Source organism: Ptychodera flava, chromosome 7, assembly GCF_041260155.1.
Source record: "Ptychodera flava strain L36383 chromosome 7, AS_Pfla_20210202, whole genome shotgun sequence".
Lineage (NCBI taxonomy): Eukaryota > Metazoa > Hemichordata > Enteropneusta > Ptychoderidae > Ptychodera > Ptychodera flava.
In genome coordinates, this window is record NC_091934.1 from 29806772 (window position 1) to 29950950 (window position 144179).

The 144179-nt window shown below is 37.7% G+C and overlaps 7 protein-coding genes and 1 long non-coding RNA gene across 8 annotated transcripts; 3 read left to right on the forward strand and 5 right to left on the reverse strand.

Moving 5' to 3' along the window:
• The first annotated feature begins 1524 nt into the window (after positions 1-1524).
• Positions 1525-5064, forward strand: LOC139136427 (uncharacterized). The gene is made up of 2 exons (XM_070704151.1): positions 1525-2603; positions 4971-5064. Exons 1-2 carry the CDS (start codon positions 2065-2067, stop codon positions 5062-5064), a joined length of 633 nt encoding a protein of 210 aa, XP_070560252.1. The 5' UTR covers positions 1525-2064.
• Positions 5065-6457: 1393 nt separating this feature from the next.
• Positions 6458-12215, forward strand: LOC139136428 (protein mono-ADP-ribosyltransferase PARP11-like). Its single transcript, XM_070704152.1, has 6 exons — positions 6458-6720; positions 8006-8208; positions 9539-9760; positions 10618-11064; positions 11458-11678; positions 12181-12215. Exons 1-6 carry the CDS (start codon positions 6538-6540, stop codon positions 12213-12215), a joined length of 1311 nt encoding a protein of 436 aa, XP_070560253.1. The 5' UTR covers positions 6458-6537.
• Positions 12216-12643: 428 nt separating this feature from the next.
• Positions 12644-13669, forward strand: LOC139136429 (uncharacterized). The gene has a single exon (XM_070704153.1). The coding sequence runs from the start codon at positions 12644-12646 to the stop codon at positions 13667-13669; it is 1026 nt and encodes a 341-aa protein (XP_070560254.1).
• A 1801-nt stretch (positions 13670-15470) lies between these two features.
• On the reverse strand, positions 15471-26945 carry LOC139137222 (sushi, von Willebrand factor type A, EGF and pentraxin domain-containing protein 1-like). The gene is made up of 13 exons (XM_070705212.1): positions 26726-26945; positions 25809-25985; positions 25201-25442; positions 24829-24991; positions 24312-24438; positions 21874-22143; positions 21110-21550; positions 20406-20666; positions 19899-20141; positions 18650-18826; positions 17558-18040; positions 16982-17137; positions 15471-16613 (listed from the first exon to the last, which is right to left on the reverse strand). The coding sequence occupies exons 6-13, from the start codon at positions 22064-22066 to the stop codon at positions 16444-16446; spliced, it is 2124 nt and encodes a 707-aa protein (XP_070561313.1). The 5' UTR covers positions 22067-22143; positions 24312-24438; positions 24829-24991; positions 25201-25442; positions 25809-25985; positions 26726-26945; the 3' UTR covers positions 15471-16443.
• Positions 26946-28035: 1090 nt separating this feature from the next.
• On the reverse strand, positions 28036-45549 carry LOC139137223 (low-density lipoprotein receptor-related protein 6-like). Its single transcript, XM_070705213.1, has 15 exons — positions 45323-45549; positions 36856-37326; positions 36327-36479; positions 36092-36221; positions 35468-35612; positions 34983-35102; positions 33626-33886; positions 33211-33364; positions 32409-32543; positions 31470-31584; positions 30143-30287; positions 29866-29970; positions 29398-29574; positions 28697-28938; positions 28036-28186 (listed from the first exon to the last, which is right to left on the reverse strand). Exons 2-14 carry the CDS (start codon positions 36897-36899, stop codon positions 28826-28828), a joined length of 1797 nt encoding a protein of 598 aa, XP_070561314.1. The 5' UTR covers positions 36900-37326; positions 45323-45549; the 3' UTR covers positions 28036-28186; positions 28697-28825.
• Positions 45550-48309: 2760 nt separating this feature from the next.
• On the reverse strand, positions 48310-57537 carry LOC139137224 (cyclic GMP-AMP synthase-like receptor 2). Its single transcript, XM_070705214.1, has 4 exons — positions 56606-57537; positions 51880-55315; positions 51233-51549; positions 48310-50978 (listed from the first exon to the last, which is right to left on the reverse strand). The coding sequence occupies exons 2-4, from the start codon at positions 52100-52102 to the stop codon at positions 50670-50672; spliced, it is 849 nt and encodes a 282-aa protein (XP_070561315.1). The 5' UTR covers positions 52103-55315; positions 56606-57537; the 3' UTR covers positions 48310-50669.
• A 5900-nt stretch (positions 57538-63437) lies between these two features.
• LOC139137225 (uncharacterized) lies at positions 63438-74257 on the reverse strand. Its single transcript, XM_070705215.1, has 10 exons — positions 74203-74257; positions 73599-73699; positions 72890-73103; positions 72426-72550; positions 71378-71537; positions 68046-68231; positions 67460-67673; positions 66976-67132; positions 66010-66250; positions 63438-64607 (listed from the first exon to the last, which is right to left on the reverse strand). The coding sequence occupies exons 1-7, from the start codon at positions 74222-74224 to the stop codon at positions 67468-67470; spliced, it is 1014 nt and encodes a 337-aa protein (XP_070561316.1). The 5' UTR covers positions 74225-74257; the 3' UTR covers positions 63438-64607; positions 66010-66250; positions 66976-67132; positions 67460-67467.
• A 58171-nt stretch (positions 74258-132428) lies between these two features.
• LOC139136192 (uncharacterized) lies at positions 132429-135566 on the reverse strand. Its single transcript, XR_011553145.1, has 3 exons — positions 135527-135566; positions 132914-133099; positions 132429-132532 (listed from the first exon to the last, which is right to left on the reverse strand). It is a non-coding gene; the product is annotated as an uncharacterized lncRNA (long non-coding RNA).
• Between the last annotated feature and the right edge of the window lie 8613 nt (positions 135567-144179).

Sequence of the window (144179 nt, forward strand, 5' to 3'; positions counted from 1 at the left end):
CGGCGACTGGTACGTGTAAACTATCACTTCGAGATTGGTCTTAATGTCAGGAAGAAGAGGGAATTTAACGAAAACTGTTGAAAAGACGGCAGGTAGGCTAGCCTGATGGAGCCAACGGCAAACACTACCGAAAATTTGGAATCGTGCCTTACAAAGGTTGGTGGCTCGTCGCCATATTGCCCCGGTGACGATGACGCTGAGCAGGAACACTGCCCACAGAGCACCAGTTCGCGGCTGCGTACAAAGTCTGCGGATAGGCAACTCCTATTCACGAGTTCCGCGAATAGTATGACAGAGGGTGACGGTGATGGTGGCTGTGGTGATGACGTTTGTGATAACGATGATGACAGTGATGATGGTGCCCGGGGTGATGGTGCTTTCGATGATGGTACCATTAATCATAACTACGGTGACGGAAATGATGATGGCGGCGGCGGCGACAGCGGCGACGACGATTACGATAATGGTGACAATGATGATGATGATGATGATGATGATGATGATGATGATGATGATGATGATGATGACAGCGATGTCACATGTAGTGACCTGAGAGAAATCGATGTCGAGGGCAAAACTGGCACACGCCACAACAGTGACGTGCTCTTTAGTCTAAAATTATGCCATGAACCGATCTGCTGTACTGCCCTGTGGTGTGATGGTATGCACATTGTAGGGATTTCGTCAGTGGCCGTTGCCATGACAATCGCGCCTGTGGGAAACCTCACTCCTTTCACACCTACGAGAACGCGGTCCTTCTCGAAGAACTTCAGTTGACGCAGTACGTCAAGGACGAACTATTGCAACTTGCGAGGAATTCCCTTCCAAAAATTTGCTGGAAGTACAACCAAAAGACTTGTCAGGCCGACGACTGCAAGATACCTGCATCTGTGTGAAGACTTTGTTAAGGCCATTGCCAGACAGATAAACCCTGTGGCTTTTCACACAAACTTAGCAAGCCCTGTAACAAAAGGATCTTCGATGACTACAAGATTGACATCTCAACTCCCAACAATCAAAGTGTCCTTGGCTCTATTCTCCTCGGCGATCCCAACCAATCAGCGATTTGTAAAGATGATGCACCAGGCAAAGAGCCGAGAGAGGAAATGAGTAACAGAAAAGATACCCAAAGGAGAGAAAGACGGAGACGGCGACCAAAGGGGGTTGGGAGGAAAGACGGCAATATCGGACGAGGGAAGGCATTGCTTAGTCACAGAGGAAGAGGGCGCGGTGGTTTTCCCAAATCCTACAATGGATCTTCGCAACCTCTGCCACGTCCGAGTACAGGAACACGTTATTTTAACGGACCGGAGCCCGTAACTTTGATGACCCCACGAACATCTTCACAGCCTCAGTTCCACACAATTGCCCCCTTCGGCTTGCCGAAAGTACACACAGGCTCGAAGCAGCCGTTAACCGTTAAACAAGCGACGACTGTAAACCTGCAAGGAAAAGAAACACGTCCCGGAACCGATATCCGGCTGCCGATAGCTTAGAACAGCTCAACACAGGTGACGAAATAACTTCTCAACCGGGACCATCCGAATCAGACGTATTTAAACACATTCTGAAGAACTTCAAAGGCAAGGCAACTGTTGACGAACTCAGATCAAACGTAGAGATTTTCCCACCTGAAGTTGATATACAGAAATGGCTTGAAAAACACACGACAAGATTTCATCTGGAGAAACCGCAGACGGGCAGACGATCGTGTCACTACTTGAAACCAGAAGCCGGGTCTGCATTTTTTACAATTCAGCTCATAAAAAGTGTAACAGTGTCTCATGCGGGTACCTCCACGTCTGCAAAAAATACGTGTCCGGATACTGCAGGTTTGGTAATAAATGTATATTCGCTCACAACTTCGACGAAAAAGTCACACAGGAGAACCTGAAGAAGCTGAACCTGGATGACGTCAGTGATGAAGAGATACTTTCCCTGATACGACTGTCCTCGCCCTTTGTCTGTAATGATTACGTAAGACGCAGGTGTAACGCGGGGGAGGGGTGTGAGAGATTGCACCTCTGCAAAGGCTACGTCCTCAACCTGAAGACGTTCTGCAAGATGACAGGCGGTGAAAACTGTGACTTAACTCATGACCTTGACTCGGGTCACACAAAGGCTATACTTGGAAAGCACCAGATCGCGGGTCTGAAAGAGTACATGGTTCTGAAAACAATTCTCGTCGAGTACGATGGAAAGGCGAAGAGATTGAGCTCTGTCGTCGACCCACAAAGCGTAGCCACGAGAGCGCGCCCACTTTCAAACCCTCAATATCCGGCTCCAACTGCTCCTCTAGGGGGTTTGGATTTCGCTGGGGGACCGAGTACACTCCTTATGCCAAGGCAGCAGTCAGAAGAACCCCGGAGAAGACAACCTATTCGCATCGTCGATGACAGAGGCGCCTGGATATGTACTGACTTCATTCTGTCAGGCTGTGGCAAGGGAAGCAGGTGTAAGAAACACCATTGCCCTATGCCGTACCAGTGGGTGTTAGACTACGACGACGACGTACAACCATTGGCATTCACTGGAGAAGTCAACACATCGCTGGAAGAAGCCTTCTGTGACGTCACCAAGACTGGAATAACCGTACAGGGAAGGTGAGGGTTCATTGGTACTTGTTTGTTTGTCTTTTATCGTTGCTCTGATTGTATTGTTTTGGTTTGTTGCAATCTGACTAAAATCAGATGTACAGATGGTGACGATCTCGCCTTTGTTGACAGTCGCCTCATTTCATATTTTCGTCTGACTTGAATTAATCAATTTAGATTTGTTCATGCATATGTCAGTTGTTCTTTGTTTATTTTTCTGCTTGTGTATCATAAATTATTTAAGCAGATAAAAATACAAAATAGCAAACAAAACGAAGGACTCTGTGTTTGATTGTTGGTTGTCAACGAAGGTTACTCTCACTCGGGCTATCGGTTAGATTTTTTGGTTTACGATAAGTTCGTATTTTACAGTTATTGATGATCCTTTCACCTGTGTTACCGATAACCATTTACTATCACAATTCTGTGACGTCATTTGTTAATACTTGTTACACGTGCAGAAGAGATAGTTTATGTCACCGCCGATTGAGGCATACTTACCTATCAAATGTCAATATCTCGCCCTAAACATCTTTGTAAATGTGAAGAATGAAGCCGTATTTCAAAAACATACTTCCCTACTGTCACTTCAAACCCACCGACATAAACCACGCAAACATGCGGGCCAATTTGTCACAGTTTCTCCTTTTAAATGTCAAACAACCTTCAAATTGAAATACGACACATTTATCGCTCATTTTCAGTCTAAACACCGAGGTAAACAGTCATATACTCGTCGTATAAGCCTGTCTTATTTTATATGTAACGATACAATTTTGTATATCCTCGCATAAAGAAATTATTATTTCACGACAGCCAAGGACTATATGGGCTATACATTGTTAAAGTTCCTCCAAACTGCAACTATTACGACAAAATAATTATTTTATTTAAAACAAGGCAGGACTAAGAAGACACATCCCAGGCCGAACAAAAAAATTGTGCTGTTCCGATAACCCGACCTACCCTATTTTTTACCTGCCGACCCTAAACATTTTAGAGCTACGTAAACACGCAAATAAAAAAGAAAGAAAAATCTGTAAAATCACGCGTTCGTTTCTTGGCATTTGATTTTTAAGTTCTTGAACGGGGATGTCTTTTATGTTTTTTCCCTTTCATATGTATGATACATTTTTCTGGAAATGTAGCCAGTTTGACAGCCCTGAACCCCTGGACAATGCATAAAAATAAAATATTTTTGAAAAAAAATTCCTACCGACCTACCTACCCTGTTTTTGAAAACTATGTTATCGGAACAACACAAGTTTTTTTTGGCCTCAGCTGTTACCTGTGTATCGAATTGGGTCAGCTGGCAGCTTATGTTTAACTCTGTACCTTACCAGTTTATCATTTCTGACCACGTGACCGTACGTTCAACAGTATTGGCTATCAAGTGACCTTTACTAAGGGTCTAAACTGACAACGGCCGTGATAAAATACACCTTACCGACAACAATTTTAAACAGATAAAGACATTGCCTCGACGGAATTGATCTAAAACCCGAAATTTTTTATGATGGTTTTTTCACATGTTTTTGTATATCAATTGTTAGTTATTGTGCCATTCCAGAAAGCATGTTGAAACACCACTATATCGTGTACGTGTAAAATGCACTGTGACTGTTAATTTAAAACTTTTAACCTCTGTCCTTACCATAATTTACCTATCAACGATAACAATGCAGTAGAGACAATGCATGGGGTGAATTGTATATCTCAATATGCGTTGGGATGTAGACAAATTGTCGTTGACATTGAAGCAAAAATGTTCGAAAAATATCATCAAAAATTACAGCTACACAGCAAAAAATATCAGCTCACGTGACATCTCTGACATAACTCTGTGGTACAGGTCGGTGTCAGCAATGACGTCACATGGTTGTGCCTGCTGCTGATTGTCCTGTACTACGGGGGCATGACTGCATATACACATTACCACAGTGATGTGACAGTCACGGTGACTGGCATTTCTGCCTGTATCAGCGCCAATATCCATTAGGCTGCGTACAGAGCTATCCTATGAAATTTAGACCTGAGTCAAGCCAGTGTATACAAGTCTGAAATTAGAAGATTATTCAAACCCTGCAGCAGGTCATGTATAGAGACTCTGGGCATGGACACACCCTCTTTACACGTGTCGGTCAGGAGTTCACAGCACTGGATACAGTCCTGTACAGCCAGGTCTTTATTCAGTTCTGTTGATACAACTCTGACATCTGTCAAAGTTTTCAGGCCCTTGAGATCTGCTACAGGTTCTGGTTAGACTCTGTTGCAGGCTTGCCCTGAAATGTGCCTGTGGTTTCGTTCCGTGAACTGCTCTTTTGAGAATAAATCAAGGACCAAGTTAAAGTCTGTGTTCTCCTTCGTTCCTTCTAGGTTAGTTCCCGCCTCACAAGGACAACAGAAAGAAGGCCAGACAATACGAAGGCCAGTAAGGTGTGGAATTGATTTGCGTTTCATCTTGTCCTAGAAGTTCAGAAAGCTAATATTAGACCTTTAAAACGATACTTAAAGTCCTCTTCAGCTTTATCCCTTTCAGTCCTTTCATAAAGATGGTCAGAAATCAAATGCGACTTGTGTAAAAGTGATTAGGTCAGGTAAAAAATCAAGTAAAAATGCAAACAAATGTCTGCGGTTGGCGGTTTTTGTAGAGTAGGGCGGGTTACAGAAACACGCGTCACATTTTTTGTTTGACCTTACTGACGTGTGACAAAAGCGCTTTTCAAACATTGACAGCGAATGCGTAACTCAGATTTGAACAACTAAATGATTTACGAACATGACGGCCACATATACAGGCATGTAAATCCCCAGAATTAAATCGACCAAATAATTACAAAGGATTGAAATCAATATGCTTCGATAACAGGCGTTCGAAACATCTCCACAAATACAGGATTATATTTTTGGTAAACAAAATGCAAAGTGATACAGCTAACCGTGTCTTAAAACCCGATAATTTTCGTAACTATCCGATATATTCTTGGTAAAAAAATTCAGTCACCGAGGAACGTTCAAAAAATTCCTGCTAATTTATCATACATTTAACGATAATTAGAACGCGATAATTGACTATTTTTAGCCATGTTTATCATCTTTCGCCGATTTAGCTTTCGAGGGTTAGGCATGTCGTCTAGAAAAAAAATCGTACGTATAGTAAGGAAAAGGCAACCTAACTGTAAACAGCTGTTAAAACACCCTTTATTAGCCAACGAATACGTCCCTAACACTGATAATAAACTTTCCGTTTTTTTCTCACTTTAACTTTACATTGTATGAAAACTTTAGTCGTTGTCATAAATTCATTAGGCACATCTTCTTAGTTATGATAGTTCAAACTGTTCAAATGTCCGACTATTCTCTTTCAAAATCAAACATAGAAATCCAGCGTTCTACCTTAAGAATCTCTCTCACCGGACCACTTGTATTTGGCAGTCTTTGCCTTCTCTCTGTAAAACACGTTTCCTGGTTCACCCTCTGAAAATCACACTAAACGTTGAAAAACCTGGTGTACAAGATGTTGATACCTCTGTATCTGTAATATCCATTGCAGATAACTGCATTTTCGTGCGGAACAAAATTCAATTGTCGACAAAAACATTTCATGTTCCATACGGGACATTGTGCCGTTATAAGTTTGTACTTCGTCATACTTTAGATATGAAAATGATAAAAATATATTTGGAGTAGAAAATAGACTATTAAAATATCATAGACAGGTGCATTTTGCCCTGTTATATTTCCATTTTTCCGATGTTGAACAGAACATCGCATCTCAAATATATATTTAACCCGCATACTCCAATTCATATGACTTCTAATCTGTATTTCGAACTCAATGTTGATAAACTCGTTTGTTTCAGATTTTGCAATGCTCCGCCGGACATGGACGCTATTGGCGAGATTAACGTCACTTTGACGGTATGTTTGCTAGGTATACAAAATGGACCGAGGTGGCAGGGGACTTTCAGACCTCCAAGAGACGTTCGTTGGGATTCGTCGACTTTCAACACCGTCCTACGCCATCGATCACAGCAGTGCCATGGACAGTAACCTCACTACTTCGTGGAAGTGGTACTGGCAAGATAACGGGAACACATGGGTGCCGTACAGCAACAACAGCGCGGTAAGTTTGCCCTAGGGTTGACAGCAACAGGACTAGATTTCAATGAAAAATGAAAGTGCCATAAGCTTATAGATAGGGAACCATCGCCAATATGTTTATTTTGATCAAATATAATACTCCTTTAGAAGTATACTGTCACCTGTTCCAATTTTGCCACAATTACCATGGACAGAGAAAATCTAATCAATCACAGATTTTAAGCGGGTGGCCGCTTTTTAAAAACAGCGTCCTCACATCGGCATTTTGAATACCAAAGAATGCCCCTTTGACCATGTATGGGTATATTTAGATCACAGATGACTGTATACTTTCAAGGAGTGGCACTTTCTCTGGTACCGGTATATTGTCTGAATACCAATTTGTATCAGACATGCGTGGACGGCAAAACCAAAGACCCATTCTCTTTATTCATTGTGCACTCATTGAAAAGCGAAAATCATGAAGTTAAGAGTCCACAAAGTGCTCCTTCCTTAAAAACAGTCTCTGTAAAATTTTGGCCACACTTCGTCAGTACAAAAATAAAGACATGGAAAAATTTTCCCAGTGATCCTGCTTTGAAAACATTGTATTCTATGGCGATGAATTCAGTGGCCTGGCTTTACAAAAATTAGGATTTCCAGATATACACAACTCATAGCTGAAATCACACACTTTCTTTGACTTTTTTGATAGAGATCGTCAATTTTCAGCGCCACTTCGCGAAAACGAAACAGAATCCAATTCTCGGCTCTCTCTCTCTCTCTCTCTCTCCTCTCTCTCTCTCCCTCTCTCTCTCTCTCTCTCTCTCTGCTAATTTTTGAAGCTATACTCGCTTGAAATCGTTTGCTATGAGCATTTGTCGTGCTTGTAGTTATAAGGGTATTGAGATCAAAATCACGGTTCGTTGTCTGTGCATGGGATGATGCTTATCATGACAATATGACACTGCCAAAGCCTACGGAGAAGAGAGAAGGAAATCGCACTTTTAGATTGGACAGTAAAAACCGTTGTACAGTTGTTGAGGGCGCTCTGCGAAAAATTGCAATGAGAACGGGCGGGAAACTGTGATGCATACAGCGGAACGACTGTGCCATTATGTCATGAAATAAAAAATAAAAAAAAAAACAAAAAAAAACAAACAAATAAATAAATGAAATTTAATTAAATGAACAAACACAACGAATAAAAAATCAAAGAAAAATCAAAATCATAAAACAGAAATGTCATACCATATATAAATGCGGGTAAGTCCAGTGAGTATTATGAAGTATGCTTAACACTCAAAATTATCACATTTACATATCAGGGCCTGGGTCAAGCGAACAGCGACGACATCGAATCGGCATATCAAAGCGAAAAGGACACTTTCTACTTTAATGCTGGCGACTACCGCTACATGTTGTCATTTAGAAGCATGAGACAAACTAACCTGCAAACTCGGACAACCAGAGAAGTAAGGAGAAGACCAGTGTTTGTGTCACCTAAATCCATTGATGGCCGTTTGTCAAGGTAGATTTCGTTTCTATATGTGTTCGGTATTAGCATGGTGCATTTATCTCCCATTATATCACACACGGTTACTCTATCCCAAAGTAGTGTAACCGTGTATCATACAGCGGCCAGTTCGCTCCGCAGCTCTAGTTGCGCTACACCGATTCACCATCAAACGAGAGCTTTATCAGGACCGAACTAAACGAGTAGAGAAAGTAAGCCAGCTTGCAGTACCATGGCACGCTGCTAGTTAATGTTTAAAGGAAGTGAAGGAGCCAGAAAGGGTGTCATTGTGTAGCCAGTGAGGAGATTTGATGGAGTCTAGCCATTCTTTGCCACTTCGCAGTTGAACAAATAATTTATTTTGGGAGTCAGGAAGTGGTCAAAATGAAATTTAAAACCATATGCAGTTCGAATATTGTCATAGCCTTGCAGCTTTATAGTGAGAAGAGTAATGAGAATTAACCACACGGTGATATTAAATAGAAAATAAAAGTGCATGCTTTTTAAAACTTTATAAATAATATGAAATGTTGGCTCGCAAAGAAAGAAAGGGTCTGCTGTGATCCAACCAGCCATTCCATGAACTTTTAAACAAAACAACTCATCCGTCACATTTGGAGCCGAAACCCGGAGAATAGTACTCTCACTCAGGTTAATTGAAGACATAGTTACATGCTCATGCAAGGTTTTCCATGCTAACTTTGTGTACTGTGTCTGGTGGCATATGTATGTCGTGAATTTGTGGGGCAGTTAAGGTACAATGCGCCTTTGGGACAAATATTGGACAAACTTTTGCAATTCTTCTCTGATGTACCCTTTTGAGGGGCTCATTTTGAAATCCTTAGAGTAAGGAAAACATTCACCCTCTTGGTTTTTGAAAATCAATTTTTTTTAATTTTTCTTCAAAGAGTTAACACAGGGATAGCGGCCATTTTGAATTTAAAATATTAGCAAATCCTGGTAAATTTGTTTCTCTAGTACCAAAATTTGCAAGGCGACCCCCGAATTTTATTCTTGATTTTGATAGACAATGCCTGATAGATTCTTTGAGGAAAGTTTGAGAAAAAGTTTAAGTCTTTTACTTTCTTGGCGCATACTACCTTAACTGAAAAAAGTATATGAACGGTGCCTGTCGAGCAAAATTTTCATGTAGAGATCAGTAGAGACCCTACCAAATAATTGCAATATTATCAATACTTTAAATACATGTAATCGGGTTAATAGTCGATTTTTTAATTTTCAATCTAACAAATACAAGGGCGTGTAAGTCAGCCTCACACATGTTCAACATAAACTTTACAGTTCATTTTCTGTTTATTTTGAATTTATTCTTCTCAAATCTCAGGTTAAAAGGCACAAATCATCTACAGTCAGATGCAACTATATACCCATCGTCCTGGGAACCTATGCCCCCTGGGAAAGAATTTATTCGCTGCCTCCTAAACACATCATCAGCCGAATTTAAATTTGTGGAAAGTGTCTTTCGAAAGTCTATGCAGCAACACAAGGCCAAGATAAATTCCATACAGAGGGTCCAAAATCCTCATATTTGGGACAAATATCAAAGGTAATGATTAAATATGACGAGGTAAATATTGAAAACTTATCTTTTGACAGAAAAATAACTTTTGCATAGTTGAACTTGTTAGTAAGTATAGATAGCATTCGGTGCATCCTCCATTGCGATCAAGGGAGTTGACCATATATAATAGTATAAAATAAATATATATAATATATATATATATATAATATATATATAGATATATATATTATAAAATCGAAAAGTATACAAATGTCCTCGTGGAGTGTTCGAATTATAACACGAATTACTTCAGGTACAAAGAAACGAAATCTGTTTTATTCATCCTGCAATCCACAGACAGAAGTGTAAGGATTGTTAGCTCGACGCTCTGAGTTGATTTCAAAATGTCGCCACCAAATCAATTATTATTTATCAAATTTTGACACAACCTACAAATGGAGTGGTACGTCCCAATCATAATAATAACAGTGTCGAGCTAGGTATCCTTTCACTTATATCTGAGCATTGCAGGATGCATGAAACTTATGTAGCAGATTACAATACTATTTTCTTGAAGTAATTTGTATTATTATCAGTTCAGAGGTTGCCATAAAGCCATTATGGTGATAACCGGGAGGGCACATTGTATACATTTTGTATATATATAAATATATATATATATTATAATATATATATATATATATATATATATATATATATATATATATATATATATATATATATATTCATCCAAATATTGATGGTCATTTACCTTTAAAATTATCTTTGAGTGTTACTTATCCATTAAATGAATGGAGACAGATTTTTGCCGTTTATAACGTTTTGACTTGTCAAAAAAACAACCTGCTTAAATTTTGCAATGGCCGTTTCATCTTGAACAGACAGAAGAAGTACATGGTACAGAAAAACGGAGACACTGGTCTTCAAGTGAATCTTTTCCACGGAACTGATGAACAGTCTGTGCCCAAGATCTGCCGACAAAATTTCGATTTTAGGGTCGCGGGGAAGAATGCAACACTCTTCGGACATGGGACATACTTTGCACGCGATGCAAGTTATAGTGACCGCTACTCCAGTGACGATGACCATGGCCAGCGGCACATGTTCTTTGCGTATGTCCTGGTTGGACGATATACAGTCGGACAGAGCTCCTACAAACGACCCCCTGAAATCAATCAGCACACTGGGGAACTGTACGACTCGTGTGTGAACAGGCAGAATGATCCGACTGTCTTCGTCATATTTGACCGTGAGCAGTGCTACCCTGCGTACTTGATAAATTTCACGAAGTTAAACGCGAATAGGGGACCGCCTTCTGCAGCCATTGGGTAATCATGGGTAACTTGTATCTCTAGTACCAAATTTGATGATGACCCGCGATTCTTATAGCGATTTTGAAAGACAATGGTTGAAAGATTCCTCGTGGAAAGTTTGAACAAAAGCTAAAGTCTTTCACCTTCGAGGCGCATAATTTAAGTCTATGAGTGTCTGTCGTTCAAAATTTTCATGTAGAGATCAATGATCGTCTGGCAAACTCTAACAAATAATTGACAATATTATCATATCGTAAATAAAGTAATCGGGTTAATGGTGTGTTTTGATTTCCAATCTTAGTCAGCCTCACACAGGTATCGTCTTTGTCATAACATATTCGCACATATGTTCAACATAAACTTTACATTTCATTTTCTGTTTATTTTAAATTTATTCTTAAATCTCAGGTTAAAAGGCACAAATCATCTACAGTCAGATGCAACTATATACCCATCGTCCTGGGAACCTATGCCTCCTGGGAAAGAGTTTATCCGCTGCCTCCTAAACACATCATCAGCCGAATTTCAATTTGTGGAGAGGGTCTTTCGAAAGTCTATGCAGCAACACAAGGCCAAGATCAATGCAATAGAGAGGATCCAAAATCCGCTTACTTGGACAAATATCAAAGGTAATAATTAAATATGACGAGGATAATGTTGAAAACGTATCTCTTGACCGAAAAATAATTTTTGCATAGTTAAACTTGTTAGCAAGTATAGCATTCGGTACATGCTCCATTGCGATTAAAGGGAAGCGATCGTAAGGTTAATATTCTATACCTACGATACTACGATAAATATTATAGTATAAAATAAATAAATAAATAAATAATATATATTATATATATATATATATATATGTGTGTGTGTGTGTGTGTGTGTGTGTGTGTGTGTGTGTGTGTGTAAATCTCGAAGTATACAGATGTCCTCGTTGGAAATAACAGTGTTCGATGTTAACTGAACCAAGGTAATACATTACCAGGTCCTTAAGCATTTGAGATTTACAAATTTAAGTCGGACCATCCTGAACCACTGACAGTTAGTGGTGATACAAATAATAAAACGAATTACTTTAAGTACAAAGAAAAAGAAAATCTGTTACTTAAGTTTTATTCATCCTGCAATCCTCAGACAGAAGTGTAAGGATTCTTAGCTCGACGCTCTGAATTGGTTTCAAAATGTTGCCACCAAATCAAATATTATTTATCAAATTTGACACCACCTACAAATGGAGTGGTACGTCCCAATCATAATAATAACAGTGTCGGGCTAAGAATCCTTTCACTTATATCTTAGCATTGCAGGATGCCTAACACTTATATTCAATACTGTTTTCCTTAATTAATTGTTATATATATATATATATATATATATATATATATATATATATATATATATATATATATATATATATATATATATATTCATCGAAACGTTGATGGTCTTTTACCTTTAAAATTGTTTTTGAAAGTTTCTTATCCATTAAATGAATGAGAACAGAATTCTTCCTTTTATAACCGTTTTGAATTGTCAAAATAACAACCTGCTTAAATTTTGCAATGGCCGTTTCATCTTGAACAGACAGAAGAAGTACATGGTACAGAAAAACGGAGACATTGGTCTTCAAGTGAATCTTTTCCACGGAACTGATGAACAGTCTGTGACCAAGATCTGCCGACAAAATTTCGATTTTAGGGTCGCGGGGAAGAATGCAACACTCTTCGGACAGGGGACATACTTTGCACGCGATGCAAGTTATAGTGATTGCTACTCCAGTGACGATGACCATGGCCAGAGGCACATGTTCCTAGCGTACGTCCTGGTTGGCCGGTATACAGTCGGACAGAGGTCCTACAAACGACCCCCTGAAATCAATACGCTCACTGGGGAACTGTACGACTCGTGTGTGAACAGGCAGAATGATCCGACCGTCTTCGTCATATTTGACCGTGAACAGTGCTACCCTGCGTACTTGATAAATTTCACGAAGTTAAATGAGAATAGGGGACCGCCTTTTGCAGCCAACCAGCTTCGGAGTCAAGTTTCCACAGCAGCGCCACCACAACACACGGCCGTCACTTACAACCTCTCTTCAGGTCTGAATACAGATAGATGGATACCACACACCGTCTCATCCACCAGTACTGCTAATCTGGCTTCACCAACCACGTACGTTACGTCATCTTCTACACGCCCAAATTTGTCATCTCCCAGTTCTCAATATCCTACAAACAGCCGATCAACCAGTACATCTTCACGGAGCGAGGCTATCAGTACCCGTCAAACAGATTATTATCCCAGGGCTCCTTTTTCGGCAGATCAAACTTATTCTTCACCATCTCCAAACCCGGCGAGAACAGTAAATTCGGCATCGGGCGTGTCTACATCGGATGCAGCTAAAAGCGGTGGCTCGTTGTCGTCTTACAGTGCAAGCGTGGACATGTCGGGTGCATACTTCAATGCCATGTATTCGTCGGAGAACGCCAGAGCGCAAGACGCGATAAGGTTCACGCAGGCAGCTTCGGAGAGGGCATCAAGTGGTGCGCGTGCGTCCTTCATGAATAGATCTAACTCGGCCAGTGTTCGTCAGGAAGAGAAGAAAAAATGTGTCGTCATGTAACTATCAAATGCTTTAGAATATCATAGCTTTTTTCGATCTGAAAATTTGTTTCCAAGAATCTGGAATACAATTGTATAGTGCTTCATTCTTTCTTAATCCTCTCTCTTTTATGTGTGTAATTTAATCTAATATTATTTCACATTGTTCAAGCCAGTTATTTCTGTTGTCATCCAAGACATATTTTGATCTTAACATTTTTTCAGAGAAAAGGGTGCTTCCCTCATTATTAATGTTATCGTTTTACCAAAGCTTGAGTTTTGTCGTTGACAAATTAGCTCTTTGTAGTCGTAGCGACTGCCAGCTGACGGAGTAGCTGAAACATTGCGGGAATATGCTGTAGAGCGCCATGTGTGGCGATTTTTGCAATGTTCTCATCGGTATATCTGCAGTTGACTGTCAATAGCCCCTCGTGCCTTCTTTGTCTCAAATAACGACATTACCTTTGTGGCACTGACGGTTGTCGTGGATTTGCTTGTCCCATTAATCGGGAGCCGAAGGCTAGAGAAACGGTCGAATTGCAGGCCATAATGGTCCAAGCGACTAGCGACAGTCAACGACTGCAGTAAAATATGTATTCTGCTGTTGATTATATCAATTACGAAAATCATTATGTTGATATTTACAAATAGATCAGACAGGTTTAACAAGTGTGTGTGTGACGATGAAAATGTAGCTAAATCTTGAAGGCTCATTATAATTTTAGTTGCATAGAAACAAAAGCGTTTTACCGTTTGCCGAAGATGGCGCTATTCATTGTGCAAGCAGTTTGCTGTGGGGCAATTTCGAACTTCAATGTATTTGTCTTATTGTTAGGGAGATCACCATATTTGTGTTGGGAAGCAATGATAAACTGGAAAAAATGTCAAAAAACATGAAATTTCAGAAAAGTACCATATGCTTTGCTTGTCTCCAACTTTCGACTTTGTGAATATGCAAACTATACTGATTGCACCGCTATGTAACATCATGACAATAATTTTGCCTAACTTGAAATCAAAGTTTTGTTCACGTCCGAGCGACAAACTTTAAATTCGTAAATATGTGGTCATAAATCTGTAGCATACATTGGTGACATTTTAATAAAATAAAATGGCGAATTGTAACTTTCTGTTTGTGTTCTCTCTGAAAAAAGTAAATATTGAAGTATTATTACGATCACTCATCATTAATTCAGTTTATAGAATTACTCTCCCATCGAGAAATAGAAATGTTACAAGATATAGCACTGAGTTGCACAAAGGTTTAGTGCATTAGAAATACGTACCGATGTAAATGACATGTGAGTGCTTATACATTTTTAATCATTCATTGTATGGGCAGAAGACTTTTAACCAAGAATAAATAAAGGCATCGACAAGAAAAATCTAATCCAAAACAGCCTATATCGAGAATCTTGTTTTTGTATTTGCACTACAAGTGCAAACGCTCAAAACATTATGCCATAACCTTATGTCAATGAGTGCAGGTAACCGGGACTATTTTAGCTCACATTTGGTATGTGTATATCTTCCAAAAAGGGCTTGTATGGTAGGCTGGTGGCGTCTGTCTGTCTGTCTGTCTGTCCTGTGACACACATGTTGTGGTGAATATTGTTCATGATGTTCATCATAATATTTTCATATGGCAAACCTGTGACAAAAGTTTAAATTTTCAAATTCAAGCAATTGCAATATACTGAAAAACATCAGCATTTTCAGTTCATAGTTTGTTGTGTGTTTTCAGTCATGACACATACAAAAATACCAGAAACCCAACACACGCAGTGCCTCAGAGTCCAAACATTAGAAGTCCATCCGTTAAATTACAATGCTTAATAACGTACAGTTCTTCAATTCTTAACTTGAACTATAACTTACGTACATATACGAGTCGATATTATTTATATGTGATTACATTTCAAATTTTAAAGGTTAATTATCTTAGTCTTCAAACTTGTTCAGTGGATGCAAATTTGTTTCTACTACAAAATAATTTCACCACGAAATCAAATGTTTATTTTGACTAAACAAGATAATTCCAAGGATATGTTTTAAATTGTTTATAATTTGCTGTAAGAACATTGTGCTCCTGATATATAACATAACATAATTTTTTGACATCACTCTTTTTATGAAGACGACCTTTCTCTATTTAATCTAGGCCCTTGTGATAAAGCACGTTTCTTGATATTTCCCTTGATTTTTCATCTAATCTCTTTTTTCCCTTGCTTTGATACTCGAGAGGTTCTCCATCATCGTTATGAACTAAAAATCAGAGTCTCTTATTCGTTGAGAGGGCATAACCTCCTAAGTCGATTACGTGTAGGTCCATTAATCTAGGAAAAGAATTGATTTGGGCGATTTTCATTACCCTGGCTATGCTTATGAATAATATTTAACTTGATTTTGTCATATTACTAGAACCATTATGAACCAGTTTTGCAAATCAATCTGGTTAAAAAGTAGTCATAATATCTTATTTTCAAAATATTTTCACACTATATAGAAACTAAGAGATTTTGCTACATACTACTTGATGTTTTATAGTGCTTGGATAATGTACATGTAGTCTGAACTTACTGTATCACACGGATTCAAAATATACATCTCTCAAAACCTATGTCCTCCGGTTAGCATTGCTATTTCTCCGATATCTTTGCAGCCGTTAGATAGTTTTATGCATTTGTCAAATTGAACATAAAGATCATTTGATGGTTACGACCAGGTATTGTTTCTCTATGTTTCTTTATACACCTAAGGTGTACGTTTGAATGGAATAATCATTAGTCATTCCTCTTAAATGATCAAGTTTCTGCTTTTTGGTTTGGATTTCCTCCTGCACGCCAGGCATGTTACCGATGCGAGGACGATCACAAAGATTAGGGCAGCTGACACACAGATAACAACAAGGTACAATGCTTGCAAGCCTCCTGACTTCGTCGGGTTTTCTTCCGGCTTCTCCAGACCTGTTAGATGAAGTGCAAAATAAAGTAACATCGGCTAAAAAGTACGATTTCGCCGTCGACATTGATCACATCAAATAGAAAAGGGCACCATGGATTTTGCTACTGACCGACAAAAAATGAGGCGTTCAGCCGCAAAAATGAGGGATTGAGGGACATCTTCATACATTTCCATGGACAGGGATGTTCTGGTAACTTAAACGGCTATAGAATACAAGCATCAAAGCGAGTGGATAGCACATGTGTCTTGTGGAATGAAAAAAAAAATACAAAAAACGGAAACTCGGCAAAGAGGCAGACATCATCATTGTGTGGTACATTCATTGTTGTGTAAATGCTCTTACTTATATTTATAATTAGGGGAGAATTACATTGATATCTTGTGTAACTTCCGGCACGTTCTGTATATTGGCCATCTTCACACTTCTTGCACCCCAGCTGAGCTTCGGAGTCTTGGTAGGTATTGACGTCACATGGTAAGCACTCGTTGATTGAAGAATTGTAAAATGTGCCAATCGCACATGCCACTAGGAGTGAAAATGACAAAAAGGTGTGTGGTCATTTATTTCTGACACTGTATTGTTGACTTATACGGCTTGAATGTGGAATTATGTATGACTAATAATGACAACGGGGATAACAATTCCGTGCACTTTACACGGATCGTTGATTATTACTGAAATGTCTCTATCAACGAACCAGTTTGACCAAAGAATGACCCTCGCAATAGTAGTTTTCAGTCTGTTAAAAATATCGGGCTTTGTGACTCTCTTCACAGATTGCAGGACACGCTAAACTCTAAGTTTGCATTGTTTTCTCAAATAGGGTGAGCATCATCAAGGGAAGTTACCAGGACAGTTACGTGACACTAAAAAAGTGGAAGTTTTCCCCTCTTGTTTATTATACTTATATCGCTGTAGTAAATTGCAATTAATAATTATACATACTGCATCCAAATGGTGTATTAGCATGGCCTAGCATGCAGGTCTGCACAAGTTTTCCTATGGTAAAGGAATCGACATCTACATCATAGGTGGTTCCATTGACGTCAAGGGACAAATTCCCACTCCTCACAAATTCTCCAAATCTAACGATGGATTCGTTTAAAGTTCTTTCCATTTCCTCTGTTATCATGACCACATCGACCCCCTGGTTTTGAAAGTCTTCATAGTCTTTGAGGTTAGCTGTACTTTCAACTCTAATTTCGAGGACGAGATCATCGTCTGCTGACCGTTTGCGTCCTTCCCCACACCGCCAGCTTACGCTTTCATAGCTGCAGACCCGTTCATCACCGACAAAACACAGGTGGTGCTGTTCAATTTCTTCCCCGAGTTTCTTGATTATCTTGGTGATGAACTGTTCCGATTTTCCACACGCACCTTTGTAAGTGAACATAACTTTAGTTGACGTTCTCATTGCAGGATTTATTCCTATGAACCAAGACAGATTAAAGTAAACCGTCATTGCAATGTATTTTTATCAAACATTCATAAAAGACAGATCTAGTGAATGTCGCCTCTTTGTTTGGCACTCTACATTCTCTTGTTTTTACACACAGTTATTTATTTATGTATGTATATTTTATTTCTCGTTATTTATTTACCTCAAAGATACGTTCATTACTTAACAATCGAGGGAAAAGCGACATCATGCTGAAATAGGGAATCAAGTAAGGTCACAGTCTGATTGCTCAAAAAGCAATTATTTGACAAGCAAGCAATCTATTCATTCCAACCAAACAAGCTAGTCCTACACTCGGAAACAACGCAGTAGGGGCTCTGTGAAAAATATGAACGTTTAAGTGAGCAAGCTGTAAGCTTTCAGAGTTGAAAGACTGGTTTGATAACGTGTTTAGAGAACACTATTTATTTCATCCTTGGAAATATGTCAGAAAGTCCGTCGAAAGTACTTCATAATATAGGTCAACAATGTGCCTGTATTTACATGTTAGACCATAGACAGAAGAGGGAGAAGATGGTTAGACTGGCTCTTCTCTGACAAAGATCTTACAAACACAAGCAAATGTGCTTAGTACGTACGTCCACATCCAGTGTTATTACTCGGTGTCCAAATTCCATCATTACAAATCAAAATTGTATTCTTGATTCGTAAAGGTTTGAATCCTGATTGGCAATACAGGACGCACTCGAATAGCCCTAAGTTATTGTCTCCGCATACGATACCTCCGTTTTGGGGAGATAGATCATCGCAGGTGGCTACCTCAGAAGAAAAATAAGAGAGACAAGGGCATGTCAGCTTTGACAGAGACGAAGGCAAATCTGAAACATTGATTGATTATTGTATGGCAGATTAAAAGGCAGCATTCTACGAAAAAAAAACGACTTGGCTGTTGTTGTTGTTCAGAGAGCGATATATACAAGGGCTTTTGGTTTCGTCGACAAGACGCTATCGAATTTGTTCATTCAGGTGGCGATAAAAGTAAAAAGTAAAGTAAAAGCGATAGTTTGTTACATCAAATGACAGTCGTTTACTTTGACTTAATGTTGGTAGACTTTATTTTGTCATATTTGGATATGTCATTGTTATATGTATACTTTATTAATATTTGCAAATTAACTTGTGGATGATTTCGAATATTACCTTACTGATCTGTGACCACACATTGTGCAAAAAGAGAAAGTCGAAAGCTTGCAAAACTATCGTTTATTCAAAATTGTATTCAAACCAAGGTGACTATCCTATTTCGACAAGAAGTTTAATAAATCGTAACATTTCTATGAAATTTCTGTATTTGTTAAGCCAGGAGGGACTGTGTTAAAACTAAACTTGATACTTGATGTCTATGCAAAGTAACACCGACGAGGGTATATGCAGGCTTTGTAGTCATCATCTCAAACTGTAGTCAAGCAATTCTAACGCCACTTTTATAAACTATTACAATTAATACAAAAATTCTAAATTTGCGAGCCACGTACATAGTTTTCAATCATTACACCGCAAAACATAATCTGCGCACTAATATTATACATCTGACAGATTGTCCTCTTTGCCGTATCATCCACAACACACAAATGAAAAAACACACCAAACTGCCCTTTATAGCTGTTTATACGGCGAAGAAAGCTGCTTGTATAAATCATATTGACGTAATCCATCTATTCTTGGGTTATTCTCGCCAGGGCTTTTACCAGTACCTCTTGAGACCCGAATATTGCACTAAAGATGTAATTAATGATGCACGGTCAACGAAATGATACATGCAGGGGAACGGGATAGAATTTTGCGGGAAGAAATCTTACTTCTGAATTAAGAAAAAAAAACGCTCACCTATATTGAGCAGAACGTTAACCATGAAGGAACAGTTTGCCCTATTACCAGAAGAATCAATCGCTGTTGCTGTCACAGAAGTGTTACCAGCATAGAAGTTTGTTCCACTCTTTCTAGATATCCCTTGTAATCTCGCCCCCACATTATCTGTCACCATTGGGTCATTCCAGTACACCACTTCACTGCTCTGTTTTGTAGTTATGGTTAAGCTTGAAGGACAACTTATTCTCGGAGGGTGTTTGTCTGCGTAAAAAGTGATCAAAAAACATAGCGTGTGAGTAGCAATAATTGCATTAAGTTCATAGTTCGAGATTTTGCTTGAACTCTAGTAGTGTTAAGCTCTGTCGAAATGAGTGTTGTACAATTTTTTTGAGGTGAAAACGCTGAACATGGGTACAACCGGGTCGATTTATTGTCAGTTTCTACATATGATGCACAGAAACAAACTTAGGAGAACCAACAGGCAAATAAACAAGTAAAAAACAAGCCAACTTGACGAACGCTTACCAATTGTTTTGACAGTAAACTGACAATAAATTCGTGTTCCTCCCGCTGATGCTGATACTGTGACATGTTTTGGTGATGTTTGGAATTCCATATACCCTGGGATTTGGAAACTGTCGTCAAGGATTTCGTAATCAATAGGGTCACCTTTCCCATTCACTGCTTCGATCGTTATGTTATCGATGACTGTATAATTTACATCAGCACCCACGTCGAATTCAAAAACTTGATTGGCTGGACACTTTATAAAGGAGGGTCCTGGATCTGGAAATAAAGGAGGCAAAAAAGTAACAATGATATATTTTTATCGTTGTGATTATTGTATATTTTACCTTAAGGTTTGACCTTTAAAAACTCCATTTCTAAAATATTATTCTCTGCCGCATCAAAGACGAGTTTTTTCAGCCTATTTAATCTGAAGACTACAAAATCATCAATTATGATAACAAACTCTCTGACTTTTCATTTTCAAAAATTGCGATCATACGTTTCTAAGTACTAAACGATGGATGCAATAAATGAGCTATGAAAATCTGTGATGCAGTAAATACCGCACGACATATAATTTCGCCTATCCATGGTCACTGTTAAACTTTTCTCGTTTAGCAACATGATATATATTATGTAAATTTAGCGCAATTCGCGCGATTTTGCGCAAACAAATACAGCAGGGTAAATTTGTCATGGCAACTTGATGTAAAACCGACCTATAGTGGTTTTGATCAGAGTCGTTGTATCACTAGTCAGTGGGAGGGCTGTGACAGTGGGAGACACATTTCCACGGTCATCTCGTTGTGTCGTGTCATGAGAGAAGTGATGACTAGTTCTCTCTAAGTGCTGCGGCGACGCCTGTTGTCCAGAAGTGTTAAGTCGGCCGGATGGAGTCTGGAATGATTGTGTGCCACGTGCAGTTGTCAAGTCATGGGTGGTAACTACTGTAGTTGCCGTTGTGCTGATGGACTTAGATGTCGAAAGGTCCATTGTTGTTGAGGGCATTGACCTCGACCGGGAAGTCTGAGCACGAACTGTGTCATGTGATGTTGTCAACCGTACAGTAGTAGTGGTTGTACTCTTGATTGTAGTGACAGGCTTGTCGGTGGTCCGTTTATTTGAAGTTGTTGGAGTTATTGTTGCTATCGTTGTAAGTCCTAATAAATTGATAATATGTTAACCATGTGTTTTGTAACAGTCATGCAAAGTGTAGCTTATGTATGCATGAGCTAAACTTACTTACGATATCTTTGATCGACAAACATTTTTTTGTAAAAACACTCTCAGTAATATTTGCTACAGCTTGCTGTCTTTTATAAAAGAATCATAAAACTGTGTATCGAATACATTAAAATACGCGGTATTGATTATAAATACACTGAAAAATTTCTTTATGACTATACAGATTTAAGAAATAACTTTATATTACAAGCTTTACTATGTTAACTATGATAAAATTGCTAAATAAAACAATTTATACCTGTTCTTGGTGGCCTTGTGTAGAAATGTAGATCATTCGCTCTGTAGAAGATGGCATTGCCGACGCTAGATATATCCTGTCCCGTTCGTTTATTTGCTCTTCGCAACTGGCTGTGTGTCCAGTCTGTCCAGTAGACATAATCATCAACGATGGCTAAACTAAACGGATGGACAGGCTCTGTAAACGTCACCATCAATTGACGAACATTTTGTACTAAGTCATAGTATTCAATTCTGTTAAGCAAGGCGTCACACCAATACAGCTTTTGCTCTGAAAAAAAGAAATAGAAGGTTAGGGTTATTCTGTACGATGTTTTTGAAGTTAAAGACGCTTCTTTCATTTTAAGGACGATTGCAATTCCCTTAATTTTTAAAACTCGAACTTAGCAACAAGGTTTTACTTGCAAGAACCCAAGATTGAGATAAAATTACCAACAAGAAAGAAAACTAATCGATATTTCGAGATCATTGATCGTTGACAGGCGAATGCACCAGAAAGCCTATGACGATAATATAAACTTCATATCGTAAAACCAGATATGAACTGAATGTGCTCACGTGTTTTGCAACAGGTTCATTAACAGTCAGTAAACAGACTAGAAAATTTTAGCATTTACTCAACACAACAACTTGACCTACTAATGTGACCCCTGAATGGAAGGAAAGACTTTGAGTTTGACAAAATTACAAACTTAGTTATCAAGCATTGAAATTGACTGCTGATGACTCGACATATATTGACATTTATCAGACACTACTGGACGCATGAAGTAATACAGTATGACATGAATTACTGCATACTTTTTGACTGTTATGAAGTTGTGTAAAACAATTGTACCTTTGACCTGTCTCATTTTAAAGTTACAAAACAACGAGCAAGGAGATGTTACGCAACATTTGCAGACCTCATAGATAATCACTAACCAAAACACAAGAACAAAGACAGACATTATATATTCTGACAGCAGTTCAATTGAGCACACGACGCGGAGTGGAAGACAGACTTCTGATAAGACTAGACGTGTATACGGTCTACTGCCAGAGTAACTATCTCTGACGAGGATTTATTGTATTATGTTTTTCAATATTCCTGTCAATAAACCAAATTCATACCAATATAATCGACACCCGTGTGAGGCATGTAATAAGAACAGTCAGATATCTGTTATATCATTATATGTAGCAGGTTTCATCAACTTTCGCACAGTACTCTCAGAGTTAAATCACTAATTACAAAACTTTATTTAATATGTAAATGAGCTAATTATTAACTTGACACTCCCAATGCTTCTCAGTACAATTAAATATTTATCAGATCAATATCTGTAGCAAGTTTCATCAAATGTAATGCTGTAATTTTGGAGTAATATCACTAATTACAAAGTTCATTAAATATGCAAATGAACCCTTACTTAACTCCACACAACTAAATGCTTTACACCAGAATTAGCTATCTATCGGATCAGTATCTGCAGCAGATTTCATCACATTTGGTCCAGTTATTTCGGAGTTATATGACTAATTACAAAACTTCATAAAATATGCAAATGAGCTATTTGTTAACTTGACACTGCCAAATGCTTGTCAGTACAATTAGATATTTATCAGATCAATATCTGTACCAGATTTCACTGACTTGGGTGCCGTAATTTCAGGTTTATATACCTAATTACAAAGTTCATTAAATATGCAAATGAACCCTTAATTAACTTGACACTACTAAGCGCTTTACACCACAGTTAGATATCAGTCAGATCAGTATCTGCAGCAGAATTCATCAAATTTGGTGCAGTTATATCGGAGTTATATGACTAATTATAAAACTTCATAAAATATGCAAATGAGCTATTTATTGATTTGACACTGCCCGGTGCTTCTAAGTATAATTAGGTATATATCAGATAAATATTTGTTGCACGTATCATTAAGTTTGGTGCTGGAATTTATGTGCAGGACTTATGTCACTAATAACAAAAGTTCATTAAATATGCAAATGAGGTGTCAAATATGCATAAGGTTCTGAGATTGTCATCTGTTAAAAGTTTCATGCAATTTTGTGTAGAATTTATTGATATATGTCTACACTGTCATTACCATCTCCATAGGGAAACCATTGAACGGAAAAAAATGATATTGCATAACTTCATTAATATGCCACACTAACCGAAATCTAATCAGCTCTTGCAAGTAGCATATGGTACCTGTGTACAAACCTGACTTGAATCTATTCAGGCGTTTTTGAGTTATCGTGTAAACAGACAGACAGACAGACACACACACATACTAACATACACACACACGCAGACAGACAGACATCGCTATGACATTAGCCCACGTGTGAACACGTGCGCTAATAAGGCTATGATTGAACATGAATAGAAATAGGTCACGTTCACAGTACTTAAGCTTCCACCAACATCTTAAATGATTAAACCTTACCTCTTTATCTAAGACGAGGCCATTTGGCCAGCTAAGCTCAGTGTCGATTAGAGTCTGTCTACTGGAACCATCCAAATTGGCCCGTTCAATTTTGGCCGATGTTCCCCAGTCTGTCCAAAATATATAGCTACGGCAAAGGAAGATATACTGTCAGTGTTTTATGAGCGGAAGATCTGTATGTCAATATACCCTGCAATACTGAAAGGTTGTTTTACGAAAGCTCGCCGATAGCTTTTGGTATTCCGACTTGTGTGTTCTGACAAGTTGCGTAGCACTGAGTCAAAATGCAGAAACATTACAAGAATAAGGTACGTAACGACTAAACCTTAGGCAATGACCCTTTTATCTATATACTAACAATTTCTGAAGACAAGGCATGCGTAAAACAGAAGCTGAAATCCACTGAGTAAAGATATTGCACATTTAAAAAAGCTTATCCTCACTTAGCACTGTATTGTTAGAAACAAGCATCCAATTGATGAAAGTTACTTGTTATGAACGGAGGAAGATGACGTACTTATTCGGATTGTCTACAATAATGGCACGTGGTTCATTAGTATTTGCAGATACGACAACTTGTCGGTTACTTCCATCCAAGTTGGCTCGTTCTATTTTATTCGTTCCGGTGTCTGTCCAGTATAGCTTCCTATTTAACAGGTCCAGAGCGAGACCGTCTGGAACTATAGAAGGTTAGGAATGATGTACAATTACAAAACGTATGTTCAGAGCAACCATCCTAATAAAAGACAAATCATGCAGTCGAAATATGCAATTAGACGATGTTATACAATACGCATTTACTAAGCTTTTTTTTCTATATGAAATTGCTATGTGTCGGCTTAGGTCTGTCTATTCGCAGTACATACCCGAAAACGAGTTTATAGCTTACCTTCTATATCAACAGACAATATGACATCATATTCTGTACCATCAAACGACGCTCTGCTGATTGTTTTCTGCACCACATCTGTCCAGTAAACTTTGTTTTCCTCCAAGTCAAAGTCCAGTGCAATGGGATTATGGACGTTGCCAAGAGGAAGTTTGACGTAATTCATTTGGGGCGAAGTCATACTTATGTAAAATATTGTTCCCTGTGAGTCAGCTACAAGAAAAAGTCATCGTTGGGGATATCTATGTGATATAAATAGAAATTGTGCCAGTGTTTAAATAATAGTATAAATGTGAGTGGTGGATCAATATTAGCAGACTGTTTGAAAATACTGCTATGTACTTTATTAACTGTTTTAGTATCCTGCAAGCTCTAGGGGCTGGGTGTGGCAACCAAGCTGTTAAGTCCATACATGACACTTCAATAAATTAAAATAACATAACATTACACAACTACCTACGATACTGCAAAACTGTAATACGTAAGTTTCACAGTAAAACTTTATTCATAAACCTCGTAACCTGCACTTTCAGTCGACGATATATAATTCACAAATTCAATGCGGGTTGCATGTTGGCAATGCACAGCGTTTTGCACATAAGACTTACCTAACTCACAAATTGTACTGGTGTCAACATGCCATTGACCGTCTTCTTGACACAGAAGTGTACCTCCATAGACTGCTCTGTAATACGCATTACATTTGTAGTTGCACAAGCTACCCTTCGTGTTCGCACAGTCATGGTCTATTGTCCCACCAACGAAATCAACGGGACATCTAACAACTGCAGAGACGAACGATTTTAAAGACAGAGTTCAATATAACCATTTACCGATCTAAACAACAAGGAGGATATTTATCTATTTTCTCTGCAAGTAATTGGATGATGTCCCATGTAGGTGTTGATCAAAACAATGCAAAGTGATAAAACAACACAAGTAAGTAATTGCTCAGTCCAAACTAGTAAAACTTGCTATGTGTAGAATAAATTTCAAGACGATTGAAAGTATACTAATTTGGGAGAATATGGCATCGTAGTAACAAATTAGTTCTAATCCTGTTTTACACTCCCGTCCATACAAAATATTGAATTCGAAATTTTCACACAATCGAAAGCCAGACAAGTCGGTATTTCTCACGTCATCGCCATATCATTTTATCCCCACAAGCATAATAAGTTCGAAAGTTCAACGTTAGGCTGGAAACTATGTCATCTAAGAAGTAGAGAGATTTCTTGTTACATGATGTCTTATTCTGTCCCTTGTTAGAGTGTCGCATGATATAGGGTTTACATTATGTATGTCAATATGGGCTTTTTCGATTGATTTATAATGTACAAGGATACGCCATCATGTTCGAGCATATAGTCTTCTTTTGCAGCATCTGCTCAGTTCCATTCGAAATATTATTAGGCCTATAATATGATGTATATCTACAAAATAACGAGCACTGATATACCAGATTACAGAAGCATTATGTAAACAGGAAGACAATCAACTGAACTTGTACCACACAAAAGGTTACCTGTGAAAGTTGGCATTTCAAAGTAATGCACGTCATTCGCCCTGTTAAAGATCGCATACCCGACACTTGTGATGTTCTTTCCCGTGGCCTTGTCTGCTCGTTGCAATCGATTTTGTGTCCAATCTGTCCAGTAAATGTAATCACCAACGACACTCAAGCTAAATGTATGGGCAAGTCCTTGACCAAAACTTATAAGCACTCTCCGAACATTTGAATGCAGTACTAGATACTCTATTCGTTCTGTCTGCCCATCGCACCAATAGAGTTTCCCATCTGCAAAAATATTAAGTATATCATTACCAAAAAGGCGGACAAGGTTTGATCCAAGAATCAACAATATTTTGTCGCTCAACAACAATAAAAGACGTGCGATTTCATGATTGAATAATTCTACACAGTTAATTTTCGTTGAAATAGACTTAAATCTTAAGAAGTAACTATTTCATAGTTATTTATGGTTGACATGTTGAATTAACTTCATCGCCTGGTACAAACCTGTCTTGTCCAAAGTTAGCCCGTTCGGCCATCCAAGATCTGTGGACACAAGCGTCTCTCTGTTCCGTCCATCCAAATTTGATCTCTCAATTTTCGGTGCAGAACCCCAATCAGACCAGTAAAGATGTCTGTGGAGATATATTTGTAACTTTGGTATGCTAAGTCATGTGATAATATATATAGTTTAGCAACGTTCTATGGATGGATATTTAATTTCGCTTGCTGTTGTGGACTGAGATATTGCAAAGAATATACTACAGAAAAGCAGGTAGTAAATTGAAGGTAACATGCATAGTCATGCAGCCTGATAAATGTTCTGCTCTTGTAAGGTAATTTACACCTCAAAAATGAAAGATGTTAACGTTTCCTCAAACTTTCCTCAAACAAACTTTAACCATTCACTCTCTTTCGAAACCAACAATATGAATCAAGGGTCACTGAAAACATTTCCTTGCTATAACAAGAAATTACCCAACATTTACCGATATTTTTGAAATTCAAAATGGTCGCCATCCCCATGTCATCTCTAAAGGGAAAATAAATTCCCGACGCTTACAAAACTAAGCCGGTAGAAACTTAATTTTCTCCGTAAGCTTCAAGTGAGCACTCACAAGTGGAAATGAAATATTTTAAAAGTTTGAGAGTCCAAATATCTGAGAACGAGGCGACCTCTGCTTTAACACTCATTTCAGCGAAATCATGCTATTGCGATAAACATCGTTGATAAATTCACAATTCAATGCTTGCCAAGATAGAACAGTAAGTCCACCTTAGAAAACAGAAAAACTAAGTATTGGAACTTACTCTTTTTCTTTGTCAACAAAAATAGCGCGAGGCTCATCAAGGCTTTGCCAAACAATCAGTTCACGGACGCTACCATCTAAATTAGCCCTTTCAATTGTATTCCTGCCTGTATCGGTCCAGTAAAGCTTTCGGCCATCATATCCAGGGCTAAACCATCTGGTACTAAAATTAATATTATTCGATATTGATGTCAATGATCCATTTGGCAAAGCGATGACGTCGTGATAAAATTATGATTACTTATGCATGATTTGGTTGTTAGAATCTTAAAACATCACAAAGAATGCAAAACACAAAAGTCGACAACGTAGACTGTTTCTATTCCAAATTGCAAGGAAACGGTAAACAAATGAGTAAATGGTTATATTTCAATACAAGGCGCAACGTGACACGAAGACGTTTTTGCTCGCTATGCGTGAATGCTCATTCATACGCCTTTTAGGTAGTACACTCTGGAAGATACAACCATCACCGGAGACCATTCCTTTAGCATCAACTGGAACATGGAAATAGGATATTTTAGTTTGAGTTCGACCAGAATCACTTGCCTAAATGTCAAATGTAAATGTTGATATGAGAAAATTTCATGTAAACATTTATCGGCATTTAAAGTGGTATAATTGGTCTTTTCATTACAATATGTTCAATGTGCTAAAAATTAGAAATACTCACTGTCTACGTTTGCCGATAGTATCTCTTCCTGCCATATGCCATCTAAAGATGCTCTGTTGATGGTTTTCTTATTTACATCTGTCCAGTAAACTCTCTCTTCCAAAACGTCAAAGTCAATGGCGATGGGGTTTAAAGGTCTCTTAGTGGCAAACTGATGTAATCCAAGGAAGGCGATTGCATATCAATGTGGAATATTTTGCCTTGAGTGTCCGCGACGAGCAGGAAATCGCTTAAAATGATGTCTGTAACAGAATAAATTATGGGTAAATTATTTTTCTTAAGACTTCTCATACACCAAACTAAGCAATGTAAATGTGGCGAAAAAGGCGACTTGAATTTATCAGTCAGCTCAATTGATAGAGAATCAAAGAAGGTAAAGAACAGTGTTTTAAAATATATAATTAGTAATACATAATCACACAAAGTACTTCAAGTTCGAAGAAATAATACTTAAGTTTCATGCACCCTGCAATCTTCAGACAGATGACTTTATCTGTCTGAAGATTGCAGGATGCATGAAACTTAAGTAACAAATATTATTATTTTATGCTTGAAACAATTTGTGTTATATATATATATTATATATATATATATATATATATATATATATATATATATATATATATAATATGTATATATACACTAAATGGAAATAAAGGATACGGCACGTGTTCTGACAATATACCGATAGATATAATTACCAGTTTTACATAATATCCACAATGTAGTATCCCACTGCCCATCATCTTGACAGAGAAGAGTACCAGTAAGCCTTGGTGAGAAGTTGTTTTTGCAGATGAAGGGACAAATATTGCCATTGACGTTGTCACAGCCTGGGGCAATGGAACCGCCATAGAAATCCACTGGACAACGGACGACTGGGGGAAAATATCCACTAGTTTGTTATTAACAAAGTTTAAAACGTGACGGATACGAAATAGGCATTAAGTATTCTTTTTGAAAGAAAATGGCCTCACACATAGCAAAATTCTATCGCTAAAACACAAACGAATCGTCGAATTAAGTCGAAAATATCAGTAAACAACAAAATATATCAATTCATGAATGTTCTGAAATTTAAAAAAGAGGACTGGTTGCCACAAAACCACGTTACTTTGTGCATGGAATCTATCGGTTAAGATGTGAATCTTCACATATGCGCTTCTTACCTTTCCTACAACTTGCAGATTGTGGTTGACTGCATAAGCATTCTGCTCCCAATTCTGTAGGTACACATATTTCTGCACACCCACCGTTAAACATGTCACACGGCCCTATAATTGGAAATACAGACCAAATATCACGACAAAATGTATTCCGTATCTTCAATATTAGGGCAGGCAAATTGTAAGAATGTTGCTACAGAAAACGTTGTAGTAACTGATTGCAGTAGTTAGGTAGCGCTCAAGTATTTGCACATTCTGCAGTATCGATAACAAAGCTTACCTGATTCTTCGGTTTGTATCGTCTTGTCAAACACAATGAGTGCTTCGGGGGAGTCAGACATACTTTGTATGCGAACGGTGTTGTTTGAAACGAGGTCAAAGTCGGTGATTGTGTTCTGGTCTGGTTCCGTCCAAAACAAGTGATCCTATAAACGGACATTGAAAAACGAAATAAACAACCTTGTACAGGTACGTTTTATTGATGTTTGAAATATTACTGAGGTATAATAGAATTCGTTGTGAATAACAAAGTGTAGTCCTGTGAAAGAGGTTTACATATTGCCAAACAAAACCAGATTTGAGCCTAACCTGATATCAATCTGAATAAGCGAGGCAGCAGATTGACGGCATTTTAACGTGGTTAGAGCAGTCTTTCTTGTCGCAAAATAGTTGAATGTCATGTGAAAATATTATCAACCTACAAATGCGAACAGCTGAATAACAAATGATTGTGCAGTCTGGGCTGATTCTAGTAACTTGTTTCTAGAAAGGTAGACAACCCAATTATAGTGTTCGCATATTCCTGAATAATTCTAGGAAGATGTGGGGAGGAATCATATTCAAAATTGTTTTCAAAATTGTTTGAGTAGCACTTTTCATATATAACCGTACTAGAATAGCCACCGGTTCGTGACTTATTTGTTCTGTAAAAATCCATAAGTATATGATTCTCTACTGGTCAGCTCTTTGCATCTTTATACATGTAGAATTTGCTTTGGGTGGAATTGTGTAGAAATCCTCAAGGAATAATAAAACAAACTTTCAATCTCAATTGATTTCTCGATTCCAAAGGGTCTTTATTTGCTTTTGGGAGCCTTCACTTTTTAAGGGGCTGGTCGGTTGTAATCGGGGGCGAGTTGAGTTTACGAAATTCTTATGGAGGGGTCGAATTTTACAATGAACAGTCCAAGGGTGTTATCTCTTACAATAGACAAAGTGATAGTTGATTTCAGTGAAACTGAGGGAAGTTTTTCAAAACGTGACGAAAATGACATTGAAGGAGTGATGACGGTGATATCGAAAGGGGTCATGACACTTATAAAAGAACTATTCAATGCGATGAGTATTGGTTGACAGTACACAATGTGGTACACAATGTGTTAGATTCAAGCGCCATATCTTCATGGCTACATTACAAGTTTAATTGATCGAATTAGAGCAGTATTTTTTGCCCGATGGTCTCGATTTACAATTGACAGATTGAGGGGTGTCATATTTTAGTATGAGGGAGCTGAGGGAGCCAACACTGCAGTTAAGTGTCACTCCGGTAAATTAAAAGTGCCATTTCTGTCCTATTTGCATCGTTGCAAAGAATTCTAAGTTACTACCTGAAAGACATCCATGCCAAACAAGTTGACACGACCAGCTACCAATGGTTGTTGTGATTTACCGTCGAAAGATGTTGAATGCATCATACCAGAATTGGCATCGTACCAATACAATCTGAAAGAAGATGGTGATAAGTGTTACGAATCGATAACATTTCTAAGTGTCGCAAACCGCAGTATCATCATGAAAAGACTCTGTGACTCAAAATATTTGCGTACCAAAAGGGGTCATCGAATTTCTGTTAAGGTTTCTGGGTGTTACACCATCTACTAAGCAATTTTAGCTATTTCTATACTCTTGATAATTGACATTGCACTTTCGAAGTGCCAGCACCATGGCAGCCATGACACACTTAAGATGAAGATACGTTTCAATTTTTTAGAACGTAGAAGGTTCAGTTTACGACGCTGCTCTTATACACTTTTTGACTATGTATATCATGTATTTCAAAAAACATTATCGACGACCGTTACATTTATGGAAAAGTTGTAAATAAAACCTAAATGTGTACAAAATCGGATATTTGTTTTAAATGAACACGATCATGAAGTATATGATGCCTAAGACAACCAAAACGGCTTTACAATAAAGTATCGTAATTATTTTACATTTTAAAATGCATTGCTTATAAGGTTTGCAGATAAGCAGGAAGATAGACATATTTTCATCAGAATTATATCTTCATAAGCAGAAACATTTTAGGAATAAGTTATTTTTCCAACACAAATATTTAAAGGACGTATTTCATGTTCAATACAATGTTTACCACGAGAAAGGTATTCAGTCGTAAGTTTACGATCCTCATATTAAACCCATTAAATCCCCACTAACTTTAAAATGAACTTTTGACTTTCGAATACAAACAATTACATATTTTATGTTAGGGCATATCATGACACATAACTGTCAGAGACATTAATTTTGTCTCACGCTCTTACCTATCTCTCTGATAGTCAATTGTCAGTGCTACAGGTGAAGTAGTGTTGTCAGCCACTACGACGTCTCTGTCACGTCCAGATAACATTGACTTCTCTATCCTTGGATAACTGCCACTATCAGCCCAGAAAAGAATCCTTGATTTGATAAAAGAGAAACATACCATTATTAACACACCATTACCAAGTTAACAATGTCAATAGAAGTTGAAGACTCTCACTTAGTTGGTGGCTTAAAGACAACATTTGTTATGTATGTATGTATGTATGTATGTATGTATGTATGTATGTATGTATGTATGTATGTATGTATGTATGTATGTATGTATGTATGTATGTATGTATGTATGTATGTATGTATGTATGTATGTATGTATGTATGTATGTATGTATGTATGTATGTATGTATGTATGTATGTATGTATGTATGTATGTATGTATGTATGTATGTATGTATGTATGTATGTATGTATGTATGTTTGCCTAAGTTAACAATGTCCAGTAGGAAGTTAAGTAGGCAGGCAGGCAGGTAGGCAGGCAGAAATAAAGCAGTTCCTCTTCGCCCCTCCCACTATCAACCTAACAAACACATAAATGACAGTAATATTGTTGACAAAGTTGATATTCATTGACGAAACAAAAACAATTAAGCACGTGTCTTGTGTTTTTTTCATATAACGAGAATGTAGAGTTTGTCTCCGATTGATCTCCCATGATCGCATTTATTCATGACCCACTTTTTCTTGACCTCACAAATAGTTTGCAAATGCTTTTTGGTCTGTATTTAGGCTGAGGTTTCACCTACTTTTTGATTGAATGCACTGCGATGTCCCTTGGGTTTTCAATATTTTCCGTAATAAGTTTTGTAACATGGAGCCCATTCAATTTTGAAACAAAGATGGCCTTGGACTGAGCATCTGTCCAGTACAAGTTTGAACCGAGCCAATCAACAGCAATTCCTAAAATATACGAAGAGCAGAGCAATCATTTATACATGGAGATACAGTCACAAATATATCACAGATCATGATGGAGATAAAATATTCTGTCCTTGTCATCTTATGGAGATGAGGAACTATTAAATGGTAATAGCGTATTTGATATACTGAATGTTGAGAGAGAGAGAGAGAGAGAGAGAGAGAGAGAGAGAGAGAGAGAGAGAGAGAGAGAGAGAGAGAGAATCATGTATTTAGTCTGCAAACATTTCTCGTGCGGCGTACCTTTTACTCCACTAACGCCTTGTACTATTGTAACAAACGTTTCTCCCTCTCGAAGCGTCATTTTTCTGATAGATCCTGTCAATTGATCATGAACATAGAGGGCGTCCTGTCTGTAAACATAATCCATTGCCGTAGCATTGACGTCTTGTACGAAACAGTTCTCACTGACAGGGACGACTGCATGTCCGAAGGTAACCGGCAGTCTGCAAATGCTGTTTGATGTTGAGAATAATATTTGGTGTCCTGGAACTTGATGGTTGTCTAAGGAAAATAAAAGCACAAAGAAGTACTATCAGACAATGAATGTCAACAAAATTGAATCATTCAATGTCATATTATAACGCGCCTAATGCTCATCTCGTGTTGCGATTCGCGATTTGCATGTGTGTGCAAGGAATTTGATTTTGGAATTTCACCAAAATGTTGATTCTCTATAAATTGTAGTCTATAAGGAAATATTGATAATTTACTCCAAAAGAAAACTAGCTAAATCTGTGTATTTACAGACGCTTGATTATTGATATTAATGTAATTGATAGACAAGGTTGGTTACAGGTGCATGTGTACATGTGTGCAGGAAATTTGATTATGGAATTTCATAAAAATGTTGATTCACTATACATTGCTATCTATTACGAAACTGAATTATTTTAACGATTCAAAACTAGCTAAATCTGTGCTTTTATAAATGTTTGAAAATTGATATAAATGTACGTGATGAGAGTGGTGTGTTTGAAAGAGCAGATGTGAACAACAAATGTGATACTGGAATTTCGCAAACAGTGATTATTTGTAAAGTTCAAAAAGGATTATTTGAAAGTTCAAAGGTCAAATGAGAAATTATGTGTCAATTAAGATATGTTTTTACGGACCGGGACATCTGGGGAGGGTCACCGTTTTTTTTTTGCATGAAAATTGCTAATTAATTGGTACTTTTTAATTTTTAATTACTTTATTTATTTTGTGTTTATTACCTAAGTTAGCATTGAATGGTCTAATGTTGGGTGGTTCAGATTACTGAAAGCAGACAAATGACATCGTGCCCTTTTATCAGCGTGTCATTGTCATGTGACTTGGCTGAGAAATATTCATTATTGTTATCAAAAAATAAAATGAATGTAGATTACTGTACAGCAGTTTTTAAATCAAAGTCCCGCATTTTCGTTTGACTTTCAGTGCAATATTGCCCCCAAAAATAAAATGAACGCATTGAGCTCGGAGAGCCTGTACTATAATGCATTTACAACATGTTATGTGCATTTACTAGAATTTAAATGAAAGAGAATCGGTTTAAAGTTCAGAAAAATTATTTTGAATTTGATAAAGGAATACTTTCTCAAATGTTAGCGGCACTTACCAACTGTACACGTTTTGCCGTCATCGTCTAAAACGTACCCATGGGAACACAGGCACTTGTGACCGTTTGGATCGCTGACACACAGTTGGTCACATCCGCCATTGTTAGTAGAACACGGACCTACAAGACCATTTTGTTGTTATTTTCAGAAGTGTAATCAAATAAGATGCCCTGATTCAAGATTCTGAGAGAGGAAACACATTTTGGTACACGAAATTTCCAATTATTTGTTATATGCACTTAACGATAAAAACAATCAGAATTATATTAAATGGCAAACATGTTCTAAGAATCTGGTATTTCCCTTACTTATCCGATTACTTTGCGTATGCAGCAACAGTGACGAAACAATAAAAAAAAACTCATCACCGTCCTCGTTCGTCGTTATAGCAAAACGACCGGATTAAAAATTTGCATGTAAGAGCCCTGCACTAGGCGAGGAGTTATCTATGACGTCGGTAAAAAAGCACAGGAATTTCACTCACTTTGCTGCGTTTGCTGCCTCCACTCGGTATAATATGTCACCCCTATCGGGTGAAAGTTGAAAGCCAACCAGCCGGTGATACTTTGGTTGCCTCGGTCGATAAGCCAAAGGCGAGTGGAGGAAAAATCGCCAACGACGACAAAATCCTGCCATCAGAATAAAAATATACATTTTATCATCTAAACATCCTAACATTCTGACTTGTACTTGATTGCTTGACAGAATGAGACTTGCTACCTCGGAAGTGAAAGATTTAAACATTTTCTCAAACTTTCCTCAGGAAGCTTTCAACCTATCTCTTTCGAAATCAATAATAAATATCGGGGAGTGTCATCGTTCAAATTTTGGTGCTGGAGAAACAGATAGATTACCCAAGATTTAACCGAGAATTGAAATCCAAAATGGCCGCCATCCCAGTGCACGTGTTGACCATATGGCGAATGATATAAATTTTCGATTTTCGAAAAACTAAGATGCTGAAAATTTTTCTCACACCAAAAGCTTTGAAAAGAGACCCAATAAGTGGTAGATCAGAAAAGAACTGTAAAAGTTTGATAGTCCGAAAATCTGCCCCTGAGGCGCGATCGAGATTAGTATTCGAAAGAGCTTCAATCACGTGACTCACCTGGTCCATTGTCAAATCGAAGGGTAAGAGTAACACGCTACGTAATCCAGGATAAAATTCACTGATTTCGAGTGGAGAATCAAGATCAATCGACATGACCGTGTTTAATCCATCATCTGTCCAATACAGCCTGCCAATACAAAAGTTAGACCACTTAGAGTAAGAAATTGCCCAGTAATTGAAGATTTATCGTCCGCACAATGCTGAAAGCTTTTCTCATTCAATTGCAGCTCACCTGTTTTCTGCATAATCTATGGACAGTCCACTTGGTGATTGTATGAAGTAACTTCCGTGTGTTTCAATGCTAACGATAGTTTCACGACGTTCCCCATTCAGAGTAGACCTCTCGATTTTTCGATTTGATCCTAGATCACACCAATAGAGGTATCTGTCAGTGAGTAAAAACAAATATAGCAGTTGATGTAGATGTCTTTAGCTTTCAAACAAGACAAACAATTCAAAAATTTTGTCCCTTGCATTTTACAAAAATATTGTACTTTCAATAAACTTTTTAAGCAATATTTTATTTTATTACAAATTTAATTGTATTACAATATTAAACAGAATGGTGATACTGTCATATTTGTGGCATCATATCATTGCAAAAGGTAATATGCGATGTATCAGCCGTAAAGTGATGGTGACGATGATGGTGGTGGTGGTGGTGGTGGTATGTGAAGAAAAATTACTTTCTACATTTATGCTAACGCAAAATTTCACTTTCAAAACTCCGATTCTACATTCGACATAATATATCATTTTACCCCTTGAACGGATGCACGGTTATTCCCCGTGGTCTGTCCAGCATTCTGTAGATCAGAGGTACGCGTATTGACCGTTATAGTCAGATACCATTATCCAGTTGTACGACGCATCCGTCCAGTACAGCTTATTTGCCAACCAATCAACCGCCATACCTTCAACTCTGCCGGAGACGCCCCCATGTATAGCCCCAATAGATCCTGCAGCTAGATCATTTCTGTACACCAGCTTACCAACAGTGTCTATCGTAAAAATATAGTTGTCATGGTAATCGTATGCGAGTCCCGTCAAGAACGCGTTCGTGCCTGTCAACAGTTGGTTTGCCGTTACAGTCGCATTGTGGGATACGTTTGTGTAGATGTCATGAGCTTCGCCCCGGATAAACAGTAGGTGAGACGGTGGAGATGGACCAATCGACACAGCAGTCCACAGTAGTCCGGGTCCCGATAACCCTTGACCCGCGACAGAAGCCACTAGAGAAATGAACACAACATACACCAAGAGTATAAATAAGCACAACAAATCAGTACAAATGCCTCTGTAATTGGCAATTTACCATCAGAGTCGTGTTCATGGCTAGAAAGGTAAGGGGGAATTAATGTTACTGACTCACATACTGGAAACAGCTGCTGAAAATATACATTTTCTGATGACGTAGCATCGCATGACACAAGTCCTCGTATAAACTCATCTCGGCCATACCTGTGCGATGTATCTTTTGAACAATTGATAGACTTACACGGCCTAGAGCGTATTACTGATATGGTTAATGTCGAGCAAAACAAATTTGTTTGAGTCTACAGAAAATCCTCAACAAATCGTAAAAGCTAAATGACATCTTGAGTTGCAGACGCTGCAATTCTATTGTTAAATTCACACAACCAAAAGAATAGCACATACGAATGATAACGGAAAATCGCGGCGCCACAGCGTTTGCATGTTCCGAAAACATAAAGTGGATTCAGGTTTGCCGTTCGCAAAAAGTAACACATATTTCAATAAGCGTTTATTTCTTATTGGTCTCACAGTCGTTCGCAATCCTGGTAGAATACGATCTGGCAGTGTTCGTTAATGAACTGATAAATTTTCCCGTTTATACCATTGCAATACACACATATTTATGACTGCATTAATAGAAGAAATTCCTGCTGAAAGTTGAATCAACAAAATGCTCGAAATTTCGGTTACTTTTTTTATTCATTTATGCGGAATGTGTTATTGAGTATTTGTTTGAATTTGCACATTTAGAAAATTCATATAATACCTCTTTTAACAATGCAGTATTTACGATAGTTTTGTAAAACAAAAAGGATTGAGAAGTTACTACCAATGAATGCAAGAGAAAACTTTGTATTAAAATCACAGCATAATGTGAAAGAACACACTTTTGCTCAAATAATTCGTGGTTTGGCAAATAATTGTTGACTTAAGATTTTGGATATGGCGATATCTTATATAAGGCGGATATACTTGCGTACCATTGTTATACGAAGTTTCCTGTTCTGAACAGTGAGGCAAGCTGTAGGCGGCAGAAGTTGCAACTGAAAAATGACTTGAGGGCAGCGCTACCCTGAGGCAGCTCAGAGCGGAGTAAACATGTGCACAACATTCAATGACGTCACTGAGGAACTGTATTACTGCCCTGAGGGCAGCTGAGATATATTGCTGCCCTGACAGCAGATTGGTAGATAGGATAGGAAATGTATGTCTGCCCCTAGGGTAGCTCTGGTATATTGCTGCCCTCAGGGCAGATTGATAGATTATGCAATGATTTGTGAGCATAAGAAATGCAGTGTTGCGGCCAGGAATTTTAGATCAGGGGACACTGTGTCCCACTACCATTTATTTGTGGGGACATTTTGTACATTTTGGGGACAACAAGCAGTTGTCAATCAAATTTTGCATTATTTCGTAACACATTAGTTTCACTGCACAAAATTCAAGCTACCGGGACCGCGTCGTTATGCTTGAATTTCAGGTAATTGAAGCAGTATACCATATCTGCCGCAAATCAGAGCTCAGACGGACTACAGTCAAGCAAATTATGATATCAAGTGCAGCGTTTTAATTACTTTTGATCATATAGCTAGCTCCCAAAGTACGTTGTGTAAGCCTCACAATAATTATGCAAAACAAAGATCATCGTCAGTAACAGATATTACTTGTAGACTACGCCCATCACAGTCGACTCACGAGTGCTCCCGAGTCCCGAAGTGACCGTTAGTACGCAAGAGTGTGGGACAACGAGTTCCGTTTTAGGGACATTGCACAATAAGTGAGACTACCCATAATTCCCCTTGATATGTGTGCTCAGACATTATTTGCTAAAGGCTTCTTCAATTTTATCAGTTTCTGAACAATTTGAAACTTAGAATTTAATTTTAGGATTGTTGGTTAAAACTATGTTCCAAAATTATTGAGCATGTTTAAAATTCAGGAGTAAATTGAATAAGAATTCGATGTTTGAAGTTGCTAAAAATTGCACACTTGTCAAAGCAAAGTTATCAGCAACTAAGATGGTCTCATCAACCACCTGTCAGACATGTTAAACTCCTTTGTTACAAACATTAAAGAAAAACAATATCCTTTCTTTTGCCAACACAGATGCGACTTATTCCCTTAGTTTCCTTGAAAATATTGCATGTGGCTGTCAAAAATCTATGTTGCCAAATCACAGAATTGCTATCTCCTCTGCGGAAAAGGGGTTGATCTTCTTATTATTCACAGTGAGAAATTAGAGAACTATGATTATGAAATCTATGGTCCCAGAATTTTGAAATATGGACCGAGCTATTCTGTGTACAGAAGAAATTTGCTTCAGTTCAGTGAGTGATCTCCGTGTGTACGGATCATGGAGAATTGTGGGTAGCCTCACTTACTGTGCATTGTCGCAAGGGCACGTCCTGGCGGCAACACTGGAAATGTATGTCTGACCGAAAGGAAGCAATATGTCTGAGCTGCCCTCGGGGCAGACATACATTTTCTAACCTTACAGCATTGTATAGTGTCTACCAATCTGCCCTGAGAGCAGCAATATATCTGAGTTGCCCTCGCAGGGCAGACATACATTTTCTATCAGTAAAGTATTGCATACTGTATATCTACTTTGCTCAGAACTGCCCTGAGGTCATTTTTCAGTTGCAACTTCTGCCGCCTGCTGGGCAAGCTCCCTAAAAGCGCCACCTACGCTTGAAGTATGGAACATCCCGTAGCTGAGGATTGACGTGATTTGCAACGCGAGGAAGCCTGTGAACAGGAGGGTGTCCATTGTGCATTGACGCAAATACTTTTACAGGGTTTACATGACGCGCATTTCTGCGTCCTTTACGCATAAAACCGGACGCAGGACCCCTCAAAAACTAAACCACGCGTCCCTTGGGACGCAGCAATATCTGTTGCTGGTGTACACCTTTCGAAGCTGCTGAACACGTAAAACACATCCCAGTAAACCTTACCGACCCCGTACTTTAATGGAATGCTCCATAGTGCATTGGCCTCCACTGTTTCATAACCAATGGTAACCGCGGAAACAAATTCTATTGCTGTAAAAAGTTACTTTCAAAATGTAAACTGATTCTTAATTGGTCGATTTCTTGTTTGTGTCGATTAACACATCTTTATGCATCATGGCGGGTCGTGTCAAACAGGCCGATCTGCGAAGGTTTTTCGGCGGCCGCAGCAACCAGCACCATGCAGGTTTGGTCGAGGCCGAAACGGCAGCTACGCCATGCGATACTGATACATCAGGTCCCCGACTCAAGTCAGCAAAATTACGAACATTCAACAGAAGTTGACTCAATAGATTTACTATAAATGGCTTCGATATTCTGAAGAGCGAAACGTCATGGAATGCGGTGTACGTTTGAAAGCGAATGTTACATGCCCGTTCATGGAAGGTTTTTGTAATTTTCAACATTCAACTCTCACTCGTCATCATTCAGGACTCGAAAAGTCGTCTCACAAGTGTTAAAATCCTAAGCATGAGGACCGGCAGTTGCAGGGTAAGAGCACAGTTACGAGTGGAGTGATACGTAGCGGTAAGAGTAACGAACTCGAGGCGTACGCTGCACAATTTAACGTACTGTTTACCTGATCGCTAAACGTGACCTTCCATGCGATGTATTCACTGACATCATTCATCTGCAGAATCTGAACGGCTTAGACATTGAATATTACAAACGTCCTCAGATAGTTATGGAGTTTGAAGAGTGTATTCAACGTGCGATCGAGAAGTCCCTGATTGATAGTATACATGCAAGTGACGTCATCGGTATAATGTTGGATGAGACTTGTGTTGTGACATTTCATTCATAAGAAACTTGCAATATATGTTCGATATATTCAGAATGGCGAGGCGAATTTTTCTTTCCTCTGTAACCAGCAAATTACAGATGCCACTGCTGCAGAGATTGAAAACGCCTTGATTGAATTTTTGACTAGGAAAGAAATCTGTGACGCAGCCGTGGACAAAATATATGGCTAGGAACAGACGGGGCGGCCGTAATGACCAGCCGTTTGAACGGGTTGGGTGCAAAATTAAAAGCCAGAAATCCAAACTTTGTTCAAGTGCATTGTGTTGCACATTGATTGAATCTTGCTGCTTCCCAAGCAGGCAGAGATATTGAATATTGCAAAGAATATCATAATATAATCCATTCATTGTATAAATACTTCATTGACTCTAGTGTGAGATATGACAAACTTAGGGAAATTCAAACTCTGTTGAATGGGAAAACAAAACAAATTACTGAGGCTACATCTGTTCGCTGGCTGTCGGTCGAATCAGCTGTCAAGATGGTTTTCATCAGTTTTGAGCCAATCGCCTTGGCACTTGCAAGTGACAAAAAAGGGGGAAAGGCTGATGAGCTGTTGAAATTTATCTCTAATTCATTGTGTCTGCTATTCACTGCCTTATTGATTGATGTTCTTACTGTCATTGGAATTTTGAGCCTTACATTTCAGAAAGATTGTCACCTCTTATATAAAAAAAAGTGTTCAGTCTACTAGGGACACATTGAATAGAATGACTAATGATTCACACACTGTCAGAGACGTCTTTAATGATTTGGGTGATGTTCCTGGCAATGGTCAGAAAAACACATACAAAAACATTCAAATACTGACAATCAGCCACTTAGACAGAGGTTCTGTGATGCAAGAGAAAATTATATCAACAAACTGCTGCAGAATTTAGATAGCAGATTTCCAGATGATGAGATGAATATTCTGGAGTGTTTTGATGTGATTCTCAACCCACACAGATATCCTGAAAATGTGGCCAACCTACCTGACTATGGGGTCAACCAGCTTGATCAACTGTTGATTCATTATAACAATACACCAGGTATTGATGCTGATAGAGCTAGGGCACACTTCCTTGTTTACAAACACTTCACAAGATCTCATAGGGAGGCACTGAATTTTGATATGTATATCAAGCTGTTGCTAACTGATTTTACAGAGGAGTATCCTGATTTTGCCATCCTAGCTAAAATTGCTCTTGTCATACCAGTGTCCTCTGCCCCATGTGAAAGGGGCTTTTCAGTACAAAATGCCATCAAACAGAGGGCACGAAATAGACTCAGTCCTCAAAGGCTTAATAGACTAATGTTCATCAAACTGGTTGGCCCCATCACAGATGATTTTGACTTCATGAACACTGCTAGGTTATTTGCTGAAGGAGCTGCTGGCAGAGTGTGAACTCAAACCTACTGGACTTGCTAGGTGTATGCCATTTCAGAGTATGAAATTTCTTACCTTCTTGTCAATTTGACAAATTTGAATATTTGTTCAAATTTCACGTTGTGAACTTGTCATTAAAGTTATGAGATAATATCATGAATAATGTTCTTTGAATTGATCAATGAGGGCCCTCAGTATGAACTAGAATTTTCATCTAGGAATTATTTTAAGAAATATGCAACTATTTGCTGTGTGTTTTAATACTAATTGAACACAGTGAAGACCATGGCATTGATAAACTATAAAACATTTTTGTGAAATAAATTGGGACCCCCATATTTTGATGTAGGACTCCCATTTTCTAACACCAGGAGTCCCAGGGACTCTCAAAAGTTAAAAGTGATGTAAAACCCTGCTTTTAACTGTGGCATGAACCCGGAAGTATGACTGACCTAGAAAAAAAGATGACGATATCAGAGAAATTACAGTAGTTCGGCCTCGAATACCTTGCTGACTAAGCAAAATTTTGTAATAGTCTCGCGTACATTTAAATCGCATCAGAATTCTTTCACAAAAAACGTTATGCGCTCGGCATTGCAGGAAACTTCACGTGTCTATCTGCAGGACTACATGTACGCTCATAATATTCTAAAAGGCGTTGTCATCTTCTTATCTGCGTAAGATTAAACGTGGATATTGTGAGTTCAAAAAACACCAAAAATAAAGTAAAAGACAGCGTGGCCACGTCAGAGACCTAGATTGTCGCAAATCGGACAGCTGCAGAGCATCGAGGTCAGGGCAGTGGCAAACGATCAGGTTATACAAAACATATTGACAGAGTGTACACTGTACAACACGGAATACAATGCTCAAAAGTCACGCCAGGTCAATTCCGTACCGGGGAATGAACTATTAGATCTTTGCAGGGGTGGTCAGGATGCTGACACGTACTTTTTGCGTCACAAAATTTGGCACAAATAACTTCATTCGTATTTTGCGCAGAATATCCCGCGCCAAAAGAAAATTACACGCCTTCTTAAATCAACATGGCTACTACTATTCTTTTTCTTTTTCGCTCTGCAGAATCTTTTTCCATTATTTGACTTCCATGTATTTGTATACCTTCCCCTCCGAGCCAATGGTCCGTCACTAAAATTTACTACTCTTGTCGTACATAGCTTTGGTTTGACATAACTAAAACGAATTTTAACCTTTTGAAGAGACTCTGGCCGAGACTGGAGACAACATTAAGACATGCAGTACAATGTTTGCTTTCACAGGGCACGATACATACAAATCCCGAAGTATTTTGCATTATTATTTATGTTTTGGTGCGATTCAGTTGACGTTTGTTCCATCATTGAACTCTGTCCGTTCTATTTCTTTTATAGTTTTTTGTAGATCGCCACATATTCTAAGTTTTGTAGATTACAGCAGTAGAGACCATAAGCTACGGAAGTTTTAGAGCACAAACAATGCGCACACAGGAAGTTTTAAACGACCATATCCTCCATTTCCGCTATGGACAGCTGAGGGAATCCCAATTCTCCAAGCTGTGGTGACTCCTCCGGGTACAGCTTAAATAACTGCCTAATACTTAGAAGCCATAGCTTTTGGTCGGGATACTACATGTAAATAATGGATTTTCGTCCATATTTAAACTGTCACGTACCCCTACACCTTGTGCACTCTCTAGATACGGACTAGATACGGATGAAGGAAACGCTCAATGTCATGAAAATTAAATATGATTGCCAACAAAGCCATTTCAACCCCACATCACACATTAAACAAAGATAAACAACCTTTTGGAATGCTATGATAATACTTTACTTGAAATAAGTCCTGCTGTATTTTTTTTTGCGTAATGACATTACCGTACCCATTCAATCTGCTTTACCGTGACGAGAATGTGGTAAACCAGCACATATGCACATATGTAGCTAGAGACAGACAAAAAGAAATGAGTTAAATGACACAAGGTAAAGCCTCCGCTTGTTTCAGGAGCTCCAATGAAGACATTATCAAATTTGAATATTTAATACGCCTAATCGGAAGACTAAAATGACAAATATAAATGAATGAGGCAACGACACAGATAAATTCCCATATAATAATAGTTGGGCTAAAAATTTGAATGACTCAGTTCGTATTTACTTCATTTATGCTTTCTCCGCGAGTATAAACTTTCAAGATGGAGCAGGTTTACCTTGTGAGTTGAAACAATGAGAAGAGTTGTGAACACCGAACACTTTAAACCAAGCGGGGAACATTTTCAAAATAGCCTGACAGCAATTAACGCAAAGGATTCTAATTGCAATGCCTATCGGGAAATGACGAATAATGATAAATATTGTAGTAAAAGTTTAAATCACAACTCATATTGTTATGCGATTCTAAGTTTCTACCTGTCCATGGCCCTACAGCATTGCAGATTTTATTATGGTATTTAATGATAGCAAAACGAAATATTTCACATCATCATGTTGTCTTATTTTTGTTTGTTTTGTTTTTCAGTCTTTTTTATACATTCTTTTGCAAGCAATACCCATTCACAATCAACGACTCAAACCAACCATCATTGTGTAAAATTACGCGAATATTACGTCACGTCGAATTATATTTAGTAGACCTTTAAGAAAACACTGTTGTCTGATCCACATTTAAGCTCCGCTCATACACATTTACACGAAAATGTGCCTTTTTGATGCAGTAGCGAACCCGGAAATGATTAAAAAAATATTGAAATGTTTCAGCTCGCCTGATTGGTCCCATCATGTCACATACCTGTCATGTACAATGTCACCAGCGAAATGATACAATTTCGAGTCAACGTTTTCGTCAGTAAAGAGCATTGATTTCTTTTTTCGGAATCTCGCCCGTCTCTTTGCATTCTCCTGAGTAGCGCGCTTTACTTCACGTCATCGACTGGTACGCACAGCTCCGCTCTTCAATAATTTAAACACTTTCTACCCATTAAGTGCCCTTCGCCTATTGTCAGTACGCGTTCGTTTGTGACCTTTCGGTATTGGGTCAGCATTCTGACCTTACTACAATAGGCACTTACCATTAGTATGAGGGGGTGTCAGAACAGCAGGAGTAGGGTAGTTTATTAGTTACACGTGCACATAGATAGATAGATAGATAGATAGATAGATAGATAGATAGATAGATAGATAGATAGATAGATAGATAGATAGATAGATAGATAGATACATACATACATACATACATACATACATACATACATACATACATACATACATACATACATACATACATACATACATACATACATACATACATACATACATACATACATACATATATACAGCATCCGTTGATACGTGCAGAAACGCAGACAGGCAGACAGATAGACATTAAAACATGCTGATACGTTGACGCATAGATATACATCACTTATATATCAAGAATTTTGTTTTTCATTCCACTCCACTAGCAATTTGAAAGGTAGAACCCCTTGTTGATTCATCTGTACCTTACCCTTTCTTATTTTAAAACAAGAACAAGGATCACAGATGCAGCTGTATGGAATAAATAACAAGGAGGGACAAATTAAAATTGTGGTTTTAAGACATGCAACAAAAACACTCTTACTAACCTTAAGACAAAAATAATAAATAAATAAATAAATAAATAAATAAAGTGTGCTGTTCCGAAAACATGGTTTTTTAAAAAAAGGTACATAGGTCGGAAGGAATTTTTTCCAAAATATTTTTATTTTAAATAAATATGCATTTTTCAGTGGTTCAGGGTGATCAAATACTGGCCACAACATTTCCAGAAAAAGGTATCATACATGTAAAAGGATAAAAACCGTAAAAGACACCCTCGTTCAAGCAAATATCAAATGCCAAGTAACGAACGCGTGATTTTACGGGTTCTTTCCTTTTTTTACTTCCGTGTTTACGTAGCTCTAAAAAGTTTAGGGTCGGCAGGTAAACATTAGGGTAGATCGGGTTATCGGAACAGCACAATGTATTTTTTTCAGCCCAATATATTTAACAATCCTAATTGTTTAGTTAAATTTAATAAAAATCAAAATTAGCTGATAACATAAAACAAATTAACGTCTATGTTGAATCCGACCATATACATGTATTAACAAAAGGTTCTTTCAAACATTGATAGACTATTACCGAGCATGTCTAACTGAACTGGTTTGCTGTCGAGTAAAGACGAGTTTGTAGAATGGACCATTTTGTTCCTTATTTGTAGTTCCTACGGTAAATGCATGACTATACTAGTGATTAGAAATTTCCCCTGAAAGCTCATACAACGCTGCAAATTTCAACTTAGTTCAGATTTCTCATTACTTTCTAACAGGACACATCATATACTGTTTATATTCGATATTTTACGCCATATCTCTGATCGATCTCTGTTAATGGCTATGTTTCTACTCATTCGCATCCATTCGAAAACTGCGCCTCGGCCTTGCTAATTATTCGACGTCAATGGTTAGCGCATATCTCTTTAGTAGTTTTTGCGTAAAAATCACAGAGTAATTCAAGAAAATACGCTCTGTAATTGGTTTAAATTTGAATTGTCAAAATATCGTTAATATACGACTTTTAATGGATGAGAATATTAGTGTGATACAAAGGGTGTGAGTTTGTCGGCTGAGAGAATCACCGAAAGCAGTGATCTACGCCATGTGAGAGGGCTGTAGTTGCTGTGGGGTGTGCGTTTAGAAATCCAGCATCATAGATTTGCGTTGTTTGTGACACGCTTGACGCACATCAACCAGGACGTGAACCCGGAAGTATGAAAAGCTCTAAAACAGATGACGGCAGCGATGACCGAAATAACATTATAATAGAAATCACACAAGCTTCATAGGTGAACACTTCACTAATGAAAACTATGTATTGTCATTTGTAGCACTGTCGCGTATGTCTTTGCAGATAGTCGAACTAGAGAACTGGTCAGTTTCTTCGGCCTGGGGGTTGGATAATTCTTTGCGGACATCAAAAAGTAGGTGACCCCGTTTTAACTTTCGGAAAATGGGTATTCCCCTATTCCAAGTGTCGAAAACAGGGTGACTACCCCGAGACAAATGGGATATATTATATATATATATATATATAATATATATATATATATATATATATATATATATATATATATATATGTTAATTAATTAACATTCAGTCATTCTGTTTTAGGTGAAACAGGAATTGCAAATTTTCAATTTTAAAGTGTGAAATATACAGTATTTGAATAAGCTGTGAATGTATTTCACATTTCCTATGCAAAACCAGATTTCCAGAACACTTGTACATAAATTTATGTCGGTCACTTATATCAAAGAGAGAACAGCAGTAAATCAAAAACTTAAGTTGGTTGTTAGACTGTCGTCAGCCATAATGTTAAGTGTTCTCACTGATAGTCTCTTTTTCCTAATTTGTTGGTCGTTGAAAATCTTTTTTCCTCATTTGTGGGTAAAGCTTAACATATTTAAAGCCCCCATAGCTGCAAGTTTCAGGCATTATTTTTATGATTCAAACCAAAGTTGGTTCGTGTAAATGTGCTAACACAAGGATATGTATAGAAGTATCACGGCTGATTTTGACCATGGCTACGCGTTTTAACAGGTTAAAGATTAAACTGGTGCCGCATTTATAAAATGGCGCTCCACGGAAAAATACGAAAAATGTAGTATTTCCTGCACATACACATCGTGATCATAAAAGAGACAGGCATGATACCATTTACTTGCATGCACACCACACGATGGCAAACATTTTGTTGCTGTAATCTGTATTTTCTATATCACATGATTCATTCTTGAAAATGGCGAGAAATCTAAAATGATGTTAAAAACGTTTGAATTACATGGCACGTTCGACACTTCTAACAGCGTTATACTCTTTTTCAGTCTTTAAAGGGACAAAGTCGGCCATTTTTCAGGAATTTTGTTTGATACGAGATACTATTTATATGGTTTGACATGTTGAAAGATACTGAATGAATTGTTGACAATGCATATATTCGACCCAGGTTTTAGACAAATTAAATGAGACCATCGCGAAATGAATTAATGGTCATGACCATTAATTCATTTTCGCGATCGTGTCTAAAACCATGTCGAATATATGCATGGTCACCTGGTTGAATCAGTACTGAGACTGGTGTGAATATTAGGAGACAGAAACACAACAAACTAGAATGTGTACATGTACGTTCATATCATAAAATCCAGTAATACATATATGAAAGAACATAAGGTCAAGCGCCTCTCTGCGTAACGACAAGGGTAAAAGGTTATCTGTTTATAATATCACCACCAGTAGGATAGTGAAGCATAAATCTAGTTTCTGCTTTGGATTCTTTTTAATTTAACTAGATTTTGTTTAGAATGTGCCGTCCAAACAACATTTCCATACTCTAGGTGGCTACTAATTAGTGAACAATAAAGAGCTTTAATAGTTTTTGTGTCACAATTATAACTGTAAGTACGCTTTATCATACCAAGTGATATGTCAGAGTTGATACTAATGCGATCGATAAATATAAAATTAGACATGTAGGTCCAATAATCGGTATCATTAATGCAAAATAAACTGCCAACACATGAATTTTGGTCCAGACTGAAAGTTCCCTATTTGCCTGTACATATGCAGGCTATTTCAACAAGCTCAACACCGGGCATTGCAATGTACCTTTAACCATTTCATTACCATGCCCGGACCTCTTCAGAGGAAAATGGAAGTGAAAAGATTCAGAGAGTACATGACACTGTAGCTGATATTACAGAACAAAAATATATCGAAGAAGTTGTATTGTCATAAATTGTAGCTACACAAACTTAAGAGGGAACTAAGTTGAACTCTGTGCTTCCACGATAATTTAGGTATAGAATTTTTATTTTTATTGACAATGCATTATTTCAATTCTCTGAAACCATCCTTTAATAGTTGTCCTTCAAGTAGCTTTCAAGGTATCAAATATGAATTTTCGTTTTTGCTGTTACCTTTTTAATGATAGGTTAAGAAACTTTATGAAAGAAACTATCACTACAGAAGTAGTACAATCACGCTTTTACAAAAAAGAATGGACAGGAGTTAAAATGGGCCTTTTTTCTTGGTTCCAATTACATCTCCTGAGAAAGCCTGGAGGGTAAGTTTTACAAGTTGTAGCCAAATCTGATGAGCACAGTGTCTGAGAGAACCTTTACTTTTACTGTTGAAACCATAATGGCACAGCCAATGATGGCAAAAAACTGCTCTTTGTTAATTGTCATTTCACTCATAAAAATCACATTTTATTGGACACCTGCGACAAGAAGAAAAATAGTTTCTCTTTCACGTGAATGAATGAGAACCAAAAATAGCTTTCCATTTTTCCATTTTTAACAATGTGTACAAGTTACAAGCCTGAAGGGCACGTCGAAAACTGCAACTAAATGTTGCAATTTGTGGATGGTATGATTCATTTTATGCAATTATGAGCCAGTGTCTAAAAAGCAAAATCAACAAAAACAGCGAAAAAAACCAACAAAACCCCACAAAAAACACTGGCATCCAGGCCTCCCCCACTATTGAGCATTTCAAAACCATGGGATAGCGAAAGTAACTAAATAAAGACACCGAAAGTTATGTTTTGATTATATATAATTACGTTCAAGTGTGACACACTTAGAAGACCAAATTTGACGCAAATTGATAATGCAGATTGCTCTTGTCAATCATTGTCTGGCTTTCTACAAATACATGCGTTGTCAAGGAATAATTATTGCAGCTGTTTACATGACATGTCAATTTCAATCAATTGATTTGGAACTAACTCACTGAAACCAATTTGAAAGTGGATATATAGGTAAATACTGACAAAGTTGCTTAAAATATGTTTATTATATCAAACCAAGAGTTCTCAGTCAGCTTTTTCACTATGAGCCGGTCATTTTTCCCCTTCTTACGATATTCTACGCCCCTTCCAATCCTTCTAAATCATACTTTGAAGTATGTAATAAAGAAAAACATTTACCATACTTGAAAACTGCCCTTGGAGAGAATCGTACAAGAAACTTACTCATTGATACCATGTTTTCGGACAAAGCAACTCATTTTATCTCGCTTAATAATCTTACTCTGGCATTTTAACATCTTCCTCAATGCTTTACGCTAAAAATGTTGGTAGGCACACTTAGATTCCGCATGTAAATAAGAGGTTTCCTGCGAACCTCTCTGACTTTATTCAGCGCCTCTTCAATCTCGCTCTTTGAAATGTGACTCAGCATATTGTTTACAGGCAAGAAGAAATTTGGCACGTTTCCTTGCTCCAAGAACCGTATCAGTTGATCAAAATAATCCATGAATCGGTCTCCAAGGTTGGACTCCTTCCATTGGTCAGTGGCTGTTCGTTCGCTAACCCAGAACATGGTCGTCTTCATGTGGTAAGAAGAGAGTACCTTTGGTTCCTAAGAAGAGATCATACAATATTTTCCAGACTTTTTCTACATTTTTGTCAAATCAGAGATCTCTAAACCCCAGCCCCATCTGATGAATGCTTCACCATATACAGTGACTGTTAGAGTCTTATGAAACAAAAACCAAGTTTATGGCGGCAACAACAGATTTTTGAAGATATATATCTTTTTAATTTGCGGTAAACTACACCGTTGTCAAATTAGTAAAAGGTGATACAAAACGTTTCTACTAGACGGTAACTTACCTTTAAAAACTTTCGCCAAATCTTCTTTACAACGAGATAGAACATCCTCTGTTTCTCTGTGAAAGTGTGAGCCAGGGTTCTCTCAGCCAGAGAGAAAGAGAGTCTCCACTGCAGATACTCATCACCGCCTTCCCCTGGATAAGATTTCGGTACAATATGACAGCCAGCCACCATAATAGCACGGACGACATCACTGGTTGGCCATTTCCGATCACGTGTTTCCCACTCCGAGGCTACAGACGGCCATTCCTTACAGATCAGGGCCAAGGCGCCATCCACGGTTTGCTCAAATTCTGCTGTCGTTTCACTCGGGCCGCCTAAAATGTGGCATAGTAATCACAAAAAAAGTATTGATTGGTACGATATGAGTGTAGTAAACTCGCACATAAATCCAATGGTGCCGAGTTTCTAAGATTGAAAACAAGTGCATCAGTGAACGATTCACTCGGGGTGAAAATATCATCATGTAATGCCGACTTAACTCTTCTTTTGGAGCTAAAACACCAGACTGATCTTCATAATCAATCATTCAAATAATATCTGGCAAAAATGAATACAAAATGAACTTTTGTTATACTCCTTTCGAATATTCTAATGTAATTCAAATGTCTAAAATATTCTGTGAATATTAATAATCTTTTTCATACCTTCCAATGATTTTGCTACATAGAAGACACTCAGGGTTTGAACCGGTCCTTGTTGTAGTAGTTCTACTCTACCACGAAATCCTCCGTGTTGCTGATAGTTCTTGTCGATTTGTGATTGGACGGCAGGTATACGCGACCGTACGTAATCCTCTTGGACCTTCAGTAATTTGGATCTCGAGAGGAAGTATTCTTTCTCCCAGTAGTCGAAGAGATGGCAATACATAGCTCATTCAAAATTCTTCCGTGAAAGCTTGTGCCTTGTCCTGCCGTACGCGTATGTGTACGTAACCAGGTAGGGGAGTGTTGACCCACTCTAACGACGGTTTTCCATTCGGGTGCTTGGCAAGACCAAGTCTTTCAAGCTCGCTGACTAATGACTCTAACCCACTGTTAAGACCACACTCAAGGTCGTTTCTCTCGTCATCAATGCTGTCCCCGATGCATCCAACATCTTCACCGGTAACTTGAATGCCTTCAGTCCCTTTTGCATCGTCATCCGAAACTTCGGTAACCATTGCAACTGGTATCATCAAATCCATCTCGTCGTTCAAGTAGCGTTCAGTTCCAGTAGTGTGGTCTGTGATGGCGAATCCCTCGCTGGTACTCCCAGTCCACACATACCTATCTACATTGTTGAGATTATCAAAGCAGGGTTTCAGAACATACTCGAATACGTCAGCCAATCGACCGGTCAGCTTATTTGGTTCCCTCGGAATGATATTACTGGTTTCATGTACACCCATGCCGGGAAAATGCCGAGAGAGTTTGACCGGTTAAGAAGGGCTTGACTACGCAGTTTCTGCGTAGTGAAGCTTCATTACGTATTCATGGTGACCCCTGGCCAGCTGTCAATAACTTTGGGGGCTTTTGTCTTTTGGCCTGCTTTGCATATGCGTCGTTGGACACGACCTGCCAATCACCCAGGTAGTCAATTAAACTATTAATTGACTGTTTACCGACCAATTAACACTATCCAGCAGTTTGCCTATTAATTACTGCCCGTCGCTGCCCGTCCTGAATGTAGCCTATCTATAGCTACAGTAATCACATAAATCATTTATCAGTTTTGATATATACTCCTAAATTGTAAGTTTGATCAAAATCGAGACCACATTCAAGGGCTATGCAGACTGTCCATGTAAGCACACACAGTGACAAGAAGGCGGCAAACACCTACTCACCAAGCACATCGAATCGGCGAAAAGAAGCATAAAAAGCTAGGCTTATCGCCAAAACAAACGCGCCAAGCGCTAACAAAAACCCATACCAAGCGGCCCTTTTCAGGGCCACCAAATACTCCAAAAAGGGAACTACCAAAAAATACGATAAGATGACATAGAACACACAAACACTTAAAAGAAATAACAAAAATCGTACACATAACAAACAACTGAAACACAACATTAAATACAAAATAAACAATCACAGTAACGTAACAGAAAACATGGCCGTGGAAATAAATCAGCTATTTCCAAAGAAAAGCCGACAACAACATGAAATTCAACAACAACCTATCATCGCTCAAACTATGAAACTCCGAAAAATAGTACTAGGCAAAAGCCTTAAAATTCATTCGGACACCAACAAAACCAAACAGAATAAAACCACCTCAGGATTTCAACAAATAAAGTCGTATAATGTGACTACGCTACATCGTGAGACACAAACAATCGCAGCAACACCAATTCAAAGAAAAGTCAAATTGGACTCCACGAACAACAAAAAAACAAACTTGAAAGCTATCTGAAGCTGCTAAACTCGCACTTCTAGAGATACCCTTTCAAACAAGGAAACAAAACATGTCGCGTGCCAAAAGAATCGCGATAAACCAGCTTGCAAACGTTGGACAAATTTTGGGAAAATAACCCTTCGACAAGGGTCGGTTTTTCGTTATTGTCAACACAAACGATTACGTACTCGAATGCGAAAGGCAATTACGTAACACTCAGTATTATACACAACAAGCCAGAACAAACAGTAAACAAAGTAAATGAACTATTAATTAAAATGTACGAGAACGAGCACATCAACCAGGATACTTGTAAGTATCTTGATCCAATAAACATAAAATCCGTACCCCGCAGTGGTACTTATTGCCTAAAAATTCACAAACCTCCGCAAAAATCTAAAAGACACACCAGTCAAAACAAAATTTACCGAAGTAAAGAAATATAGAACAAACAAACCGAACCACCAAACGGACTCACAACGTGACCAAAATTAATATACTTGCCTCGCTAATCGGAAAGCAAGACCACTAAAATGCATTAAAATAAATTTTCACAAACACAAACTAAGGAAAGAATCAACACTGCGACTGATGACAAACCACACTCGGGTTTCGAAACGCAAGCGTCAAAGGGCGACTCTATCAACTTTTGTAACAACATAGGTCCGGCTGCGTCTCGCCATAAGCTTTCCCCACACAAACAAAACATTACCGTACACACTAATCCAAACTTCTCTACAAATATCCAAAGCGAAACAAACATTTCATTAACACAAACAATCGGATAAGAATGTAGGAACACATTTTCGAAACGAATCAAACACAAACTCGACACAAAAACATTTAGGATAGTTAGGTGGGGAGCCTGTTTCACATTTTTTACATCTCGCTATACTGTCTATGATTCTAAAAATAAAGTCATCTGCCACTTTTTCTGTATACGCGGTTTGGCAAAACTCATCTCTTCAATCGAAAGTCGGGCGATTTCGTGGTTCTTTGGGGCACTTAAGTGTACGTCGAGCTTAAGGAATGTAGTTACATTCGCGATGTTTTATTCGAAAATTATTTATTCCTTCAAGGGCAAATGCACATAATTTATGCTGTTGGAAATACTGGCCGCTCATAAACAAGACAATAAACTCAATATATGTGCATTTTTACTTATATTGTCAAAGTACCACCGACACCCACAAAAAACCAAATGGTTCAGTCCAGGTATTTGCAACTCTGCCATCCGACTGGTCAACAGGAAATCAACCATAGGTGTCTTTTGGCACGCGTATACGCCAGTCACCTAGGCGACGGTAATCTGCACCACTTATCACCATCGGGAAGGTACTCCTCCCCATATACCACTGGTGATCCCACCCTCAAGGCACTGCGTCATTCGACCAAGCATTGTTATTGTAATTTCCTGCATAAAATTAACAGCGAGGTCAAACGGTCAAACTCTCTCGGCATTTTCTCTCATGCCAAGCACGGGCCCGTGCACGCAGATGTAGTCTCGTATAGCGACGACGGATTCCTTCGAAACGGGATCGATCCTCATCATAGGGTTGCTTAGCAACGACGTATAGCAAAGCTGTTCCTTGATCTGTGTTAGTAAATCAGCCTCGCTTTCGCGCCCCTCTGCGAAGCGTTTTTCTACTTCTGTTTTGCTTTCAAACCACTGTGAGACGTTTGATTGAACATCCAGAACTGATTTTACTATTGAAAAAAAAAAGGTGAAAATACAAAGACAACAAGTAGGGATGAAATTGATAGATAAATACCAACAACTCATTCACCATTCCAATTATTTTAATTTATTGACTGTTGCATTGGACTCAGTAAATTGATGAAAGTCCGATAAAGGTCCCCACTATAAGATACCCGATTTTAGGTCTCCTTTGGAGGGCTTCTTGGCATAGAAAGCATGTTCACAGCGAGAGCAAGGTATTTTTTTCAACCACTAGTTTTAATTGCCAGTCACACATGCTCTGTAACCATCTAATCCTTCGATCATCTTTATACAGTTCTTACTCAACACGATAGGAACCAATTGTGAGAATTGGTTCTTATAAATGTTCAAATTTATCAAAATTGTTAGGTGCCCTATAGCTTAAAGTTACAATTTTACCACTTATCTAAAAAACAAGTGCGAGGCAAACAAAAGGTGATGACCTTATATTTGCTAATTAAACAAACAATAATACATTATCCAATTATCCCAAATTGGTTCCAATCGTGTTGACTCTTTACTGATCCTGCACATTCCAACATTCCACCTCATAGGGCTTATCCTCTTCGCATCAGGCCAACAAGGCCACAGTGACTCAACTTCTAATCACCTTTGATACCATCACAACCACATGTACTTTCCTCCCATTGTATATGACGCAACTTAATTTTGAATTTCAAATATCGCAATTTTTTGGGTAACTTGTTTCGCTAGTTCCAAACTCTACAAGGAGACCCCTTACTATTAATTGTTGATTTAGTAATAGAACGTTTCATTCAGGAAAGTTTGAGCAAACGTATCAGTCTTTCCCTTTTGGGACGCATACTACCTTAATGAGAATGTTGCCTGGATGGCGTGGCGTACAGAGTCTGGGCCTTTTGAGATGGACCATTCAGCAGAAGTAAAAATAAGAACTGTGTAAATCTAGTGGGTTCTATGGTTATAGCGAATGTGTTATTCGTAGTTGAAACTGATGGTTTAAAATACCGCACTTTCATCGGTGAATACTTTCTAGCACTGTGTCTACTCTCTAAACGGAGAACCGATAAACCGAACAGCTTTGTTAGAGGGGAGACCCAGATTACGCAAAACATATCTTCAAAATGCCTTTCCGCCTTCCGCTAATCAATCTAAACTGGTCAGACCGGGCATCTCATATCGGAAAAAGCTATCTCTGAGAGGGACAAAAGCCACTACTATTACATCAATACGCGTAATGTGACAAACACGTCTGATTAAACGATATAGGCTTGTATGATATCTATAAATCTACCTACCATTACGATCAAATTTTGATCTTGCTCGTCGAGTTTCTTCCGGAAGTCGTGATATGTCCGCAAAGTCTGGGCTCCATGGTGTCCGAAGGCGGTCAAATGCTTCTGTTCGTTTTAAACCCGTCATAAACCTGAAGGTTTCTACGATACAGTAATGTCATGAAGTCAGAGCTAAAACAAATTATACTTAAAGAGGCACTCCCACTTGGTAACATTTTTAAAACACATTTTTAATGCCAATGGTCGATATTTGACGTGGCGACTGCGCGCGGATCGCGAGATATCGATAAAAACATGTCCTCAAAAAAGTAAAAGTTTGAATTCCGGTGGCCCACCTAAATTCAGCTTCCGAACATCGAACGTTCGGCACTGGTGCCATTGTCAACTAAGCTATGGAGTACGAGTCTACGCTGACGCTGTTGTACGCCACAGTACTACTCGCGTCGGTGATCGGTCATGCCCTGTGGGAGAAAGCTGAGTCTTACTTACTGACTCGGCGAAAAAACGGAAAACAAAGTTTGCTGTTTCCACCAGAATTCGCATAGGTGACTAGCACAGTTACGTGCGGTTGAGCGGCCGCCGCGTCGTATGCATAGACGCATACCACGCGGCGGCCGCTATGTATCGAACCACACCTGACCATACGTAACTGTGTGGCAGACGACAAAATGTAGTCATCAGAGGCGGCTAATATTTTACACGTAAAAACTGATATCTATGTGGTATTGGTTAAAAATATAATACAACTGATTGAGAATAATGAAAACGACAAAAACTAAAGAGAAGTTTTTAAAAAACTTATCTGAGGTAAAGGCATAATGCTGTATATAAAGTCTTCGCAGTGGGAGGTAAATTAATTGCGTCGTTCGAACTTATTATGGACGCCCTAGAATATTGTCAATCAGCACAACAACAAACCTTCGGGGGACTTCGGGTCATAATCAGAAACGATCGTAAAACTTCGGGATGCGAAAAATACGCTCGGGAAATGACATGTTTTTATCGATATCTCGCTATCCGCGCGCAGTCGCCACGTCAAATATCGACCGTTGGCATTTAAAAAATGTGTTTTAAAAATGTTACCAAATGGGAGTGCCACTTTAAGAGGTGGCAGCAAAAGAATACGCTGACGTCGCCGTACTTTACATCGGATTTTTATCAGATTGAGCGACAATGAACACGGAGGGCACTCTCAGCCAATTTAATTAAATACCGCAGGATATAACAGCCGCTCATTTATTTTGGTTTAGCTCATTTACTCCTTTCCAACTTTTGAGAGGTTAAAAAAATGAGAAAACAAGGGAATCCTACAGAATTACATTTTTTATAGGGTTTAAATTCCAAATGTCTATTTCCTCTGATCCTGGGCATTAAAAATCAATTTTCGCCCACTTTGAATTGAGAATTTGAGCGGTTTAGGTTACTTTTGTCAAATGAGTCTTGAAATTTTGCAAAAGTCATCACCATTTATTGCATTAACAAATAACTTTAAAAAAATCTTGCTTTCTTTTGGAAAAATATATTTTTTTGCATACTGCATCACAATACTGCCTTCACCATTATAAAATTAATTATTTCATATCATATTCATTATTTTGGACTTTACCTGCATATTATTTTCATGAAAACCTGACTTCAGGTGATTTTAGTCAGGTGTTTTCAGGCGAAAACAACCGACTGAAGCCAAGGTAGGGGTAATTTTTATATTCTGTCATGCTAACTTCAGGTGATTTTAGTCAGGTGTTTTCAGGCGAAGACAACTGACTGAAGCCAAGGTAGGAGTAATTTTTATATTCTGTCATGCTAACTTCAGGTGATTTTTAGTCAGGTGTTTTCAGGCGAAGACAACTGACTGAAGCCAAGGTAGGGGTAATTTTTATATTCTGTCATGCTAACTTCAGGTGATTTTAGTCAGGTGTTTTCAGGCGAAAACAACCGAGTGAAGCCAAGGTAGGAGTAATTTTTATATTCTGTCATGCTAACTTCAGGTGATTTTAGTCAGGTGTTTTCAGGCGAAAACAACTGACTGAAGCCAAGGTAGGGGTAATTTTTATATTCTGTCATGCTAACTTCAGGTGATTTTAGTCAGGTGTTTTCAGGCGAAAACAACTGACTGAAGCCAAGGTAGGGGTAATTTTTATATTCTGTCATGCCAACTTCAGGTGATTTTAGTCAGGTGTTTTCAGGCGAAAACAACTGACTGAAGCCAAGGTAGGGGTAATTTTTATATTCTGTCATGCTAACTTCAGATGATTTTAGTCAGGTGTTTTCAGGCGAAAACAACTGACTGAAGCCAAGGTAGGGGTAATTTTTGTATTTTGTCATGCTGACTTCATGTGCTTCTTGTCAGGTGTTTTGAGGCGAAAAAAACAGACTACGGCCGAAGTCTAGGGTGTAGATTCTGGTGACACCAGATCCTTCACATGTCATGTTGAAAACACTGGTCTCTAGTTAAGATAGAACGCACCTCGGGGACAGAAATTCAGGCCTTCAAATTTTATCAATTTTCTTCTGACCAACCACTTGTGGGGGCTCATTTTGAAGCTCTTGGCGAAAGAAAAGTTTTCACCATCTTAGTTTTTGAAAATCGAAAATTTTATTATTTCTCATAGAGTTAACACAGGGATGGCAGCCATTTTGGATTTCAAATATCGAGAAATAGCAAGTTATTTGTCTCTCTAGTACAAAAGTTTGCACGGTGACCCCGGATTTTTATTCTTGCTTTGGTAAGAGAATGGTTGAAAGTTTCTGAGGAAAGTTTGAGCAAAAGTTTAAGTCTTTCACTTTCGGGGTGCATATTACCTAAAATGAGTGTCTTTGGCAAAAAAAGTAACTAAAAACTGAGGCACCTTAATGATTTATGAAAAAATTTGTTTTATATTTTTTTTAATTTCCTTGATAAATTTTGGTTGAAAATAAGTGGTATAATCATGTTTCAATATTGTGTAGGTAGAGAAAACTAATTTTTATCGATAGGCTATCTTTCTGTGTAAGTGAAAGTTAAAATAAAACTGTTGAATGCTTATCAGATGTAGAAGGGTAGGTGCTTGGTCAGTTTGGTTACTTCTTTCATTGTATGCATTTCAATTTTAACGTATGGATATTATTTTGACTGGAATAACAAAACTGAAAACACTGTTACCTTTTATGAACATTTTATTCTGAAAAATACAATTACAGTTACATAGCAAGGACAATACATGGGGCCCGGGGGCACCGACGTCCTTTGTACCTCCTTACTGTTTATTAATTGCCATAAATGTGAAATTTGGCAAAAAGTCAAATTGTTTTGACATAAATGAAAGTTATTTGAACTGGTTGGTTACCGCTCCAGCATAAGTTCAAGTGTGGATTCTAAGTATCAACAACCTCGATATGAACCATTGACTAAAAAACATTTGCTTGTTACACTCACCACACTTGTACTTAGTATTTGGAGTGTACACCTATCTACAATACAATGATAAAAAGTTTGGACTCTGTAGGTCAACAGTGCATCTTTAATGTATGAGACTAAATAAGCTTACCCCTCAAGTATGTATAGGCCAAAAACAATATTTAATTTTGAATTATGTAGTGCAGGGAAGGACATACAATATGGTGAAAAGCAAACTAAATATAAAAACTGAATATACAATTATATGGAAATGTTGTTTTACAGTCATGAGCATCTGGTGTGTGCCGAGAGACAAATATTAAAATTGGACAGTATCATCCTGACCACAGTTTGTCTGACTGGTTGTTTCCTTCTGATTTTCTGACACGGTGATAGGTACAAAATATTATGCTATTCACGATAGTTATACAACATAGCTTGCATTTTGTTCACAGTAGAACTGAGTTTTACATGTAAGATAACTTTCTCGTAAACTGTAAATTCTGGCTTCTGGCAGCTCAAACGTCGCAATACTACATTTTTTGATATGATATGGAGTGATTTGCACACATGCAGTGACAGTCGATATATTCATAGTACGAGAGTCTACTGTACATTAAAGCATAGTGATGTTGACAACTACATGCATGCCAGTGCACGATTTCAAAGTAGCCAGGAGGAAATTCTAATGGTCTTTTAGTGGAAATATAAGTATTAAACGACAGTGAAACAAACAACATTAGTTATCGTGACCTTGCTAAAGTGCAATCTCGGATCGTGTATGATCTGATGATCATGCCAAATTACCATGTCGGATTATGCCGTGATTCGGAAGTGCGCGTACTTCCTTAGTAAATCGGTCAACATAAAACTTTAAAAGCACACACTTTAGCGATCGTAGTCAAAAACGATGTCAAAATCAATGCACAACTGTCGAAATTACCCAAAATAAGCAACAGAAAACTAAAAGTTATCGCTGTGTCGAAAGGACAGTACATCAACATAAAAAGACGCTAGTTTGTTATAACATGGAGGCCGGAGGTAGAAGGACAGAGCATTCCTTCGCTCTCACCCAGCTATTAGTACGGGCCGCCGGTGGGATTGCCTCACTATTAAAAGCAATGGATTCGCCGGTACTGGGGAGTACCGAGTACGGAGGCCATCATTCTTCAGTCTATCGAAGGAGCGTTTCGTGCCAAAAAATACATGACAGCAATCAAATATACGCTAAAACCTTTAAAACGTCAAAATTCGCAACTGACCGAGAAACATGATGGCGTCGGTTTGATTTTTCAAAGTCCTTGAACAGAAACAACGCTAACTTGTTATGTGCGCATGCGCATATTAAGGGGAGACCCATTTGATTTCGGGGGGGGGGGGGTATGCAGGAAGTGGGTATGGGAACTTTTCTTTGTTAGAGAGACAGCATTTTTTTATTTCTACAGTCAGACCTGCATCAATTTTTTTTTTCAAATGGAGTAGCAGTGCAATTTTTCAAATTTAAGCCAGTGTTTCACATATCACAGGATGTTTTTATTTATTCATTTTACATTCCAACAAATGACAAACAAAATGGAAAGTCTATGATATACAACAAAATGGAAAGTCTATTGTATATACAACTTTAAATTATAGAACACTTTTTTGGCAAATCAACTGTGATCAGTACTATACCTGCTTTTCTTTAAAACAGTCAATTCCTTTTAAGTTCTCAGGGGAGATGTTATCTTTTGTGGTCAGAGAAACAAGGCTCACACATTGTATTTCATTATATTTGTTGTTCCTCAATTTTCATTGTCAACTTGTAATCTTTCTAACATATTTATATTGAGAGAATAATGTATTGGTTTTAACACTAGTTTATTGACTTCTATCTTGTGTTTTAAATTTTCACGATTTACAGAAGTCAAATAGTCCCATCTAGATATTGCCTAAACCACTGAGATATTGCAACAGAAATCCTGAAACATGATTTCTTGGGTCAGAAAAGGGAAGGAAAACATCGAGTGCACCGAGGTGTAAAGTAGTGAATGCTTATATCATAAGTGCTGGAAAAAAAAACACATAAGAATTACTTGTGGTAAAAACATTTGCGTGCCTTTGGCAGCATGCCAGCAAAGAATACATGAGAATGAAGTTTCCAAAATTTTGCTCATTTCAACAGCATTGTGACAATTCCTTTTTTATTTCTGTCCGTTATGAGAATATTTTTTTCTCAAGCCATTACAGGCTTAATTTTTTCTTTTATTTCACCTGGTGACAATTTTTTTTCTCGAAATCCTCCATACCCCCCCCCCCAGAAATCAAGTGGTTCTCCCCTAAGTGAGCCCCTGACCTATACGGGCCAGTGGATTACTTCCTCAGTAGAACTGATATGCCTGCCAGTACCGGTGTTTATCGCCTACGGAGGCCATCATTCTTCAGTCGATCAAAGGCGCCTTTCGTACCAAAAAATACACGACAGCTGCAAAAGTGCATCACTGTCAACTTCATAACTATAGAACATATTGAAATACACAGTGAAATGTTCACAACGTAAAAAATGTGCCCATACCGAGAAACAAGATGGCGTCCGTTTCGATTCTTCAACTCAGATTTTGTCCTACAGTTATTTACTAGCTACAGTTTTTTATCAAAATTTTTGCCTCAATCTTAAAACAAATTGACTAGGATATATTTTATAAAGGTGACAGAAATTGACTTTGGTGCTCAAAGGGTTAAAGGGTAGCAGTTGACAATTCAATAATTCTAGACTTTCAGTTTGTCGCTTTCTCCTGAAAACATTTTACTAAAGGCTACCAGTTGACTGTTCAAATTGCTAGACGCTTGAGTCAGTTGCTTTCGCCTGAAAACATTATACTAAAGGCTACCAGTTGACAGTGTTCCAATGGCTAGACTCTTGAGTCAGTTGCTTTCGCCTGAAAACATTTTACTAAAGGCTACCAGTTGACAGTGTTCCAATGGCTAGACTCTTGAGTCAGTTGTTTTCGCCTGAAAACATTTTACTAAAGGCTACCAGTTGACAGTGTTCCTATGGCCAGACTCTTGAGTCAGTTGTTTTCGCCTGAAAACATTTTACTAAAGGCTACCAGTTGACAGTGTTCCTATGGCCAGACTCTTGAGTCAGTTGCTTTCGCCTGAAAACATTTTACTAAAGGCTACCAGTTGACAGTGTTCCAATGGCTAGACTCTTGAGTCAGTTGTTTTCGCCTGAAAACATTTTACTAAAGGCTACCAGTTGACAGTGTTCCTATGGCCAGACTCTTGAGTCAGTTGTTTTCGCTTGAAAACATTTTCCTTAAGGCTACCAGTTGACAGTGTTCCAATGGCTAGACTCTTGAGTCAGTTGCTTTCGCCTGAAAACATTTTACTAAAGGCTACCAGTTGACAGTGTTCCAATGGCTAGACTCTTGAGTCAGTTGCTTTCGCCTGAAAACATTTTACTAAAGGCTACCTGTTGATGGTTTACATTTTATTTTGATTTTGAATGCAATCAAAATACATTATGTGGAATATTTTTATGGAGTGTGCATGTTTTAAATAAAAACCTATGGCTAAATTTAAAAAATGATTGTTGATGTGCATTATTTCATTTTACTACACATATTATCCTAAAATGAGAAACATATTCATACATTTTTATAAAATTAAAGAATGAACCACACTGGAATCATTTTTTTTAACCTCGGCATACTAGATACTGCCCAACGCAATAATTGAGCAATTTTCTTCTCCATTTGTAGATTTTTATATTAAGGTTTTATAAATTCAATGATGAAAAATGCTCCATAGAGAAGATGCCTTCCAACCTTGATTTTAGGTTATAAAAAAGTCATGACTTGAGACAGGTATTTCAAAAACTATAATTTTATTGTAAACTATTCTACTTATGGAAAAAAACTTGAAATTGAAAGATTTACTGAATTGCCATCCACAAAATGAAGTTTAGTGCTATGTTTTCAGACATTTTAATTTTTGCAGTTGAAAAAAGGAGACTATTCTCTTCCACGGTAAGAAACACAAGTTTTCACATGTCCAAAGTTTTGTTTTTCCCTTCTAATTCGCCAAAAATTGGTCTTGACATTGTTCATTTTTTAGATTTCTTAAAATGAGCAAAACCCAAAATAAATGAGCGGGTGTTATATATGTTTTTAGGGTGCATGCATAAATTTCTTTTCGAAAAGTAGGTCCTAAGACGTTTCATTGTCGTCTCCTGCACTTTTTGTCCGCAATTAATAACGATTTTCGAATCTCCTGGTGAGATGTTAAACGTTACGTTACAGAGAAATAATAGGGTGATTTTTATGTAAAAACCTTCAAGTTTGTGTAATATTTTATCAGATTTCCATAAAAGCATCATATGTCCCGTTCTGGAATAAACAGATCATCACTGTCATACAGCATATACATTAACTGTTGTTCACACATGTCATAGATATGAATTTTGTCGTATATTTTTTCCGACTGTGACGCAAATGTAAGTGTTCAGTCGATAAGAGATGAAAGGGAAGTCAAAGTATTCCGGTTCGTCTGCTTCCGACATTTCACTCGGCACATGAATTTCCGTCGTCTTGTCGACGATTGAGACCTGCAGACATTTACCAGTAACTGCGACCAGAGGGTGGACATCTGCAGTGACCAAGGAAGTTGAATATTCAGATTAAAGTATTAAGTTTGTACATAAATTAAGAAATACGCCAAACACATGCAATTAAGTATCGCATTTATTTTCGCTCAAGTGAACGTTTAATTACTTTGGTATATACCCTCCGGGATGTTCCTGAAGGCCATACCTTGATCCTTTCCGTTGTAGTAATAGTGGAGAGTTCTGTTTGGAAGTCGGGCGATTGCGATACGATCGCCTCCGGATATCATTTCCAAGTTCAGGTCATTATCAACCCAAGTTAACTTAAAGTCTTTGACAAAATTAGAATCCCTACAAAGAATATGGAAGTTGTCGTTATTATACACTTGAATATATACGATCTGTCCTTCCGTAATGCTGATCCACCGACCCACCCATCAAGCCAAATAACTTAGTTTGTAATACTGTGGCTGTAAGGCGCCAGCACAGTGAACCTTCCTAACTTGCTTTGGCGACAGGACAGCGCAAGACAGTGATTGACAAGTTCACGTGACCAAATCCTATGTGTGATTGGCAAAAATGGCATTCAGTGTATCAAAATATGAACGTGATTTGATTTATGAATTAAACTTGAAAATCATATTTGCATATATGTGATGGGCCGTTTCATTCATTAAATGAAAGTAACCCAAGGAAAAAAACACAGATCCAGCCAATCATTGTTCAATCCTCAACAATGATTTTGAACGATTCACAGCAAAAGTAAACAGACTGCTCATGTGATAAATATATAATCCAAATATTTCTCTGTTTGACGTCATTGTATGCTGGTATATTTCGCTGAGCCGCACAACTTTGAGCCGAAATCAATCGTATCTGATAACATTAACAAAGAAATATTCAATATGATTATATATATATATATATATATATATATATATATATATATATATATATATATATATATATATATATATATAAACCATTCACGGAATATCCATACACACATTATCTGTAGTACGCATGTGTCAAGCGTGTTTTTTCTTCTAAATCGTATCATAATTTTACAAAGATACATAATCCTGCAAACGTCTTCTATAGTCGCAAATGTAGACTCTCTCACAGCCCGTTCGTTCACCACACAGTTATGCGCCCTCAACGGTCTTTCTAACAAGCGACGCTCACCGAACCATGCTTTGGCGTAGCAGAACCTTGCCGACTTCACCGGCTCGCTGAGCTGAACTGCTGAAGGTAGTTTTATGGTCTGAGGTGAAGCCAGCGAGGGGGTGTTAGAGAGTATATCGCAGATGCTGCTTATAATTTACTATCAAGACATCTATGAATGTGACACAGAAAGCCAATGAACTATCAATTATTGATAGGCTGTCCTCATACAAAGCACCTGTGATGCAATAAGCTATACTAGTAACTCTACATCATGCTTACCAAATTCAAGCGAATCTCTCGTACTTTCAGGGTCTGTCTTGTCAATATTGATCTCGAAAGGCTTTCCAGTCACGAGAGGTTTGTCATTTACGAAGACGGCCCTGTGGACGGCTGTTACATATTCAGAGTCGATCCTGTACGTCAGAGGTCCGCCATCCTTTACGCCCGCCCGTTCACCGACCGCTATAAATCGCATAACATCCGCGTCTTGAGAAGCTTCCGTTAAACAAGGTTGTCAGTCCTGTGATAAGAGCAGCCATTGTATTGCTTTGTTTATTTCCTGTACATTGCCTTGGCGAAATCGTGCAGAATGATACAGGTATTTACAAAGTATGGATAAAGGAACCCCAAGTGATATCGAGTATCTTGGTACCAAACAAAGTAGTTTTGCTCGTCTCAAAACTTGTTGAATCAAGTCACAAACATGTGGGTAACCTGGCTCGTAGTGTTTTATTGCTGTTTTCACAACATCTCCGGCCTTAAAGCTTGTTATAAACTTAGGCGCTTTAAATAATTCTTGTTTGCCGTCCGCGTGCTGATAGGTTTGCAGAGAAAATTAAGAAAACAAACACTATATTAACACTATTGCAAATAAAATTATTTTTTTTTCAAAAAAAGTATTAAAACTCAGCTTATGTAAATACACTTGCGTTTTTTGTCTGTGTTTATTTTTTCCCTGCCTGGCTGCTAGGTTTTTCAAACATCCAAAGAGGGCAAAAAAAGAATTTTCTTTAAATGGCCTTTCAAAGTAAGGGTATGGAAATTCATATTAATGAGATCATTCTATGAGAGTTACACCTTTATAAAGTTATCCTTATATTTCCCTGGTATTCAAGTGAGCCCTGTTTATAACTGTCCTACCTTGGACAAACAAGTCGACAAAAATTTGATAAGACAAATATGTTCGCCGGGGCCCAATAAAGCAACGACTGTACAGCTGAACAAAATGCATGTATTTCAACTCACGACTTTCTTGCCAGTCTCTGTATCGTCTTTTGGTTTCAACTTGAACTTCTTGTTCAAGCGATGCTGTCTCAGATTGTTGAATTTCGTGCGACACAGGTTCCGAACTTATGGGTGGTTTTCCGTAGTACTCGCACATTAGATTGGCAAGAGCCACCATCTTGTAATCAGAAAGTGATGGTAAAACAAATTAATCACGTTCTCTTGGAAGTTTGCAAACATGCCTTCGACCAAAGTGCTAGGCGTGTTGTCCTCTTCAAAAAAATATATACCCGGCCAGTGGCAAACGAAAATGATGTATGACATATTTCGTTGAAACTACATGTAAAAGGAAACTCAGTCACTCACAAGAGACGTATATTTTTGTTTTCCAGCATTTTGTGACAGGTTTTAGTGTCATCATACGAGAGAGTGAAATTAAAATAGCTATGGAAAAGAATCAAATACATCCCCGGATTTTTTCGAACGTCACATGATGATATCCTACCTTGTCTTTCAAATTACGGTGATGCTGTTGCATATATTGAGTAGAAACTTCACGAACCCAGTATCCCCCGCGGCAGATGCAAAGCGGATACTGGCGTCTGCACAGCTCAATATGACATAATTCACAGAGTTTAGGCTTTCCCACCTTTGGTCGTCAAGGTAAAGATCGTCATCACCATTTGCATAGAAACCGAGAGCCATTTTCATCAGAATATCTGAAAAAATACAACTTGTAACTTACATCATGCCCTCGGATCTCGGTTGAATTTAATCATTAATTGTTGTCGTCATGTGCATTGTGCTTGATCACTCCAGGCAGTTCTTGATGTCGCTTTAGTGTTCGCTGGTGTAGACATGTGACCTTTTCCATTTCACGTTTAACATCCGGGTATTTGTGCATGTAGATGCTATATGTAATTCGTGGCTTTCAAAGACAGTTGCAAAACAGGAAAGAAAATGAAAGCAAAATCACAGGTAGAAAAAATTCTTTTGTAACCAGCGGTTCGATTTTTTTTTCATTGTATCTAAAGTTTATGAAGTCATTTTTGTACACTGTCTAGAATTGCACTAGATTCAGTGATACCAACCCAAACAACCATCAATGCCAGCTATGCGATCTGCAACGGCCATCCTTTCTCCCCTTACGGTTTTGTTGACAGCCGCATTTATTGCATCGAGCACGTCCTTGGCTTCTTCAGGTTCCATTTCAGGGAGACTACACACCAGGGTCTCCACAAATGCACAGGTTTCAATCACCTTCTCGTCCTCGCACTCTGAAACGATAGCATTAATAGAATCCCATCCCTTGGTGAGCTGAGATAGAATGTACAATACCAACTGGGGTATTTGAGTGTGAGAGATATCCCATCTCAGACGATTGGTCTGCAGAATTTTGTTTTTGCTCATCCTACCTCCAATACTTAAAAGCCGATTCACTTAGGAAATGCTGTAATTAATTGTATTATTATTATATTGTATTATTTCTCTAGAACAAAATACTTATATTGTGCTTGCATTCACTTTAACAAACATGTGCAACGTAATTTTAGCATTAAATGTTGTATTCTGACTGCTATAGCTTTAAAGCATTAGATAATTATATTTTGGGATGTATTAGACAAAGTAACAACATTAAACTGGTGCTTATATCAATATTCATATACTGGAAACATCAAAAACCCCATTCACTTTGAAGTGCGTCTTCTGCCCGCACTGTAGTTCTGCTTTAATAGTTGACGATTGGCGCTTGGACAGGGAATGACCAATGACATTCGTTACATAAAAATATTTTCCTGTCGCATGTTAATACTGTACAGAGCAGGAAAAAATCGACCCAATAAGCTTACTTATGAACACCAACTCCAAGATATTAGGTTCAGCTTCTGAGCAAAGAAGTGAAATAGTCAATAATTTGGCATCGAATTTATTCATGGTGTCTGTTGAAGAACAGTTTCAGTGAGAGAAAAAGAGTTCAATTTCTCTAAATTTAATCGTTCCTAAGCCTTGAACAAAGCCTTCACCTGGATCGAGGCTGAGGCCTGTAACAGCTATACGAAACAGTGCAAAAGTCATCAATAAGTATACGGTGAAACTTACCGTTTAATCTGTACAAAATTGCACTAAAAATAATGTCATTTTGATTGCGAGTAAAAGACTGGGTGGAAAAATGGATGGTTATAATATATTTGATTTATTGCACTTTTTTCGTGCGCGACCAATAGTTCCGAGTGTAGAAATCCGTTCATGGCTCCAAGGAAGAGAGTCACGTGTTCAGAGTTCGATATTTTACTCGTTAATTCAAACAATTAAGGGGGCACTGCATCCAACACAGTGTACCTTTTGCTCTAAAATATTCATTCAATTTTCATTAAGTTGTTAACCCAAGATTAAAAAATCGCTGGGGTTCACCTTTGTAAGTTACAGAAGTGTTAATTTATGGAAATGTGTGCAAATCACCCCATTCCCTGGCTTGTTTTTCCTCCGAATTTCAAAATTTCCGAATAATTTAACTTCACTCTGGCTGGGTCAAATTTTCGGAAATTTTCACATTATGTTCTTTAAATACTACATAACAAAAGGCCTATTTTGTTTGGCAATAAAGTACTTACATTTTGAATAAGAGGCATTTTAAATTTGCTAATCATAATTTTAATCATTTTTTTGAGTGTCAGTCTTTCAACCCTTGCCATTTTAGAACGAGGATAGATAATGCAAAATAAAATAGTCGTTTTTTTCTACCTATACTCTTCTTGCTAGTGAAATATTACATTTCAGAAAATAGCTTCAAGTTTTCGTGATTTTGTCTAGTGTACAGCAGGCATAGGAACGCTCGCTCGCGAGAATTGAAACTTTTGCTATACATAGCAGACATACGCATTTTAATCGAGGCAACAAGGTTCGGTGTTGCAGTTGATTTACATTGCGGTCTAGATGTTCTGTGTTGTGCATTTTAATCACGGTCTTAAACATTCCATGTTGCGGTCGATTTGCATCGCGGTCCTCGTGGTCCGGTATTCCCCGTTGTTCTTCAATTTAATCGCCGTCCCAACGACGCGTTCCGTGTTGCTGTCGATTTGTATCATGGAGGACTCTACCTCCATGCACAGTCCCTCGTGGGCTATTCAGCTCTGGGACTATTCGACCCATAGACGAGTGTACATAAGCGAGAAACAAATTCTCGCTTATGTACACTCGTCTATGGGTAGAATAGTCCCAGAGCTGAATAGCCCACGAGGGACCGTGCTCCATGATTTGTATCGCGATCTCTACGTTCCGTGTTGTTGTTCGTTTTAATGGTAGTCTCAACGTTCAGTGTTGCTGTTCATGCAGCTGATTTGCATCGCGGTCCCAACCTTCCGTGTTGTAGTTGTAGTGCATTTTAATCACGGTCCCATTTACGTTTTAAGTTACTGTCGATTTGCATTGCGGTCCCGACGTTCCGTGTTGTAGACTAGTGCATTTTATAAGTGGCAGTCACAACGTTCAGTGTTGGTGTTCATGCAGTTGATTTGCATTGCGGTCCCAACCTTCTGTGTAGCGAGTAGCGAGGCAGGCTCAGCCGAGGGACCGTGGCCGATCGTACGAACCAGAAGAGACAAGCACATTATGGTTCAAACACTCAACACTTGACGGGAACTTGAAAAAGTTTACAGTTGAGCCGTTCATGTTCTTGCCGCTGTCACAGCCACCAAAAGAACAACGTCTTCCCATAGTGAAGAGAGGACACTGTCCTGATCATGTAAGCGGAAACCCTAGAAGTTACCTCCCCGTGGGGAGCTTACAGGAGGTGTGAAATACTTTACTTCCCGTTATGAGATACGGCGTCGGGCAAACTTCGGAAAGCCGAAAAAAGTCGACTGGAGAGGCTCGGGGGACACGCCCACATTGCATTTTTCTTTTGCCATATTTCATAATCACGCGCGCTAAACGAAAAAAGAAATGAATGTAACTGTTTTATAGATCATCAACTGTGATTTTCATATTTTTTATCATCAATACCAAAATTGAGGTTTTTTACCCAAAACATACACTCACTTCATACTTGCCGTAAACTACTGCTGCCATACTAAAGTTTAGAATCTCTGCTTTTTGAAAACATATAGTATGAGGGGTTTCCTTGTCATCTTTGAAGAGAAATATTGCTTTAAAAAACTGTGTTGGCAACACGCAGTTTCACCTTAACAAGAGGCATTTGATTTACGTACTTATTAGAAAATTGTTCTCCTTAAACTAACATTTGAATGAATGACTGGATCCACCGCTATTGAAAATCGTAGGAAAATATCCAAGTATTTTGTCCTTCATTGTTCAGTTTATCATGATCTGCAGTTATTGTGACATCACTGTATTTAACAAATTGAAGTCGAATGCACATACAGTAAACAATGGTCTTTATAAAGCAACTGCCAGTGAAACTTACGAGTTGTCAAATTTTCTTGTATGCCACTGATGTCTTCCACTGTCTCGTCGGTGACGCTATAGAGATCAAGTTTACTGAGGCAACGCCGTATGAAGGTCTTTTCCGATTCTTCACACTTCTCCAAAAGCTCAAACAAGAATGGCACAGCTCTTCGCTTGATCTGAAGTAAAAGTTGATGGCGAAGATTAGATTTGCCACACACGTGTCAGTAAATGGTTACGAGGAGAAAGACAAACATTCAGGGCAACATTACAACTTTTACACTGTAAACATACGGAAACTCCAGTAAATGGGGTTTGTAGAGCTTTGTACAGAAGAGTGAGTCGCAATCCGAAAGTATAAATGATTTTAACGATTTCCAAGGCTTTGGTAACTAAATTCCGCCCGTTTTTAGAGCAACAACTTCAACGGCTTCACCTGTGATTCACTATATATCAAGTAAGAAGAAGATAATTTTATTACGCAAGTTTCCTTGATTCTGTCTTAATGGCGGGACTTATTAAACACGCATCTTTTCCTGTAATGAACTATACTGGCCGAGCCAGCCACAAGTTTTATCGCCTGCCCGTCTATTAGTGTACGACTGTCTGCCAGCCGAAGCGCACCTAATTGTTCATTTGCAATATAAGTGGCCATTTCGCTAAGCGTAGACATAACTAGATTTACAACAAATGATTTAAGTATTTGAAACGAAAAACCGGTTTTTATATTGTTTGTTTCATCTTTGAGCGTTTATATTTTCTGCAACTTATTCAGAGAAAGATAACTTGCCCTTTTTACGTTTGTACCTTGGTTAATTGTCATTTTTTCCCCGATGAAACAAGATATCATATAATTCATATGCAAACTTCTTTATTTGTTCTGCAGGATATCGCGATCACATTTATCGACTTCAATTACAGCTTCAGTATAACTTAAAAGTCCCAAACTAAAGTCACTTTACACGCTGGAAGATATGTAATGAACGAAACAAGTAATCATGTACATTCCTATTTTTCCAAACATTGAGCTTTTGGAGAATTACAAACTTCTTTACACATCAACTCACGTTCTCTTTATTCTTAGGATGCTCTGATAAGTTTTCCAACCCTTCTACCAGTTCTTCAATAGAAAACCCATGATGCCTCCCTTGCAAGCTTTTCTGCAGAAATCCAGTGATAATCGCAATTGCTCCTGCAAATATTAAATATGATGAAGAACATGTCAGGAAAATGTAATAGGCATTCACATGAAATCCAGTGATTTTTTTTATTTAAGTAATATTTCCTTACCAGCAAGACTCAGTACGAACAGAGTAATGCAATTTTCTGGTTTACGTTATCGCCAGAGATAAAAATCGAACTTAATTCAGAAAACGAGGTAACATTTTATTGTTTTCATAGCTTGCTCAATTCTATTTTACATTCAAGTGCTTAAATCTGATCTCTGGTCATGTAAATAATGGCGAATAACTTGTGTGCATGTATATTTATGAGCATTGAACTATTGAGCAAGTTTGCAACTTAAATTTACCCTTTTCGTCGTTTACTAAGTCCAATTCCTTATCTTTGTTGATCACGTAGCTTAGAGTCAGACACGCAGGAAAGCTTCGCTCGGGGGTGTCGGATCCCTTGTAGAAATGCAGAACTCGTTTGGCCTCCCGATTATCGAAGTATTTGTGGTTTGATTTCGACTTTACTAAATTATGAAGAATGTGCAAAGATGACGAAATCAAACTCCATCTTCTCTGTGAATGGAAATTGTAACATTAAGGTCAATGAAATAAATAACATGCCTCGGTCACGTCTAATAGAATAAAACACAGGAGAAAGACATTACTTAATGTGAAATGCTAAATTTAGTAAATGTATGTTTACTCAGGTTTATGTGAGTTAAACAGCACGAATGCACCAAGTGCATCGCCATCAAGAGCACAATGTAGTGACATTCGACTAGACTGTCTATGGGAACACACACACACACAAAATCCGTATTGGTTCTCTCTTTTCAATGAGCGTGAAAATTTAAGCATGTATTATTAACCGGGAAAGACGAAGCGCAATTTGGACGTTTACAAGTTCAAATTAACCAATAATTTATTAACCGATTAATAATTATTTCTCGAGACCAAGCAAAAAGGACCATAGGCGCCAGGCACAAGTGGCCTACGGGTCATGTGTGTGTTTTTTATCACAGGTGATTGTTAGGCTGACGTCATAGCGACTGAAGGGGAAGTCCCTACCTGCATTGGCTTTTCCGATGACATCCATTTCCGCGTTTCAACAATGACCGGAGGAGCTTTCCCATGACTGGGATCGACATCCTGAAATCTACGCAACGCAGCTAGAAATAATAAATATTATGATATTAGTCCGTGTAACTCTCCATAGCTCTTGCTTATGGTTACATATAGCAGCAGTAATCGTCCGCGAACAAATCATAGAGGTCGTTGAACTTTTATCACAATGAAAGGCAGAACAGGCATTACACTCAGACAGTATCAAACCGAAAGTAATTTTCTACAGCAGATTAAAAGGAAAACTTAAATCCCTACTTTGATTAAGATCACCATTGAAATACTGTCGCTCTCGCTGACCGTTGATAGATATTTTAATGAAGGTGTATTCGAAATATTGGCTAAATACTGATACTGAAATTGTAGGCGGAAGTGAGACATAGTCTGAGCACATACTTCGTACCCGCAGCCAAAACAGTCTATCGTGTATTTATAATGCACATATGGGTAACGGCAATGAAAACAGGGATCGCGCACACAGTCATGATCTAGATCTTGAAATTCAACTTAAGGTATATTTAATGAAGGTCTGCATGGCCGGCAAACTTACCTAGAATACCCATTGCGTCCATTGTAACAGCTGCCACAGCTTGAATCTCGATTAAATATTTCAACAGCGCCAACATGACCTCTGGTAAGGTCAGATGCTGCAGTACAGTGTTTGTCGCCGCCTACATAACAAAGTTTGATATTAACCGGCCAAATGACGAAACGGCGAAATGGCAAAATGACGAGAGAGCAGAATGAAGAAATAACGAAACTGAAATATGGAGAAATTATTTGCTACCTGAATTATGCTTGATACGATGTCAATGACCCACGTCGTCACTTACAATATAAGTAGATTGATTTGAACGCCATCTTAACTATTGAGCACCTTGACACCCATGACTTCGGCTATACCTTGGTTGTGCTATATTTTATCTCAAGATAGCTCGGGAATGCTGTATAATTTTGGTCGTGATGATAGCTAGATTTACTGTTATCATGTTAGGCTATATTGTTTAATCAGATTATTCTTTAGGAGATTAATGTAAGAGTAGAGGGTTATGTCCCTCTCAGAGATAGTTTTTTCACCGATCTGAGATGGGCAGTTTAAATTTATCAGCGGCAGGCGGAAAGGCACTTAGATACGTTTTGCTCAACCTTGGTCTACGCTCTAACAGAGTCGTCAATTTATTTCGGATCTTCACTTGGAGACTAGACATGGTACTATAAAGTATTCACCAATGAGAGCGCGGTATTTTCTCCAACCACCAGTTTCGACTACCAATAACACATTCTCTATGACCATCAAACCCAATGTTTACTGGTGCTGAATGGTGCATTTTCCACCTAGCAATATCCAGACTCTGTACGCCAGGCCATCCAGGCAACATTCTACATTTAGGTCGTATGCGCCTCGAAAGTGAAAGACTTAAACTTTTGCTCAAACTTTCTAAATGAGACTTGAAACCATTCTCTTACCAAATCATCGATAAAAGTAGTTGGTCACCCAGCAAAGTTTGGAACTAGCGAAACGAATCACCCTTCATTTTGCAGTATTTGAAATTCAAAACGGTCGCCATTCCGTGTTATTAATAATTTCATATGGAAAATTAAATTTGGATTTTAGACGGTGAAAGTTTTTTCTTTCTCCAAGAGCTTAAAAATGAGACCCCACAAATAGTAGATCAGACATGAATAGTAGAAATTTAGAGTCCGACTATCTGTCCCCGAGGCGTGCTCTACCCTGACGCACACATGACCACGTCTGTTCTCAGTATATTACCATGACGAAGACTTGCCTGATCAATTGGACCCACAAGCCCCGCATAAATCCACATAAGTTCTTAGGATAAGTCCCATAAGTCCGAGCAATAAAAATACAACCATTAGAGTATTGGGCTGCATGTGCGTTGCCTTGATGTGGGTATAATCTGGTTGTTTGCGCCGGAGGGCATGACACTAACATAGGCTAATAGAACATTATAACATGCTCGTGTTATCCACTTTATATTCAACATCCCGAAATCCGGTACATAACAGAGTGTCACCTTATGTATTTCAAGATCACACGCCTTAATGGTTTTTCTTTGCCAGTAAAATTAAATCCGTAATGAAATTGATTACGTAGCAACATCTGGCTGTTCACGCTAGACATACGAAAAACTTAGTCCCCGGGACACACGCACATGGGAATCTGAGTGCCTGCCAATCTCGGTGTCTTGATTAGTCAAGGAAAACGTTAGGACAGTGCTTACAAACTGGCATGTCTAGAATCAGGATTATTCTAGGAATATATTCTTTCTGTGAGCGCAGGATAGTTTAGGTGTCCAGATAATAACTGCTACCAGAAAGCACCCAGGCAGCCCAAGCTGCTCTGTCTGGCTGTGTTTTTTAGCTGGGACTTACGCAGGACCCATGCAGACTTATGCAGGACTTTGCAAGTACTTACAAAGTTCTTATGCAAGTACTTAAGGACTACATAAGGTGGACCAAATGGAAAAACGAGAAGTGTAATCGTTGTACCACAGAACTCCTACTGGCAAATTCGCTCTTGGGAGTCCAAGTGACTTCCAGCTATCAGGATAGCAACTATAGCATTGCGGGAATATGTTGTATAGCGCCATATGTGGTGAAGTTTGTAATCTTCTGTTTGTCACAAACGCAGTAGATTTTCGACAGTCCCTGTTGACTTCTTTCAAGATTGTCCGTTTCTGAAATTTTAAATATTTGTGTTTAGGCGACCTGGTAAACTTGTATCATTTGCATTATTAGGTTTGTTGTGACGTCATATTGCCTAAACTACCGAAGCTGCTAGCGTTGCAAGTGCCTTGGAGTGCGCATGTCCCCGCAACCGAGAGCCAAAGGTCAGCGAAATGTTCCACCTGTAGGCCACAATGACACGAGCGACTGTCAACAGTCTATGACTGCAGCAAATGTACTCTGCTGTTGATTATATCAGTCAAACTTAGTTATTATGTTGACATGCACGAATAGATCGGACAGGTTAACCAGCGAGTGTTGATAACAATCAAAGTCTTGCATCGAAACAAAGGCGTTTTTCCGATTTGCCGAAGACGGCGCTATACATAATACAAGCAGTATGCTGTCAGGCTATTTTCGATTATATCAATTACTGATAAAATCGCTTTACGAAGAAATGATAAACTGTCAAAACCTGTGAAAATACGTTATGTCAAAATAGTACCATATGCTTTGCTTGTCTCCAAATTTTGACCTGGGGAATATGCAAAAGTTTGTTGATTGCACCGCTATAATGCAAAAAGATAGCAATTACACCGAACACTTTTTATTTCAATTAATTGAAAATTTTGTTCACTTTCTAGCGACAAACTTCAAATTTGCAAAGATGTGGCAGTAAATCTGTAGAATAAAGTAGAGGGCATTATGAACTAAATTTGGTGAATTATGTGCTCTCTCAAAAAAGTAAATCTTGAACTTTTATTATGATGATGATTATTCATCATTGAATAAGTTTATTGAATCACTCTTCCGTAGAGAAATAGGATCGTTACAAGATTTTGCTGCAAATAAGTTTCGTGCATTGAAAATACGTACCGACGTTACACTTATGACTAATAGCTAACACTTGTAGATAACACTTATGTTCAATTAAAATGTACACAGTCAGAATGATATAACTCAATTGCATTTAGTGTATTTCAGGGACGTTCCAAAGCCAACTGTGTAAGAAAAGCATGTATAATTAGAAATCACCGTCTAATTAATTGATGGCAGTAAATCAGAACGGAGAAAGTATAGTCACTGTTAAGTTCATAACTTTGTGTATGAGGTTTAAACACGGCCACTCTGATGTTCTTAAGCACAGACTGAAAACGCTGCATGCCTTTTGTTCCATGGTCGTCTCGGTAGACTAATGGCTTTTCATATTAAAATGAGCTTCAAAGGAGTTAAACTTTTTGGAGGCTTTGTTTGTGGTTGATAATTGCAAGAGATTATGCGAAAAATGACGAGATGGCATCGTACTGCCATTCGCGTAGCAACCATAGACTACTTTGTGAGCTCTCAGGCCAGAAACACTGCTTTACGCCAATCAAAACACAACACGCCAGCAGTTTCATTAACATGTCCTTCCTTGACGCACGTGTAAAAGACTGACTGACTGACCGTAAACCATTGAGTAAAACCAGACAGTATCGATAAAAGACTTTCAAATTTGGTTCAAACACACTCATTATATTCATAAAAATATGAGAGGAATTTTTAAAACGGTAAAACTCACTTTCCTGCAGCTCAAAACACTCCCGTTTTCGCCAGCACGTCAATTCCGCTCAGCACCACACGACAACAACAACACAAACTTTGCCGAACATACTTTCGCTTAACAATTGGCGAAAATCCGAAAATTACCGAAGGATGCATGGTCGGCACTCTTCGGAAAAGAAAGGCGAGAGCAACCTGAGGCGAGGCGAACATGGATGGGTTACGTAACCGCTTCACGCCTTAAACAATACCCGTTGCGACTCTGTCTATGTTTCTCTGTGACTTAAGGTAGAATGCACCGCCGGGACACGGAGTCGGACTCAAACTTTCACAATTCTTTTCCGATCTACCACTTGCCACTGACTTGTAGGAGCTCATTGTAAAGCTCCTTTTGTAAGAAAAAATTACAGTTTCAGGTTTTCGAAAATCCCAAATTTTATTTTTCTCCATCGACTTAACACAGGGATGGAGGCCATTTTGAATTTCAAAGATCGGTAAATTTTGAGAGATTGGTTCTCTAGTACCAAAATTTGCACGGTGACCCCTAATTTTTATTCTTGATTTTAAAAGAGAATGGTCGAAAAATTCCTTGAGGAAAGTTTGAGCAAAAGTTTAAGTCTTTTCTCTTTTAAGACGCACTCTATCTTAACTGATATAATGCACGTCCCACTGAACGCCTTCAGAAAGGGAATTTTGAAATTTTGCGGAACAAGCATGGGTACCCAGCCGTTTCTGTGAGTGCCACTGCCGGATATTTTAGTCTGCATGGCGTGGGGTTATCAATTCTCTTACACACTTATCTTGCAACATCAGAGTTCAAATTGTAATATAGTTTATTTTCAAGCCAAATTTTGATATGAACAACCTTGCTTAGACAGAATCATTGGTACCCGATTCTTTTCCGAACAACAGAGTGCGAATGGTTAAGAGATCTAGTGTCGTTTATTTATTCTCTGATGTGATATAAGGTGAAGTACAGCAAAATATCTGGCATTGTACTTTGTAGCCGGGATCACAAAATATTTCGACTGTTGCTGGTAAAAAAGACGATCAAGTCTGAGAAATCAACTAACTTTCTTACCAGATTGACTCACAATACTCGTTTTACTTTCGTCAATGACGAGTCTGCCGTGACACCGCAGCTTGTCGTTTCCATTGGAAAATCGGCGTGTTTGTCTTTGAGAGTGGGTTGTAAAGCTCTCATGAAATGCATTGTAGGCGCAATCAGTTTTTTGTGGAAGTGTAGTGGTCCGTTAATTGTTACGTTGTGTAACGGTAGAAAAGAAATTTGTCCATGCAGAAAACTGTTAGCTGTGGAAAATACTCTCCTCAGGCGAAAGATGTTATGATGTGCGATTTTTGAAGAGTAAAGAAGGATGAATTTAAAACGTGACCAAGTATCGTGTCAATTATTAAGATATATGAAACATCAAACAATATGTGTCTGTGATGTGAAACTTTCACATTCGAAACTCAATATTCGCATTCTGCAATGATAAATGTTTTTAACGGTTGCCAACGTGTTAATGAGGAACATTTTTGTGATGGATGAAATTCACATAATTGAACCAAGGACTAAAATCTTGAAATCACAAGGAAAAGTAAATCAGAAGTAAAAAACACCGAAACAAGGCTAGTGTAGCAATTATTGGACTATGATATTGGAATTTGGTTCAAAACTACCTTTCACGTCACCGTTACATTTAAATGAACAAATAAATCAACTATTGTAGCAATGTAAAGTTTCAGAATTCAGTTTAGCATTCTTTAACTGAAAGGCTATTGCATATAGTGACGTTATCGGCTCGTTGTTGCTGTAGGTAAACTTATACTGACATAAATTTCGAGGGAAATATAAACACCTGAGTATATGCAACCGTGAAAAAATGATCATGACAAATGGCTACGGTAAAGCCTTACAATTAGCAAACATGGCATTTTCCATAAGACCATATAGCATGTTTCTAAACTGAACACGCGTTTGTTCAAGTTATTGAATACATACTCGGCTTGGTTGTGAGAAAGTAATGAAAACGAGACTTCAAGAATAAAAAAATGGAGATCGTAAGTTGGAAACGCGACTTTGAACATTGGCCAACCATAGGTACGTAAGTTTAAAATACAACTTCGCGAACATTTGAAATTTTGGGTACGAAAGTTTTAAATGCGATTTCGAACATTGAAAAATTAGAGGTATGAAAATATGAAAAATGTAACATCGAAAGCTCACATAGATTGGGGTTGTTAGAAGTTGAAAATGTTACTTCGTATGTAGTAAACTGGAGGTACAAATGTTGAAAATGTGCTTCGAATGTTGAAACTTGGAGGTTGGGAGTTGAAATGTGACTTCCAATCAGCAAGTTTCGGTCCAAAGTTACAAAAAAAACGTATTTCAAACTTGACATTAAATACGCTTCATATACGTAGCAACTGCATGTATCTGACAGTATCAAGTAACTCTTTACATAGCTATGGCTACCGTTGGGTTTAACCTTAGCCAAACTTGCACAGAGGCAACTTTGCCTTTCGAAGTACCCGCAACATTGTTTACTGCCAATTACACGGCCCGCTTGTTTCTGTATATTATCATGTAACTCGCATTACGCATTTCACGCATGCGTTAGATGGACCAACTTCAACATCCGGGACATTATTGAAGACACGCATAGGCACACTTGAGGTAGGTCCGCTTCACCGTATCTAAAATAAGTCACATTATCAGCCATTTAAAGCAGTTGCTTCTCTTCTTTATCTGCGTGATAAGTGTGGACCTGCCTTTTGAATTAGATTTTCGCTAAGCATATATCAACTATAGTATGAAATGCCACATAATAGGAAAACACCGACTACGACATAGCTGGAAGCTATGACCTCTTTCCTGTAGTAGTGTATAAATAGCTGACATTTCCCCCAGGACTCTGTTAACATGTTCGAATCAGTGCAAGACAATATAAGGTCGATTTGTTCAGTTGCACTGAAGTTTTGTATGGTCTTATTAACACAACCGATTGGTCTGAGCACTGGGATCCGTAACGGCCATGTTTGTGTATACCTGTGTAAAGTGATACACTGAGTTTTTATCCTTGCCTTTGTCACTGCTGCAATGTTCAAGCGTATGTGCCTTTTTTTAATAATTTCACACCCAACTACCAGAGCATTGAACAATCCCTTTTGTTGTTACTTGTGCGTATTGCGCTGACGGCTACAGAAAGGAATACCCGAATATGACAACGAGACGAATGACAACGAGACGAAGTGACGAAGTATAATTAGGTCATTATCATACACTCTGCCAAATTTGCGACGTGACAAGTAAATATGCATATGTAAATGTACAAGTATAGCTGTATGTGGGAAAATTGTTAATAGTTTAATAGTTTGCACCATAGAATTATTTGGACCTTATCGACCACAACACGGTAACTCAACGGGAAGGACCGTGACCACATCTAGCCTTCTTGTGGTTGTGCAAAATTTAGTGTCCCTCCCACAAATGCAGGCATTTATGACCCTTCAAAAATACTTGTTGAAACATGGCAACCCAACCCCAAAGAGTACTGATCCTCGCTCTATAATTTCTGTCCAGTCCATAACATGCCATGGAATTCAAAACGTAAAGGCGTCGACCAGCACGATACGGAGCTACCATTTCCATCTATTTCACAACATTAGCTATTACAATTCACTGTCTCCAATCGGGATAGCCAGTTAGAGGTCATTAGAATACAAAAACAGATTAGTTGCTCAAGAGTTTTGAAAGATAACACTTTTCAATTCTTACACATTTACTGCAAGATGTTGTTCCTTCTTCGACAGTATTCGTAAACACATCTTTTATGTACAGTGATTATTTGAATACAATGCAAACGCATAAAATTATCCACTGTTCATGTATACGTGATCAGACGCTCTGACACTGCTTCGTCAATATCGATCATTATCATAATTTATGGTTGGTTTGAGTTCTTGACTTAATGGTCACTAGGCGAAAGGTAATGAATGTACGCCCTTTCGACATGTAATAAAAGCAAACAATGTCAACATGATGAATGACCTCTGCAACACGTCTGCGTAATGCCGCTATATGTTTTCATTTGTTGTGCCTGTTCATCCCTACCAAAGTATGGAAATTTGTTTGCGTGCCCTTGAGAGTTTGCCCTATGGCAGGGTGACATCTTTATATTTTTGTGGTGCTGCTATAATCTAGCCGTAATGATTGTAACTTTTCTAACTACCACAATACTTTAGAATTTCAGAAAGTTAAGGACGTAACTCAATGTACAATGTATTGTATGTACGGTCAAATTAATGGTTGATTCTATTAATTATGATATCTTTGATGCTGTCTGCATCATGGCATTTTGCACTGGAAAGGACAGCGCGATTCATTTAAGCAAATATTTATGGTCTATTAGAGTTCTTTAGTGTAAAAGGAAAACATAAAAATATGTGTTTATCTGAACAAATGCTCTTGCACACCATTTGTGGTGCGCAGTGTAAAGACGACCAAGTTCCCAGCAGAAAAAATGTACTGCCCTTTCCCGTATAGATGCGTACGTTCTGAGAAAATTAAAAAGTTTATAAAGACAAGGAAAAACGGTAGGAAAATTTGTTATTTCTAACTTTCCTGTTTAGCTACTTTGTACATATACAATAATCTACTAATAAAAGCTGACAAATTTTAGCATGCAAAGAAAGGAAGAATTGTCGAGGCACTATCATTTCTTTCAGCGCAGATTGATAATGCGGTTAATAATATGTGAGCCTAAACTGAACAACTCATGGATAGTCTATACTTTAGGTGACATGCCATTACATTTTTGACTAAGTCATTTACATCGATTGGTCTCCTAAACATCAGCCTAAATGCTCCCCGATCGAGGCCATCATTGGTAAGCTTTCATACCAGCCAGCTATGTACATTGAAGACCATTGAGTGTAGCCTGTCTCCACCAGATTTTTGGTGTGTATGTTAGAACTGGAAAAAGAGTCCACTCAGTGAAGAAAATAACTGAAAATCGGATTTGATATTTGTTTAGGTAGTTTTTCTTGGTGACACATTTCCCCTGGCAGTTCTCACAGTGTGCTGTAATGTTGTAAAGTAAAGTTGTAAAGTAGAGGATTATTTACGTAACAGAAAATTTTCGCCATTCCCCCTAGAGATGCATAAGTTGCGACAATAGTACAAGAATGTAAAGACAAGGAAAATGTGAATACAACGCATACGGAGTCACTTACTTTAGGCGAGATGTCGTTAAATTCGTGTGACTCATTTATTTACATCAACTGATCATACCAAACTTCGGCCTACATTATATGCCATCCACACCAGCTCCAACGAAAATAGACTCTCAGTTAAATTTACAATTGAGCCCAAAACCAACAGCAGGCCCAAAGGCACTCCGTCTAAGGCGGAATCAGCTTATATAAATCTGCTCTAGGTAAATCAACTTTATTTCCAACATGACAAAAATGCCACCCCCGCTTTGCTAGGTAAAGAAGTGCAATACGTTATAAGTCAGAATCTGATCGAAAATTTTGATATTCTCTACCCTGCGTGTATAGTTGTGGTCGTGGCAAGAATTGTCCTCAATGTATTCATTTGATTAAGTTTGTGTGCGATGTGCAGCAGCGAGATTAGATCATAGGGGGTTGCCTACATGTCTGTCCCTAGGGGTGGGTAGGTGTTTTGTTGTATTGCTAATAAAAATTTATTCTACCAACCTTTGGTGTTTTGGTCTTAACATAGCACTGCCCTTGACAATCTTCCGTAAACGTTTTATCACCATGCTGCATCCAGAAAATGACACTTTTTAGTTTTTTTTCCGGCCGCAAACACGCAGACAGACCGCAAAGCGGTCAGTGCAAAGCTGCTGCTGATCGAACTCTTTGATTATATTCAAATTTTAACGCGACTGGAAGACGATTTTAGCTCCCATAGCCATATGTATATATAGCAATGGAAGCTATTCTCAGAGGCTAGGGAACTGTCTGTATGTCTGTCCGTCAACATCAAAAACTCCAAAACTGCTGCACATTTCATCTTGATATTTTGTGTGTACATGGATGATGGGCTGTAGATGAGATTTTTTCAAATGAAGTTGTCATTCCCAAAAATTTGCAAATTAAGTGAAAAAATGTAAAAACAGTCAAAATTGAAAAAACTAAATAACCACTGAGCAGATTACATGAAAAATTAGCATGTAAGTACTTTGGGCTGACCTGAAATGATTATGCACATCTTGGGTCAGTATCTTGGACTTGCTATTTTCATAATTTATTTGTAATTTTCTCCCATTTTTGGTAAAAAAATCTTCTTCTCTGAAACCACAAGTCCGATGATTGTGAAACTTGATATGGAAGTGGATAGGAGTGACCTTTCCCAAATTTGGGCAAATCGTGGTGAAATTTGCATATTTTTAGTTTACACGTCCATAGACTCCCATGTATAAGGCAGATCTCCATAGAATCCCAAGTATAAGGCCACGAAAAATAAAAATTAAGTTTCTCATCGTATTCATGTTGCTGAATCGATGCAGTGACACAATTTTTAGTCCCCACGGATGAAGTCCAATGGGCTTAAAGACTGGGTCATGTCCGTCTGTTCGTCCATCCGTGAGTCCATCCATTCACACACATATCTCGGATATTTTGAAAAAATGTCATGTGACATCGACGACCTTTGACCTCAAATATACGTATTTGTCCATAACTCAGTAACCAGAAGTGCTACCACCCTTCATATGATGGGACACCATATGACGACGCCACATATTGTACCTCATTAATTATGCGCATATCTAATTTTGAGCGAGCCAATAGAGCTAGCGGTCTGATTTTTGGTAGATAGGGATAACTAAGCAATACAATTTTTCTACCAAAATGTCACATGACCTCAGTGACCTTTGACCTCAAATATACATATTTGTCCATAACTCAGTAACCACAAGTGCTACAACCCTTCATATGATGGGACACCTTATGACGACGCCACATATTATACCTCATTAATTATGCAAATATCTAATTTTGAGCGAGCCAATAGAGCTATGGGTCTGATTTTTGGTATATAGGGATAACTTAGCAATACAAAGTTTTTGACAAAATGTCACATGACCTAAGTGACCTTTTACCTCAAATATACATATTTCTCCATAACACAGTAACCAAAAGTGCTACACCCTTCATGTATGGTACGATGGGACACCTTATGATGCCACATATTCCATTTCATTAATTATGTACATATCTAATTTTGAGCGAGGCAATAGAGCTAGAGGTCTGATTTTTGGTATATAGGGAAAATTTAGCAATACAATTTTTTTTGACAAAATGTCAGGTGACCTCAGTGACCTTTGACCTCAAATATACACATTTGTCCATAACTCAGTAACCTCAAGTGCAACACCCTTTATGTATGGTATGATGGGACACCTTATGATGCCACATGTTGTACCTCATTAAATGTGCACATATCTAATTTAGGGCGAGATATTAGAGAAAGAGGTCTGATTTTGGTATATAGGAATAACTTAGCAATATAATTTTTTTGACCAAATGCTAAATGACCTAAGTGACCTTTGACCTCAAAAATACACATTTGTCCATGACTAAGTAACCACAAGTGCTACACCCTTCATGTATGGTATGATGGGACACCTTATGATGCCACATATTGTACCTCATTAATTATGTACATATCTAATTTGGAGCGAGCCAATAGAGTTAGAGGTCTGATTTTTGGTATATACGGATAACTTAGTAAAGCAATTTTTTTTGACAAAATGTCACATGACCACAGTGACCTTTGACCTCAAATATACATATTTCTCCATAACTCAGTAACCAGAAGTGCTACACCCTTCATGTATGGTATGATGAGACACCTTATGATGCCTGTGTTGAACCTCATTAATTATGCACATATCGAATTTAGAGCGAGCCAATAGAGATAGAGGTCTGATTTTGGTATATAGGGATAACTAAGCCATACAAATTTTTCTGACAAAATTTCACATGACCTTCGACATCAAATATACATATTTGTCCATAACTCAGTAACCACAAGTGCTACACCCTTCATGTGTGGTATGATGGGACACCTTATGATGCAAAATATTGTGACTCATTAATTATGCGCATATCTAATTTTGAGAGAGAAAATAGAGATAGAGGTCTGATTTTTGGTATATAGGGATAACTTAGCAAAACAATTTTTTTGACCAAATGTCAAATGACCTCAGTGACCTTTGACCTCAAATGTACATATTTGTCCATACACCCTAAATGTATGGTATGATGGGACACCTTACGAAGCCACATATTGTACCTCATTACTTATGCTCATATCTAATTTTGAGCGAGCCAATAGAGCTAGAGGTCTGATTTTTTGGTATATAGGGATAACTTAGCAATACAATTTTTGACAAATTGAACATGACCTCTGTGACCTTTGAATTCAAATATACATATTTGTCCATAACTCAGTAACCACAAGTGCTACACCCTTCATGTATGGTATGATGGGACACCTTATGACGCCACATATTGTACCTCATTAATTATGCGCATATCTAATTTTGAGCGAGCCAATAGAGCTAGAGGTCTGATTTTTGGTATATAGGGATAACTTAGCAATACAATTTTTTTGACAAAATGTCATGTGACCTCGGTGACCTTTGACCTCAAATATACATATTGTCCATAACTCAGTAACCACAAGTGCAACACCCTTCATGTATGCTATGATGGGACCAATTATGATGCCACATATTGTACCTCATTAATTATGTACATATCTAATTTTGAGGGAGCCAATAGGGGTAGAGGTCTGATTTTTGGTACATAGGGATAACTTAGCAAAGAAATTTTTTTGACAAAATGTCACATGACACCAGTGACCTTTGACCTCAAATATACATATTTGTCCATAAGTCAGTAACCACAAGTGCTACACCCTTCATGTATGGTACGATGGGACACCTTATGATGCCACATATAATACCTCATTAACTATGTACATATCTAATTTTGAGCGAGCCAATAGACCAAGAGGTCTGATTTGTGGTATATAAGAATAATTTAGCAATACAATTTTTTTTGACCAAATGTCACGAGACCTCGGTGACCTTTGACCACAAATATACATATTTGTCAATTACTCAGTAACCACAAGTGCTATAGCCTTCATGTATGGTATGATGGGACATCTTATGATGCCAAATATTGTACCTCATTAATTATGCGCATATCTAATTTTGAGCGAGCCAATAGAGCTAGAGGTCTGATTTTTGGTATATAGGGATAACTTAGCAATACAATTTTTTTAACCAAATGTCAAATGACCTCAGTGACTTTTGACCTCAAATATACATATTTCTCCATAACTCAGTAACCAAAAGTGCTACACCCTTCATGTATGGTACGATGGGACACCTTATGATGCCACATATTCCATTTCATTAATTATGTACATATCTAATTTTGAGCGAGGCAATAGAGCTAGAGGTCTGATTTTTGGTATATAGGGAAAATTTAGAAATACAATTTTTTTGACAAAATGTCAGGTGACCTCGGTGACCTTTGACCTCAAATATACACATTTGTCCATAACTCAGTAACCTCAAGTGCAACACCCTTTATGTATGGTATGATGGGACACCTTATGATGCCACATATTGTACCTCTTTAATTATGTACATATCTAATTTGGAGCGAGCCAATAGAGCTAGAGGTCTGATTTTTGGTATATGCTGATAACTTAGTAAAGCAATTTTTTTTGACAAAATGTCACATGACCACAGTGACCTTTGACCTCAAATATACATATTTCTCCATAACTCAGTAACCAGAAGTGCTACACCCTTCATGTATGGTATGATGAGACACCTTATGATGCCTGTGTTGAACCTCATAATTATGCACATATCGAATTTAGAGCGAGCCAATAGAGATAGAGGTCTGATTTTGGTATATAGGGATAACTAAGCCATACAAATTTTTCTGACAAAATTTCACATGACCTTCGACATCAAATATACATATTTGTCCATAACTCAGTAACCACAAGTGCTACACCCTTCATGTGTGGTATGATGGGACACCTTATGATGCAAAATATTGTGACTCATTAATTATGCGCATATCTAATTTTGAGAGAGAAAATAGAGATAGAGGTCTGATTTTTGGTATATAGGGATAACTTAGCAAAACAATTTTTTTGACCAAATGTCAAATGACCTCAGTGACCTTTGACCTCAAATGTACATATTTGTCCATACACCCTAAATGTATGGTATGATGGGACACCTTACGAAGCCACATATTGTACCTCATTACTTATGCTCATATCTAATTTTGAGCGAGCCAATAGAGCTAGAGGTCTGATTTTTTGGTATATAGGGATAACTTAGCAATACAATTTTTGACAAATTGGCACATGACCTCTGTGACCTTTGAATTCAAATATACATATTTGTCCATAACTCAGTAACCACAAGAGCTACACCCTTCATGTATGGTATGATGGGACACCTTATGACGCCACATATTGTACCTCATTAATTATGCGCATATCTAATTTTGAGCGAGCCAATAGAGCTAGAGGTCTGATTTTTGGTATATAGGGATAACTTAGCAATACAATTTTTTTGACAAAATGTCATGTGACCTCGGTGACCTTTGACCTCAAAATACATATTTGTCCATAACTCAGAAACCACAAGTTCAACACCCTTCATGTATGCTATGATGGGACCAATTATGATGCCACATATTGTACCTCATTAATTATGTACATATCTAATTTTGAGGGAGCCAATAGGGGTAGAGGTCTGATTTTTGGTATAAAGGGATAACTTAGCAAAGAAATTTTTTTGACAAAATGTCACATGACACCAGTGACCTTTGACCTCAAATATACATATTTGTCCATAAGTCAGTAACCACAAGTGCTACACCCTTCATGTATGGTACGATGGGACACCTTATGATGCCACATATAATACCTCATTAACTATGTACATATCTAATTTTGAGCGAGCCAATAGAGCTAGAGGTCTGATTTGTGGTATATAAGAATAATTTAGCAATACAATTTTTTTTGACCAAATGTCACGAGACCTCGGTGACCTTTGACCACAAATATACATATTTGTCAATTACTCAGTAACCACAAGTGCTATAGCCTTCATGTATGGTATGATGGGACATCTTATGATGCCAAATATTGTACCTCATAATTATGCGCATATCTAATTTTGAGCGAGCCAATAGAGCTAGAGGTCTGATTTTTGGTATATAGGGATAACTTAGCAATACAATTTTTTTAACCAAATGTCAAATGACCTCAGTGACCTTTGACCTCAAATATACATATTTCTCCATAACTCAGTAACCAAAAGTGCTACACCCTTCATGTATGGTACGATGGGACACCTTATGATGCCACATATTCCATTTCATTAATTATGTACATATCTAATTTTGAGCGAGGCAATAGAGCTAGAGGTCTGATTTTTGGTATATAGGGAAAATTTAGAAATACAATTTTTTTGACAAAATGTCAGGTGACCTCGGTGACCTTTGACCTCAAATATACACATTTGTCCATAACTCAGTAACCTCAAGTGCAACACCCTTTATGTATGGTATGATGGGACACCTTATGATGCCACATATTCTACCTCTTTAATTATGTACATATCTAATTTGGAGCGAGCCAATAGAGCTAGAGGTCTGATTTTTGGTATATACTGATAACTTAGTAAAGCAATTTTTTTGACAAAATGTCACATGACCACAGTGACCTTTGACCTCAAATATACATATTTCTCCATAACTCAGTAACCAGAAGTGCTACACCCTTCATGTATGGTATGATGAGACACCTTATGATGCCTGTGTTGAACCTCATTAATTATGCACATATCGAATTTAGAGCGAGCCAATAGAGATAGAGGTCTGATTTTGGTATATAGGATAACTAAGCCATACAAATTTTTCTGACAAAATTTCACATGACCTTCGACATCAAATATACATATTTGTCCATAACTCAGTAACCACAAGTGCTACACCCTTCATGTGTGGTATGATGGGACACCTTATGATGCAAAATATTGTGACTCATTAATTATGCGCATATCTAATTTTGAGAGAGAAAATAGAGATAGAGGTCTGATTTTTGGTATATAGGGATAACTTAGCAAAACAATTTTTTTGACCAAATGTCAAATGACCTCAGTGACCTTTGACCTCAAATGTACATATTTGTCCATACACCCTAAATGTATGGTATGATGGGACACCTTACGAAGCCACATATTGTACCTCATTACTTATGCTCATATCTAATTTTGAGCGAGCCAATAGAGCTAGAGGTCTGATTTTTTGGTATATAGGATAACTTAGCAATACAATTTTTGACAAATTGGAACATGACCTCTGTGACCTTTGAATTCAAATATACATATTTGTCCATAACTCAGTAACCACAAGTGCTACACCCTTCATGTATGGTATGATGGGACACCTTATGACGCCACATATTGTACCTCATTAATTATGCGCATATCTAATTTTGAGCGAGCCAATAGAGCTAGAGGTCTGATTTTTGGTATATAGGGATAACTTAGCAATACAATTTTTTTGACAAAATGTCATGTGACCTCGGTGACCTTTGACCTCAAATATACATATTTGTCCATAACTCAGTAACCACAAGTGCTACACCCTTCATGTATGCTATGATGGGACCAATTATGATGCCACATATTGTACCTCATTAATTATGTACATATCTAATTTGAGGGAGCCAATAGGGGTAGAGGTCTGATTTTTGGTACATAGGGATAACTTAGCAAAGAAATTTTTTTGACAAAATGTCACATGACACCAGTGACCTTTGACCTCAAATATACATATTTGTCCATAAGTCAGTAACCACAAGTGCTACACCCTTCATGTATGGTACGATGGGACACCTTATGATGCCACATATAATACCTCATTAACTATGTACATATCTAATTTTGAGCGAGCCAATAGACCAAGAGGTCTGATTTGTGGTATATAAGAATAATTTAGCAATACAATTTTTTTTGACCAAATGTCACGAGACCTCGGTGACCTTTGACCACAAATATACATATTTGTCAATTACTCAGTAACCACAAGTGCTATAGCCTTCATGTATGGTATGATGGGACATCTTATGATGCCAAATATTGTACCTCATTAATTATGCGCATATCTAATTTTGAGCGAGCCAATAGAGCTAGAGGTCTGATTTTTGGTATATAGGGATAACTTAGCAATACAATTTTTTTAACCAAATGTCAAATGACCTCAGTGACTTTTGACCTCAAATATACATATTTCTCCATAACTCAGTAACCAAAAGTGCTACACCCTTCATGTATGGTACGATGGGACACCTTATGATGCCACATATTCCATTTCATTAATTATGTACATATCTAATTTTGAGCGAGGCAATAGAGCTAGAGGTCTGATTTTGGTATATAGGGAAAATTTAGAAATACAATTTTTTTTGACAAAATGTCAGGTGACCTCGGTGACCTTTGACCTCAAATATACACATTTGTCAATAACTCAGTAACCACAAGTGCTACACCCTTCATGTATGGTATGATGGGACACCTTATGATGCCAAATATTGTACCTCATTAATTATGCGCATATCTAATTTGGAGCGAGCCAATAGAGCTAGAGGTCTGATTTTTGGTATATGCTGATAACTTAGTAAAGCAATTTTTTTTGACAAAATGTCACATGACCACAGTGACCTTTGACCTCAAATATACATATTTCTCCATAACTCAGTAACCAGAAGTGCTACACCCTTCATGTATGGTATGATGAGACACCTTATGATGCCTGTGTTGAACCTCATTAATTATGCACATATCGAATTTAGAGCGAGCCAATAGAGATAGAGGTCTGATTTTGGTATATAGGGATACTAAGCCATACAAATTTTTCTGACAAAATTTCACATGACCTTCGACATCAAATATACATATTTGTCCATAACTCAGTAACCACAAGTGCTACACCCTTCATGTGTGGTATGATGGGACACCTTATGATGCAAATATTGTGACTCATTAATTATGCGCATATCTAATTTTGAGAGAGAAAATAGAGATAGAGGTCTGATTTTTGGTATATAGGGATAACTTAGCAAAACAATTTTTTTGACCAAATGTCAAATGACCTCAGTGACCTTTGACCTCAAATGTACATATTTGTCCATACACCCTAAATGTATGGTATGATGGGACACCTTACGAAGCCACATATTGTACCTCATTACTTATGCTCATATCTAATTTTGAGCGAGCCAATAGAGCTAGAGGTCTGATTTTTTGGTATATAGGGATAACTTAGCAATACAATTTTTGACAAATTGGCACATGACCTCTGTGACCTTTGAATTCAAATATACATATTTGTCCATAACTCAGTAACCACAAGAGCTACACCCTTCATGTATGGTATGATGGGACACCTTATGACGCCACATATTGTACCTCATTAATTATGCGCATATCTAATTTGAGCGAGCCAATAGAGCTAGAGGTCTGATTTTTGGTATATAGGGATAACTTAGCAATACAATTTTTTTGACAAAATGTCATGTGACCTCGGTGACCTTTGACCTCAATATACATATTTGTCCATAACTCAGAAACCACAAGTTCAACACCCTTCATGTATGCTATGATGGGACCAATTATGATGCCACATATTGTACCTCATTAATTATGTACATATCTAATTTTGAGGGAGCCAATAGGGGTAGAGGTCTGATTTTTGGTATAAAGGGATAACTTAGCAAAGAAATTTTTTTGACAAAATGTCACATGACACCAGTGACCTTTGACCTCAAATATACATATTTGTCCATAAGTCAGTAACCACAAGTGCTACACCCTTCATGTATGGTACGATGGGACACCTTATGATGCCACATATAATACCTCATTAACTATGTACATATCTAATTTTGAGCGAGCCAATAGAGCTAGAGGTCTGATTTGTGGTATATAAGAATAATTTAGCAATACAATTTTTTTTGACCAAATGTCACGAGACCTCGGTGACCTTTGACCACAAATATACATATTTGTCAATTACTCAGTAACCACAAGTGCTATAGCCTTCATGTATGGTATGATGGGACATCTTATGATGCCAAATATTGTACCTCATTAATTATGCGCATATCTAATTTTGAGCGAGCCAATAGAGCTAGAGGTCTGATTTTTGGTATATAGGGATAACTTAGCAATACAATTTTTTTAACCAAATGTCAAATGACCTCAGTGACCTTTGACCTCAAATATACATATTTCTCCATAACTCAGTAACCAAAAGTGCTACACCCTTCATGTATGGTACGATGGGACACCTTATGATGCCACATATTCCATTTCATTAATTATGTACATATCTAATTTTGAGCGAGGCAATAGAGCTAGAGGTCTGATTTTTGGTATATAGGGAAAATTTAGAAATACAATTTTTTTGACAAAATGTCAGGTGACCTCGGTGACCTTTGACCTCAAATATACACATTTGTCCATAACTCAGTAACCTCAAGTGCAACACCCTTTATGTATGGTATGATGGGACACCTTATGATGCCACATATTTACCTCATTAATTATGTACATATCTAATTTGGAGCGAGCCAATAGAGCTAGAGGTCTGATTTTTGGTATATACTGATAACTTAGTAAAGCAATTTTTTTTGACAAAATGTCACATGACCACAGTGACCTTTGACCTCAAATATACATATTTCTCCATAACTCAGTAACCAGAAGTGCTACACCCTTCATGTATGGTATGATGAGACACCTTATGATGCCTGTGTTGAACCTCATTAATTATGCACATATCGAATTTAGAGCGAGCCAATAGAGATAGAGGTCTGATTTTGGTATATAGGGATAACTAAGCCATACAAATTTTTCTGACAAAATTTCACATGACCTTCGACATCAAATATACATATTTGTCCATAACTCAGTAACCACAAGTGCTACACCCTTCATGTGTGGTATGATGGGACACCTTATGATGCAAATATTGTGACTCATTAATTATGCGCATATCTAATTTTGAGAGAGAAAATAGAGATAGAGGTCTGATTTTTGGTATATAGGGATAACTTAGCAAAACAATTTTTTTTGACCAAATGTCAAATGACCTCAGTGACCTTTGACCTCAAATGTACATATTTGTCCATACACCCTAAATGTATATGGTATGATGGGACACCTTACGAAGCCACATATTGTACCTCATTACTTATGCTCATATCTAATTTTGAGCGAGCCAATAGAGCTAGAGGTCTGATTTTTTGGTATATAGGGATAACTTAGCAATACAATTTTTGACAAATTGGCACATGACCTCTGTGACCTTTGAATTCAAATATACATATTTGTCCATAACTCAGTAACCACAAGAGCTACACCCTTCATGTATGGTATGATGGGACACCTTATGACGCCACATATTGTACCTCATTAATTATGCGCATATCTAATTTTGAGCGAGCCAATAGAGCTAGAGGTCTGATTTTTGGTATATAGGGATAACTTAGCAATACAATTTTTTTGACAAAATGTCATGTGACCTCGGTGACCTTTGACCTCAAATATACATATTTGTCCATAACTCAGAAACCACAAGTTCAACACCCTTCATGTATGCTATGATGGGACCAATTATGATGCCACATATTGTACCTCATTAATTATGTACATATCTAATTTTGAGGGAGCCAATAGGGTAGAGGTCTGATTTTTGGTATAAAGGGATAACTTAGCAAAGAAATTTTTTTGACAAAATGTCACATGACACCAGTGACCTTTGACCTCAAATATACATATTTGTCCATAAGTCAGTAACCACAAGTGCTACACCCTTCATGTATGGTACGATGGGACACCTTATGATGCCACATATAATACCTCATTAACTATGTACATATCTAATTTTGAGCGAGCCAATAGAGCTAGAGGTCTGATTTGTGGTATATAAGAATAACTTAGCAATACAATTTTTTTTGACCAAATGTCACGAGACCTCGGCGACCTTTGACCACAAATATACATATTTGTCAATTACTCAGTAACCACAAGTGCTACAGCCTTATGTATGGTATGATGGGACATCTTATGATGCCAAATATTGTACCTCATTAATTATGCGCATATCTAATTTTGAGCGAGCCAATAGAGCTAGAGGTCTGATTTTTGGTATATAGGGATAACTTAGCAATACAATTTTTTTAACCAAATGTCAAATGACCTCAGTGACCTTTGACCTCAAATATACATATTTCTCCATAACTCAGTAACCAAAAAGTGCTACACCCTTCATGTATGGTACGATGGGACACCTTATGATGCCACATATTCCATTTCATTAATTATGTACATATCTAATTTTGAGCGAGGCAATAGAGCTAGAGGTCTGATTTTTGGTATATAGGGAAAATTTAGAAATACAATTTTTTTTGACAAAATGTCAGGTGACCTCGGTGACCTTTGACCTCAAACATACACATTTGTCCATAACTCAGTAACCTCAAGTGCAACACCCTTTATGTATGGTATGATGGGACACCTTATGATGCCACATGTTGTACCTCATTAAATGTGCACATATCTAATTTAGGGCGAGATATTAGAGAAAGAGGTCTGATTTTGGTATATAGGAATAACTTAGCAATATAATTTTTTTGACCAAATGCTAAATGACCTCAGTGACCTTTGACCTCAAAAATACACATTTGTCCATGACTAAGTAACCACAAGTGCTACACCCTTCATGTATGGTATGATGGGACACCTTATGATGCCACATATTGTACCTCATTAATTATGTACATATCTAATTTGGAGCGAGCCAATAGAGCTAGAGGTCTGATTTTTGGTATATACGGATAACTTAGTAAAGCAATTTTTTTTGACAAAATGTCACATGACCCAGTGACCTTTGACCTCAAATATACATATTTCTCCATAACTCAGTAACCAGAAGTGCTACACCCTTCATGTATGGTATGATGAGACACCTTATGATGCCTGTGTTGAACCTCATTAATTATGCACATATCGAATTTAGAGCGAGCCAATAGAGATAGAGGTCTGATTTTGGTATATAGGGATAACTAAGCCATACAAATTTTTCTGACAAAATTTCACATGACCTTCGACATCAAATATACATATTTGTCCATAACTCAGTAACCACAAGTGCTACACCCTTCATGTGTGGTATGATGGGACACCTTATGATGCAAATATTGTGACTCATTAATTATGCGCATATCTAATTTTGAGAGAGAAATAGAGATAGAGGTCTGATTTTTGGTATATAGGGATAACTTAGCAAAACAATTTTTTTGACCAAATGTCAAATGACCTCAGTGACCTTTGACCTCAAATGTACATATTTGTCCATACACCCTAAATGTATGGTATGATAGGACACCTTACGAAGCCACATATTGTACCTCATTACTTATGCTCATATCTAATTTTGAGCGAGCCAATAGAGCTAGAGGTCTGATTTTTTGGTATATAGGGATAACTTAGCAATACAATTTTTGACAAATTGGCACATGACCTCTGTGACCTTTGACCTCAAATATACATATTTGTCCATAACTCAGTAACCACAAGTGCTACACCCTTCATGTATGGTATGATGGGACACCTTATGACGCCACATATTGTACCTCATTAATTATGCGCATATCTAATTTTGAGCGAGCCAATAGAGCTAGAGGTCTGATTTTTGGTATATAGGGATAACTTAGCAATACAATTTTTTTGACAAAATGTCCTGTGACCTCGGTGACCTTTGACCTCAAATATACATATTTGTCCATAACTCAGAAACCACAAGTTCAACACCCTTCATGTATGCTATGATGGGACCAATTATTGATGCCACATATTGTACCTCATTAATTATGTACATATCTAATTTGAGGGAGCCAATAGGGGTAGAGGTCTGATTTTTGGTATAAAGGGATAACTTAGCAAAGAAATTTTTTTGACAAAATGTCACATGACACCAGTGACCTTTGACCTCAAATATACATATTTGTCCATAAGTCAGTAACCACAAGTGCTACACCCTTCATGTATGGTACGATGGGACACCTTATGATGCCACATATAATACCTCATTAATTATGTACATATCTAATTTTGAGCGAGTCAATAGAGCTAGAGGTCTGATTTGTGTATATAAGAATAATTTAGCAATACAATTTTTTTTGACCAAATGTCACGAGACCTCGGTGACCTTTGACCACAAATATACATATTTGTCAATTACTCAGTAACCACAAGTGCTAAAGCCTTCATGTATGGTATGATGGGACATCTTATGATGCCAAATATTGTACCTCATTAATTATGCGCATATCTAATTTTGAGCGAGCCAATAGAGCTAGAGGTCTGATTTTTGGTATATAGGGATAACTTAGCAATACAATTTTTTTAACCAAATGTCAAATGACCTCAGTGACCTTTGACCTCAATATAGATATTTCTCCATAACTCAGTAACCAAAAGTGCTACACCCTTCATGTATGGTACGATGGGACACCTTATGATGCCACATATTCCATTTCATTAATTATGTACATATCTAATTTTGAGCGAGCCAATAGAGCTAGAGGTCTGATTTTTGGTATATAGGGAAAATTTAGAAATACAATTTTTTTGACAAAATGTCAGGTGACCTCAGTGACCTTTGACCTCAAATATACACATTTGTCCATAACTCAGTAACCACAAGTGCTACACCCTTTATGTATGGTATGATGGGACACCTTATGATGCCACATGTTGTACCTCATTAAATGTGCACATATCTAATTTAGGGCGAGATATTAGAGAAAGAGGTCTGATTTTGGTATATAGGATAACTTAGCAATATAATTTTTTTGACCAAATGCAAATGACCTCAGTGACCTTTGACCTCAAAAATACACATTTGTCCATAACTAAGTAACCACAAGTGCTACACCCTTCATGTATGGTATGATGGGACACCTTATGATGCCACATATTGTACCTCATTAATTATGTACATATCTAATTTGAGCGAGCCAATAGAGCTAGAGGTCTGATTTTTGGTATATACGGATAACTTAGTAAAGCAATTTTTTTGACAAAATGTCACATGACCTCAGTGACCTTTGACCTCAAATATACATATTTCTCCATAACTCAGTAACCACAAGTGCTACACCCTTCATGTATGGTATGATGAGACACCTTATGATGCCTGTGTTGAACCTCATTAATTATGCACATATCGAATTTAGAGCGAGCCAATAGAGATAGAGGTCTGATTTTGGTATATAGGGATAACTAAGCCATACAAATTTTTCTGACAAAATTTCACATGACCTTCGACATCAAATATACATATTTGTCCATAACTCAGTAACCACAAGTGCTACACCCTTCATGTGTGGTATGATGGGACACCTTATGATGCCAAATATTGTAATTCATTAATTATGCGCATATCTAATTTTGAGAGAGAAAATAGAGATAGAGGTCTGATTTTTGGTATATAGGATAACTTAGCAAAACAATTTTTTTGACCAAATGTCAAATGACCTCAGTGACCTTTGACCTCAAATGTACATATTTGTCCATACACCCTAAATGTATGGTATGATGGGACACCTTACGAAGCCACATATTGTACCTCATTAATTATGCTCCTATCTAATTTGAGGCGAGCCAATAGAGCTAGAGGTCTGATTTTTTGGTATATAGGGATAACTTAGCAATACAATTTTTGACAAATTGACAAAGCACATGACCTCTGTGACCTTTGAATTCAAATATACATATTTGTCCATAACTCAGTAACCACAAGTGCTACACCCTTCATGTATGGTATGATGGGACACCTTATGACGCCACATATTGTACCTCATTAATTATGCGCATATCTAATTTTGAGCGAGCCAATAGAGCTAGAGGTCTGATTTTTGGTATATAGGGATAACTTAGCAATACAATTTTTTTGACAAAATGTCATGTGACCTCGTGACCTTTGAATCAAATATACATATTTGTCCATAACTCAGTAACCACAAGTGCAACACCCTTCATGTATGCTATGATGGGACCAATTATGATGCCACATATTGTACCTCATTAATTATGTACATATCTAATTTTGAGGGAGCCAATAGGGGTAGAGGTCTGATTTTTGGTATATAGGGATAACTTAGCAAAGAAATTTTTTTGACAAATGTCACATGACACCAGTGACCTTTGACCTCAAATATACATATTTGTCCATAAGTCAGTAACCACAAGTGCTACACCCTTCATGTATGGTACGATGGGACACCTTATGATGCCACATATTATACCTCATTAACTATGTACATATCTAATTTTGAGCGAGCCAATAGAGCTAGAGGTCTGATTTGTGGTATATAAGAATAATTTAGCAATACAATTTTTTTGACCAAATGTCACGAGACCTGGTGACCTTTGACCACAAATATACATATTTGTCAATTACTCAGTAACCACAAGTGCTATAGCCTTCATGTATGGTATGATGGGACATCTTATGATGCCAAATATTGTACCTCATTAATTATGCGCATATCTAATTTTGAGCGAGCCAATAGAGCTAGAGGTCTGATTTTTGGTATATAGGGATAACTTAGCAATACAATTTTTTAACCAAATGTCAAATGACCTCAGTGACCTTTGACCTCAAATATACATATTTCTCCATAACTCAGTAACCAAAAGTGCTACACCCTTCATGTATGGTACGATGGGACACCTTATGATGCCACATATTCTATTTCATTAATTATGTACATATCTAATTTTGAGCGAGGCAATAGAGCTAGAGGTCTGATTTTTGGTATATAGGGAAAATTTAGAAATACAATTTTTTTTGACAAAATGTCAGGTGACCTCGGTGACCTTTGACCTCAAATATACACATTTGTCCATAACTCAGTAACCTCAAGTGCAACACCCTTTATGTATGGTATGATGGGACACCTTATGATGCCACATATTGTACCTCATTAAATGTGCACATATCTAATTTAGGGCGAGATATTAGAGAAGAGGTCTGATTTTGGTATATAGGAATAACTTAGCAATATAATTTTTTTGACCAAATGCTAAATGACCTCAGTGACCTTTGACCTCAAAAATACACATTTGTCCATAACTCAAGTAACCACAAGTGCTACACCCTTCATGTATGGTATGATGGGACACCTTATGATGCCACATATTGTACCTCATTAATTATGTACATATCTAATTTGGAGCGAGCCAATAGAGCTAGAGGTCTGATTTTTGGTATATACGGATAACTTAGCTAAAGCAATTTTTTTGACAAAATGTCACATGACCACAGTGACCTTTGACCTCAAATATACATATTTCTCCATAACTCAGTAACCAAAGTGCTACACCCTTCATGTATGGTATGATGAGACACCTTATGATGCCTAGTGTTGAACCTCATTAATTATGCACATATCGAATTTAGAGCGAGCCAATAGAGATAGAGGTCTGATTTTTGGTATATAGGGATAACTAAGCCATACAAATTTTTCTGACAAAATTTCACATGACCTTTCGACATCAAATATACATATTTGTCCATAACTCAGTAACCACAAGTGCTACACCCTTCATGTATGGTATGATGGGACACCTTATGATGCCAAATATTGTGACTCATTAATTATGCGCATATCTAATTTTGAGAGAGCAAATAGAGATAGAGGTCTGATTTTTGGTATATAGGGATAACTTAGCAAAACAATTTTTTTGACCAAATGTCAAATGACCTCAGTGACCTTTGACCTCAAATGTACATATTTGTCCATACACCCTAAATGTATGGTATGATGGGACACCTTATGAAGCCACATATTGTACCTCATTAATTATGCTCATATCTAATTTTGAGCGAGCCAATAGAGCTAGAGGTCTGATTTTTGGTATATAGGGATAACTTAGCAATACAATTTTTGACAAATTGGCACATGACCTCTGTGACCTTTGATTCAAATATACATATTTGTCCATAACTCAGTAACCACAAGTGCTACACCCTTCATGTATGGTATGATGGGACACCTTATGATGCCACATATTGTACCTCATTAATTATGCGCATATCTAATTTTGAGCGAGCCAATAGAGCTAGAGGTCTGATTTTTGGTATATAGGGATAACTTAGCAATACAATTTTTTTGACAAAATGTCATGTGACCTCGGTGACCTTTGACCTCAAATATACATATTTGTCCATAACTCAGTAACCACAAGTGCAACACCCTTCATGTATGCTATGATGGGACCAATTATGATGCCACATATTGTACCTCATTAATTATGTACATATCTAATTTTGAGGGAGCCAATAGAGGTAGAGGTCTGATTTTTGGTATATAGGGATAACTTAGCAAAGAAATTTTTTTGACAAAATGTCACATGACACAGTGACCTTTGACCTCAAATATACATATTTGTCCATAAGTCAGTAACCACAAGTGCTACACCCTTCATGTATGGTATGATGGGACACCTTATGATGCCACATATAATACCTCATTAACTATGTACATATCTAATTTGAGCGAGCCAATAGAGCTAGAGGTCTGATTTTTGGTATATAGGAATAACTTAGCAATACAATTTTTTTTTGACAAATGTCACGAGACCTCGGTGACCTTTGACCACAAATATACATATTTGTCAATTACTCAGTAACCACAAGTGCTAAAGCCTTCATGTATGGTTGATGGGACATCTTATGATGCCAAATATTGTACCTCATTAATTATGCGCATATCTAATTTTGAGCGAGCCAATAGAGCTAGAGGTCTGATTTTTGGTATATAGGGATAACTTAGCAATACAATTTTTTAACCAAATGTCAAATGACTCTCAGTGACCTTTGACCTAAATATACATATTTGTCCATAACTCAGTAACACAAAGTGCTACACCCTTCATGTATGGTACGATGGGACACCTTATGATGCCACATATTTCCTCATTAATTATGTACATATCTAATTTTGAGCGAGCCAATAGAGCTAGAGGTCTGATTTTTGGTATATAGGGATAACTTTAGAAATACAATTTTTTTGACAAAATGTCAGGTGACCTCGGTGACCTTTGACCTCAAATATACATATTTGTCCATAACTCAGTAACCACAAGTGCAACACCCTTCATGTATGGTATGATGGGACACCTTATGATGCCACATATTGTACCTCATTAAATGTGCACATATCTAATTTAGGGCGAGAATAGAGAAGAGGTCTGATTTTGGTATATAGGAATAACTTAGCAATACAATTTTTTGACCAAATGTCAAATGACCTCAGTGACCTTTGACCTCAAAAATACATATTTGTCCATAAGTCAGTAACCACAAGTGCTACACCCTTCATGTATGGTATGATGGGACACCTTATGATGCCACATATTGTACCTCATTAATTATGTACATATCTAATTTGGAGCGAGCCAATAGAGCTAGAGGTCTGATTTTTGGTATATACGGATAACTTAGTAAAGAATTTTTTTTGACAAAATGTCACATGACCTCAGTGACCTTTGACCTCAAATATACATATTTGTCCATAACTCAGTAACCACAAGTGCTACACCCTTCATGTATGGTATGATGGGACACCTTATGATGCCATAGTGTGAACCTCATTAATTATGCACATATCTAATTTAGAGCGAGCCAATAGAGCTAGAGGTCTGATTTTGGTATATAGGGATAACTAAGCAATACAATTTTTTCTGACAAATGTCACATGATTCTCATGACCTTTGACTCAAATATACATATTTGTCCATAACTCAGTAACCACAAGTGCTACACCCTTCATGTATGGTATGATGGGACACCTTATGATGCCAAATATTGTACTCATTAATTATGCGCATATCTATTTTGAGCGAGCAAAATAGAGCTAGGGGTGATTTTTGGTATATAGGGATAACTTAGCAAAACAATTTTTTTGACCAAATGTCAAATGACCTCAGTGACCTTTGACCTCAAATATACATATTTGTCCATACACCCTAATGTATGGTATGATGGGACACCTTATGATGCCACATATTGTACCTCATTAATTATGCTCCTATCTAATTTTGAGCGAGCCAATAGAGCTAGAGGTCTGATTTTTTGGTATATAGGGATAACTTAGCAATACAATTTTTGACAAATTGGCACATGACCTCTGTGACCTTTGAATTCAAATATACATATTTGTCCATAACTCAGTAACCACAAGTGCTACACCTTCATGTATGGTATGATGGGACACCTTATGATGCCACATATTGTACCTCATTAATTATGCGCATATCTAATTTGAGCGAGCCAATAGAGCTAGAGGTCTGATTTTTGTATATAGGGATAACTTAGCAATACAATTTTTTTGACAAAATGTCATGTGACCTCGGTGACCTTGAATTCAAATATACATATTTGTCCATAACTCAGTAACCACAAGTGCACACCCTTCATGTATGCTATGATGGGACCAATTATGATGCCACATATTGTACCTCATTAATTATGTACATATCTAATTTTGAGGGAGCCAATAGAGGTAGAGGTCTGATTTTTGGTATATAGGGATAACTTAGCAAAACAATTTTTTTGACCAAATGTCAAATGACCTCAGTGACCTTTAACCTCAAATGTACATATTTGTCCATACACCCTAAATGTATGGTATGATGGGACACCTTACGAAGCCACATATTGTACCTCATTAATTATGCTCATATCTAATTTGAGCGAGCCAATAGAGCTAGAGGTCTGATTTTTTGGTATATAGGGATAACTTAGCAATACAATTTTGACAAATTGGCACATGACCTCTGTGACCTTTGAATTCAAATATACATATTTGTCCATAAATCAGTAACCACAAGTGCTACACCCTTCATGTATGGTATGATGGGACACCTTATGACGCCACATATTGTACCTCATTAATTATGCGCATATCTAATTTTGAGCGAGCCAATAGAGCTAGAGGTCTGATTTTTGGTATATAGGGATAACTTAGCAATACAATTTTTTTGACAAAATGTCATTGACCTCGGTGACCTTTGATTCAAATATACATATTTGTCCATAACTCAGTAACCACAAGTGCAACACCCTTCATGTATGCTATGATGGGACCAATTATGATGCCACATATTGTACCTCATTAATTATGTACATATCTAATTTTGAGGGAGCCAATAGGGGTAGAGGTCTGATTTTTGGTATATAGGGATAACTTAGCAAAGAAATTTTTTTGACAAAATGTCACATGACACCAGTGACCTTTGACCTCAAATATACATATTTGTCCATAAGTCAGTAACCACAAGTGCTACACCCTTCATGTATGGTACGATGGGACACCTTATGATGCCACATATTGTACCTCATTAACTATGTACATATCTAATTTTGAGCGAGCCAATAGAGCTAGAGGTCTGATTTGTGGTATATAGGAATAATTTAGCAATACAATTTTTTTGACCAAATGTCACGAGACCTCGGTGACCTTTGACCACAAATATACATATTTGTCAATTACTCAGTAACCACAAGTGCTATAGCCTTCATGTATGGTATGATGGGACATCTTATGATGCCAAATATTGTACCTCATTAATTATGCGCATATCTAATTTTGAGCGAGCAATAGAGCTAGAGGTCTGATTTTTGGTATATAGGGATAACTTAGCAATACAATTTTTTTAACCAAATGTCAAATGACCTCAGTGACCTTTGACCTCAAATATACATATTTGTCCATAACTCAGTAACCACAAGTGCTTCACCCTTCATGTATGGTATGATGGGACACCTTATGATGCCAAATATTGTACCTCATTAATTATGTACATATCTAATTTGGAGCGAGCCAATAGAGCTAGAGGTCTGATTTTTGGTATATAGGGATAACTTAGCAAAACAATTTTTTGACAAAATTTCACATGACCTCAGTGACCTTTGACCTCAAATATACATATTTTCCATAACTCAGTAACCAGAAGTGCTACACCCTTCATGTATGGTATGATGGGACACCTTATGATGCCATGTGTTGAACCTCATTAATTATGCACATATCTAATTTAGAGCGAGCCAATAGAGCTAGAGGTCTGATTTTTGGTATATAGGGATAACTTAGCAATACAATTTTTGACAAATTGGCACATGACCTCTGTGACCTTTGAATTCAAATATACATATTTGTTCATAACTCAGTAACACAAGTGCTACACCCTTCATGTATGCTATGATGGGACCAATTATGATGCCACATATTGTACCTCATTAATTATGTACATATCTAATTTGAGGGAGCCAATAGGGGTAGAGGTCTGATTTTTGGTATATAGGGATAACTTAGCAAAGAAATTTTTTTGACAAAATGTCACATGACCCAGTGACCTTTGACCTCAAATATACATATTTGTCCATAACTCAGTAACCACAAGTGCTTCACCCTTCATGTATGGTATGATGGGACACCTTATGATGCCACATATTATACCTCATTAACTATGCACATATCTAATTTTGAGCGAGCCAATAGAGCTAGAGGTCTGATTTGTGGTATATAGGAATAATTAGCAATACAATTTTTTTGACAAAATGTCACAATGCACGAGACCTCGGTGACCTTTGACCACAAATATACATATTTGTCAATTACTCAGTAACCACAAGTGCTATAGCCTTCATGTATGGTATGATGGGACATCTTATGATGCCAAATATTGTACCTCATTAATTATGCGCATATCTAATTTTGAGCGAGCCAATAGAGCTAGAGGTCTGATTTTTGGTATATAGGGATAACTTAGCAATACAATTATTTTAACCAAATGTCAAATGACCTCAGTGACCTTTGACCTCAAATATACATATTTGTCCATAACTCAGTAACCACAAGTGCTTCACCCTTCATGTAGGGTATGATGGGACACCGTATGATGCCAAATATTGTACCTCATTAATAATGTACATATCTAATTTGGAGCAAGCCAATAGAGCTAGAGGTCTGATTTGTGGTATATACGGATAACTAAGCAAAGCAATTTTTTTGACAAAATTTCACATGACCTCAGTGACCTTTGACCTCAAATATACATATTTCTCCATAACTCAGTAACCAGAAGTGCTACACCCTTCATGTATGGTATGATGAGACACCTTATGATGCCATGTGTTGAACCTCATTAATTATGCACATATCGAATTTAGAGCGAGCCAATAGAGCTAGAGGTCTGATTTTTTGGTATATAGGGATAACTTAGCAATACAATTTTTGACAAATTGGCACATGACCTCTGTGACCTTTGAATTCAAATATACATATTTGTTCATAACTCAGTAACCACAAGTGCTACACCTTCATGTATGCTATGATGGGACCAATTATGATGCCACATATTGTACCTCATTAATTATGTACATATCTAATTTTGAGCGAGCCAATAGAGCTAGAGGTCTGATTTTTGGTATAAAGGGATAACTTAGCAAAGAATTTTTTTGACAAAATGTCACATGACACCAGTGACCTTTGACCTCAAATATACATATTGTCCATAAGTCAGTAACCACAAGTGCTACACCCTTCATGTATGGTCATGATGGGACACCTTATGATGCCACATATTGTACCTCATTAATATGTACATATCTAATTTTGAGCGAGCCAATAAGTAGAGGTTGATTTTTGGTATATAGGGATAACTAAGCAATACAATTTTTTTGACCAAATGTCACATGACCTCAGTGACCTTTGACCTCAAATGTACATATTTGTCCATACACCCTTCATGTATGGTATGATGGGACACCTTATGAAGCCACATATTGTACATCATTAATTATGCGCATATCTAATTTTGAGCGAGCCATAGAGCTAGAGGTCTGATTTTTGGTATATAGGGATAACTTAGCAATACAATTTTTTTAACCAAATGTCACATGACCTCAGTGACCTTTGACCTCAAATATACATATTATCCATAACTCAGTAACCACAAGTGCTACACCCTCATGTAGGGTATGATGGGACACCTTATGATGCCAAATATTGAACCTCATTAATTATGTACATATCTAATTTGGAGCGAGCCAATAGAGCTAGAGGTCTGATTTTGGTATATACGGATAACTTAGCAAAGCATTTTTTTTGACAAAATGTCACATGACCTCAGTGACCTTTGACCTCAAATATACATATTTCTCCATAACTCAGTAACCACAAGTGCTACACCCTTCATGTATGGTATGATGAGACACCTTATGATGCCATGTGTTGAACCTCATTAATTATGCACATATCGAATTTAGAGCGAGCCAATAGAGATAGAGGTCTGATTTTGGTATATAGGGATAACTAAGCCATACAAATTTTTCTGACAAAATTTCACACTTGACCTTCGACATCAAATATACATATTTGTCCATAACTCAGTAACCACAAGTGCTACACCATTCATGTATGGTATGATGGGACACCTTATGATGCCAAGTATTGTACCTCATTAATTATGCGCATATCTAATTTTGAGAGAGAAAATAGAGATAGAGGTCTGATTTTTGGTATATAGGGATAACTTAGCAATACAATTTTTTTGACCAAATGTCAAATGACCTCAGTGACCTTTGACCTCAAATGTACATATTGTCCATACACCCCTCATGTATGGTATGATGGGACACCTTACGAAGCCACATATTGTACCTCATTATAGAGATAGAGGTCTGATTTTGGTATATAGGGATAACTAAGCCATACAAATTTTTCTGACAAAATTTCACATGACCTTCGACATCAAATATACATATTTGTCCATAACTCAGTAACCACAAGTGCTACACCCTTCATATGTGGTATGATGGGACACCTTATGATGCCAAATATTGTAACTCATTAATTATGCGCATATCTAATTTTGAGAGAAAATAGAGATAGAGGTCTGATTTTTGGTATATAGGGATAACTTAGCAAAACAATTTTTTTGACCAAATGTCAAATGACCTCAGTGACCTTTGACCCAAATGTACATATTTGTCCATACACCCTAAATGTATGGTATGATGGGACACCTTAGGAAGCCACATATTGTACATCATTAATTATGCTCATATCTAATTTTGAGCGAGCCAATAGAGCTAGAGGTCTGATTTTTTGTATATAGGGATAACTTAGCAATACAATTTTTGACAAATTGGCACATGACCTCTGTGACCTTTGAATCAAATATACATATTTGTCCATAACTCAGTAACCACAAGTGCTACACCCTTCATGTATGGTATGATGGGACACCTTATGACGCCACATATTGTACCTCATTAATTATGCGCATATCTAATTTTGAGCGAGCCAATAGAGCTAGAGGTCTGATTTTTGGTACATATTTGGTATTATGATGCCACTATTGTACCTCATTAATTATGTACATATCAAATTTTGAGGGAACCAATAGGGGTAGAGGTCTGATTTTTGGTATATAGGGATAACTTAGTGACCTTTGACCTCAAATATACATATTTGTCCATAAGTCAGTAACCACAAGTGCTACACCCTTCATGTGTGGTACGATGGGACACCTTATGAGGCTTAATATTGTAACTCATTAATTATGCGCATATCTAATTTTGAGAGAGAAAATAGAGATAGAGGTCTGATTTTTGGTATATAGGGATAACTTAGCAATACAATTTTTTTGACCAAATGTCACATGACCTTAGTGACCTTTGACCTCAAAAATACATATTTGTCCATAACTCAGTAACCACAAGTGCTACACCCTTCTTGTATGGTATGATGGGACACCTTATGACGACACCACATATTGTACCTCATTAATTATGCGCATATCTAATTTTGAGCGCGCCAATAGAGCTAGAGGTCTGATTTTGGTATATAGGGATAACAAAGCAATACAATTTTTGACCAAATGTCACGTGACCTCGGTGACATTTGTCCTCAAATATACATATTTGTCCATAAGTCAGTAACCACAAATGCTACACCCTTCATGTATGGTATGATTGGACACCTGATGATGCCACATATTGTACCTCATTAATTATATGCATATCTAATTTTGAGGGAGCCAATAGAGCTAGAGGTCTGATTTTGGTATATAGGGATAACTTATGTGGAGCGTTCGTCATTAAGAAAAATGCAACAACTTAGCCAGCTATTTAACCACTCTTTTTTGGGAGTGGAGATTTAGCTGAGCGGTTCTCTCTGTGGCCTCTCTGCTAGGCGACTGATGCCGTATGTTGTGGGTTTGAACCCGATTGAAAACTAGCCGTTTTAGCAATACAAATGTTTTGACAAAATATCACATGACCTCGGTGACCTTTTAGCTCAAATATACATATTTGTCCATAACTCAGTAACCACAAGTGCTACACCCTTCATGTATGGTATGATGGGACACCTTATGATGCCACATATTGTACCTCATTAATTATGTGCATATCTAATTTTGAGCGAGCCAATAGAGCTATAGGTCTGATTTTTGGTATATAGGTATAACTTAGCAATACAAATGTTTTGACAAAATGTCACACGACCTCGGTGATCTTTAACCTCAAATATATATATTTGTCCATAATTCAGTAACCACAAGTGCTACACCCTTCATGTATGGTATGATTGGACCCCTTATGATGCAACATATTGTACCTCATTAATTATGCACATATCTATTTTTCAGCGAGCCAATAGAGCTAGAGGTCTTATTTTTGGTACATAGGGATAAATTAGCATACAATTTTTTGCCAAAATGTCACGTGACCTCCGTGACCTTTGACCTCAAATATACATATTTGTCCATAACTCAGTAACAATAAGTGCTACACCCTTCATGTATGGTATGATGGGACACCTTATGATGCCACATATTGTACCTCATTAATTATGTGGATATCCATTTTTGAGGGCGCCAATAGAGCTAGAGGTCTGATTTTTTGTATATAGGGATAACATAACAATACAAATGTTTTGACAAAATATCACGTGTCCTCGATGACCTTTGAACTCAAATATACATATTTGTCCATAACTCAGTAACCACAAGTGCTACACCCTTCATGTAGGGTATGATGGGACACCTTATGATGCCACATATTGTACCTCATTAATTATGTGGATATCTAATTTTGAGCGAGCCAATAGAGCTAGAGATCTGATTTTTGGTATATAGGTATAACTTAGCAATAAATATGTTTTGACAAAATGTCACGTGACCTAGGTGACCTTTGACCTCAAATATACATATTTGTCCATAACTCAGTAACCACAAGTGCTACACCCTTCAGGTATGGTATGACAGAACACCTTGTGACGCTTAATATTGTACCTCATTAAGTATGCGCATATCTTATTTTGAGCGAGCCAATGGAGCTAGAGGTCTGATTTTTGGTATATAGGGATAACTTAGCATACAATTTTTTTTGCCAAAATCTCAAGTGACCTCCGTGACCTTTGACCTCAAATATACATATTTGTCCATAACTCAGTAACCACAAGTGCTACACCCTGCACATATGGCATGATGGGACACCTTATGACGCAAAATATTGTACCTCATTAATTATGCGCATATCTAATTTTGAGCGAGCCAATAGAGCTATGGTCTGATTTTTGGTATATAGGTATAACTTAGCAATACAAATGTTTTGCCAAAATGTCACATGACCTCGGTGATCTTTGACCTCAAATATATATATTTGTCCATAACTCAGTAACCACAAGTGCTACATTAATTATGTACATATCTAATTTTGAGCCAGCCAATGCAGCTAGAGGTCTGATATTTGGTATGTAGGGACAACTTAGCATACAATTTTTTGACCAAATGTCACGTGACCTCGGTGACCTTTGACCTCAAATATACATATTTGTCCATAACTCAGTAACCACACCTTATAGAGCTATAGAGGTCTGATTTTTTGGCATATAGGAATTAATTAGCAATATAATTTTTTTTTTCAAATGTCGTGTAACCTCGATGACCTTTGACCTGAGTATACATATATATGTATATCTCAGTAACCACAAGTTCTATACCCTCGAATTTTTTATAGGATATTAGACCTTAAGATGTCACATCTTGTACCTCTTTTATTATGCGCATATGTATTTCTTGGCTGGCCAATACTGCTAGAGGTCTCATCTTTTTTCCCGATTTAGAACATGCCTCATGTGTTTCAAATTGGGAACAATGACATAGACCTATGTGCCTATAGATCTCAACATATACACTCAAGTGATACTTCTTAATGACCACATTTCCCTGCCCCATCAAGACTAATACTCCTATTACAAGTGGGGACTATGTCATTGTCAATGACTTCTTGAGTTAATGGTTGTATCACAGTATTCGATATTTCTTATTCTGTATTTTCCCATTTTATATTCTGAATAAATACATTAAACATATTTCACTGTCTCCAGTACATTACATTTAAGTATTTTCACTTCATGCACTTTATCCCTTTGACACATGTTCAAATATCTGACCAGAGAACAAACACTTAAAGGCGGAGCCTCCCTTTAAAAGGGCGCCAACCTATGGCGGCGTTCATTGTGTAAGTGGACACCAAACAGGTAACATGAGGGCACACGCTCTAGAAAATGCCACTTTTTAGTTTTTTCCGACTGCAAAAACGTTGACAGACTGCCAAGCGGTTAGCACGAAGCTGCTGCCGATCAAACCCTGTGGTTATATTCAAATTCTAACTTGACTGGACGACGTTTTTTAAGGAAAATCGAGTGTGGTGCTGAGGAATAAATGACCGTTGGCAATTTGAACCGACCGTCAATCAAATGGTTATATAAGCTCTGTTTGCAGGATTAGCAAAAGGTGAAAAAAGATTGAGATCCGTTTGTGTAATTAGTGTTATAGAAATCAAACATCGTACTGGCCATGTGTTTGACTGGGAGGAGAACTCCACTAATGTGAGAACCTGGATTGAAAAGTGCGGCTTTAATAGTCCAGGATGGGAGCTACTGGGTCATTGACGCTATTTTTTAGGAGATTCGAGCGTTGGTGGTTGGGAATCAATGGCCATTGGCGATTTGAACCGACCGTCAATCAAACGTCTGTATAAACTTTGTTTGCAGGATTAGCAAACAGTGCCAAAAGGTTGAGATCAGTTTGTGTAATTAATGTTATAGAATTCAAACATCGTACTGGCCAAGTGTTTGCCTTGGAGGAGAACCCTACTAATGCGAGAACCCTGGATTGAAAATTGCGGCTTTAAACTCTTCCGGCTAGCCCGTCTAACACCGCATCGAACTTAACCAGACTTCACGGGTATCCGGAACAATTCCGTGTAAGACAAGAACAACAACGGAAAAGAATTCATTAACTCGACGTTCGCCTTCAGCTTGTTCAGTTTTTCAATTCTTGCAGTACACATTAGGCACTTTCGTATTAGTCTCTTTTTTTTTAAATACAAAATAAGACATGTTTTACAAACGATGTAAGTTTTAGAGCGATGATATCGTGTGCCGTTCGGTTGTTTGTTCATGGAGCTATTTTAGGCACTGTTGCACCCCTTAGATTTTATTATACTTTTAGTATGTTATTTCTAGGACCTTTCCAAAATGCATGGTGAAGAAATAATTTCTGTTGCAATTAGTCCTAGGTTAACAACTTTTTTGGCTTAGATTGACTGGACAATTTGGTAGTCCCGAGTCCATGGTGTGTTCGACAATACAAGCGGGGTTGTCTGTCAGTTGGTGACTGCGACTTGGCCTGCAGATTTTACAACGTGGTATTTTGCTTTGAATTTTCAATTGACCCCGTGTGCAAGAAGAGTCGAATATTCATTCTGTAATCACGAAGCATTTCTGACATCTTGACTACATACTAGCTACGCAGCTCGAAAGTTTATCTCGGAAACAGGACTGGAACATTAGTCAAGCTGGAATTTGCACCCTAGCTAAAAAGGAAACCGGATTTCTTTCTTTCTCATAAAGCATGCAATGTCATGTACTTACTGCTTATGCTCTCTTGGGCCTGAGACTTTCGCCCTCTTGGCCATAAATATCAGTGAGTTATCAAATAACGTATCAAGCAAGGGTCGCAGTCAAGGTTTTAGGGCGTTTAAGGGCGTTCGATGAGTGTCGGAAGGAATGTTTTACTATTTTTGAAAATAAAAACTAATAAAGTAACTGGTCAACAGTGCGTCTTCGCATATCAAATCGACAAGTGCATCAGTAACTTTGAAGTTTTACATCCTTCACTGTAAAGTAGTTTATATACAAAAACACATTTTCGAGAAAGCGGTCATGCAAGCGACAGACACAGCGACCGAGATCAACAGAGCGGGGCGAAGTGTTTATCACAGAGTGATTTTACTCTAACCCTTTAGTTTGCCAGAGTCAGGTCTCTCAAAGAATCGACAGGTTTTTCTCACATATTTTACAAGACTAGGTTTTAGCGAGACAGCCCTTATTTTCTCAAAATTTTTGGTTTCAAGAGGTTTTGTTGTTGCCTCTTTTTGCCTTGCCATTTTCTGTCTTTTCCTGTCTTGTGCCTGCTTTTGTTTCCTTGTTTTGCATCTGTTTTGTGATTAAAATAAAATAAAGGAAAAAAATCGTCGACATAAAAAAGATATGTCCAAATAATTTTGTTTATAAATAGTTATTATATTGTCACTCAGGTTTCGGGAGAGGGGGGTTCAAAACCTGACATAAAACGATATGATGTCCAAAACTTTTTCTTTTATTCAACTGACTGATTTATCCTCTTTGCTATCGCCTAAACGTCCCCATTTTTTGTTCAAAAAGACTTTAACATTATCTCCCCAGGACAGTATTTTCCCAACGCATAGATACCTGGTTGGGTATGGCCTTGCTTCCATTGTGTTTTCCAGTTATACAAAATATCTCGCAAACTATTCGCATTGTGCACGGGCCACGTCTTGCATGTTAATTGTTAGTCATAAACGAATGACATTGACTTAGGATATTTATTGGTCATATTAGGATGGAGTATTGAACATGAAAGTACTTTTGACGACTTGTCAGTTTTTATGCAACAAGCTGTAAGTTTCTCCACAGACCAATAGAGAAACAGACTAGCAACGGGTATTGTTCAAGGCGTGAAGCGGTTACGTAACCCATCCATGTTCGCCTCGCCTCAGGTAGCTCTCGCCTCTCTTTTCCGAAGAGTGCCGACCATGCATCCTTCGGTAATTTTCGGATTTTCGCCAATTGTTAAGCGAAAGTATGTTCGGCAAAGTTTGTGTTGTTGTTGTCGTGTGGTGCTGAGCGGAATTGGCGTGCTGGCGAAAACGGGAGTGTTTTGAGCTTCAGGAAAGTGAGTTTTACCATTTTAAAAATTCCTCTTATATTTTTATGAATAATAATGAGTGTTTGAACAAAATTTTAAAGTCTTTTATCGATACTGTCTGGTTTTACTCAATGGTTAACGGCCAGTCATACCGTCTTTTTTACGTTCGTCAAGGAAGGACATGTTTGTGAAACTGCTGGCGCGTTATGTTTTGATTGGCGTGAAGCAGTGTTTCTGCCCTGAGAGCTCACAAAGTAAATATGGTTGCTACGCGACTGGCAGCACGATGCCATCTCGTCGTATTTTTCTCATAATCTCGTGCAATTATCGACCACAAATAAAGTCTCCAAAAAGTTTAACACCTTTGAAGCTCATTTTAATATGGAAAGGCCTTAGTCTACCGAGACGACCTTGGAACAAAAGGCATGCCGTGTTGCTAGTCTGTTTCTCTATTTGTCTGTGGTTTCTCCCCTCAAACGTGATCGACCGGCGGCCGTCGTCAACTTGAAAGTATATGATAAAGTGTCATGTCTGTGTTTATAAAAAGTGATGTGCTTGACCCTCGACCCACATATTCCAAAGCATCTTGGTTATTTTGTTTACCCGTATCGATCATGTGAGCTGAAATCAAACATTCTGAAGGTCAAAGGTTTCTAGTTCCGGCTTCCGGTCTGACGGACCACATCAGGACACTGACTCAACGGCTTCGAACAGCGTTCTGTAGCACAAAGAAGCAACTGACGAACCCATAAATTGAACTGTCCCCGTTTCAACATGTTACAAAACTGCTGGCGTTCGTAAAATTGGGAAGTGTTTATCATAAAGTAGGTTTCTGTGGACACGGCTTTTGAGAGTTTCTCCCTTTCTTCTGTTATACCTTGCTGGTGCGTTCGTTGTTGACTTTGTCAAAGTTAATCCGGTGATAATCTGGTGACAGCGTCCACAGATTAGTAATTTATCCTTGCTTGCTTTGGCGCATTAGGCAATCAAACGTATCAGATAATAGACGCAACACAGTGACCGTTCGACAAAATTTCGGGTAAGATTGTCAAAGGACAGATACGTGACACAGCGAAGAATAGACTTGGGTAAAGTCTGTGATTTGTGAATGTTTGAGTGGAGTGAACGTATGATTTGCATGTTGTTTTTATGTATAACACGTGCGTCAGTGGAGTGGGCACGATGAGTCAGATGAACGCAGACTCAAAGGTAACGCATTCAATCGCTGGGAAAACCTAGCCTCGGCTACCAAATTCCGAAAAGATATGTACAAAATAGGAGAGACACAAGAGAAACTATTATAAACAATTTTATTTTTTAAAAATTCACCGACTTGAACCAAGTCAAGGCGAAGAAGAAAAAGACATTGTTACACAACAAGTGGTAACATAAGACCAAGACACCAAAGGTTGGCAGTATTCTTTATCGGCAAAATAAACCATAGCAAGAAAATCCATGTGCACTTGTGCGCTAATAAATTGGCTACACATTTCTATTGGTTATACATTGACTATATGAATTCTCTCGTTACTATCAAAAATCAAAATGTATGTTAGTTTTCTCTGTGCTCAGTCGATAGTGGGCTGAGTTGTGTTCCTGACATAGAAATGGAATTCCGACGACTTGATCTTGCACCAAATAGTGTTGGAGACGAGTTTAGTTTGCAATATTCCGTAATTGAGAAAAACACTTTTTGTGATCTTTACTTCCACGTAAAAAACCGTCTGGGAAGGAAAGACATTACCACCTAGACCAGATTTACTTAGTCATTTTTATTACCCTTATATGGCCGTATATTCCAGAAGTGTTAGAGGTATGACAGCGTTCAAAGCGTATGCAGTTAAGTATCGTCAAAACTAAATACACAGTGGCTTGATTTCATTTTAACTCTGTTTGCAATTAAAAGATACTTAGATGAGACTTTTTGGTATGTTTAAGAGAATTCTTGAAGCATTTAGAAAGCGTGTCGACCGTGACGTAAGGATCTCATGAGCCGTCTGCCTGATATCTTGTTAAAGTATTGTGTTCAAAACTATACATGTAAGGTATGAATTTAAAACATCATATAAATTAATGTAATTCATGCAATTGTGAATATGAAATAACAACTCATGGTTTTTTCAAATACAGATGTCACTCAGTCATTATCTCACAACGTGACCATATGCTTACTCAGTATTTCCCAATTCTTACCCAGTATTTCCTGTTACCTAAGCTCAACTTTGGTCGAATGACGCAGTGCCTTGAGGGCGGGATCGCCAGTGCTATAGGGGAGGAGTACCTTCCCGATGGTGATAAGTGGTGCGGATTATACCGTCGCCTAGGTGACTGGCGTATACGCGTGTCAAAAGACACCTATGGTTGATTTCCTGTTGACCAGTCGGATGGCAGAGTTGCAATACCAGGACTGAACCAATTTGTATTTATGGGTGTCGTTGGTACTTTGACAATAAAAGCAAAGATGCACACATATTGAGTTTATTGTCTTGTTTATGAGGGGCCAGTATTTCCAACAGCATAAATTATGTGCATTTGCCCTAGTAGAAATAATTTCGAATAAAACATCGCGAATGTAACCACATTCCTTAAGCTCGACGTACACTTAATTGCCCCAAAGAATCATGGAATCGCCCGACTTTCGATTGAAGAGATGAGCTTACAGAAATTTCAAAATGGCAGATGACTTTATTTTTAGAAACATAGACAGTGTATAACACAGAAAATGCGTAATGTTTGTGTATCCAACAGGCGCACTGCAGAGTAAATCAAAGTTCTATCGCCCAATGGCCATGCAATCATTCAGGATCACCATCTTGCCTTGACTTTTGACGATGAACGGACATAGACGAATAGAACTTTGCTTTTAATACTCCTTTATTTCCCCGTATGATCGACTTTACTATTACGTACATTTGGTCACAGGTCACCCAGAAAAAAATGAGTGGGTTCTACTGTGGCCGGAAAATTTTTCAGAACGAGAAATTTTCGCAAACTTCACGAGGGCCAAAAAAGCGAAAATTAATCCTTGCGATATAAAAAAAAAACATTGCGTGGTTTACATCATGAAATGTAACACACTCGGTGCCATGATACTGAACTTTAATACTGTAGGTGAAACGAGGACTTCAAACGCATGATGGTACAAACAACACCACAAGTGAAACGTACACATAGAAATACACGCGTTCCTACGTTGTGCCCACCCAGGCCACGCGATTAAAATATGACTGATACTGCTGGATAGTGTTAATAGGGTCGGTAAACAGTCAATTAATAGTTTAATTGACTACCTGGGTGATTGGCAGGTCGTGTCCAACCACGTCATATGCAAAGCAGGCCAAAAGACAAAAGCCCCACAGATATTGAAAGCTAGCCAGGGGTTACCATGAATAGGTAATGAATCTTCACCACACAGAAATCGCGTTGTCAAGCCCTTCTTATCCGGTCAAATCCTCTTGGCATCATTATCTTAGAAGCGAATCACAATGATGTTCACGTCCAGTTCGTTTTCACAAAGTGCATGTGATCTGAACCGCGATGGAAAATTGGAAAAGCATTCACCAAGTAAAAGACGACTACTTAATTTTTTACATCTAAAATGTGACAAATACATCATAATTTAGAGCAAACCGAGAATTTACAACAAATGGTCAAATACTATGTTGCAACAAAATATTTGCGATGCACTTTGCTCTTGTTGACAAAAAAGTTTGCAATCACTAAGATTGTAATCATTCAAAAACTAGACTGTAAACCATAAATCTCACCATCGAACATTAAACTGATTCCGTAGCAAGCATGTACTTTATAAGCGTTGGCACAATCCGCTCTTTAAACTCTGACTTTTGTAATTCTATATTTAGAAAATATATGATCGTATTAGTTAGAACAGAGTGGCAACGCAAAAGTTTAGGCGAGTCTCCCTTAGAGAAGGTCAACGCGTGGCGTTTCTGGGGGCTGACTTTTACACCTCTTGTAGAGATAAGCAGTTGTAAAACACAACTATGATTATGTTGGTATCTATTGGCATTTAATTACAGCGTGGTTTCTCATAAGAGTCTGAAATTAATTTTTGCTTTATATATATATGTTTATTTGGTATTATTGGCCACCGGCTCTTCATACAATTCATGAAAATAAATAGTCGTAACAGACAACATTTTGAAAAGGAAAAATACTTTCAGGCTATTCACAGCACTTCTCAAATACAGAATGAGAGAAGGAACATTCACTGCATATTTTGTAATAAATTTTCTCTCTTTTTAAAGCTATAAAACAAGAATTTTGACAGACTTAGCAGAGTATCACGATTTTGTGAACGCATGAGCAACGTAAATTTTGCCATTGTCGGTAAATTATAATAAAAGGACAGTAAAAATTCTTTCTCAATTCATGATATACAGGGCAAACGAGACAAAAATGGAATTTGTTTTCTATCTGATTTAAAGTACATAATTGACATTTATCATTGATCTATTGATGATTTCAAAACGTCCACTTTCTACACGTAAATTATGGCTTGACACTCTGAAAATGCGCAAAGCTCTACGAAATATACCAATGTCAACTATAGTCAAATATTTCTCCAGAATTAAATGGTTTTTAAACAAGCGGTATGTGTCTAATTTCAGGAATGTAAAAAGATTTGTGGACCATTCCTGGCTGTCTATATCTAGAGATCTTTGCTTAAAAAGAGTAATGAAATTATTTTCATTGCCTACACTTTGTGTCTCCCACACAATACCAAAACCAAAACTATATAAAAGCTTCTTAACTTTAAATGCCCAGCACTCATAACCTTTCTCAGCCATGTCAAACTGATAATCATAGCATTGTTTAACATAAGAATCGTTGTTACTTTTCAAGAGTTTAAACCAATATTTTATGATTCTGGAAAACCTATAAGTTCGTAATGGGTGTTTACCTAACTCTCCCAAAACTGCAGAATTACAAGCTGAGTTACTCACTTGGAGAATAAATTTACAAAACAACGTATGGACTCGCTCTATATCATTTGTCTCATGAAAGCCCCAAACTTGACAGCCGTACATTAATATGGGTACAATCTTACAATCAAAGATTTTCAAAGCAATGTGAATGTTAATGTTTTTAAACCGATTGAGACACTTTTTAACTGCAAACATAGCCCTTTGGCCAGGGTTTGTTGTGCATTGGTCCACAGACCCGAAGAAGAGAGCATTACACTAAGATAACAATATGATGATACAGTTTCAATACGTACGCCATCTATAAACCATTTTTCATAATTTCTTAGTCTTCCTCCATTCCTAAATACAATTACTTTAGACTTATTAACGTTAACTTTCAACTTCCATCTCTTACAATAAAAATTCATTTTGTTTAATTGTCTCTGTAGTCCAATCACACTGCTACTGCTTATGGATAAATCGTCAGCAAATAAAAGGTATAACAATTTCAATACACCAACATAAACACCACAATAAATACCTGATTGTAAGGAGTCACCAATATCGTTAATGAAGAGATTAAATAACAATGGAGACAATATAGAGCCCTGTTGTACTCCATAGGTACAATTGAAAAATTCTGTGATACCATGTGGTGTCCTTACACAAGATTTTACATTGTTGTACATTGATTTCAAAACATTAAGCATTTTACCTTTAATACCAAATTTTAAAAGCTTATAAAACATGGCAGTGTGATCAATCCTGGAAATTAATTTTTAACCTTAGGGTGACCTAATACGGTTTGGGTTTTCCAACATTCATCGTTAACAAAGTGCCGGTTGTTTGACAATATTACAATTTGCACGGGTCTGATGAGTAAAGTAGCACCATCTTGTTTTACCACAGGCCCTTGTCTCTGACACTTGGTGATTTTGAACGCTGTCTCCTTTCTTTGGAAAACATCGAATATTGAAGGAAATTAAGGGACACACATGTAGAAGTACACTAAACATATTTTGTTTCCCCTGTATTAAAAAAGTATTTAGAGCTTAGTAAACAGATGTGTGAAAACCTACTACAGGTTTAATATGAAAATGATATATTGTTTCGTAGGTTTTCCCTTCCCTTTACCTTTTGTCCAGTCCCTGACATTTACATGCCATCGCATTCAAAAAAGGTAAAGCCTTCGACAAGGCTATGAGCTACCATTTCCATTCATTTCACAGCATACGCTATTATAGCTCACCGTCTCCCGTCGGGGATAGGCAGTGAGAGGTCGTCGGAATACAGGAACAGATTAGTGGCTCAAAGTTTTCAAAGACAACAACATTGTTTGTTTATTTAACATGGATGTTACATATTGCCAGGTGTTGTCTCTTCTTCAACGGTATTCAAAAGCACAGTCACCTTTCATATGTAGTGATAAGGAACTGGTCAGTTTCTTCGGCCTGGGGGTGTGGTGGTGGATTCATGGGTGTCACAAAGTTTGTTACCATGTTTTTGAAATGCCCGATAGAGGGCTAGTGTGTTTTGAACGAGGATTCAAAATTGTCTAAAATGCATCGTGCCAGCCACGAATGTCATCATTCAGTTGCATTTTCGGCGTGCCCCCCGGGCTCGAAACTTTGTTAGTCATACACATTTTAAGTGCACCCTTCGGGCACGTGACTTCAATATCAAACATATACATATAACAGATATCTGGATCTTTAATATTATGTGAGAAAATACATCATAAATTTTCTAAGTTTATTTTGGGGTTTAATATGGATACTCCATATTCTGCTGTAAGTGGGGAACTTGGAAGATACCCTATCAGAGTTCATATAGATATGCACATTATACGTTTCTGGCTTAAATGTATACAAGTAGACTGACCTGAAATTGTGAACAAATTGTTAGAAATATCAATAATACAGAGCACAAAAAGGTTTTAACAGCTGGGCATTACATGTTAAAAACTTGCTTTGAAACTTTGGTTTCGGTGAGGTTTGATTAAAACAACGAGTGATTTCTTCAATAATGGTATCTTTCTCCAACAATTTAACAGAGATGTTGCGATATTACAATGTAAAAGTGGCATTCTGAGATATGTCAAAGTTCAAAGTTATGTACTTACTCTAAATTTAAAATTCACTTTACATGTGAAAAGTATCTTAAATATATCCCAAATATTATATACCAAAATGCATTACCGCGTCTTAGACTATCATCACATCGCCTCCTTGTTGAGAAGGGCAGAGAACTTGGCATTCTACGTGAACAGAGATTATGTCCGTTTGGTTTGAATTGTATCGAGGATGAATATCACTTTACTCTTTTATGTCCAAAATATGAGAATCTTAGATCTAGGTTTATTTGTCAATTTTCTACTTACCTGCAAGTAAATGGAAATTACAGTCACCTCTTACTATTACAGTCAGAAAATCCAAATACTTTAGAAAACCTAGGAAAGTATTATATGTCTTTCATTCTTTCGAAAGCGCCAGGATCTTCAAGACGAACATAGGTAATGTTTTTGATAAAAGAAAAATGATTTTTTTTTAAGGTAAGCTGTCATCTCAAGTGACTACATGTTCTTTCTGCACTGTGAAGATACACTGTACATGAAGGTCAATAGCCTGTAGTTCTGGATAAATATCACATATACAAAGACTAATCCAGACACCGGGATTGGCAGGCACTCAGATTTCCCTGTGCGTGTGTCCAGGGCACTAAGTTTTTAGTATGTCCCTCTCCCACAACTGACCCTAACGTGAACAGCCAGATGCTGCTACGTAATCAATGTCATTACAGATTTAATTTTACCAAGAAAATAAAACCATTAGTCAGTGTGATCTTCTGATTATAAGGTGAAACTCTGTTTTGTACTGGATTTCAGGATCATGGTGAATATATATCAAGGTAGAACGCGTCTCGGGGACCGTAGTCGGACTCTCAAATTTCTGCAATTCTTTTCTGATCTACCACTTGTTGGGGCTCATTTTAAAGCTCTTGGAGAAAGAAAAACTCTCATTGTCTAAGTTTTTCGAAAATTCAAAATTTAATTTCCCCATAGAGTTAACACGGGGATGGTGGTCATTTTGAATTTGAAATATAATAATTTGTTCGAATTTGTTTCTCTAGTTCCAAACTTTGCAAGGTGATCCCCGATTTTTATAATTAATTTAGTAATAGAAAGTTTCATTCAGGAAAGTGTGAACGAACGATTCATTCTTTCACGGGGCGCATAATACCTTGATGAAAATGTTACCAGGATAGCCTGGCGTACATTCTGAGCCTTGTGAAGTAGAAGATGCACCATTAAGCACAAGTAAGAATAAGAACTGTGTAAGTCTAATGCTATTGGTGGTTATAGACCATGTGTTATTGGTAGTTGGAAGTGATGGTTCGGAAAAAATACCGCGCTTTCATCGGTGATTACTTTCTGGCACTGTGTCTGGTCTCTAAAGGGAGAACCGATGAACCGAACAGCTCTGTCAGAGGGGAGACCCAGATTACGCAAAACGTATCTTAAAAGGTTACAATTTAAACTGGTCAGACCGGGTATCGAAATACTATATCTCAATTCTATATTCTACTACGAAATACTATATCTCAATTCTATATTCTACTAAAAAAGCTCTATCTGTGAGGGACATAAGCCACTAATGTCACATCAATCTCCTAATGAATGTGACAAGCAAATAACATTAAACGATATAGTCTGATATGATATCTATAAACCTATTTTCCATTGCGATCAAATTTGATCTTGTTCGTCGACTTTCTTCTGGAAGTCGTGATATGTCCGCAAAGTCTGGGCCCCATGGCGTCCGAAGGCGGTCGAATGCTTCTGTTCGTTTTAAACCCACTATAAACCAGAAGGTTTCTGAAATACAGTAATGTTATGAAGTCAGAGCCACAATAGACATAGAGGGCACTCTCTGCCACTTTAAATACCGCAGGGTATATGTTTTCAGACTGCATATATAAATTTGTTTTCGAAAAATAGATCCTAAAACGTTCCATTGTCATCTCCTGCATTTTTGTGCGCAATTAAAAACGATCTTCAAATCTCCTGGTGAGATGATTGACATGGTGTTATAAAGAAATAATAGGGTGCTTTTTATGTAATAATTTTCAGTTTTGTATAATATTTATCGGGTTTCCGTAAGAGCCGCACATGCCCCATTCTGGAATAAACAGATGATCACTGTCATGCAACGTATACATAACTGTTGTTCACACATGTCATAGTTACGAATTGTGTCGTATATTTTACCCGACTGTGACACAAATGTAAGTGCACAGTCGATAAGAGATGATGAAAGAGAATTTAAAAGAAAAAATACCAGTAGGTTCTAAGTAGTTCCGGTTAGTCTGCTTCCGACATTTCATTCGGCACATCAATTTTTGACAGTTTGTCGACGATTGAGACCTGCAGACATTCACCAGAAACGGCGACCAGAGGGTAGACATCTGTTGTGAGCAAGGAAAGCGTTGAATTTTCAGATTAAAATATTGACGTTTGTGCATAAATTGAGAAATGCGCCAAACACGTACAATTAAGTGCCGCATTTATTTTCGCGCAAATGAACGTTTAATTATTTAAATACATACCCTAAGGGATGTCCCTGAAGGCCATGTCTTGATCCTTCCCGTTGTAGTAATAGTGGAGAGTTCTGTTTGGAAGTCGGGCGATTGCGATACGATCGCCTCCGGATATCATTTCCAAGTTCAGGTCATTATCAACCCAAGTAAGCTTCAAGTCTTTACAAAATTAGAATCCCTACAAAGAATGTTGAAGGTATCGTTCGTACACACGTGCATACGTACGATCCGTCCGTCCGTCCTATCCACCCGCCCATACTGTGGCTGCCAGGTGCCACCGCGGTGAAGCTCCCTGACTCTCTTTGGCGACGAAAGAGCGCAAGACAGTTATTGGCGAAGATGGCGTTCAATGCATCAAAATTTGAACATGGTCGGATTTATGAATGAAACTTGTATATCATTTGCATAGCCCCTCGGTGATAGGCCGTTAAAATCATTAAATGAAAGTAATCCAAGGAAAGAAAGCACAGATCCAGCCAAATCATTGTGCAATCTTCAACAATACTTTTGAACGATTCATCGTAAATGAGAGGTAAACAGACTGCTCATGTGATAGAGATATAATCCCATGGAATATTTCTCTGTTTGACGTATAATTGACGTCATTGTATGCACAACTTCTCGCCTTCGGCTAATATCTATCTATCTATCTATCTATCTATCTATCTATCTATCTATCTATCTATCTATCTATCTATCTATCTATATATATATATATATATATATATATATATATATATATATTTATGAGTAATTTGTAAAATTGCAACATTCGGCTATAGGGCACCCAACACTTGATAAATTCTGAAAATATGAAGATCCAATTATCCAGAATCAGTTATAATCATGTATATATATATATATATATATATATATATATATATATATATATATATATATATTATAATATATATATATATATATATATATATATATATATATATATATGATTATAACTGATTCTGGATAATTGGATCTTCATATATTTGCGTACTCAGAGTCGATCCTGTACGCCACACGGCCTGCCCGTTCACTGAGCGCTATAAAGCGCATAACATCCGCGTCTTGAGAAGCTTCCGTTAAACAAGGTTGTCAGTCCTGTGATAAGAGCAGCCATTGTATTGCTTTGTTTATTTCCTGTACATTGCCTTGGCGAAATCGTGCAGAATGATACAGGTATTTACAAAGTATGGATAAAGGAAAATCAAGTGATATCGAGTATCTTGGTACCAAACAAAATAGATTTGCTCGTCTCAACACTTGTAGTCTGTAGAATTAACTAACAAACATGTCGACTACCTGGCCTGTAGTATGTGATTGCTGTTTTGACAACCTCTCTAACCTTGAAGCTTTTTATAAAATTAGGCACTTCAAATAAATTTTGTTGTTTGCCGTCCGCGTGCTGATAGGCTTTCAGAGAAAATTTAGAAAACAAACACAATGTTAACACTAATGCAAATAAAATTGTTATCTCCCAAATATTAATACTGAGCTTTTGTCAATACACTCATGCTTTTTGTCTGTGTTCCTTTTTTTTCCTGGCTGGCTGGTAGGTTTTTTCAAAAAACCAAGGACGGCAAGCAAAACATTTTCTTTAAAGCCCCCACTCAATTATCAGATTTATCAAATATAAATATTATTTACTTGATAAAATATTCAATGGAAAACAAAAGAATGACAAACTGTTAATGGGCTGTTGACACATTCGCTAATGCGAGAACCTGGGATTGAGAAGGGCGCCTTTAAGTGACCTTATGAAAGAAGGTTATGGAAATCCGTCATGACAGCTTTTCTCCACACAGATTCAGACGTGGTGGTTATAGTCTATTTGGGCCAAATCGGCCATACCGACCACGTCAATTAAAATTCATGAGTTTACTTTTCTTGTTAGACTTGGTTCAAGTCTGTGATTTGTGAATGCTTGAGTAGGATGAACGCGATGATTTGTGTTCTGTGTTCTGTTTTCATTTGAAACGCGTTAGTGAAGTGGACGTGATGAGTAGGGTGAACGCTATACAGGGGAGTTTCACCCGGAATCCGGTAGAAACTAGCTCACTACTGCACAGACTCAAATGTAATGCATTCAATCGCAGGGAAAACCTGGCCTGCCAAATTCCGAATAGGTTGGTACGAAATAGGAGAAACACAAGAGAAATTATTATAAATGATTTTCGTTTTAAATTCACTGACTTGAACCAAGTCTATTTTCTTGTTTACGCACACACTTTATCGATGGAAATCTGGGGAATGGCTATTTCATCAGGTTGACATCCCCAACAAGTGGGCAGCGAATTCAGATTACTCTTTGCATGGAGCTAGCTCCATGCTCTTTGTAAGACAGTTGCGATTTCGAATAAAGCAAGACAAATTTGTTGGTTTCACTAATTTCCCTACAATTACAACACTAACGTTCATCAAACAGGGAAAACTATACAGACCTAGCAAAGCCGTGTGTAATGACATTCGAAACACAGTGAGCATGTAATGACCAAGATATTCCACAATGCTTGCTGCATGATTATTGGACCTGATTTGATGTCTATTGCCCTATAGCATGGAGGTGCTAGCTCCGCTCCTGGCTCCATGACTAACCATGGAGGTAGAAGAGAACTTTTTACCTCCTTGGACTGACGTACGCGTGACCTAAAAATAAAGTCACGGAGGTTACTATTAAAGTAATTTTCTGCCACGGTATCAACCGATGTGCGATTGTCAGCTATTAGCCCTACGGCCGGTATGAGTCAAGAGTGTTCGGCTACTATCCCGTAGCCGTATTTTAGCCCTGCCGTGCAAAGCGGTGTAGCGCGTGTGTCGATTCCAAAGCTCTTCTTTTATTGTACATGTCGTCTTTGTTCCTTGCAAACTTTGCAGACACCAAAGTCAAAGTGATTTGTGTTCGCCCCTCGATTGTGCATGACAACTTTTCCCCACACAGACTTAGACGGGGTGGCTGTGACCAATCTGGCTGCAAATTGGTCATAGCCACCCCGTCTATTAAAAGTCATGAGTTTACTCTTCTTGTTTACGTACATACTTATATCAGATGGAAATCTGAGGATTTGCGATTACATCAGGTTGACAACCCCCCACACAAGAGCAATGAATTAAAATTACTCTTTACAAAGCATGCGGACAAATTTGTTGGTTCCACACATGTCATTTACTCTTTACAAAGCATGACAAATTAGTTGGTTCCACACATGTCATTACAAATACAACACTAACGTTCATTGGAAAGGGACAATTTGAAGCCGCCTATTAAAGCTCGTGCCCGTGTGCAGTGATATGTTCGTCGGTAACGCTGTGAATGAAACATGCACACAGCGGCCCACACAACATCGTAAACTTACTATCGTGGTATTTGTACGTGCGTGGTACGTCCGTGATCGAATGTAAAAAGTGTGAAAGAGGCTCCCCACCTAACTATCCAAAATGTTTTTGTGTCGAGTTTGTGTTTGATTCGTTTCAAAAATGTGTTCCTACATTCTTATCCGATTGTTTGTGTTAATAAAAATGTTTGTTTCGCCTCGGATATTTGTAGGGAAGTTTGGATTAGTGTGTACGGTAATGTATTGTTTGTGTGGGGAAAGCTTATGGCGAGACGCAGCCGGACCTATTGTCATGAAGGCGCGACATAGGCTTTTTCTTTATTATCGGATAATATTGTCTAAAATTTCTAAGTTAGAGAGTTCCAGAACATGAGACCAAAGAAGTCTAATAGGGATAATATTATCGATTTTATCCGATAAAACAGCGTTTTTAGAATTTTCCACCCATCTGCTTCTAATATTAGACTCTAACTTAGATTTTAGACGATATTATCGATTTTATCGGATATTATCCGATAAAACAGCATGTCGGGCATCTGCCTCTTCCCAACTTGTCTAATATTAGACTCTAACTGAGATTTTAGACGATATTATCGATTTTATCGGATATTATCCGATAAAACAGCATGTCGGGCATCTGCCTCTTCCCAACTCGTCTAATATTAGACTCTAACTTAGATGTTAGTGTCTAATATTAGACGAGTGAGGTATGGCTGATGCCCGACATGCTGTTTTATCGGATATTATCGGATAAAATCGATAATATCGTCTAAAATCTAAGTTAGAGTCTAATATTAGACAGGTAGTGAAGTGGCCAATATATTATCCAATAAAAGAGCATGTCGGGCATCTGCCTCTTCCCCACTCGTCTAATATAGACTCTAACTTAGATTTTAGACGATATTATCGGATATTATCCGATAAAACAGTATGTCGGGCATCTGCCCCTTCCCCACTCAAATAATATTAGACTCTAACTTAGATTTTAGACGATATTATCGATTTTATCGGATATTATCCGATAAAACAGCATGTCGGGCATCTGCCCCTTCCCCACTCGTCTAATATTAGACTCTAACTTAGATTTTAGACGATATTATCGATTTTATCGGATATTATCCGATAAAACAGCATGTCGGGCATCTGCCCCTTCCCCACTCGTCTAATATTAGACTCTAACTTTGATTTTAGACGATATTATCGATTTTATCGGATATTTTCCGATAAAACAGCATGTCGGGCATCTGCCCCTTCCCCACTCGTCTAATATTAGACTCTAACTTAGATTTTAGACGATATTATCGATTTTATCGGATATTATCCGATAAAACAGCATGTCGGGCATCTGCCCCTTCCCCACTCGTCTAATATTAGACTCTAACTTAGATTTTAGTTGATATTATCGATTTTATCGATATTATCCGATAAAACAGCATTTTGGGCATCTGCCTCTTCCCCACTCATCTAATATTAGACTCTAACTTAGATAACTTAGATAATATTATCCGAGTAATATTATCAAAAGACTTTCTCTTTTCGTGCTGCAAGTACTTGGAATACAATTCCCCTGCGATTAGAAATACCTCAACTTTAGCCACTTTCAAAGTAAAGTTGTGAGATTATCTTATGACGAAGTTTACAAATGAGGGTTCAGATTTAGATTAATTTATTTCTTTTGTTGCAATGAAGATGTTACTCATCCTTTTTTGAACACTTGCTGTATTTACATGTACATTGTATTTGCTATTTATACGCATGTACTTTTTTTCGAGCTCACAGAGGGCTCTGATGTAAATTACAATTTGTTTTGTAACTCAGATTACCCTCTTTAAATAAAGTCTAATAATAATAATAATAATAATAATAATAATAATAATGCCTATAGTGCCAATGTCGCGGTATCCTCCCTATTGTGTTACAAAGTTGATAGAGTGGCCCTTTGAAATCCGAGTGTGGTTTCTCATCAGTCGCAGTGTAGATTCTTTCCTTAGTTTGTGTTTGTGAAAAATTATTTTAATGCATTTTAGTGGTCTTGCTCTTCGAGTAGCGAGGCAAGTATATTAATGTTTGGGTCTCGTTGTGAGTCCGATTGGTGGTTCAGTTTGTTTGTTCTATGTTTCTTTACTTCAGTAAATTTTGTTTGATTAGTGAGTCTTTTAGATTTTTGCCGAGGTTTGTGAATTTTAGGCAATAAGTACCACTGCGGGGTACGGATTTTATGTTTTCTGGATCAAGATACTTACAAGTATCATGATCGATGTGTTTGTACTCGTACATTTTGTTTAATAGTTCGTGTACTTCGTTTACTGTTGTTCTGTGTCGTCACTGGCTAGTTGTGTATAATACTTAGTGTTGCATAATTGCCTTTGGCATTCGTGTACGTAATCTTTTGTGTTGACAAAGACGAAAACCCGACCCTTGTCGAAGGGTTTTTATTGTAATTTGTCTACTGTTTGCAAGCTAGTTTATCTCGATTCTTAGGGCACGCGACATGTTTTGTTTCCTTGTTTGAAAGGGTATCTCTAGAAGTGCGAGTTAAGCAGCTTCAGATAGCTTTCAGGTTTTTGGTTTTTGCTGTTCGTGGAGTCCAATTTGACTTTTCTTTGAATTGGTGTTGTTGCGATTGTTTGTGTCTCATGATGTAGCGTAGTCACATTTTACGAATATATTTGTTGAAATCCTGAGGTGGTTTTAATCTGTTTGGTTTTGTTGGTGTCCGAATGAATTTTAAGGCTTTTGCCTGGTGCTATTTTTCGGAGTTTCATAGTTTAGCGATGATAGGTTCCTGCTGAGTTTCATGTTGTTGTCGGCTTTTCTTTGGAAATAGCAGATTTATTTCCACGGCCATTTTTTCTGTTACGTTACGGTGATTTTTTATTTGTTTGTGTGTTCTATGTCATTTTATGGTGTTTTTTGGTAGTTCTCTTTTTGAAGTATTTGGTGGCCCTGAAAAGGGCCGCTTGGTATGGGTTTTTGTTAACGCTTGGCGCGTTTGTTTTGGCGATGAGCCTTGTTTATGCTTCTTTTCGCCGATTCGATGTGCTGGTGAGTAGGTGTTAGCAGCCTTCTTGTCAGCAGTGTCGCTGATTTTTTCTGTGTTTTCCGGTGTTTGGCTTAATTGCTAATGAAACTTTTAATTTTAATTGTTTTCAAAGTCAACTATCCAAGCATTTTAAGAGGGGTGATCAAAAAGGCCAGAACAGCCAATTTTGACCAACCGGGTTCAAGAACCCGGGAAAGGTGTTAAAAGTGTGCGATAGATGTGTTTACGACATAAACATTACGAACAGTAGGATTAAGATAGGTATGAATAATCCAAACTGCCCAGTTTCTGTGTGGGGAAAAGTTGGAATGGGTGCAGTAACATAGTGAACAGAACATGTGCACAAAGGTCCACACAACATCGTACCTATGGTGCAGCAGAAAAAAACATTAGAATTGTTTTCTCCTTAGAAAGGGGTTGAAAGCATACAATTAGCACCTAGTTAAAGTTTGTGGCAACTTTTTAGAGAACACAAACGGACCCTGAAGCATTTCCTCTAGTATTAACAATCCATGTAGGCACAGACCTTGTCCGTGATGTAGGGGAAATCATAGTTTTTTACTCGATGGATCCACTATGTGGATTGGTGGGACACCATGGAATTTAGTTTTCTTTTTTTCGGCCCAACCACGTGTGTTGCAAATTTGATTGTATTTTTATCTTTACTGAACTGATATAACCGTCACCTTCTTTAACAATTTGATGTCGATTTGTTGCAGTTATAGCCCCCGCCCCCGGCCCAAACATCCCAGACGGCTTCTCTATATTCTCGTCGCGAAACATCCAGGTTTTAGCGTGGCGATTGAGTCATTTTGTTGCATGGAGCTACCTCTGTTGTTGCGTCACGTCACGGTGAAACATATAACCGAAGTTCGGATTTTTCGACTGCTATACTGTATAATATATTCAACGTTTCGATGTAGATGAATGTTCAGTCACGGTTCTACTGTATGTCACACAATTTATGTATCATTTGCTGCATGCTGTCTTGTAGCGTCTGATGTAAATCCACCCCACTGAGAAGGAACTCGTCATGGCGTCTCAAACAAAACATTTTAGTAGTTTAACAGTTTTTTTGAAGTTAAGAACATAGACAGTACAGGGGGACTTCCTTCCTCAACTGACTTTGTTCAGAACTACTATTATATAGGCAACATGATGTTTGACCAGTACATAGGCCTAGGGGTAATTACGATTGCTCAGAACAGCCATTTTATCCAATCACACACGCGCTTCGTGAAAGATGTTAAAACATTGGGCTGATCTAACATTTGAAGATAAACATTGAGAACAATAGTTTCTATGCACGTGTTAAAATCCCAAGCAAGCAAGTTTCTGTGTGAGGAAAAGTTTGAATCGGTATTTATGAGATCATTCTATGAGAGTTAAACCTTCAGAGCGATATCCATCAGTCTATCTTCCCTTGTATTCAAGATAATTAGCTCTGTTTATAACTTTCCTACCTTCGACAAACAATTCGACATAAATTTGATAAAACAATATTGTCTTCTCATACATGTAAGTCGGGGCTCACTAAAGCTACAATGACTGCACAGCTAAACAAAATGCTTATATATCAACTCGCGACTTTCTTGCATGTCTCCGTATCTTCTTTGGTTTCAACTTGAAATTCTGTCTCAGGCGATGCTGTCTCAGATTGACTTTCGTCCGACACAAGTTCCGAACTGATGGGTGGTTTTCCGTAGTACTCAGACATTAGATTGGCAAGATCCACAATCTTGTAATCAGAAAGTGATGGTAAAACAAATTAATCAAGTTCTCTTGAAAGTTTATAAATATGCCTTCAGCGAAAGTGCTATGCGTGTTGTCCTCTTAAAAATACCATATACCCAGTGGTGAACGAAAATGATGTATGTCATATTATGTTAAAACTATATGTAAAAAGGAAACTCATTCACTCACAAGAGACGTATATCTTTGTTTTCCGGCATTTTGTTATAAATTCAAATACAGGTTTTAGTGTGATAATAAGGGGGATAGTGAAATTAAAATAGCTATGGGAAAGCATCAAATATTTCTCCGGATATTTTCTAACGTCACACGGTGATGTCCTACCTTGTCTTTCAAATTACGGTGATGCTGTTGGCATATATTGAGTAGGAACTTCACGAACGAAGCATCAAATGCGGCAGATGCAAAGCGCATACGTCTGCACAGCTCCATATGACAGAATTCACAGAGTTTAGGCTTTCCCATCTTTGGTCGTCAAGGTAAAGATCGTCATCACCATTTGCATAGAAACCGAGAGCCATTTTCATCAGAATATCTAGAAAAATACAACACATGATGTGAATTACATCATGCCCTCGGTTCTCGGTTGAATTAAGTTGTGTATTGTTGTCGTCGTGTGCATTGCGCTTGATCACTTCAGGCAGTGGATGTCGCTTTATAGTTCGCTGGTGTAGACATGCAACCTTTTCCATTTCACGTTTAACATCCAGGTATTTGTGGATGTAGCTGCTATATGAAATTTGTGGCTTTCAAAGACAGTTGCAAAACAGGAAAGAAAATGAAAGCTAAATCAAAGGGCAAACGCAAATTCTCTTTATAACCAGCAGTTCGTTTTTTTTTTCATTGAATTTAAAATTTATGATGTCATTTTTGTACACGGTCTAGAATTGCACTAGATAATTTCAGTGATACCAACCCAAACAACCATCAATGCTAGCTATGCGATCTGCAACGGCCATCCTTTCTCCCCTTGCAGTTTTGTTGACAGCCGCATTTATTGCATCGAGCACGTCCTTTGCTTCTTCGGCTTCCATTTCAGGGAGACTACACACCAGGGTCTCCACAAATGCACAGGTTTCCATCACCTTCTCGTCCTCGCACTCTGAAACGACAGTATTATCATAGAAATCCCATCCCTTGGTGAGCTGAGATAGAATTTATTACATGCCTCGACGTTAGCGCAAATATGTGCATTGATTTGAATAGGAACATCCGGGAGTTAGCGGGCGTGGTGAACGATATACCGACCGGTTTCCATAGTTACCCGGTCCGGTGAAGCCCTTCGACGTTTTCGACGTCAAAATAGACGCTTAACGCTAGACGTAAAATATCAGTGCGCGCACTGTTTTTTTTAACTTTCGTTAAAATCTGTTTGCTGCTGCTCGATAATGGTAAAAGGTGTGTTAATGCCCTGCATGTAACCAAATGTCATATAGCGTTAACTGTGAAAGGCATGTAATAAAATATTATTGCCTGAATACATGGTTTATGTGCCCTCGCAGCAGGAATAAATTTGCCCTCCTGGCGTCGGGCAAATTGTCACCTGCTCTTGGCATATAAACCCATGTATTCAGGCAACAATACATAGTACAATACAAACTGGGGTATTTGAGAGTGTGAGAGACATCCCATCTCAGACGATTGGTCTGCAGAATTTTTTTGCTCATCCTACCTCCAATACTTAAAAACCAATTTACTTCAGAAATACTGTAATTAATTGCATTATTATTATATTGTATTATTACTCTAGAACAATATACTTATAGTGTGCATTCATTCACTTTAACCAACCTGTGCAAAACGTAATTTTACCATTAAATGTTGTATTCTGGCTGCTATAGCTTTAAAGCATTAGATAATTATATTTTGGGATGTATTAGACAAAGTAACAACATTAAACTGGTGCTTATGTCGATATTTATACAGGAAACATCCAAAACCCATTCACTTTGAAGTGCGTCTTCTGCCCGCACTGTATGTCTGCTTTAATTGTCGGTTGGATAGGGAATGACCAATAATCATTCCTTACATAAAATATTTTCCGGTAGCATAATATACTGTACAGAATAGGAAAAACGACCCTACAAGCTTACCTATGAACACCAACCCCAAGATATGAGGATCAGCTTCTGCGCAAAGGAGTGACAGTGAAATAGTCAATAATTTGGCATCGAATTTATTCATTATTCATGGTGTCTGTTGAAGAACAGTTTCAGTGAGAGAAAAAGAGTTCAATTTCTCTAAATTTAATCGTTCCAAAGCCTTGAACAAAGCCTTTAGCTGGATCGAGGCTGAGTCCTGTAACAGCTATACGAAACAGTGCAAAAGCCATCAATAAGTATACGGTGAAACTTACCGTTCAATCTGTGTACAAAAATTACACTAAAAATAATGTCATTTTGATTGCGAGTAAAAGGCCGTGTGGAAAAATGGATGGTTATAATATATTTGATTTATTGCACGTTTTTTCATCCGCGACCAATTGTTCCGAGTTTAGAAATCCGTTCATGGCACCAAGGAAGAGAGTCACGTGTTCAGAGTTTGATATTGTTACTCGTTAATTCAAACTTTTAAGGGGGCGCTGCATCCAACACAGTGTACCTTTTGCTCTAAAATCACTTTTTCGCAAATATTCATTCAATTTTCATTAATTTGTTAACCCAAGATTAAAATATCGCTTGGGTTCACCTTTTAGCTTGTCAAGCAGTTGTAAGTTAAAGAACTGTTTATTTATGCAAACGTATGCAAATAACCCCTTTCCTGGCTTGTTTGTCTTCCAAATTTCAAAATTTCCAAAGAACTTAACTTCACTCTTGCTGGGTCAATTTTTCGGAAATTTTCACATTATGTTCTTTAAATACTACATAACAAAACTGTTGGCAATGAAGTGCTTACAATTCGAATAAGAGACATTTTAGATTTGCCAATCATACTATTAATCATTTTTTGATGTCAGTCTTTAAACCCTGGCCATTTTAGAATGAGGATAGATAAAGCGAAATAAAATTGTCGTTTTATCCTACCTATACTCTTCTTTCTAGTGAAATATTACATTTTTAGAAAATAGCTTCAAGTTTTCGACGTAAATTAATTTTTATCATTAATACCAAAATTAAGGTTTTTACCCAAAATATACACCCACTTTCATCCTTGCAGTAAATACTGCTACCACACTAAACTTTAGAGTCTCTGCTTTTTGAAAATATATAGTGTGAGGGGGTTTTCTTGTCATCTTTGATGATAAATATTGCTTTGAAAAAACTGTGTTGGCAACATGCAGTTTCACCTTAACTACAGGCATTTGATTTACGTTTACAAATTAGAAAATTGTTCTCGTCAAACTAACATTTTAATGAATGACTGGATCCACCGCTATTGAAACTCATAGGAAAAATCAAGTATCTTGTCCTTCATTGTTCAGTTTTATCATGATCTGCAGTTATTGAAACATCACTGTATTTAGCAAATTGAAGTCGAATGCACATACAGTGAACAATGGTCTTTATAAGCAACTGCCAGTGAAACTTACGAGTTGTCAAATTTTCATGTATGCCACTGATGTCTTCAATAGCTTTAGCTGTCTCGTTGTTGTCACTATAGAGATCAAGTTTGCTGAGTCAACGCCGTATGGTCTTTTCCGATCCCTCACTCTTCCCCAAAAGCTCATACAAGAATGGTACAGCTCTTCGCTTGATCTGAAGTAAAAGTTGTTGGAGAGGATTAGATTTGCCACACACGTGTCAGTAAATGGTTACTAGAAGAACGACAAACATGCATGGGCCACATTAAAAATTTCACACTGTAAAGATATGGAAATACCAGCAAATGGGATTCCTAGAAGCTTTGTACAGAAGGGTGAGTCGCACGCCGAAACAATAAAATGATAAGACGATTTCGAAGGCTTCGGTAATTGAAGTCCACACGTTTTTGAGCAACAACTCCGACGGCTTCAACTGTGATTTACTATATATCAAGTAAGAAGATGAGGATTTTACTACACACGTTTCCTTGATTCTCTCTGAAGGGCGGGACTTATTAAACACGCATCTTTTCCCTAAAACAATTATACTGGTTGAGCCAGCCACAAGTGTTATCGCCTGCCCGCCTATTAGTATACGACTTTCTGCCAGCCTAAGCGCACCTAAATGACCATTTCAGAAAGCGTAGACATAACTAGTTTTACAACAAATAATTTCAGTGCTTGAAACGAAAACCGTTCTTATATTATTTGTTTCATTTTGACGTTTACATTTTCTGCAACTTGTTCAGAAAAAGATAACTTGCCTCTTTAACGTTTGCACCTTGTATTTTTTTAATCCTTCTCCCGATGAAACAAGGTATGATATAGTTCATATGAAAACTTATTTTTCGGTTCTTTAGGATATCGCAATCAAATTCATTGACTTCAATCAAAGCTTCAGTATAAAATAAAAGTCCCAAACTAAAGTCACGTTACATACTCGAAGATATGTAACGGACGAAGCATGTAATTATGTAAATTCCTATTTTTTCCAAGCATTGAACTTTTGGAGAATTACAACTTTGTTACACATCAACTCACTGTCTTCATTCTTAGATAGCTCTGATAAGTTTTCCAACCCTTCTACTGGTCCTTCAATAGAAAACGCATAATGCCTCCCTTGCAAGCTTTCCTGCAGAAATCCAGTGATAATCGCAATTGCTCCTGCAAATATGATAAAGTGTATGTAAGGAAAATACGTTAGGAATTCAGTTGAAATCCCGTTGTTTAAGTAGTATTCCCTTACCAGCTAGACTTTGTACGAACAGATAAAGACAATTGACCGGTTTACGTTATCTCTAGAGACAAAAGTCTAACTTAATTCAAAAATGATACATTTCGATTGTTTTCATAGCTGGCTTAATTCTTTTTTACGTTCAAGTCCTGAAATCTGATCTATATACATGTAGATAATGGCGAATAACTCATTAGCATATACATTGACAAACCCTGACCTATTGAGCAAGTTTGCAACTTAAATTTACCAGTTCCCTTTTCGTCATTGACTAGATCCAATTCCTTATCTTTGTTGATCACGTAGTTTAGAATCAGACACGCAGGAAAGCTTTGCTCGGGGTGTCGGATCCCTTGTAGAAATGTAGAACTCGTTTGGCCTTCTGATTATCGAAGTATTTGTTGTTTGATTTCGATTTTACTAAATTATGAATAATGTGCAAAGGTGACGAGATTTAACTCCATCTTCTCAGTAAATGGAAATTGTAACATTTAGATTAAGGTCAATGAAATAAATCACAGCTTTAAAATGCCTCGGTCACATGTCATAGAATAAAACACATAGGAGAAAGACATTACTTAATCTGAAAGGCTAAATTTAGTAAATGTATGTTTACTTAGCTTTATGTGAGTTAAACAGCACCGATACATCAATTTCATCGCTGTTGACTTCACAATTTAGTTATATTCGACTTGACTGTGTATTGGAACGTATTACACTAACAAATCAGCATTGATTCTGTTTTCAATAAGCCTAGAGATTTAAGTATGTATTGCTAACCAGGAAAGATAGAAATACACGATTGGAACAAAATTAGGAATACGATAAGAGTAATTATCAGGTAAGTGTCATGAAATCGAAAATTTTTGAATTTTACAATTTGATCGAATAGTATTGGTGATCGGCAGAACAAATGAATGAAAGGATTAGGGCGGTCAGTTAACATATATGAACTGTTTTCTTTGAAATACTATACAGAGGTAGCGAGGGTACAGTAAGCCACACACCCGAAGTTGTTGGAATTTATTCCTATCCAGGATAAATAAGAATTTTACACCATTTTATTCGAAAATAGCTACAGAGAGGGGGATTTCCCTCCCCTCCCTGTAGCCCTTAAAAATACCTACCCGAAGCCATAGCAACGCTCATTGACACATGAGCCTATTGTGCAAGCGTATGCAGTGAGGTGACAGATGGTAGCTGGTCTATAAATAACTCCATAGGGAACTTCGTGGCATGTAGCAACATTTATTGTTTATCTGTGTACACTATGGTGTTGAGACATGTCGCGCAGAGCTTGCCCCTTATACGTATTGTAACGTGACTGACATGTATAGACATGTACGTGTGAGTTCCTACAGATGCGTCGAACTACGTCTATATAAAGGGGTTTTACCAGTGTAACCACTCAGTGGACCACGGGAGCGTGAGCCAGGTAGTACTAGTAAGTGTTACTCTTCCCACTAAAATAGTATAGACTTTAATCTACTATTCTCAACAGAGACCATTGCATCACTTACAGAAACAGATTCAATGTTCGGATTTATAAAAAAGTTCGCTATTCAGTTCTGACTGCTTCTGATCTTTAGTGAAGTATTAGTATACCTCTCATGCTACGACGTGGCACATTAACATTTTCATTTATAATGGTATCTGATTCGTGGAACGCTTTTGTAGTAAAGTAGTCCACATGTTCATAGAGAAAACTTTTACCATTGTTGTAATACCCAGCAGTATCTCTCGCGAGGGTGTCATCCTTAATTGTTTCATACCTCATCTCTATATTTTCCAATTTATAATTGGGTGTAATAACATGATTACTGACAAGTAATTGGGTGGCAGGTGCCAACATAATTTCCCATTCGATATGACTCCCTAACGCTGATGGATATGCAACTCCATGACCTGTTATGAGGGGATGGCCAGACGAATAGCATATTTTGTTTTATATACGTCATAAAGTAAACTATTGTCTACGACAGCGGCTTCTGCATCGGCCGCGCCACTTCTCAATTTTCTTAGATTTTTGTTCTGAATTCCGTAAAGCGTCATGTTCGTTCTCTCCTTTTTATGTTTGAAGAGATCACGATAACATTCAATGAGGTGGTAGTTACACAAATCGAGAAGATTCTGCCCCTCAAATTTTAGAACCATACGCTCGATTATATTTTTAGCAACATTTTGCACTACTCGGTTATCTTCATGGCCTGTTACTACGAGATCAAAAACCAAATCTAAAGTATCCGGAACTAGGACTACCCCACTTTCTAGCTTTGGACATCTTACGTAAAGCCTCTCGCCTGGCTTTGCATCACTTCAATTGAACATAACCACATGATGAGTCCTTACTGCCTTCGTTCCCTGCGGTATTTTCAGCCTTTTTTTCGCATCAGTGTTAGTTTCAGGAATTTCCTTTAACTGTTTTCTAACTTATCTTTCCTGTAGCGGAATTTTAACTCTTTCACTCTTAAGCTCATTAAGACGCATATTCGCAATCCTTAATTCATCAACAAAAGATCTGTAGTCGGGGTTTAGATTATTCCATTCATCGATCCTATTTTCGATAGCATGTATTCTAACTGCATTATCGCTAAAATAAATCTGTAATTTCAGTTCTGAGTAGTCCTATATCTCTGGGTGCCAGCTCCTCGGCTGGCACTCTCAATTGTAAAACATCTTCAGAACGCAATGTATAACTCACATAGTCGGGCTCTGCGCTAGAGCGGTCCTCTAATAATCTTTTAAGTTCACTTCCTCCTTTAAGTCTTTTTAATGTGGAGAGCTTATAAAATCCACCTCCTCTATCTTTTGTCAGATAAGATCTTTACCCCTAAGTTCAGATTTCGCAATAAATGCGTCTCGTGTATCCTTATCAGTAATATTATTCTCGTCTAAGAACTGTTTATCCATACTTTTTTTTACTTTCTACTATAAGTTTAGTCCGAAGATCCACCTGCGGGCTATCCAGTAAAGGGTCGGGGTTTGCAAAGGGATCATCGTCGATAAAAGATGTTCTAGCAGTAGCATCATCATCATCATCCAATTTGCATCATCTAAATTCTGGAGTTCTATATTTTCTTCTTCTTCTCCTGTTGCCATATTGTCTCTCTATATTACTACAATTATTTTTATCATCCCTTACATATACAGTAAAAAATGCACATCTCAGTTGTTGAAAGTGTTGAACAATTGGCCGACTATATCGAAAGAACTAGTGCTGCATATCGCCGCAGTTATAAATTGATGGGTCGAATTGATATGGCTCTTAATATTACTAAGGGAATTCTTGTAAGTTCAGCCGTCATAGCAGCCATTCCAACAGTTCCAGTACTGTTAGCCTTAACTCCTATACCAGGTGTTGTTATTGATGTAATACAAGGAAAAACAGGAGTATCAAAGAGGCGAGAGAAATATAAACATTATTATGTTCAATATAAACAGCTGCTTACTCAAATACAAGAAAAAGCCACAACAACAGAAAACGCCTCAGACCTTATTCAAAACATATTTCATCAGGCACTAGAAATACAAAAACAAGAAGGATTTAGTCCCCCACTTGAGCGTTACATGAGACTGTAAGGTTTGAATGGTTATGATAGTTAACACCGTAGCGTTTCTGAAGGGGACTCCGTCCTATCGGCCATGTTTCTGCCAACCATTCGCCCGTGTCTGGATCATATAATGTATACGTTTGATATCATTTGGCGCCATCATATTTTACTATGCCTTTCGCTCCAGATTTCACCGGCTTTTTTTGACAAACTGTATATAATGTGACTACTTGACCTCCTCCCTAAGGAACACACCATTTTCAAACAGATCCTTATAGTCTTTAAAGGGCAGATATTTTCTAACACAAACATCTTTTATCCCCTTATATTTTTTCGTCTCCAAAGTTGGAGTCCAAAGGCATACACTTTCGAACGAATGCCAACAAATTCAAGAATAGGTTTTCAATTCAACTCATATTTAAATTTACTTATCCCTTCGGAACGCACCTTTTTATTAATCTTAGGGAAATTGGGGCCGTTCATACCCACTATGACATATAGACTCCCCACCATTCTTTTCCACATCTTTCCTAACTATATTATTGAAAGTTACGCCTGGGGAAGGAAGAGGCACACTGTATGTGAAACTGTCAGTATCCATGTAGGCTAATATGATACCTGGGAACTGCTTTCGGAAGTAATTGTAATGCATATCATACATATGCAGCTTAGAAAATTCAAGTACTGTCGCGGCAATGAAGACTGGCTTTACATACATGTTCATCCGTTTTCAGTTCTAGTAGGACACTGTCGCAGGAATCACCATCCTCTAAACTAGTTATGTCAGTTATATCTTTCGTCTTTGGATAATACTTCTGAATTTTTTACGACCATTATCGTTACTTTGTGATTCGCCACAAATTTAAAGTCTCTGTATTTTTGTACATATTCTATTGTCTTACCGAACATTGCATTATTCATCAGCTTAAAGAAATTCTTTTCAAAATCATTTCTCGCATTTTTCCTTTCCTGTATTAAAGTCAATATATTTCTCAAGACACTATGTCTCTTTGAAGGCAAGCGCGCGATGAATCTTTTTCAGCTACATCCCCATCCAAAGATAGAATTAGAGTAACCTGTAATGTACGACGTACTTCTCTCTATCCCATACACTTGTGATCAGTCAAGTACCATGGCCCGGAAATTCATGATGATGTGGCGCGAGAGGTAGATCATGATGTTCTTCATGTTAGTGTGTTTTAATTATTATTATTATTAATTCTTTATTTCGGACAATGAGCATGTCCATATATATAAATGGTTACAGGATTGGGAAAAAAGAATGATACAAAAAAGGTTACATCAAGAAATATTCATTTATGGGTTAGACCATGAAGACATATTTCTGAACAAAGATTAGAAGACTGAATTTATCCATCTTTCCTCAAGTCAGAAGTGAAGTACACAACATCATACACCTTACGTATAATTAAGTTCTCACTCATAGAGACCCTTTTCATCAAACTATTGATTTGCTTTCTAAGCAAAGCATCAAAAGTGTCAATCCTATTATATACAAACATAGTACCAGCACTGCTGCGTCTGTCATATCATAGAAGTATACGACCAGCATTATTGTAAGCAACTTTCAATTGTTTCAGGGCGCTTTTATTATAGCTGACCCATAAGTTACCACCATACAATTGATAGCAATATGATTTAAATAGTTTACATTTAACACTCTGAGAACACATAGAAAATTTTCTCAAAAGCATGTTAGCAGAGATATAAAAAGATCTCCTCTGACGCTCGATATCAGAATTGTCACTGAAGGTATTTGTCTACAGATAGCCGAGGTGTTTTTTCTTTTCGGTATTCTAGGTCTACTTCTAGAAAGCAGGGTGGGAATCTGTTCCAATCAAAGTCAGCTGTTCGAGCGAACCACTCTTCTGTCGTCATCCAATGAAATCCCCCACTGGCTATGGCTGGCTCATTGCCATCAGTATTGTTGGCATCAAGATATTTTATTTCGGTTAACGGTTTCTCCGGATTGTAATCTCCACCTATCTCGCCTGTAGCATAAGCTGGATGATTTGTCTGTAAGTAATGAATATTACACTGACTGATACCACCTCGAATTCTGTATGAAAGCTATCTGCTCAGCATCCTGTATGAGTTTAAACTTATGCCGGTGTAAAATAACATAGCATCCCATGTCAGGCCGGGGTGCTGACATATTGTGGGCTGGATCCAGCTTATATATGTCTAAACATGTGTCATGGAAATTTTCGAACACGTTCGCGAGAAGAAGAATGTCAGTCTCACAACAGAATTTCATATGTAGCGGAGTCCAGTTACTTTTGTATCCTCTAAGTGCCAACCACTCCAAGAAATAACCACCCTCAGTTGCTCTAGTTAGAGTAGATTTATTCAAGAAGCGGTGAAAACTGGATAAATACAGAGATTAAAATACAAGGTCATTCATTTCTATACCGGAGAGTCGAGGTAAATCAAGTTCAAAGTAAACGGAAGAAAAGAACTAAATTCTACTAAAAATATCTAAGCACTTCATTGAAAATGGTCCTCTAAATAATTTGAAAGTCATTAAAGGAAATCAACTTACATCGTTGCGCCTACAGTCCTATTTTTGGCTCGAGTGTTTGTGAGATCCTCGTGACATGTCTTCTTGCTTTTAAGACAGTGGAAGAAAAACGTGTCTGCGTAGGTGTAATTTAATCTTTAACCTTGTAATTGTTTTACCAAAAGTTTCTTGACCTTTGTGTCAGAGGGCCTTAACAAAGATAGAGGGCGATCTTCTGAAAATGTAGTTGGGGTCATGAAGGGTCAATCCAACACACCATATAATCTTTAATCGTCCAATACCCAACTTTGTCCCATACCCACGATGCGTGTTCCTGATTGGACTCCGAAATCCCATCTTCCTTTAGTTCGCTATAACATTCGTGTCTCGGTGGGAGCTCTTCCTCTTCTAGTCTGTCAACCGAGTCTAAGTATTCGTACGGGAAGAAACCTTTCTTCTGCTGAATGTGTGGGTACGGAAGTGGTATCACCCTTCCATCCTTTGGCATAGTCGCGGCCAACTTATCGAGCGAGTCTTTCATTAGTTGGATACTGTCTATAAACTTTATAGAAAAGCGACGTAACACTGTCTCCCTCTTCTTATTTGGCCACTTTCCACCAACAACCATTGAGGCGTGAAAAATAAATGTTTTCATAGACACATAATTCCTCCATTCCATGGTAAATTTTCGGCTTACTGTCGGGCAGGGGTGGCCATCGTTTAATTATAATGTAGAAATGCAAATTGGAATGTGCAGGCTGGTGGCACGTTCGCCACCCTCCTCTATGATTGCCTCAGTATCTGCATAAATGACGTAGGGGACAACCACCTTCTTCCGGTGGCCTTCGAATTGACACACTTCCTTAGGAAAAATTGACTGAGCGATGTCTGTCCCACAGTACGCCTTATGTACGTCCAACTCTTCAGTCTTCGCAAAACCTCGCCACAATCCATACACATACCCTTCTGCCTGTGCTTATTCTTATGATATAGAACTAAGAAGGCGATTTAATTTAGTAATTGGTACATAGTGGCCCCTTGGAGATGCAATGTCGCGTGAGCTGCCGTCACCAACTATCAGTAAGATATTAGCTATCTGTGCTCTATATAACACAGTTATACCGGACGGGTCGGGATCATTTTCGTAGATCTGAAATACTTGTAAACTTCACGCCCGGATTTTGCTGCTCGAAGTGCTTGTACACGGTCGGATCAGCGGGCGTAGGAAAGGGAATACCATCCCAACAGTAATCACCGACGAACGGCGTGTAGTATTCCAGTGCTTCCTTACCTGACCGCATTTCTTCTTGGAAAACTCGACCATCGCTAACTTTGAACTTGCCAGGACTGTGTATT

Coding starts and splice junctions, on each gene's coding strand:
- LOC139137225 (XM_070705215.1), bottom strand. CDS start 74,224: ATGGACGCAATGGGTATTCTAG. Junction 72,551..72,889: donor CTTAGTAAACGACGAAAAGG/GTAAATTTAAGT, acceptor TAATATTTGCAG/GAGCAATTGCGATTATCACT. Junction 67,674..68,045: donor TGGCATTGATGGTTGTTTGG/GTTGGTATCACT, acceptor GTATTTTTTCAG/ATATTCTGATGAAAATGGCT.
- LOC139137224 (XM_070705214.1), bottom strand. CDS start 52,102: ATGTATTGCCATCTCTTCGACTACTGGGAGAAAGAATACTTCCTCTCG. Junction 51,550..51,879: donor TGTAGCAAAATCATTGGAAG/GTATGAAAAAGA, acceptor GCCACATTTTAG/GCGGCCCGAGTGAAACGACA. Junction 50,979..51,232: donor TTTGGCGAAAGTTTTTAAAG/GTAAGTTACCGT, acceptor ATCTCTTCTTAG/GAACCAAAGGTACTCTCTTC.
- LOC139136429 (XM_070704153.1), top strand. CDS start 12,644: ATGGTACAGAAAAACGGAGACATTGGTCTTCAAGTGAATCTTTTCCAC.
- LOC139137222 (XM_070705212.1), bottom strand. CDS start 22,066: ATGGTGACGTTTACAGAGCCTGTCCATCCGTTTAGTTTAGCCATCGTT. Junction 18,827..19,898: donor TAACGTTCTGCTCAATATAG/GTGAGCGTTTTT, acceptor CTTCTGAGGTAG/CCACCTGCGATGATCTATCT. Junction 17,138..17,557: donor TAATACACCATTTGGATGCA/GTATGTATAATT, acceptor TTTCACTCCTAG/TGGCATGTGCGATTGGCACA.
- LOC139137223 (XM_070705213.1), bottom strand. CDS start 36,899: ATGCTGGACAGACCACGGGGAATAACCGTGCATCCGTTCAAGGG. Junction 35,103..35,467: donor GAGGCAGCAAACGCAGCAAA/GTGAGTGAAATT, acceptor ATGGTCTTGTAG/GTCCGTGTTCTACTAACAAT. Junction 29,971..30,142: donor GATACAAACCGAAGAATCAG/GTAAGCTTTGTT, acceptor TTCCAATTATAG/GGCCGTGTGACATGTTTAAC.
- LOC139136428 (XM_070704152.1), top strand. CDS start 6,538: ATGGACCGAGGTGGCAGGGGACTTTCAGACCTCCAAGAGACGTTCGTT. Junction 6,721..8,005: donor CGTACAGCAACAACAGCGCG/GTAAGTTTGCCC, acceptor TTTACATATCAG/GGCCTGGGTCAAGCGAACAG. Junction 8,209..9,538: donor ATTGATGGCCGTTTGTCAAG/GTAGATTTCGTT, acceptor CTCAAATCTCAG/GTTAAAAGGCACAAATCATC.
- LOC139136427 (XM_070704151.1), top strand. CDS start 2,065: ATGACAGGCGGTGAAAACTGTGACTTAACTCATGACCTTGACTCGGGT. Junction 2,604..4,970: donor GGAATAACCGTACAGGGAAG/GTGAGGGTTCAT, acceptor CGTTCCTTCTAG/GTTAGTTCCCGCCTCACAAG.